The following is a 144,179-nucleotide window of genomic DNA, read 5'->3' as shown; positions in this document are numbered from 1 at the left end:
GAACTAGGAACAAGGAAAATAGTGCAACTCAAGTAGACAAGAAGAATTTGCTGAGCTTATAAATAGTACTTTAAAGTACACTATCTGAGCACATAGTAAATGAAGGATGAATGAACAACTGCATAAATGAAAGAATGAAAGGCCTGGGAGTTTTGTATTCTGGGCAAAGCAACAGTACAACTTTTTAAAAAGCAGATGCAATCGCCTCTGTGGGTAATGGCAGCAGCAGTAGCTTCAGGGTGACAGAGGACTTTTACATGTATTTTCTCATTTGCTTTGCACCCCAGTCCTGTGAAGGAGGAAGAGAGGGTATAATTCTTCCCATGTGGTACAGTCATTATTTTACCCATTCAACAGCTGCATGGGGCCAGGAACTCTCGGGCGGAGAGAAGGGACTGGCCTCGGCCCTCACAGAGCACAGACTAATGGGGGAGGCAGACGTCCAAGGAACAAGGACTAGCAAATCTCAGAAGGTTACATCGGGGTCATAGAGGCCTATAAACAAGGAAACACGATCCCAAACGGATTAAATGGTTTACATGGGGTCAAATGGCAGCGGGTTTGGTCGTCTCCGGACAGGACACTGTACAGAGCAAGGAATGTAATCACAGCCACCGTTCTCTAGCCCGGTCTCACCATTCTGGGGACGATGTTTAAAGAGGGACACTGACAAATATGAAGAGCTGAGGACTGAGAGTTTGCAAGCCATGTCTTTTAGGGAGCAGTTAGAAAACTGAGTCTGTGTAGCCTAAAAATAATACTAATAAGAGCGTGAGCTCATTGCATTCAAGTAGTTGAAGGGTCATCGTGTGGGAAGAAGGAGCAGCCATTAGACTGAGGAGCTGAAGAGGACAAGGTCGCCCCAGGTGCCCTGAGAGTCAGATGTGTCTGTCAAGGTTCAGATGAAAGTACTCAGGTGTCGGAGTGAGAAGACAGGATCCCTAGGAAGCCATCCATCTGCACTTGGGGAGACACGAGAATGGTGAAGTTCAGGGTATGAACTCTGGGTCAGGCAGCCTGAGTTCGAAGCAAGCCCCTTGCCACAAGCACCACCACAGACCAGCCATGTTTCCTTGGCTACGTTACTTCGTCGTCTTGAGTGGCAGCTCTCTTACCTGCAGTGGGAGGTAACTGTCTCAGGGGCTGGTTGTAGGGTTCAGGAAAGTAAAGCACATAACCTGTTTCACTCAGTGCCTGGCACGTGAAGTCACGGTCAAATACCTATTATATAAATGAATAGCCACTTGATGAGTGGATTGTGAATGAATGAAGGACTCAGGAAGCAGTACGAAGTGTAGCAGTCATGACAGCAGCCCAGCTAAAACGACAACCTCACGTGCAGGTCTGAGAATGAACTGAAAGGTGGGTGAAAGTACCATTGACCCATCTATTTGCAAATAGATGGTGTGTCTACTAACAGGATCAGTTTCTGCCCTGGGGAGAGCGTGGGCCAAATGTTCTCAAAAATCCTTTCCAATTCTTAAATTCCATGCGAATAAGAATTGTCAAATGGTCCAATTGTAGAAGTTAGGAAGTTTCTGTTCCTTCAGGGCAGCGAGAAAGGTCAGGGCATTGGAATCGTGAGGCTGTTTCTTTCTAGAAAAGGAATGAAAAGTCCTCCCAACCCTTACCCCAGCTTGTTGTTTACAACAACATAAAAGTGCTTTGTTCTTGTACCTTTCTCTACAAGAACATGGGAAACTGTCTCTAAAATTCCCAGAATGGACACAGGAGAATTCTTTTGTCTGTATTTTTCTGCCCCCACTCTCAAGCCCTCCCAAAGAAATACACCCAAGGACTCTAAGAGTCTTCAGGATATGAACTATGGTCTTTTGCAATATTTGGTCTCCTTCCACTTCTGCGTTGGACCTTTGACCTCAGTGTGAAAAGCAAATCCCTTGTGTCTACTGAGATGGACATAGGTTTTCAGATTGTGCCATCTTCTGGTCAAGTGTGGAAACCAACATGGCTGACTCCTTGCTTTCGCCATGGTTCCAAGTCTGGGCCATCAGAGAAGCTAGACAGGAAATGTCTTTCTCCCTAGAATTTAGTCTGGGCCTCTTGGGAGCTGACAGCATGAAATGCATTCAAATTAACCCTGGGACAATTTCAAAAGTTCAATGCACGTCTCTTTGGAAGCACATACTCTTAAAGAGTAATTACTCATTATGCTCTGATGTAGGTTCACCCTCTAGAAAGGGGAATCAAATTAGGACCTTTGCTAAAATGTTCTGAGCTGCCAATGTCGTCAGATGGATAAGCCATTTGTGTTTTAGTCGTCTGAACACACTCAAAACTATGTTCATGACTCTGATAAAGAGAGAATGAATGAGAGGGAGAAGAGAGAACCAGGATCTGAAATCCCCAATCTATTTACTATGACCAAAGGTTGACCGAGGACACATGCAAAGGAGCCAATCTAGACAAACCCCGTTGTTGATCACTACAAGCTGTGGGCCCCCACCTCTACATGGGACCTTTTCTACAGATAAGCCATCAGGACTCCATTTGCACCTGTGCTCTGAGCCCAAAAGACAAAAGATTGAGTGACCTCCTTGGACCCACATCTTAACCTAAGCCAATCTCTGGGCAGAAAGAAGAGGCAAAGTAAAATGAACCCAGGTGAAAAAGCCCCCAAAATAACAAAGTATCTTCCTGGAGCTCAAAAAATCAAGAGTAAATCACCCATCCCAGACTTCCCAGGGTGGAACAGAGGAGAAAGAAGGCAGGCTTACCCAGGAGGGAGACATCCCCATGTCCATCAGCAACTTAAGCTTCATGGAAGACCCAAATTTTAAGGAGCCGAGCCCAAGACTCCATCCTGAGACACCGTGTGGCAGGCTCCCATCTTGGGCTTGTCCCATCAGCAGCTTCGATCCAGCTCTGGAACCCGGGGGTGCCCTGCAAACTCCCTCTGTTCAGCACCCCTCTTGGTAAAAGAGTGAAGGAGAACAGGATGCTTGAACATTCTTCATTCTTTCCTTGAACTGGCCTCGTTCAGCAGAACAAAATTCACCAGCAAGCTTTGAATCAGAAATAGGTTGGTTTTGTAAAGCACACGGATGGCTGATGGCTGCAAAATGGTGTCTTTCAGATAACCCAAGCGTCGCAGTCTGGTGGTCTACTCCCAGATGACACACACAATCCCCAACATGACTAAGATTTTTTGAGAAAAACATAACTATTTCAAAAATAATAGGAAGTTAGCAGTCTGGATTGGTTGTTCTCTATGAAACCCATCAATATAGATGTTTTTAAAAGGAACATGACATGAAATATTCCTGTCTAGGCTTAACTACGTACCTGACTTCTCTTAACACGATCCTTGGACTATGTCTATTTACTGCTTGACAAGATTTTATACAAAAACCCCAGTTTGTAGTTTTTTTCTGGAATAGACAGCTACCAGGAGAACTTGGTCTTAAGGTACAGGTTGACGTCACAGCGTCTTTCCTAAAGTATGTTCCTTCGGACACCAGTCCCTCAAGAATGCTCAGCCAAAAAGGGTGTCTGTACTCAGAAAAGTTGGTGAAATACTCCGTGTTCTATATGCCTTCTAGGAGATTCACAAAGTACATGAACTTACGAAGGATCTGGGAAATTTGGAAGTAAAGGAACATTTTTTAACAAATTAAATTTGGTCAACATCAAAATTTTCAAACTTCAAAGAGTACTTACGTAGAGGAACATCTAACAGGATCTCAAGGAATGAGTCTGAGGAACACCTCACAGGAAACTTTGCTCATAAACAAACAGGTATGTGGGGTTTTTGTTGTTGCTGATGATTTCCCAGAACTAGGAACAGATTGGCCTCGATACAGGGACCAAATGCACAGTTGCTATGTGACAATGAAAACAACTCTATGACTTGAGAACAGAGAGCAGAGAGTGAACCAATAGGTCCTTGAGTTGGTGATGACCCATCTATATCGTTTCATTAAGCTTTGCCCATAATAACTATCTGATTTCCAGAAAATGTGGCACGGCTTGTCGTTATAACAACAGCAACAACAACAACAAAACCAGCTTCCCCATAAACCATTTAGGAAATACATCATCTAAGTGGTATTTGAAGAGCTGGAGTCTAATGTGAGCGTTGTAATATTCTGTTTCCACTAAACTTTGTAGAATTCTTGTTCTATATATCACTCTTCCAGAAAGGATTGGGTCCCTATTTCTTCTCTGCAAAGTGAGAATGCACAGACTGGGGTGGCTTGCCAAGACCCCTGCAGCCTTAAGAGTCCGTAACACTCATGAAGAATAAAAAAGAAATCTATCACATTTTTTTTGATGGCTTTCTAGAATTTTAAATTTGTATGTTTTGAATACTAAACATAACTACTTTTCTTTTTTCTCCTTTATTATCATGGGATATTGTGTTTCCTGGTTTGGGGAGGAGACAGGGAGGGAGAAGTGTGTACCATATTTATTGTCGGGGGATTCGCAAATGGGTTTCTCTGGTTGAAACTTGTTGAGGATTAAGCAAATCTCCCAGAAGAAATGCAATTTGTTTTGTTTCTCAAGGGTAGTAAATCATAGACTGGGCATATTTCCCCTTCCACTTGACCTTCATCTCCCACAGAGAATTCCTCTGCAAGGATTTAGTGCCCTTGATTCTGCTACTTTAAGCAAAAGAGTTAGATTAAGTACCACCATGCCCTGAAAACCTGCTCTCCTCCTTCTGGGTTTGGATCAGAGAGGTGCCCATAGCCACTTCTGCCCACGCTCACCAAAGGATCGGGTGATTTCTGGTCACAAATTGCTACTACCATGCAACATGACAAAGTAAGCAATTTGAGGGGGAGAAAGTCAGAAAGCCAAGATGAAAGTCAAACACCTTCTCTTAGACTCTTTATGAAGAAGACTGTAATTCAGTAAGTCTTGTAACGTTGTATGTTGAAGCTTTGGACTTTTCCAAAGAAGTTCCTGCCAATCTGATGGAGTCCCCACCTGTTTCCAGGGACTTGCACAACTACAAATATTCTACAGAGTAATTTGCTCATTTATCTGATGATACCCTTGTTATTCACTTTTTTTTTCCTCTCACTGTGATCAAGGTGAAGAGAAAAACCTCAGAGGAGTTAGACCTCAGTCATTTGTAGTTGTTGGAGGCACTGTTTACTTTTCTCTTTAGGATCCTGAAACAAGCCCAGGATCACAGTGCTCTGGGACAGAATCTCCCCAAGCAAATTTGCCACTTCATTCCCTCTAGACTTTGGCTCTCCAAGCATTCCAGAAGGTTCTATCTCAGTTACAGGGCTCTAGGAACTGGAGTCACCCGAGTTCCATTTCAACAAGGTACTCGCCTCCAGACCTAAAATCTAACCCTTTGTTGGCATGGAGTATGGGGCAGGCAGCCCACAGAGGGAAGAGAACTCTGGCCCAGGAATGGGATGGCACAGCTAAGCCTGAAATGGAGATTAGCCTCCTGAGAAGTTGAATTCCCAACTTTCACTATGAAAATCCCCTACTTCTTGCAGGTCTCTGTGTTTTCTCACCCTCCCCCTGCTTTCATTCTGTCTCATTCTTTCTGAATGTTCAACCCTCAACTCCAGCCCTAGGAAGCTAAAGGAATAACTTCTAGCAACAATCAAGTGTATCATCAATGATTTCTCCTTTCCAGGAGACATCTGTGATCGTTACCGAACCCAGAAGTTTTTCTTAATTTCTGCCCTTCTTGGATGAAGCTCCTTTACCTTACTGATGTGTTTGAAATATTAAAAACACTGTAGGCAAGGAGAAATATTGCCCTCTACAGGGCGTATGACTCTCAGCGTTTTATAGGTAGTCACTCATAAGCACAGTACATTTTTCTTTTAATAGATTGTTCATTCTTTTCTTCTTTTCCTTTGAGGTTAATACAGCCAGTGACAACCTGTTGACTAGAATGACTTCTGCGCACATTTATGGTTCAAGTATAAAAGGAGAGACGATGAAAAAAATTTTAAGGTTTCTTTCTTTTTGCAAAAAATGCTGATCCAACAGTTTCCAAAATCAGGTGGGCATGGGGACATTTTGGCGTCCCTCAGTGTTCCGGGGAAGCCATGAGAATCCCCATTTGTCAGCTATCTTATCCCTCTCTGCCTGTTTTTAGCTGTGTTTTTAATTCTGTTAGCAGAAGGAATAGACTAAACCGCTGGCCATGTATCAATATCAAAATTCATCCATTGATTGATAATGTGTTTTTCTAAACAGAAGGTTTTCCTTCACCTGCCATGTTTCTTCTTTAGCTGTCTGTCTTCTGAAGCTGGGCGCTCTATCTATACTTGTCCCCTGCTAAACACATGACAGCCCTTCTCCTCAGGTTTTGACCTCACCTTCCCTACCAGAAACCAGAGCACTTAGCAATTTCTCTTCCTGTCAAGTGGGAGCCTTTTCATCATGTCCTCCTTGTCCTGATGCCTTCCTTACCTGCAGCAAATACCTTCAAAGCCTATAGAAAGAAAGTCAACCAGCTGATAAAGGGAAATGCTTAGGAAGGCATTTTAGAAATTACATCTTAGTCACGCACGTTTCCCTGGGTAGGACAGTTTCAGCTGGAAGAGGAGAGATGGGGTGAGACAGGCATTCCCACACACAACCTACATCTCTTAGGAAGGCAACTGCTCAGACACTGATGCAGCTTCTCCCTTCAAATGACAGCGATGATAAGGAAAGCCCCGGAATGAGTCCTGAAGATAGTCCTGCGTGGCAGTGTCATTCAGACTTTTCTTTCCTGGCTCAGGCAGTGTTCCTGTGATGAAAATAGTCACAGAGGGGATAGGTGAGTTGCGGAGCAGAGGTGGGGGCACAGTTCTCTGCCTGAAATAAAGACAATATTAAAAGTAAGTTACGAACAGAGCAAAATGGCAAAGCCTGACAAATAGAGAAAAGTTGATAATAGGGCTAATAAAGGTATATAAGGCCAAAGACGTGTGGAATCCTCAGTTTCAAAACAAGAGAAACGGGACACATACCGTGTTTCCCCAAAAATATGACCTATCCAGACCATCAGCTCTAATGCGTCTTTTGGAGCAAAAATTAATATATTTTAATAATTTATAATATATTAAAATAAGACCGGGTCTTATATAAACCTGGGTATAATATAATATAATATAATATAATATAATATAATATAATATAATATATAATACTGGGTATAATATAATATAATATATAATATAATAAATATAATTAATATAATATAATATAATATACCGGGTCTTATATTAATTTTTGCTCCAAAAGACACATTAGAGCTGATGGTCCGGCTAGGTCTTATTTTCGGGAAACACAGTATGTTTATTCCCTGAGTCTCTGATGGTCAGTTTGCATCCTTTTCTCAGGCCTGACGAGGGTTATGCTAATAACTACAGCAATAAAATACACTATTGCTTTGTAAGTTTTATTCTTTCTTTAAGACATATCAAGTAAATGTTAATAATGACATTTGTTATATTTATCCTATTTTAATAAAATCAAACGGCTTATTCTGTACTTGCTATAGACTGAATGTTTGTGTCCCCCCCAAAATTCATTTGTTAAATCCTAATACCTACCATGATGGTTTTGGGAGGTGGGGCCTTTGGGAGGTGATGACGTCAGGAGGGTGGGGCCCTCATGAATGGGATCAGTGCCCTCAGAAAAGAGACTGCAGGGAGCTCCCTTACTTCTTCTTCCGTGTTAGGACACACAGCAACAATACATCCACCTTTGAACTTGGAGGAGGGCCCTCACAGACGCTGACCCTTTGGTCTTGGACTTTCCAGTCTCCAGAACTGTGAGAAATAAATTTCAGTTGTTTCTAAGCTACCCAGTCTATAATAGTATTCTGTTATAGCCATCTGAATGAACAAAAACAATAGTATCTTAGTAACTAACACAAAAGCAAAACCCTACGAGTCATACAAACCTAAACCAAGCACTTTTTATACAGTTGCATCAACTCAAATTACAGGCATCGTAATCATAAATAAGCACACTCTTTCAAACTGCCACCCTGCTCAGTCTTTAATATAGGAAAGCACAGTTTCAGGAAACTGTCGTTTCCGTTACATCTGTGGATGTGTGTGTATTCCTAATAACATAAATACACTTGCCATTATGAGCCGTTCAAAGAGCTTTGAAAGCCTTAATGAGAATAAATCTTTGCTAGACATGCAAACTCAAACCTATTAAATGACACGAAACATCATAATCATGGAAACCTAAGAATTTTAAACATCAAATCATTAAAATTCTCATCAACTATACAGCAGTTCTGAAAGTGAATACTGAACAGTTAAGGTTTAGGAAATACAGATATACCTGGCTTATTAATGTGCTGGGGTTGCCATATATAACAACGTACCACTGGCTGGGTGGCTTCACAGAAATTTATTTGCTCACGTTTCTGGAAATCCAAGACCAAGGGATAAGCAGGGATAGTTTATTCTGCAGCCTGTCTCCTTGACTTGTAGATGTCTCCTTCTGTGTCTCTTTCTAGGCTCTTTTTAAAAGGACAGCAGTCATATTAAATCAGGACCCACCCTAATGACCTCATTTTAAATGCCCTCATTTAACTCATTTAACTTAATCCCCCTCTTTAAAGGCCTTATCTTCTAATACAGTCACATTCTGATGTACTGGCGGTTTGGATTTCAACTTAAGAATTTGAGGGTGACACAAACAACTGTCTGGATGGTGTGTCCCATCCAACCAATTTAAGGCCTTAAGAGCAAAATCTGAGGTTTTCTGGAGATGGAGAAATTTGCCTCAGGACGGTAACATCACCTCCTGCCTGAGTTTGCAGCCTCTCACCCACCGGTCCCTACACACTTCGAACTTGCCAGCCCCCACAACCGCTGGAACCAATTCCTTAAAATAAATCTCTCAATGGTATGCATTCATGTCCTGTTAGTTCTGTATCTCTGGAGAACCTTGACTGATACACGACCTTTTGCTGAAAACAATTCAGGATGTCATAGAGGTAATCCCGGCCTTACTCTTCTGTTTGTTGTTGCGAAAGAGAATCAGCGCCATTCACTCCATCTTAGAACTGAACTGCTCACCCGTTCACGTAGGGTCTGCAGTGTTCACACTCAACTCAAGGTGGCGCTCGTGCTCTACTCAAAAGAGGCTTCCCTGCTGCAGGCCAAGCCTCAAAGACTTTTTAACTCCGATTTGAAGACAACCCAGTGACTCAGCAAGGGAAAGAGGCAGCATAAAATTTGGACCAAAGATACTGCCAACGTACAGAATGTTCAATGTACAGAAGCTTGCCATCACAAAAATCACTTTTTCGGTGTGTCCTTTCTTGGGAGTCCCGTCTCTTTGGTAGGCCTGAGCGTGCTCCGAGCAAATATCCACTTGGGCAGGCCCGTAGGACCCCCAAAGAATAGGAACAACCCTCCTCTCCTCCTCCCCTCCCCCTTGCCCCGGGGGCGGGGGTGGGGCGCTAATAGAAAAGGGGGCTACCTTTGTGCTTGAAGGGTGGCTGGCCATTTTGTCTAGTTTCTGTCTGCAACAGAAGAGAGGCCACCTGCTCATTGTTCTAGGTTTTCTTTCTTTTCAAACCTTCACAGTTGTCTTGGGGAGTAAGCCAGTATCGCCCAAGGATGCAGCATGGGTGCCCGCCTGCGTGCAAAGCAGGCAGGGCATGACTCACCCTGACCCCAGGATGTCAGCTACCCACAGCCCTGGCGGAACAGCCTCTGGCTGTGCCTACTCCGCAGCACCTCCCCTCCCCCTCAGTTACCCCTGCTGGTGGTCAAGACCCTACCCTGTCATTTAGGCCCTGTACCTGACCACAAGCTCCAAACATTTTAATGGCTTGGGCTTGTTTAATCCTGGTCATGTTTTGTAAGAAACGTTTGAGATGCCTTTACTTTTTAAATTTCTGCTTTGTATATGGGAAACAGAACCAGCTATGTTCAGTGACCCTGCAAAGGTCACCCAGTGATTCAGGATCAAAATCATAGACCCATGACGTTCAGTCAGGCCTGCTGACCTTTCTCAATCTGCCACAAAAGTTCTCCCTCCCCCACCTCACCACCACCAATCCTTTCCTCCTGCATATGGCATTGGTTTGGTTCATTTTTAGAGTATGCACATTCACCTAAGTACACAAACCCACGCCAGTGTCCGTGTACTTTTAAGCAGTGTGCCAATGATGGCAGTTATCGGTATCACCCAGAAGTAGGTAGAGGTGTCACCTACCTTTTACATTAGAGCCTGACTCAGTCCCTCTCTCAGAGCTGCACAGTTCAGGACAGCAGATGAGAAGCCCTGAGAAACCCTGTAGAAAATAAAGAGTTTCATTTTATTTAACCACCTATTTTTCCAACTTATTTGAATACACTGACTTTCCCCCACAGGAGCCCTCCATTGGCATCACTGGAAGAAGATTCCCTGACGTTCCATTTGGAAATGCTGAACAAAACGATCAACTCTTTGTGGCACAGGGTTGAGTGTACAGGCGATGACCCCCACTTGCTATGCTGAGGAATTCCTGAGTTCACAGGCTTTGTCTTCTTGGAGTTAGTTGGATTTTTGTGGTCTCCCAGGGCATTCTAATGGTTGACAAAAGCCAAGTCTCACGGCAGTTTCCCAAGCCAGAGACTATGGAGCAGAGAGTAGATTAAATAGTACCCTCTCCTACTTCTGATGGGCCTGTCCCATCCCTTCCAAAGCACACAGGCAGGTCCACCCAAGGCCATCCTGAGTCCCCTCCAGCTGTTCCATTTATTGGGGTGACATTGGTTAGTAAAATTATATAGGTTTCAATTGTACAATTCTATAATACATCATCTGTATATTGCATTGTGTTCACCACCCTGAGTCAGCTCTTTCGATCACCATATATTTGACCCCCTTTTTCCTCTTCTACTCTTCCCCCTGACCCCCCACCCCCGCCACCTTACCCTCTGGTAACCACTAAACTGTTGTCTGCGTCTATGAGTTTTTGTTTGTCTTATTCATTTGTTGCTTTCGGTTTTATATCCTACATATGAGTGAAGCCATATGGTTCTCAACTTTTTCTGTCTGACTTATTTCGTTTAGCATGGATGGCTCCTGAGAGTGTATCGCTTTTTAACTCCATATTCCGTAGAGTTGGAATCAACCACGGAGGATTACATCACACAAGCCAGCCCGTGCTGCAAACCAGGGCTTTTTTTGTTTTCAGGTGAGCCACTTGTCAGACGTTTACCAGCACCCCACTGGGAGTCATCCACTTTCATCTTGATCACGGCGCATCGTTAACTCAAGCCTTGCAAAGAGTACATTCATGTTTTAACAAACATTTTAAGCTGTTGTTATATAATATCATTCAAATTCGTGTCAGGCATTGTGCTAGATGCATGTGACCAAAATAAAGTTAGTGATTTATGGCAAAATAGATGGAGAGGAGAACAATGTTTCCAACTTCAACATCTTGCTTGCTAGAAATAAGTAAATAGTGTTTTGTAATTGAATTGTATTCCCATCTTGAGAGAGGTTAATGTTTTTTGTTTATTTGCAGCAATGTAAGGTGGCAACATCTCTTAATGTGTAAGTCTGGCTTTCAGAATCTGTCACACAGAACTCATCAGTTCAATCCATTCAACTGACAAACATTTATTGGTTATCAACTGTGCACTGACACCCAGGTGTAAGGATACTAAATTCTAATAAGACATGGGCCCTGTTATTTGGAAACTTAAGAGATACGGACATTCATCAAAGATGTAGATGCTCTTCTTGAAGAAACATCCTCTAAGGTTAAAAAGTCACAATTTTTTTTAGCTTAGTGGTTAAGCGTACAGCCTCTGGATCAGTGGGTCTTGTTCAAGGCCCAGTTCTGCTGCCCACTAGCTGTGTGACCACGAGCAGGTTATTGAACCTCTTGAAGTTTCGCTTTCCACATCCACAGAAAAGAAAGTGATCCCCTGTCTCTAACATGTCGTGAGGATTAAATGAGATAATGCTTCTAAATCACATCTTGCAATTCCTAACAGATAATAAGCTGTCGATAAAAAGGAGCATTTACTATTCCTCTCATTCTCCCTCATCCCTGGACATAAGAAAAGCACAGCCACTTTCTGAGCTCTCTCTACGTGACGCCATTTGCCCAGCCAGTACGTTTCAGAGAACCTGATCATTCCATCCTCTGCCAGCCTCCAAACATTCATAGTAATCATGGACATTGGCCAAAAGAGAAAAACTACAAAAGGGGTGTTAAATGCAACTGAGATCTATCCCAAATACCTTTAAAAGGCTGGTGGGAGAGTGGCTGTCTTCTAGGCCATGTTGTCTGTTCACATATCCTTGTGTGATTGTTGGTCACATGCTTTGACTACTGCAGATCCCTGAGCTTCCCTGGGAAGCTGTGGAGTCCCTACATCATCCATCATCCAGCAGCCATTCTCCAAGGATATTGCGTAGATGTTCTGGGGACCACCATCTACGAAGCTCAAAGGCAGTCTCCAGCCATTCCAAGGATGCAGGACCTGGGCTTTGCTTTCACCAGCTCTTGCTGTCTGTGACACACACCTGGTGCTCTTCCTACAGCGAAGAGAGAGTCAGATGTTTTCTTTTGGCTGCTTTCCCATAGTCTCCCCTCTTTAGGGTGTGATGCCTTCGCAAATCACCTGGAAATTCACAGCCTATTTATATCAACTGCTGCAACCCGTGGACAGAGCTAGTGCCAGGATTCCAAGGTTCATGGCTTATCATCCTGCCGCCCCTCATAACACCAGGACAGTTTGATCAGTTTATTAGACTATGGCATTAGTACAGAAAAGATCCTAGTTCAATTTCTTCACCAAGGTTTATACTCAAATGCCCTTAAAGAGAGAGAAAAAGGTTTGAAAATGAAATCAAGCCAATAGGATATTTTAAAGTGGGGGAAGGATAGAGGATCCTTGATAAAGTTTTTTTAAAAAGAAACCCCCATTATAGTACATCATTGATCACATTTTTGCTGTGTTCTAGGCACTATACTAAGTGCCTTACATAGATTTTCTCTTCACATCCTCTCAAAAACTCTTTGGAAGGAAGCAAATATTGTCCCCCATTAAAACAGAATGCACAGAGGCTCAAAGGGGTGAAGCAACTTGCACCCGGTCACATCGTAAGTTTTGGATCCATCTTCATCTCTTAAAAAACTATATTCACGTTTTAAAACCCCTGAAGCAGAAAAGGAAAAACAGAATTTCCACATTTCCTGGATTGCCCTTATAATAGAAGGGTGTTACAGGCTGGTTGGGTGAGTGTGACCTCAGTGCCTTTTGGTATTCGGCTGGTTGAGCCTACTTCCTCTGCAACCAACTATTCCTGAAGCATGGGCTGATGTCTGAAAGGAAGTATATGGTCTGAGTGGTTGAACAGTGGTTCCTAGACTCACCTCTCCGGCTGCTACAGTCTTCAGCTGGAACAGAGTGTTTCTCCTAAATTGGCTTAGGCCATCCTCAGTGTGGCCCGGTTTTCTTATTTGAGGTACAGACACTGTTACTTCCTGTCAATCAGAGCCATCAGCATCCTGCTAATTCCAAAACAGAGTCATGTTATCATATGTTACGTTCCCATACAGGCCCCACCACCATCACCCCCACACATACACACATAAGCTAAACCCTTTACTCTCACGTTCATCTGCTGCAGATACTATAACTTACAGGGTTTCAGAGTTTAGTATCCTTGCGTTCATGTCCTGCATGGGAAATTTAAATGACGATGGAAGACAAACAAGTGCCACAGGAAAGCATCTGCCTTCTCCTTCCTCAGAAATTGGAAATGTACTGTTAAAAGAGATTCCACGGTTAATGAACTCGGCAATTTAAAAAAAAAAATCCTAAACGCAGCTTAGAAATGTGGCATCTAAACTCCCTGACCAGCGAGATGCAGGCTGTGGGGCTCCGCTTTGACAGCAGGCAGCCTGGGTTCCAGTTCTAGATGTGCCACCCGTGGGAGGATGACATTAGAGAAGTTACTCAACAGCCCTGAGCTTCTACCTCCCAGGGTTGTAGAGAAGGATAAAGAACGGCATGCAGGGCATGTTAGATGAAAGATGCATTTCACTTTCATTATAAGTATTAATTATAGCCTGAAATATCAAGACTGTCCTTGATCCCAGATGTGCTCATGACGCTCTCCCAGTTGATGGCCTCACTCTGTATTGCTCTGAATAGACATACTCAACAAGAGCTGTCTCATCTTTCCAATTTTCCCCTACCTGGTGTCCCTATCGCCATCGTTGTCACCTCGGATCCATTCTCTAGACCACTAACTAGAATGGGTCTTCCAAGGCCTACATCAGGTCACAGTTCTGTCCTGCTTGAATCAACCTATGACCCTGGCCGTTACTGACCTAAGCAGTGGAACTAAGGAAGTGTAAGGTGAAAGAGAAGGAAATGCAATCCTTGTGTGAGTCCAGAAATGCCCAGACGCAGGCAATTGGCAGTAGGTCCCTATCTGCTCTGCAGAAGCTTAAGCCACTTACGATTATCTTCTTAGCTTAGCCTTCATCTGAAGAGCTCAAACAATAGGTCCTGGAAGCATAAGTGGCCCAAACACTTCTTCCATTGTGATTTCTAAATAGAAAACATTATCCAGTGGCAGGAGGGATGGAGAAAAGGAAACATCTCAAAGAGTCTATTCTTGGAAAACATGGAAAAAAGAAGCTCCTAAGCACACAATTATGTTTTAACAATAAATACAATTTCTTCTTGGATGTTGAAAACTCACTCTTTAGTATCTGGAAATAAATCACTTTCATGCTGAAAGGGTCAAAGGGCAGCCTGGGGACTGAGTAGGCTATCCATCCATCCTCACTTTCCCCCTCTCCACTTCCCACCACACTTCTAGGAAGGACTCTAAACTCCCAGCCCTTTTCAACCAGCGATCCGGCAGGGAAGCCCTGATGCCCTAAGGTACCTATTGAATGTAATGAATTAATGCCTCTGCTTGGCATCTAGAACGGTCCTAAATCTGTACTGTCGTACCCTTGGGAGAACTGAGAAAACAGTCACTCAAATCCTTTTCTGTAGGGATTAATGCTTTCATGGAACCCAGGCTGAAAAAGTCTACATGTAAGAGACTAGATTTTGTTTCTTAACAAGCGCAGCTTGTTTTAAGACACGCTGTTTTTGGCAATTGGTTAATGGCAGACCTAGGAAATGAAAGCAATAGTGTTTTTTATAGTTATCTATGTGAAGATATTAAAATCTTGGTTGGATATAATCCTATATTTTGTACGTTTTGATGCTAGCATAAAATACATTATTTTTAAAATTTTTATTTCCTAGTTGTTAGTACTACATAGAAATACAGGTGATTTTCCAAACCGACCTTACCGTGTTTCCCCAAAAATAAGACCTAGCCAGACCATCAGCTCTAATGTGTCTTTTGGAGCAAAAATTAATATAAGACCTGGTCTTATTTTAATATAATATAAGACTGGGTATAATATAATATAATATAATATAATATAATATAATATAATATAATACAATAAATACCGGGTCTTATAAAATATAAGACCGGGTCTTACATTATATGATATAATATAATAAATACCAAGTTTTTAAAAAAATAAATAAATACCAAGTTTTATATTAATTTTTGCTCCAAAAGACGTATTAGAGCTGATGGTCCAGTTTGGTCTTATTTTCGGGGAAACACTATATCCAACAACCTTGTTAAGTTCACTTATTAATTAAAATTGTTTACTTGTATATTCTTTTTAATTTTCTACATACCCATAAATTGTATGTGTATGTGGCTTCTTCAAATAATAATGGTTTTATTTATTCGTTTCCAATTTTTATGTGTTGTTTTTTTTTATTATTGCTTTATTACACTGACCTCAAATAGACTATTGAATAGAAATGGTGATCGCGAGTGTCCTTGTCTCACTCCTGATCCTGGGAAAACTTTCAGTCATTCACCATTAAGTAAGATGCTTGCTCTACACAGTCTTTATGGATAACCTTTATCGGGTTAGTTTCTTTTGTTTCCTAATTTGTAAAGAGTTCTCATGAATTAAGCGTTGAATTTTATCAAATGTTTGTTACAGTTCAGATCACCATGTGTTTTTTATTCTTTATTCTGGGAACATGGTGAATTCCATTGTTTGATTACCAAATGTTAAAACCGATTTATTGGATGCAAATGTGCATGGTGTGTTATCCGTATGCATCACTGGATTTGACTTGCTAATATGTTGTTTAAATTTTTTACATCTGATCACAAAAGAGATTGGCCTATAATTTTCCTTTCCTGGGATGTCTTAGTCAAGTTTCAGTATTATGGTTTCATAAAATGAAAGCTAATGAATCATCTCCTATTGTATTTTAAATCTGAAGTGTTTCCTTTTGCATTTTTCTGGAAGAGATTGTATAGAACTGATGTGAATTCTTCTTTAGACATTGGGTACTAATCTCTTGCAAAATAAACTAGAATAGGAGATTTTTTTTTTTATGGAGTTTTAAAATTACAAATTCAATTTCTTTAATAGTTATAAGGGTATTTAGGGTAGCTATTTTATACTTTGTGGTAGTTTGTGCCTCTTGAGGAATTGTTCCATTTCAAATAAGTTGTCAAATTTCTATGTGTAAAGTTGTTTGTAATATTCTCTTACCCTTTTGATGCCTGCAGAATCTTCAGTGATATCTTCCACTTAATTTCTGGTATTGGTAATTGGTGATTTTTAAATCACTCTTTTTTTCTCTGTAAGTCTTGATAGAGATTTGTCAATTTCATTGATTTTTTTTCCATAGAACCATATTTTTGTTTCATTTATTTGTACCCATGTTTTTTTAAACTACTCTCCCAGTCTCTTTAGGGAGATCTACTGGTGACAAGTCCTCTTAATTTTCCTTCATCTGAATATGTCTTGCTTTTCCTTTCATTCCTGAGGATATTTTTACTGGATATAGAATTGTGGGCTCACACCTTTTTTTTTTGTCTGCACATGAAAACTATTATGCCTTTTCCGTTTGGCCTCCATGGTTTCCAATCAGAAATTATAGTGAAGCTGTTATATCTTTCTTGCTGCTTTCAAGATTTTTTCTCTATCTTTAGTTTTCTGGAGTTTGATTGTCATGTGTCTTGGCACAGATTTTTTTGGTGTGAATTTCTTTGGGTGGTGGGCTGTATTTGGCCCATAGGACATAGCTTGCTAACCCTGCCTAGATGATTGATGCTACATAAAAAGTCAGGCCCAGTATTGCCAGATTTTCTGATTTTACAAGAGAAACTAGAAATATGGAACTTTCCTTCTTTGAAATCACCTGGTTTTTAAGTCTCTAGATAAATTCTATTTTCTTTTTCACCAAAGTACTGGATAAAAAAATGAAAACAAAAGGAAAAATTATCTTCCAGGTCCCATGGGCCATGGGCCCTATTTGTTAGATCATAAATACAGTTCTCTTTACAGTTGTAAAGTACTCCTCTTTGTTTTGTTTAATGCTCTTCACCTTGGTTTTAACTTTGCTGGACACTAAGATGAGAATTCAGACTTTCTTTTAACTTACATTTGCCTGGCATGCCTTTTCCCATTCTTTATGTTCAGCCGCTATGAGTCACTTCGTTTTAAACATGTCTCTTATCTCAGCTTATCACTGGGTTCTGCTCTGTAATCCAGTTATTTTTTAAATTATGATACTTACCCCATTTACAGTTACTGACATGCTAGGTATGATTAATCTTAATTCGCTTCCTCTGTGATGAATGTCTGGGCTTTTACATGTGGCTTCTGAAGGCAAAGAACCAGTTACAGAAGAGACACACTCTAGCAGAGATTTAAAATAAGCATGTAGTCAAGATGACTACATTGGTAGTGCTTCCTATGTTTACCACTCCCTGAGATGTATAACGTTTGGTATTCTGAATATTTGAAAGACCTTTCTCATTTATTTACAGTTATGTCAGATTCCTTTGAACTAAAACCGTTAAAGAAAAACAATAATTCCTTACTTCTTCCCATTTTCCCCCAGTGTCCAAAGGAGCATAAAGCCAGTTAGGGTGGAGGGCTTTTATGGTTCCCATATGCCACCTGGCACCCCACATTCCTCAGCTGCTGGCTGTTAAGCAGCTGGCCCTCATTTCAAGAAATGCAGAGCTCAGGCATGTGACACTGGGGACTCACTCTGCTGCCCGAAGCCATTGGAAAAACCTGCTCTGGTTTTGCAGTCCTGCACTCAAGCTGCCAAAAAGCAGGAAGGAATCATGGGAAATTACGTCTTTATCTCAGGCCTCCTGCTTCTTGGTCCTAAATGGGGAAGATTGATAAGGGACAGCTGTGTCATCTCTCAGTCCAGTATCCCTTCTCCTATATCATGGACCCTGAATTCACTTCCTTCCTGCCTGTGCTTTCCAAGTCCCACATTTAGACTGAAAGGGGCAGGAATAAAGGGGGAGGGAGAGGGCTGCTGCCAGGAAATTTTGAGAAGGAATGGAAAAGCAGAGCCTCTCTTTGAAGGGCTGTGATGGGATAATGGACTCCCCAGCCGAGCTTCCAGGCACCTGGGATGGAAAGAAACATCACCTCTCCTTCCACTAAAACTAAATGGCTCAGAAGGATCAGGTCGCCCTGATTCCAGCCAACCTGAGCTGGATAGGATTGCTTTTGGACTTCATCTGTAACACTGGCTCTTTCTGGTTCCCTAGCAGACTGCCTTTGAACTTGAACTGCAATTCTTTCTGTGTTTTCTCAGCCTTGAAGGCCAGCTGTGTTTTGTACAGCACAGCCCAGTGAGGCAGTGAACCCAGTTACTTGACTTTCCATTCAGTCCCCTATTAGGTTCCACTAGAATGTTCTCACCAACAAGAAGTTTGTGATTCAAGTTTCAGTTTTTCAAAAGCCCTTCCTTGGGCCCTAAGATGTAGAATATGGATTTTAAGTCAAAAAGACTTGGCTTTAAGTATTGTCTCTGCCGCTGAGGAGCTACGTGACCTTGAGTAGTGCTCTTAAGTATGAAGTGAGATATACATAGAGTATCTACTATACCACTCTGCTAGTCAGGGGTCTCCAGAGAAGCAGAACCAATAGGATGTGTACACACATACACACACACACACACACACACACACACACACACACACACACGTAAAGAGAGAGACATTGATTGATTTTAAGATATTGGCTCATGCACTTGTGGAGGCTTGACAAATCCACAATCTGATGGGGGAGAATGGCAGGCCTGAGATGGGAAAGAGTCGCAGTTCAAGTCCAAAGGCAGTCTACTAGGGGAACCAGGAAGGCCAATGTTACAGATGAAGTCCAAAAGCATTCTGCTGGCAGAATTCTCCCCTGCTCCAGGGAGGTCAGCCTTTTGTGCTAGGCTAGCCTTCAACTGATTGGATGAGGCCCACCCACATTGTGGAGGGCAATCTGCTCTACTCAAAGTCCACCAGTTTAAAAGTAAATCTCACCCCACAACAGCTTCACAGAAACATCCAGAGTAATGTTTGACCAAATGTCTTGGCACTATGGCCCAGCCAAGCTGATACATAAAATTAACCATCACAACCACCAACACACATTAGAGATCCAATAAACAGAGTCCCCACTCCAACCCCCGCCCCGGCATTTCCCTGACTCTCGAACCACTAACTCCTGTTTTTTCCAACTATCTTACCCTTTTCCTCTGCCCTGGCCCTTTGGTCACTGAAAGACTGCACTGCTGAATGAATATTGTCTCCCAGAATGCTTGCTCATGGAATCTTCCCCATGTGTTTCCACTACTGTCTGTGGCTCCCTGGATAATCCTCTGTCCTTCACTGTACCCTTCTCCTCCTGACCGCTGGCCTAGGCACTCAGCAAACATTTACTCGCACTGAAGGCCACCTGTCTCGCGTCACGTGCAGCCTCTCCCTCCACAGCATTTATCTCAAGAAACAGCAGATTGAATTCAATGTTTTCTTGACAGTCACTCATTTCAAATATTTCTGAGTTTTGTTTCTCTTATATTTGGCTTCCTGGTCTTTGTTATTGAGGAAATTGAACTTATGGCATTCCTTCCTGGTTCCTTTTTCCCTACTCCTCGCCCTCTTTTGACCAAGTTAGTGGAGCTTATTTTGCAAGACTTTGCAGGCATTTGAGTAAATTCAACAGATGTGGAGTGAATGCAAATTTGCTCTATGCCATCAGGGGCCCACTTACCAATTCACAGAAAAAAGAATTTGGGCAGAGAAAAACATATTTCTCAAAACCAGAATACATGCAAAGATGTGTTTATGCAGATTAATTGATCTCTAAGAGATAAGTGTGATACCCATATTTACAACTTCTAGAACTGGAGAAGGATTATTTCTTGAATGCACAATTATACAGAGCCCCACACCAGGAAGTGGGAAGGCACAAAAAGCATAGACACACACAATGGTTTATAAAACACCATAAACTACCAACCAATGTATCATGGAAAGAGTAAGAAGGACTACCAGACTGGATAAAGACCCCGAAACATGTCAGGAAGGCCTCGTCCACTTCTCCAGCCATCCAATTTTTACCTAAACTTAAACCTCCAAATCAAATTCCTTAATTCTTAAAGATTCCCCAAAGTGCTGCATCCCATGTGTCATCTCTGCCTTCTCCAAACTCTTAGAGAAATATGTTTTCCTAAACTTCGTTTGGCACTGGGCTGTGCTATCTAATAGATGGGTACAACTTTGTTTTGCTGTTTATTAGCTTTCCCACCCTTGCATGTTTTGTTTTTCTCATTGGATTGGAAGATCTTTGATGGTTGTATATACGACTTATTTCTCTATGACCCTCAGAGAGCATAACACAGTGACTGCAGTGATCACTCAACAAATACAAGTTGATTCATAAAGTATGTCATCTTTCACCCACATCATCAGGAAATGACCAGAGAACATCCACCAGAGAACATCACTCAGCAAAGATAATAATAACAGCAAGAATCGTATTAGCAGCGGGAAGTTACTGAGTACCTAGTCTGTGCTAAGTTATATTTCAACCCATTTAATACTTCGAAACAAATCCATGAAATAGGCACTTTTATTATCCCCATTTTACAGATGAAGAAACCAAAGCACAGTGACTCCAGTTCTATAGCCAGTAAGTGACAGAGCCCGTTTTTGAACCCAGACTAACTGGCTCTAGATTGGGACTTGTTTTTGTTTTTTTTTTCTTCAATTTTTAGAGGCAAGACTCTCAACTGCCATGCTATATTTAGAAATAATGTTTTTAAAGCCCTGGAAAGTAGACAGATATGTTTAAACCCATTCAGGAACTATTCAAGAACTATTCCATGCACCTGGCCCGTAGAAATATACAATTTACAATGCTCAATTTGAATAATTTAGGTGGATCTCTACTACATACCAGATGACATTGAAGCATCTTTGTCATTCGTAGCCCTTTAATGTTTTTCCCAACTTAGTCTAGAACCCTCCTCACCACCTTTCTTCTTACACTGGACACCTCATAGGACCCAGAACACATTCAACACTTTCCCCTTTTGCAACTTTGCCTAAACCTTCTTTTCACAGGATGGCCTCTGTGACCCAGGGCTATGCCCACCTTTCCAGACCCAACTTTTATCTGTCCTATCCAAGAACTTTACCCATTCTCTTTCCTTTCTCATCAGAATATCTTCCTCTCCCCATATTAGATGGTGTCTGTAATAATATCACCATTAATGACTTGCATTCAGGGAAGCTCCCTTGCATTGGTGAGGAAATCATGGCGGCAGAGCTCATAATCTGGTTGACACACAAACGCCAACACCCATCCTACTTATAGTTCAGCTGAAATGAAGTAACCACTCCTTATATGGGCCCATGGGGTGGGTGGGGAGCCTGTGCGTCAGAAGAAAAAAGAAGTTGAAAACTACAAAGTTTCACACTCCTAAATAATGCCACCAAAATTATGAAGAGTTACTATAAAAATAACTCAATTCACTCAAATTTATTTTTGAAAAAATAAGTCATCCTCATTCAGTACTTTGTGATTAGTAACAAACGTCTGATGACTCATTCCACAACGAATTGGACCCACCACAGTGTGTCAACAGCAAGGCTGAAAACTGCAGCGCTAATGCCTCCTCAGGAAGGCTACGTCTTAATTATTTGAAGAACCTAGGTCTGTGCTTCAGTCAGGAGGAACTTACTATCTACGAGTGGCATTGACCTGGACGGCCTTGAGCAGGCTTGATCAAAGGTTTGGTGAGACTAGCTCCCAGAGTCGAAGACAGGGCATAGGGAGAAATTGGGCAGTTGGTAAACAATCTTTCCCCGCACCCCCTAGGGGCATGAAGTCGTGTAAGTAGACACTCTAGATAATGGATAGTGGAGAAGACGCCCATCCCCACCCTTCAAAGAGGGTGTATGGGAGACAAGACCAACAAATATGTAATCAGCATAAACATGAGGAGAAAAATACAGTAATTCCAAGAGTATGTTGAGGGGGAAGAATGAATGGGTAAGGTGGGAGAAATGAACCACAAGATCACTGGTGAGAGAAGAGACTGGTTGTTGTGTCTCTGGTTCATCTAGTCATTAGTACCCAGAGAAGAAAACCCCAGAAAGCAGTCTGGAATGGGCCACGAGTGGTGGGGAGGGCTAAGATCAGCAGAATCCTGCTTTGGACCCCTTCAAGCTCGTTTTGGACTGTGGGACTCTCTGTATCTACGCAGTCCACAATGCAAGGTGACCTGTTCTCTCTGGAAACACAGATTAGTCTCTTCCTTTGTGGTTCCTTCCAGAATATTCTCATTTACCTACTATTCTTAGAAGGGAGGACAGCGCCACACGGAATATATCTTAGCTGTGAATAACTGTTCCCCCCTCAATCTCCTTACTATCCCCAGTTTTGATGGAGAAACCATTGTGTAGAATGTGGAGACCCAGCTGGACTGTTGCTGCTTCATAAATCAGTGCATGTCCATCTCCAAGAGAGATGCTGAATGACAAAAGAAGGTTAGGCAATGCCAGGCGGGTTTGTCTCCAAGTTGCATTAATTGGTGATAATGAAACAGGAACCTTTCTGCTAATTGGCTGTCTTCCCCGTAACCATTTATAGCCATTATTTTTACATTAATCTCAGGAAATGTCATTTTATATGAAAGATTCTTCTCACCTTCTTCCTGCAAATCACCTTAATAGACTGGGTAAACCAGTCGGCTTCCCCTCTTGGATTTGCTTATCTCAAGAATGCTCAGATGACACAACTTGGCAATGTTTCAGAGTGGCCCAAAACACTGGAAAATGACTTCTTAAAGATTTAAACCATTCCATTGAGTAGTTTTGCCAATAGTTGCCTATCTGCCTGGGGTGGGGGTGGGGGGTGGGGGGGGCAATTAACAGGCTGGTAGAAAAGTGTGGTATGTATACTATCCCCTAAGGGTCTAGGGTTGCTGTTTTTAAAATAATTTCATGAGCTAATTATCTATTTGACATTCACTTGTAAACTCCTATTTTCTTATCGTGCTATATCTGTTTTTAAGAACAGTGATGCTGTAGAATGAATGCTTGTGTTCCTCCCAAAATTCATATGTTAAATCCTAACGCCCAATGTGACAGTTTTTGGAAGTGAAGCCCTTTGGGGGGTGATTAGGTCAGAGGGTGGAGCCCTCATGACTGGGATTGGTGTTTATGAAAGAGACCGCAGAGAGCTCCCTTACCCCTTCCGCTGTGTCAGGGCACAGCAAAAAGATATCAGTCTACGAGCAAAGAAACCCGTCCTCACCAGACACCAAATCTGCCAGCACCTTTCTCTTGGTTCCCAGCCTCCAGAACTGTGAGAAATAGTCTGTGGTTTAGAAGCCACTCAGCCTGTGGAATTCTGTTAGAGCAGTCCAGATGGACTATGACAGTCCATCTTTCCTCCAACACATTCGTTACTTTTCTGGCCAAAAACAATAGGATAGAATGGAAATATCCCCAGTGTTTAGGTAAAGACCTGGACTCATGTCGTGGACCCACCACTAATCAGTTATGCAGTGGGACATGAGTCTTATAATAGCTCTAGATTTCAGTTTCTCCCACTTCTAGAATGAACATAACTATAGTATCCCCCACAGAATTGTTGACAAGGTCAAATGGGAAAACGCCCATGAATTTCTTTTGTGAAGGAGAAGATGCTAGTATTTCTACCCTCCCTGTGATCACAGGGGACCGGCCATCAGATTCAAAAGGGATAGGAAACCCCAAATCTAGGCATCAGCAAAATGCCACTGCTTTCATCAAAATGCCATAGTGTGGCATTCGACTCTTTAGCTTTGAGTCTCAGAAATGTACTTCTGTCAAACTGAAACGGACTGAAAGATCTTTGGGTAACATATGTGCTATCAATGCTTTTTATTAGTGAGTATATTTCTCTCTGTGTCAAAGTACCTAACCTGTTCCTAATTCTTCCTTTAGGAATAAGGGTGAGTTTTAACCTACTTCCATGTTCATTTTTCCCTCTGACATCATGAGATGTCACTTTTTTATGAGACTGGCACTTTTTCATACCTGTAGAATGGGCTCAGATCTGCCTGATTCAGAAGAATAAGAACAATACACCAGACAAGACGACAGTAAAGCCGTCGTGTTCTCCCCCTTATATATGACTGAGGGAGTCTATATGATCTGTCTGTTTTTTTCTTTCACTCTAGACCTAGTCAAATGGGTTCAGTGGCAACTCTATTAGCAAAAGGTTGTGCAAAAGAATGGCAGTAAATCTGCTGGGGGATCCAAGCTCCTAGAGCTTGTATAAGTCGTCTAAGAGAATCCAGGGTGACAGTTGTGTTCTGGATGCATTGATTCGTGTAACACATTCGGAAGAAGGCCTGAAATACAGAAAGCATTTTGTACGTCGCAGTTTTTACGCCATCTGTAGGGAGCGAGGGGCACACAGCTAGCCTGTCTTATGTTTCTTACCAAAGCTCTTGACCCCTTGTTCACATTGGGTAACGTGGAGGCCCAGTAACAGCCCCACAAAGAATTTCTCAGGGCCCACCTCCACTCCCCGTGGAACTCTGACTCCCTTCAAACTCTTCCATAAAGGTCTGGGGGTCCCCAGAGAGTATCTCCTGCTGCACTCCTTGTAAGTCTCTTGGCATCTAGGAAGAGTTTATTCCTCAGGCCACCTGCAAATAGACTCGCCTTAGAAACCCTCCTGATCTCCAACCCTCCTGGTCTTCTTAAATCCTAGGGTAAACACAGTATCGTTTGCCAAATTAGGCCCTGGCTGGAGGACCTCCCTGCAATAGGGCCCCCATGGAAGCCAGCACAGCCCGTAGAGCCAAGCTTCTGGAGTCAGACAGACCCAGAATCAAACCCAGGCACAGCCACTTCCTAATGTTGTGACACTGAGTAAGTTGCTTGACCTTTCTGAGCCTCGTGTTCCTTGTAAATAATAGTAGCTTTTCAGAACCCCAAAGATTCTTATTCTATTTATCAAATACTTATACATAATGTACTAAGTGCTTATCAAATACCAACTTATTTAATTCTCCGAACATGCCTCTGAGGTAGGCACTAAGATTACCCTCATTTTGTAGATGAGGCTGTCAAGCACAGAGAGGTCAAATAACTTGCTCAAGGTCACACAGCTTTTAAGTGGCAGAGGCAAGATTTGAACCCAGGCATCCTAGCTACTGAACCCTTATTCTTAATCACCATCCTATCTAATCTTTCAGTCAATCAAGGGAGTATTTTTTTATATACTTTTGTTATGATGAGTCTTGGTCTTTACCAAATACTCAAAAGTAGTAAGAATCCCTGTACCAGCACTCACTCAGCTTAAACAAGTAGCAACACGCCACTGTTCTAAACAAAGCAGTTTTTAATTTGTATTTTCCTTGAATTGAAATAAAAACCATTTTTGTCATTCTTTTTGATATTGCTTAAATCATTGATTGGCTAAATTTAGGTAATTTACAATCATGAAAAGAAGACAACGGGTCCTTATTTTCACACAGTGCTTTTACAATGCTATTTTGTACACTTTTTTATACAGTTTACTGAGTACTTTGGCTTGATTATTTCCTTGAATTTTCAGCAACCTCTTAAGATAGGCAGTGAGATTGCTGTGATCCCCATCCTACAAATGGTCAAATGAAGCCCAGAGACCTTAAAGAATTTGCCCAAGGTCACAGGCCTTGTAAGTGAAGGAGTATATCAAAATACAACTTGATTTTTAAAGTTGTCAATTGATTGATCCTCTGGACATCAATATAGAGCAGAAAAACATAATGGGCTCTGGGACTCGGTGGACTCCAGCACAAACCCGCCTTCTTCCTTTTATATACAGCCTTACACAAGTACCTTTCTGAGCCTTCAAATCCTCATCACTAAAATGGGCAAGGAATCCTTACAGCACAGGTTTCGTGCAACGGTTACATTTAAAATTATTATAAAATATCCTGTACAATATTAATTATAAATATATATTTATATACTATAATGCGTGTAATCTCATATATGTGCATGTAATCAATATACATGCATATGTTTGCATCCGATACCGTGTGTGTGGCATACGACACCATGACTCTCTCAGAGCACACACCCACTGAGCTCCTCTTCTCCCTTCTAGATAGGATCATTCAGAAGAAAAAGTCCCCTGATTACTCAGCAGTTGCCTGCAGTCCTTCCAAATCTCCCCAAACCTTTTCAGCATTCAGATATTCACCAAAGTCGCCAGATGCTTTCATTCTTCCTCCAAATTATTTGCTTCTTTGGTGCTGAGTTTCCCCATCACACTGAAGACATCCCAGTTTTATCAATAACATTCCTCTCATCTTAACCAATCTGAGCAAAACCCTCATCTCATTTGAACTGTTTCCTCTTGAAGGCCACATTAGGGATTATATATGCTGTTATAAAAATAATCATTTGTGGATGGTCACGAAATAAAAGAAGGCACCCCAACATTTGCCCCCCAGTAAGTCTTTTCTAAGTAAAATAAACACATCTGTGGCTCCATATCTTCCTTCCATAGTTATCTATAGAGTTTATTAACAACATCACAGGTGATTAATTTTTAGTTCAGGTCTATTAGACTTTGACAGTGAAGGAACGCTTTGTCTGCTGTGACTGGAAACGTCATCTCACCCATTTTTCTGTCCTCCTATGTTTGTACTTAAACTCTCCTAAATCAGTAAAACCATAAAGTGACTTTTAAAGTACAAATTCAAGAAAAGTGGTCCTTCTCACTTGTTCCATGACATAACGAAAATTCCCTGCTTTGGACTGGATGGCACGGTGCCCGGTGCAGACTTGGCACTCAATATAGTGTTGTCAAATGACTAGATGAATGAATGAGATCATCTAAGCTTCTACTGAAGTCTATGAATTATTACTGTTTCAAGAAATTTGTTACGTTTCTTTTCCATATGTATGGGAAGTAATTTCAGTTACAGCTAAGTTGCTTCCAAATAGTAATAACTTGGAAACTTGTTTTAGTGAACAGGGAGTAATAATATTTAATGAACATATGGGTCATCTTGTACAAATACATATTTTTAAATAGAAGAAAAAGTGACTATTTAGTTTATCATGGTTTGAGAATCATGATCTAAATAAGGCAAAAGATTGTACGATTGTGAGAACTGGGTATTACAAATTAACCAAATGCCTCGCTTGATTCTCCACTATACTCAGGGACATTTAAGCGCCTTTCCACCAACTACATCTGTGTTTGGGCTGACAAGTGACCAAATAAACAGTATCCTGGTCTCTGGAGAAACCAGTGGGTTCCACATGTGGGATATTTCCAACTAGAACATACCCTGGAGCTCAGGTGTTTACCTGGGGGGAAAAATCAAATCAACAGAGTTGCGTCTCTTGGTAGGACTATCACAGCAATAGAATATATAGCTTCCAGAAGAGTAGAGGGAATAAATAGATTCAAGAAAATGTACATACCTAAAGGAAGTCAGGATTGGGGGCGGGGGGGGGAGACAAAGGAAAAATATAGAAAAAATAATATGCCAGACGTTAGTCCAAATAGATCTTAATCAGAATAAAGATACATGGATTATATTTGAAAAATACTGATCAAAATAAAGATGTTCTAACCATATAAATGTCATATAGAATAGACTTTAAAGTAAAACAATATTATTTAGGAACAAGAAAGGTTATCACATAACACACCCGAAAAACATAAGAAACCAGAGACAACAAATATTAACAACATAGCCTCAAAATATTAGGTTGAACCATACGAAATTTTAAATATTTGATTGACCTATAAAAGCAGTAATTTCATATAAAGTAAAAATCAATAGAATTAAGAAAAACTGAATTTCTTGAAGTGTGGTTTTAATATTCATCTGTTACAAAGTGATCGATGAAGTGATAGAATAATTAACAATGACATTAGATATTTGAACAGCATGATTAAGACACTTTATAAAATCCACATACTTAGAATTTTATCTCAACTCTTAGATCATCTGCATTCTTTTCAAGTTTTCAGGAAATATTTCCACCATATCACATCTAGATTAACCCTGGTAGGCAGTCTTGTTGAACGAGGCATCTCCCTACTCATGGATGTGGGCAGATCTGATCATGTCTCCTCAGAGTTCCAAGGAAAGGGGAGCGCACGAGCAAGCAACTCTTGAGGACCGCTCTCAAATCAGAGCAATACACATACAAGCAGGGGAAGGTATCTTGCATCACCATTCTCTCTCCAGTCCAGTGAGAACACCTCCTTAAAATGCCACGTGCATTAGAGCACAAAGGTAAGCAAAGCTCAAAATCCCTTCAAGACTCCGTTTCTCAATGCCTAGGAATTCCATCTGCAACATTCTTCCAGGAACATCGCAATGTCAACATGCCAAAAAAGGCTAAGCTCCCAGAATCAGGGTCTAGGATGCCAGAGAAAGGCATCCCCATGAATCCTGGGATTTTGTATAAGGGCAAAGGCTACGAAGTAGGAAGTAGAAGAGTGAAATCCTGTCAACACGGTTGAATCTGAACCCCATCGTAAGAGTGCCCCATTTCATTAATTGGAAGGTCTCCCCACTGAGCAAACAAAGCTTGATGCCACATGACATCAGGTAATCAGCTCACCTCTCTCTTCCTTTATGTCACCAGGGACAAGCTCTAGCTGTCAGCAGCACTGCCTTTCTTAGGCAGAAGGTTTGACCAATCTGGTAGCCAGTATTTTAACAATATGGATAAAGAAACAATATTTTTTTAATGTGAATGGAACATCTTTGCGATAGGGTAGAGGGGATACGGATATTTTCTGTACTAACTTACTTTAATGTTATTATAAATATAATTTAATGAGTAAAAGTAATAATTGTATTAGAGTATTACTATATTCACCACCCCTAATTTGACTCAGAGGCTCAAAGGCAAAAGCCTGGTGTAAAGAGTCAGGCTTGTGAGGAAGTCAAGGAAAGGGCATCAGAATTTACGTAGAACACTCAAGGGTGTCAAAAAATGAAGTCCATTGCTGTTTATCACCACTCTCTCATGCTGGAGCTCTTCCCATTCCTCCTGCTGGCAGAGAAAAGTTCAAGTTGCCAACTAAGGATAACTTACTCTGTTCCTGTTTGAAACATGTCACTTGGAGGTCAAGTCAGCCTCATTTGGGTAAATACCCAGTCAACGCATAGGCTATTTCTTCCCTCTCTCAAGAGGTTCCTGCTCCCACCCACCCCCCTTCCATCATAGGATCTGAGTGCAGAGAGAAGCCGACATATCCCTGTAGCAGGAGTCCCTGGAATCCTTACCTGTGGACTGGTCTTGTCCCTAAATGTCCTGGGCTGGTGTTTGTTTCGGTGCGGCTGATTTCACGGTCCTTCATGCCCGCCCTGCTGGCATCTGTTGCTGCAGCCTAAGGTCCCTGTGATCCCTCAAATCACCATGTCCCTGTGTTTTATGGCCTCTGGCTTCCTTGCCCTGACCACAGGCCTATGCCAGGATGCTGCTGCTCTCAACACCATGGCGTCCTCTCAGCAGGGCAGGCAGAAACTCAGGGCCACAAGAAACCCTCTACCCTGGCTGTTCCACCACCTCCAAACCCTGGGCGACCCCGTGGGGAAGCGGGGATGAGGCAAGATGTGCTGACTCTCCCTCAGACCTTCGGGGCTTTCTGTGAGGGTTTCTAATTCCTCCACCACCACCACCACCACCACCCCCCGCCCCAATTTTCCTTAAGCCCAGTGGGGTGGCAGAAGGGGCGCCTGAGGGAAGGGGCAGTCACTTCTCAGGTTCCAGGCTGTGCTAAGCATCCTAGTTTTACCCTCTCAGAATCATCCTCCCATCTCCCGTGGCAATGCTTTCTACTTCCTCTTCCTAGCTGGTGGAAATCTCCCATAAATCATTTCTTCTGCCTGCTCTACACCACAGTTTTGATCCTATTTGACCTAGCCTGGCTCTTTATATGTTCAAGGAAACCTCTAGTTTAGAAAACCCTTTCTGTCTTCACAAAGCCTGATTTCCACCTTGCTGGGGATTCCAGAGGCCATCTTGAGACTGGGATCTGCATCTAAGTCAGAGCTGATGGTCACCACCTGGAAGTGGGGGCCCCATGCCACCCAATCTGTTATTTTTTTTTTTAAGAGAAACGTGTAATCCACATTGCATAGGAAAGGGCCCCATTTTCTAATTTAATTGTTCAATTTCAGTTTTTCATTCAATTTTTAAAAATGGGTGAGTTAAAGTTAACACACCAGGAGCTTCCAATTGGTAGCGTGGGCCATCACAGGAAAACCCAGCACCCCAGCACCCCTCTACACGTGGCCGTAATGCTTATCAACAGCCTTTACAGGGCTTCCAACCAACACCGTTTGTGTTCTGTCAAAGTGACAACCATTATGTTTGTAAGTTGAAGAATAACAATACAACGGACTATTTGTGGGTACCAGCATGAATGAAGCATCATGCTAAGAACTTCACTAGCTCATATTATTTAATCTCCACAATAACCCTGCGATTTACATACATATCACTACCCACATTTTTACAGACGAAGTCACTGGGTTCAAACACATTAAGTTCCCAAACCTTAAGTCACAAAATAGAAAACAGCAGAGCTAAGAATTCAAGTCAGGCCTCCCTGACTGCAAAACTGAAGCGTTTTCTACCCACACTGGGAGATTTCCCCTGCACGACTCTTGAGATTCCAGGCACACAAACCAGACAATTCTTCCACCTCAGTTACCCGTGATGAGCTCAGGATCGTGCATTTTGCACTGCAGGCTGCTCACCAACCACCCAAATCTTATGCTTCCTAAAAGCACCCTGGACACCTTTAGAACACCAAATGGAAAAAGAGATAAGCAAAGTAAAGAGTGGGACGGCGGGTGCACGGAAGTGGCAGGCTGGTGGAAAAACAAACAGAATCTGCTGAAAATTAATAGGAATGCCGAGACTCAGCTGAAGAAATGCTAAGAGGTTCCGCAGTTCAATTTTTTTCATACCTGATTTACAGAGAAATGTCATTTTCAGAGTGGCTTTTTAAAAAATGGGTTCCACTACCTGGCACTCAAAGGACGATATTAAAGAAGTAGATTGTATCATCCCCCAGGCGTGCCATGCAAGTCCCAAGTACTTTCTTCTCTCTTTGCATCATAATTCCCACCCTTCTTTCTGCACATCTGGGCCCTCCGTCAGCACAAGCAGCTCTCAGACTCCCTGGACTCATACCTCACTGAACGTTTTTATTCCAGTGCAGAAATAAAGTCTGGTCAGACAAGAAATTGCCAAGGAGAAAATCCACGGTTACATATTTCCGTAGGCTATGTCATTCTCCAGATCTACTGCCAACCCTTGAGTCATCTCTCATTCCCAAACTGCCTCAAGCTCCATCTCAACTTTTTCCAAATGTTTCTATCATTACTTCTAACGTTATAACAATAAATTAAACGTTACCCTATTCAGGAGACTCATTGCCAAGAGACTTCTTTGTTTCTACATAGAGCTTAGTGCGGGTCTCCCTAGTTAAAATGTTCAAAATGGGCTATCATTCCCCACCTTTCCACAAAGCAGCCATTCCTCCCCTTAGAGTTCCGCGTCTCTGTAGGTAGCAGCATCAACCCCCTTTTGCTCAGGTCCAAACACCAGCAGTGTTTGGAGTCTTCTTTCCCTTATTGTCTCTAGCCAATGCATCAGCAAGTCTTGTCGGGTCTACCTCCAAAACCCCTCCACCCACCCTCCTCTCTCCATCTCTAACGACGCTTTCCCAGCGCAACCTGTCATCACCTCTCACCTGGATGGATGCAACGGCCTCCCACCTGGCTTCCCTGCTTCCCCCTTCTTCCCAACCCCAACCTGTTTTTCAGAGATGAGCCAGCCTAATCCTCATGAAATGCAAATCCAAGCATGGCATTTTCTGCTGGCTTCCCATTGCTTCTAGAATAAAATCTAAAATCCTGAACATTTACCATGAGACCTGACTCCGGCCTCTCTCCAGCCTCATCCCATGCCACGTTTGCTCTCTCTGTCCACACTGGCCTGTTTTCTCTTCCTGAAATATTACACGCCCCTGACTGTCTCAAAACCTTTACAAGTGCTGTTTCTTCTGCCTGGAATACTCATCACCCAGTTTCTATTTGAATGGCTTGTTCTTATCCTTCAGATCTCAGCTCCTAACTCTTTTGCCCAAAGAGCCTTTTCTGACCACCCAATCCGAAAGGTGGTCCTGGGCAGCTACTCACTCACTGTTTCCCTTGTTTATTCCCCTTTGGGCACCTTTCACAAACTACAATTACTTCACGTATGTATTTACTTAGTGTCTTGTTCCCACTTTACCCTAACACCTAGCATAGCGTCTGAGACATAACACGGAACAAAAATGAGTGTTGAATGAATGGAGTCCACAGACACCATCCTATAGCTCCAATAAAGCCCACGTCACAGTCAACACGAGGGAACAAATGTCACGACTTTTTTGCAAAAACAAACAGCCAGTTAAACGTATAAAAATATGCTTTCAGTTAAGATCACAGAAGATGTTTTTCAACTGATTATGCTGAGCTGGGAAGTGAGATGCAACGATAATAAACACATTTAATTTGAAACAGGTGGCAATCTGGTCAGTTCCCCACTGGTTACTTGGCTTAGGGCCCTTTAAAAAGCATTCTCTCCTCTTCTCCATTTTCTGAGTATGACTTTTACGTGCCAGAATGTGCTCTGGTGGCAATTGTCCCCAGCTCCCCAGCAGTCACTTGATGGCCCTATTTATCTTGACAAGGCAAGGCTTAAATGAATCCTGGGGCCCACACTGATTTGTGTGTTTGTCTAGGCCTGGTTACCGTCAGACTTAGCTACAACTTTATAAGCGAGCATCCCAAAGTGAGTGAACCACTTTAGCACCCTTGGATAGGGCCCTAGGGACATGTATCATAACATTTACTGAGTGTAGATTTCCTTAATGTGCCAAAATGTGCCCTTAGGGTTGTCAGTTCAAATGTGGCAACTTGCTAAAAAAGTTGGAGGCATCTAATGATCAAACACAGAGCAGATCTTCATCTAAGCCTGAGTTTAGCTTTCCTTTAAAAAAAACAAAACTGCCCAGCTACTTCCAACTGTGCAGCATGCAAACTGTGTAAGTTGGATCTTTTGAGACGAGCAAGAGAGCCATAGAGGTGAATAGAGGCTGCAGAAACCGCAACTTCAGAAACCAAGTTTAAACTCATAAAAGAAGAAACGGTGCTTTTTTTTTTTTTTTTTTTTTTTTTTTTTTGTATGCATGAAGAAAATTTCAGGTTCCTCTTTAACTTATCGGCGAGGAAAGCTCACAAACTGGTGTTCACCTAAAGATCCCAGTAGGGACAGTGTTATTTCTAAATCCTTAACTGTTCTTTTCTAATTATCACCTCCAGGATGTTGGTTTTCAGATTAAATTTCTCTGGCTTTCAGGGGAAAAAAGTTAAACCCACCAGAGATGTTACCACTGAGTGCTTCTGCAGATGGACTCACCACAAAATGCCAAAGCAAAATCATGTGCTGTGCTCTGAGCCTGTACTGTAGCAGGATAGTCTTGATGAATTCCAGATGCAGCCTTCATGGGTACAGAAGCACCCCCTTGGCTTTCTGTTCATATCTCATTCTGGTCATCACTGGGGTTGATTCAATACGCCCCCAACTCCGAATCTCCTTTCCACGTAGTTAATATTTTGCATCTATCGTCTTTTGTTTCCTTCTACCTTCACCCAATACTATGAAATCCACCCACCCATCCATCCATCCAATATGGACTGAGCCAGATACAGTGATACATGCTAGGGACACACAGGTGACCGAGATAGTGTCTATGACCTCATGGAACCTAAAATCTAATAGGCATGAAAATAGACCATTTATTGCACAATTGGTTATTACTAGAATGGAGATATTTTAAAGGTGATGGGGACCAGAGGGCACGCCTACACAAGGGTGAGAATTGGGAGGGTATCATGGACAGCACCACAGAGGAAGTGACAGGGAGGAATTCCCCGGGAGGAGGGGAGTGCGGAGCAGGGAAGGAGGGAAAGTGTTACACTCCAGGCAGAGCGGGAAATACAAGCCAAGTCCCGGAAGTCTGAGAGCCCACAGCCTGTCCAGGGCACTGGGATGCTTGTGCTGGTGAAATAGTGCCAGGGGAGGCGTGGAAGACAGGAGGGAGGAGTGAGCAGGGTCAGATCAGGAAGGACCTTGCGGATGTTTGAGAGTCACTGGAGAACTGTATTTAATACTCCCCCAAAATGTAAACAGATAATTGATACGCTAGGAAATGGGGGTAGGGTGGGGGAGGGACAGAAAACACAGTTTGACGTGCAGTATATTAATCGTACCCCATAAAAATGAAATACTAGCTCTTCGATGTTTCCTGACCACCTGTATTTCATCCCTGTGAGAACCGTTTTCTTTCTCGTGTGTGTGTGTGTGTGTGCATGCGTGCGTGTGCACGTGTGCTTTGGTGTCACCAAAGCCACCATATGGAAGCATTATGTGTGGAACACCTGTCCGTCAATTGTCCCAATGCTCAGGAGATAGTCCCACCCTTCTCTCACGACTACTATATGCAAATATGTTGAAAGTATCCATTCATTTTCTTTCTAGATTTAAATATGTGTTCATGAAGTGGGGAGTTTCAGTTCAGCTCCTTCCTCTTCTGACCACTTGCTGGGCCACTCATTTGAGGTTGTTGAATCACTCAGCACATCCCTCCTGACAGTGGGTTTTTTGTATCTCGAGTTCCCCATGAGAGCAAAAAGGAGAACTGGAAGCATGAGGGTCTGCCTGATGGCCAGGCCTGGCCCCATGGTAAGATGCCACAGAAAGCGAAAGGTGCCCAGATCACTGAGGACAAAACAAAGGAGACAGGAGATGACAAGCCTGCCGAGGAAGGCCCTTTTCACAGCAAAACAGAACCACGAAAAGACGCCAAGGGTAAGGCCAGCCCAGGGCTATTGACCCAGTCCTGATGCGTTCGCAGGCATCCTTTGTTTTATGAAGTGGGGTCCTGGCGCTGGAGCCTCCTGGAGCAAGGACAGAGCTGATGTGATCGGAAACACCTAATAGAAAAAATTAAGGTTGCAAACAACAGTTCTGCAGAGGCACTGCTATCTAGGACGGAACTTCTGGCTCAAAAGCTCTGATGTCCCTATTTAGCTATTGTCTGGGGTTGGGCCAAAGAAGACTGCTTCCAATGCAACCCAAAGCCATGCATGCTAATGAGCTCTATAGCCACATACTATGTCCTGGGTCCCAGGGACTCAGCCTCATCTTCTCTGTGAGAGAATCTGAGTCTTAGAAGGAGCAGTAGAGAGCGCCATCTCCAGCAGATGGCTTGGCTCTGGCCTGAGGCCCACAACCCTTTTCCCCATTCATTGCCTTTACGTGCATACAGTTGGCCTTGTCTCTAAGCCCAGCAAAGCACACATCTGGGCCCCACGCACATCCCATTACGGCAGGGAACAGCCACTAGCCAATGAGGTATCTCCTCAAGTCCGGGGAACACATCATTTAGTGTCAATGGTATACGTCTTCAGAGCAGGGGGCAGGGGCCCTGGAGCTGACACACAGAATGGCGGCCGAGCTGGCTGGAAGCATGTCTCCTCTTTTCTCCTTTTGTAAAATCTTCCTCCTTTCCCCCCCTCTGTCCCTTCTCCCCTGCCTAACCTGTCTATTACTCAAGGAAAGACCCTTGCCTGTGGCTCCCAAACCTCTAATTTACCTCAGTTAAGTGCACGGAGTAGGCTGTATTGTTTGTGCCCAGAGGGCTGGGGAAGGCATAGAGGCAAGACATCCTTGCATTGCCATCTCTTTCTCGAGCTACAGAATTCAAATCCTTTGCAAAGACATCTACGCGATGCTTCTGCTCAGTGCACCTCGTAGACGGAGGAGGGAAAAGCAACAGAGTATTTCTAAGGTGAAACGTTATCTCTATGCCTCGTTTACTAACTGGAAGATGCAACCCTTTCTGTCGTGAACATTGAGCTATCACTCCAAGTGTTCAACAGGGTGACAAATTGCAGTTGCCAAAGGGGATAGTGAAGTCTCCTAATTGCCTCTAGAGACCTATTCACACAGAATCAGAATCAGGGTTTTTAGTGATGCAGATGCTGCTCGCTCACCCTTTGAAAATCTCAGCCTGCATTCCCTAAACGTCTTCTCAATTTTAGTCACATTCAAGCCAACGAAAGCTGTGAAGACACAAACCAGATCAGACAGAGCTGGGAGAATGGATCTTTTGTAAAGCCCTGTCTTATTCCCCAGGACTGAAACTAGTAGTTGAGGAGAATTGTAGGATAAAGGAAAAGAAGAGGTGTAACAACAGTAAGAGAGAGAGGAGAGGCCATTTATCTTAGGAGAAGAGCCTCAGCCATGAAGCAAAGCCAGTGCGAAATCTTCATTGCAGACAGTTCAGAAGGAACTGTCAACTTCAAAGGCACATGGGAGAAACTTCTGGCTACTCCTGCCTCCCCGCTTGGACACTTTCTAAGGGTCTGCACGTGACCAGTAGCTTTCCCCAACACCTGCACATGGCTATATCGATTCTTCCCCCACTCTTCCAGCCTTCCTAATTTATATTCCTCTCTAGCTCTGTTTAGAGATCAAAGCCCCTTTTGCTTTTTAACCTTGGTTTCCTGCAGCAACCCTTTATACAGTCAGCTAAGTGACAAGAACTTTCGGAGTGCAGAGGATACAAAAATGGAATCGTTCTTTCATTCAGTGAATATTTGTTGTGCACCCACTCTGTGTCAGGCCCTGTTCCAGGTGCTGAAAATACCTCAGTGAGTAAAACCGATAAAGACCATCAAAGTTACTAACGCCTCAAATGCACTGAGCGGCCCCATTCCCTTCTCCAACTCATCTCCAGCCTTAGAGAGCAATGCTGAGGGAGGGTGAATTTGAACACCACTCCCAGCCTCTTATGGTCCAGTCTGAGCCAAATAAGTCATCTCAGGAGCATGTCAGTGTTTGCTCCCTGAAAAGTAGGGCCTTCCATGTTTTGGGAGCATTTATCCTGGGAGCCTGCAGTTCAGAATCCACGGACTGCACCCCTGTGAGGTCATCTGTTTCTTATTTTCTTCCCACTTGAAAGTGATTAGGATTTTCTTCCATTTGGGGGTTTCTACCCACTTCTGACCGTGAGAGGCTTAGGAAATTACAAAGCAAGTTTTGTAACATATGCTTTGACCAGCGTCAGACAGTCCTACACAGCTGCTAATTTGCTCTTGCTACATCTTGTAAGCCTGGCGCAATACTAAGTCAAAGGAGGCCTGAACTAGATGGCCCTGCTTGCTTGTCGAATGCCCAGCTGCACAAGTGAGGCTGGCTTTTATTGCCTGAGGAGGTACTCCCAAACCCATGGAGGCTGAGCTAGGCAAGAGAGCTTGGCAGGAAATATCCATTCATGTTAAGATGTAAAGATTGGCAGTGGAGTGGTGGAGTGAGTGTGTGTGTGTGTGTGTGTGTGTGTGTGTGTGTGTGTGTGTGCGCGTGCGCGTGTGTGTGACAGAGAGAGAGACAGATTCAGAAATGTTTAAAAAGAAATGGGTTTGCTTGGAAATATGTGGTTTCCACAGCAATTCGGGGAATTTCAGTGCAGAGAATAGCAGGGGTGACTGTATCTGAAGAACCCACAGCCACTCCCCGATCAGAAAGCCATGTGTTGCATGAAATCTGAACCACAGTCTTTGCCTATAACCCGCCTCCGCTCAGGGGTATCTGGGGGAGATTTGGAAGATTGTAGATCAAAGAGAGAGCTTGTTCCAATTTGTCGAAGTCAGGAAAACACATCATTCAGACCAAGACTGAGAACCTGAGCATCTGCCTAAACATGCTCACCATGCTTAAGAGGCTGAGCAGAGCAAGACTTCGTGTTTTTGTTTGTTTTTCTGAAAAGAACAAATGATCGAAAGAGAAAGGACAGTAGATAGAGCAAAATCCTAAGAAGAATGAAGTGGCCACCAAGTAAACTCTGTGTAGCTTTGTGCAACTCATCCCAGACCTTGGTGCCTTTGTTTTCCCTTTTGCAAAATGGAGCTCATCAGACTCAGGGCATCCAAGAATCACAAAGTGGGGAGAGAACTTAAGGGCCATGGTCTGACCATTAAGAAGCTAAATAACTCTTTAACTCATCACTGAAGTTATTGAGCAAAGGAACCAACAAGTGACCATGTGCTGGGATCCCTGTACAACATCCCCACAAATGATAATTCCATCCAGGCTTAAAACCCACTGGCAATGGGACCATCTACTGAGACAGGCCGCTCTGCCATTGGTGGCTGTGGCTATTAGCGTTGTGTGCAACCCCAAATCCAAACCTGTCCCTCACCCCATCATGCGTTCCAATGCCACCACTGGGGCTGGGTCCTATGCGTTTGATTCCTCTTCTCCATGACAGTCCTTCAGATATTTGAAAATAACTGTCATGTCCCCCACTAGGTTCATTCTTCTTCAGTCTAATGATTCCCACCTCCTTCAGTCATGCCCCAAATAAATAGTTTTAGGGTTTTAGTTTTCCGCACCATCCTCAGCTCTCTCCTCTATCGTTTGTCCAGGCACCCGTGAGCTGAATTTAGGGATTCCGCTGTAATTGGACTAGAAAGAAAAAAGTGGGTCTGTCCCCTTCTTCTTCCAGATCCTGTGTCTACCGATGCAGAAGGTGGCCTCTCTGGTGTACACACTGTACAGGCCGCTCATCTTACCCCAGACCTGTACGTGTGATTTTAGATCTCATACGCACTCAGGTAAGGGGTGCAAAAGACAGAGAGCAACTCTTTTTCAGGTCTTCTCTGCCTCCAACAAAATTAAACACATCAGGCCCAAAGGATGATTTGCTATTCTGATTAAACACTTTCAACCGTCCTTTTCCCCACCCCACACCATCATCCATACCTCCCAGGAGTCAGTGCTGAAGAAGACAGGCGTCCCTATCCTTCCCTCACACTGATTACAAGTCTAGAAAGGGATTCTTAAGTTATAATAAAGATGTTGAATTACTCCTTTCACATGTTAACACCGGACAGTTTACCAACTATTCTCAAATCCTTGGGGAGTATACCTTAGGATGTAGATTTTTATATCAGACGAATTGTGTTTGACCTGAAGGAATAAAAAGGGAAAAGTGCCACCCACAGAAAGAGGAGTATATTTTCCCCACATGACAAGATGTCCAGAGGAAGGCAGTGCAGGGCTGGTAGGTGGCACGACGATGGCATCAGAGACCTAGGCTGTTCATGTAGCTTTTCTGCTTCTCCTTATTCTCATGTTCCCAAAATGGCCGCTCACCTCTGTGCGTCACACCCACATTCCAGGCAGGAAGAAGACAGGTGGGTGAAGAGAAAAGAGAAAGGCACATTCTAGTTGAGTACCAGAAAACAAAAACTTATAAGACAACCCTTCCCACCAATAAATTTACACACACACACACACACACACACACACACACACATACACACACACGTGCGCAATGGAAAAAGCCAGATTAAAATATATCTTACTACTACTGGAAGTAAGAGTTAACTTTTCCTTAAGGAAGGGCAAACTCTAATAATGTTGATGGTCCAAATTCTGGATCTGATGCAAAAACTAGTCTGGCATCCTCTCAGTGGGAAGATGGGTGTCACCAGGTGACCAAGGCCACGTCTCTTTCTTTCTCAAGGTTGCTTTGATGTTCATGACATTGGCCTTGGTGCTCCCGTCCTGATTAAAGACTCTCCTTAGCCCTCCTCCCGGGCATGATTGACACATGCATCAGCTGGGGGCCGCAGCTCAGAGTGTGGATCTGAAAAGACACCCTTTCCACCCTGTTGGCTCTGATGCCCCACGATGTCTGTGTAGAAACTGTGTGAGAGATATGCTGACACGTCCTGCCTCTAAACCACTTCATGATGCAAAACAGCAGGCTTTGGTTGTCCCAGAACACCAGTGAGCCAGTACACAGGAGCCCCATTTTACAAATTGTTAGCCGTGTCACAGTTAAACAGCACGGGGTCGACAGTGTTAGGGTTTGACTCACACCTGCACCCGTTCCTCACATGGGCCCCTGGCCAAGTCCTTCAGCTTCCCTGCACCATTGTTCCTTCACTGGCGTATTTGTTTTTTTATTGCCATGTAACCAACTACCGCAAACTCAGCAGCTTAAAACAACATCCACTTATTATCTCACAGGTTCTGTAAATTAGAAGTCTGGCACAGTTTAGGTGGGTCGTCTGCTGAGGGGCTTGTCTGAGGCCCAGGGTCATTGGCAGAATCCATTGACTTACAACTTTAGAACTGATGGTGGCTTGCTCCTGCAAGACCCAGCAGGACTTGAGTCTCTAACCTCTTGACCCTCTTTTAAAAGGCTCCCCAAATTAGGTCAGACCCACCAGGATGAGCTCCCTTTTCATACATTTAAGAAGTACAAAGTGGTAGTTATAAAAGAGTCATGGGTTGTAAAGTACAGCATAGGGAATATAGTCAATAATATGGTAATAACTATGTCTGGTGTCAGGTGGGTACTAGACTTCTTGGGGGATTGCTTTGTAAGTTATACAAATGTCTAATCACTGTGTTGTACATTAATATAATATTGAATGCCAACGGTAATTGAAAAAAACAACTCTTACCAAATTGAAAAAAAGTCAACTGATTAGGGACCTTAATTACATCTACAAAATTTCTTCATCCTTGCCGTAATGTAGAGCAATCGTGAGTAATTTCCCATCATATTCACAGGCCTTGCCCACACTCACATGGAGGGCACTACACAGGGCATGCCTAATAGGAAACAGAAGCTTGAGGCTTAGTAGTCTGCCTACCACACCCTGTAAAAGGAAGATACTGACAGAACCAAGGTCACACGGTTGCTTTGCAGATTAAATGAGATGGTGACTGTAACAGGAAGTATCCAGCAAGCAGCAGCTGCTATAATTCTTTGAGCATGTTCTGAGCACCTGCTACATGGCAGGCCCCATGCTAGGAGCTGGGGATTCAGAAAATAAGAATGCAAACCTTGCTGTGAAACAAATCGTGGCATTTCTCCAATGTTAATAGTTCCCCAGCCCCGCCCCACTCAAAAATTGGCAAACGGTAATGAAGCTTTCATCCAACTAAATGACTTTTTGATACAAAGACTCAGTTTTCTTGGCTTGTGGAAGCCACTGTCGACCATAAAAAATGCTGACTCCAATCAAATACTGTAATCCACCGGCTTATTATTTGCACCCTTAAAAGCCACCTGGTTTGTCTGCTAATTTACAATCAGAGGAGCCACTATTGCTTCAGCACAGATGAACTCAAACTCTCGCCAGCCCCATGGCTGCACACATTTGAATCACCCGGAGGGTTTGTGCAGGTCCCATCTGCCAAAACTCAGATGCGTTTGGCCTGAGGTATGCCCCTGAGCTGGAATGCTTTAAAGCCCCTCGTGCCCAGGAGTCTTGGACACACTACCAGGGTTGAGAACCGCTGCTGGGGCCAAAGGTTGAGAGTTTCCCAACTGTCTGAATGCCGAATTCCCCTTAAAGAGAAACTGCTGAAGACATTACAAGCCAAAGAGATATGTGCCTTTTCCCATTTACTCTCAGCAAAGAAATTGAAATTCAACACATTTCACACCTTTTCAAGCCACTCTCCCAGGTCTGGACTCCCAGGCGCACAGCCCACCTACGGTGGGGAAGAGCTGGGATAATATTGAGAAGAAATGAAATCGCCCACGTAGCCAAGAAAGCTGCTGGTACTCAGCACGTTTTCTGCTTGCTCTCTCAATGTTTACTCTGTCACCAACATGTATTAAGCACCAACTGTATGCCAAGCTTTGTGCTGGGTGTTGGGGCTTCGAAGATCAGTAGAACACAAACTCTGCCTCCAAGAGCTCAGTATCTAATGCCAAGCTGCAGATACCCTTTCTGAACCAGAGGAGAAGTGCTTTCAGGATTGAGGGCATGGAGCTAGTTTCTAGGTTATGAATAGTGATTTTTAAAACTTCCTCAATCTTCTGTGATGACGTGTATCTCCAGGGTTTAATCACTTCCCAAAAGCAACCTCTCTCCAACATCCCCTCCTTCACCCCCACCCACACTCCTCCCTATCCCCTCCCCCCCAAAAAAAAAATTTAACCAAGGATAGAAACTGAAAAACTGACAAAATGCCATAGTTATTCCACAAGGAAAAAGAGCAGGAGGAAGCGGCAGCCTCATTTTCTCCCACCCCTTCTAATCAGAGGTTTTTCTCCTACACCCAGGGGCACGCACACTCCACAACCCAGGAATGCATCCAGAGGCGGGAGGGGGCCAGCCCCTTCGACCTGCTGACGCTTCCTTGCAGGAGGGTTGCAAAGGCAGCAAAAAGCACACATTGATTAACTGAGGAGACTTTGGCAAAGCCCAAGGAAGGTGGATTCCTCTTTTAAGATAACACTGAGCCAGTGGCAGCTATTTGAGACAGAGAGCCACGTGTGGTCTGGTGTTGTAAAATTAAGACTGGATTTGCTTTGCCTGGGGTCCAAAGAACTTTCCCCCCAAAATATCACATGCTCCTACAAAGCCTTGAGATGCAATCCCAGAGGAAGCTCAGCTGGAAGGAAAAGCAAAGTTCCTGTTCAAGACAAAATCCTCTCCAAAACCCCTGCCCCCTTTCAGTTGTTTTCCAAACATTTATTGAGAGTTCACATTCGGCTAGTCTGTGCTAGTCCACCCCATTCCCACTAGGGGAAAGTTTTTAAATATCAGAATCCCACTAGGGTCTCAAAAATTAAGTGTTTTGGCAGGTCCCAGAAAGAGTCATTCTGAGTTATTTTTTTTATATACTTACTCTGACATCCGGGCAAAACTGCTATGTTAAGCTTACTTCATTCTCTATTTTTAAATTTTGTTAGAAGAGCAATGCTTCACCTTGGGCTGCTGGAAGCTTTCAGGAACCACATCAGCAAACACCACACAGGTTCCCCACCTGGGCTCGCCACAACATCAGCTCCTAAAATCTGGGGAAAAGGAAATAAGCACCATCCAAGGTCATGGCTGATAGAGGAAAATGCCAAAGAAAACCTAGAGATGCAGTCTTGCCACTTTTTACCTTCAGTGCATATATGTGGGACAATAAATAACTCTGACAACATTAAGAAGTCAGATTACACTGAGACGGAACTGCATTGTATCCTTGAAAGTTGGTCAGGATGAAAATGGGTGATTAAGGGACAATGATGGCTTCATTTACTCTAGGAGTTGGGTTCCGTTTTTCTTCTTCTTTTTTTTTTCTCCTTCTCCTCCTCATCCTCGTCCTCCTCGTCCTCCTTCTCCTCCTCTCTCTCTCTCCCCCTCCCTCCCTCCCTTCCTCCCTGCCTCCCTCCCTCTTTTAATAAAGGAGAGCCTTGTATCCCTAAATTGGTTTAAGTGTGGTCACACATAAAATGCAGAACATGGATTGGATGACTTCAGTGTCCCTTGGAATGCTAGATTTTGTCATTGAATTTGGCCCGCCAGCCTGGGTTGGGTTTGTTTAGGGCCTGGTCATGGGCCTGATGTCTAGCTTGCATATGGATTTTGAAATTGCTGAAAAAACTTCAGAGTACTCATTTCTATTTTGGAAACCAGCACTTGTCCCCTTGCAACAGGGGCTGTATTGAGGCATCACTAGCTAGGAGTCAGCGAATTATGGCCCATGGATCAAATCTGTCCCACCACCTGTTCCTGGATGGCTTGCTAACTAGGAATGGTGTTTCCATTTTTAAATGGTTGAAAAAGAAATCACAAGAATAATATTTTGTGACACATGAAAATTCTGTGAAATTTTATAGTGCCCATAAAGTTTTATTGGAACACAGACACACCTACTAATTTACATGTTGTCGATGGCTGGCTACCTCTGTGCTATAACGACCATGATGTATAGTTGCGACAGAGCCCACGTGACCCACAAAGCTGAAAATATTTACTATATGGCCCTCTTCAGACGGAGTTTGCTGACCTCTGTCACAAAGTAAAAGAATAATCCTGCACAAATGCAAAAAATGAGAGTCATATGACTCATTCTTTAATTAACCTAATGAAATGACCAGGTTGGAGGCCCCTAATGATATTCCCTACTCAGTTAACCCCCCACAGTGAGAATCACCTCAACTCACATGGCCTTTAGCAAAACAACTGACTGATACTGCACCTGGCAAAGAGAAGAGCCCAGCATGCATATCACATTCTCAACTGCCAGAAAAGTTCAATTTATCTCCTAACAAGAGCTTTCACTCTTGGCTCTTTCATTCCTGGGTTGAGGATCTGCTTTCTTCTCAGTTGCACAAGCCTCTCCCTTGTTATGCTGAAGGGTCAAACACGAAGAAATTAACCCTGGTCTAGCTGGGGAAGAAGCAAGCACTGTGCAGGGAATCTTACAATGCAGCATTTCTCTCCTCGTCTCCTTGGAACAGATTGGAGGGTACCAATTCCCCTGAGACCTGTTTATCCACCATTAATCCCAAGTCTGAGCACCACCAAACCTGTGGGACGAAGCTGGGAACCGTCTCCTCCGATAACAAAGAGCTTCCAAATACACAACGTAAGTCTTCCAAGGATCCCTTTTTCCCCTAATCCTTTGCAGACTGAGACATGAGGCTGTGCCCCACGCAGGGATGAGCTGAGCGAACGAGGTGCTGTGACTGACAAAGACCCAAGGAGCAAGCGTAAGTGGTTTCTGTTCACTGCCATCCCCAACCCACCCCCATCGCCTCCTGCCTGCGTGTGAGACCAGTGCAGGGAGAGAAGTGAAGCCCGAAACCCCGATCATAATGCATTGTGCACCTCATCGGGGCTCCCTAAAAAGAAAAAAGAGAGAGATCCTCAAAATCGGACAGTTTTCTGATGTTCCGAATGGTCTGTTTTGCCCCAGACACCTCTGTTTCTCCTCCTCGTCCTGAATTGCTGCTACACTTCCACTGTGGAATACATTGTGAGTCTTTATCCCCCACCCTTACCCTCTGGTTAACAGGTTCATGTCACTTTGTGTGAAAGACATGTTTTTGAAAAGTGTGGTGGTAATCTAATCCTTGGTCCTTATTGTCTTGAAATCCAGAAATGGCCCTCAAAACAATTACCTGTTCATGTGTCAGACTTCCGTTGAGCACCTGCTACATGACACAATCCATGTAGATGGATAAAACACAGGCCCTGTTTTCAAGGAACTTAGGGTCTAGCTGGGACATGACTGAGTAGACAGACACATGCAGTAAGTCAAGGGGGGTGACAGACCCTTGGGGTAAATGGTTTGGAAGCCCAAAGGAGGAGGGGCTAACTCTGAGTGGGGGGCCAGAAAGGACTCTGGTGAAGGTGACATGTCATTGGAAGCCAAAGTCAGAGTCCTGAAAGATGACTAGGACCAAGGCAGGAGAGGAGGTGGGGGAGGAGGGAGGCGATGCAGACAGGAGAGGGGACATATGCACACTTTGGCCCTTATATTAAAAATGTGATGGTGGTGGTGATGGTGATGATGACCCTTCTCAAGAGAGGCAACATGACAAGTCAGTGAAAGGTGCAGAGCTAGAAAAGGCCAGTCGTGGAGGCCTCTCTCATCTTTCACTGCAGATACAGCTCTGCTCTCGGTCAGCTCTGGCCCAATCCAGGGTGATCGGGCTGGTCTGACCCCATGTAAGATCACGGACATCAATCTGCCTTTCTTCAAGGTGGACTCTGGAAACCACCTTCCTTGGAACAGAGTCACCACCCTGAAGTTATATATGTGAATTTAAACTTGATGCAAGAGAAGGTGACAGAGACCTCGGGAAAGTTCTCTCACCTTGCTGGGTCTCTGTTTCTCCTTCTGGAGAAAGTAGGGTGTTTGGTCTCTAAAATCCCTAGTGGCCTCTGAGTTTTGTCAGCGCCTCTGTCTCCAGAGCTGCTATCGCAGTGTCCTTCTGGCACCCTATGGTCAATGCTGGAAGAAATAACATAACACACATCTTTGTTTCCTGCTGTGTGGGAGACAGGAAATGGCCTAACCCGCTAATTGGAATGAGGTTCCTGCGGTGTGTCCAGCAGAGCACTCCTCAGCACATCCCCACCTCCCAGGTGGCGCAGCCAGAAAGGCGGACACACCCTCAGCCATCAACAGCCAGAATCACCATCCACCATCTTGCCAACCATAACCCTACCTCTGTAGGGTGTAAAAGAATCAATATGTAGATAGACACAGCATTTGCTGAGCCTCATCTGCACACAAGGGGAAGCCAAGCATGACTGGGGTGGGCCCTGTGGCCAAGAATCTAGGCCGGACATTACTCTCCCATTGGCCATACATGGGTAGAGCAAGAAGAGGTACCAGCTCTTATGGAGACACTGATGAACAGGCAGCATTTGGGACTCTGTTGTCCGTCCAAAGAGGCTAGGCCAGAAGAGACAACGCAGGTAAAGGTGAGACGGTCAGGAACCGGAAAATCAGTCGAGAGCCAGCGTCAAAGCAGTTGAATGTCAGGACCTGGTGCTGCCACAGCTGTGGGAAGCCAACAAGAAATGGCTTCAAAGGAGAGCTGGCAGACCCATGTGTGGGCAGGGAGGGCGCTGTGAAGGGAAATCCTCTGGCTTGGAAAATCAACTGGGTACCTTGTGTCAGTGTCGCTCCTAGTGGAATGCAAACGGGGCTCCTTTGCTCCTCAATTTCTAATAAAAGTGAGATTAGAATCACAAGAGAGGACCCTCCATCACACAGTCACACATCAGATCCTGCCTCCCACCTCGGGGAAGGATAGCCTTCAACCTATGGCATTCTTGACATGCAGTTTCACATAAACCATGCCATGTCAAGGCTGGAGAAGACCTTACTCCATAATCCATCATACAGGGGGATGGAGAGTGGAGGTCCCATGCTGAGACAGCATGGACATGCCCTGACCACCAATCTACTGTGCAGACGCCCAGCAACACCTGGGGTGGGGGGTGACGGGGGCTTTTAGCTGCCTCCCAAGGCCACAGAAAATTAAGAAAGGTAAATGGAAATCCACCTAATGAAGGAGAGGCACGAAGAAGAGCTGCCTGTTTTAAACAGCACACCTTGTCTTGGGTGACCCCGTGGGACTTGGTAACACGTGCTCTCTGGGCTCCTGGCTGCAGGTGCATGTGGCTGGTCTGCCCCAGCAGGGCCCCTTCTGGTGCTTCACCGACTTGAAGGCGAAGAAGAGACTGGCGAGCCGGAAGGAGCGTCGCCGTCACTACGGAGACTTCAACGCGCACAAGTGCTATCAGTTTGGGCAGATCTTCTCCCCTTTCCATGCCCTCGCCACCACGGTGAGCAAGCTTTTCTTCCGTAAAGGAATTCCAAGTCCTTTAGTGAGACCAGTGACAAACTCCAGTTCTTTCTCCTTTTGAAAAATGGGTTAGTCAATTCCGGCCACACACACACAAAAAAAAATGCTGCATAACAAACCACCCCCAAACTCAGTGGTTTACATCACAAGCATCTGTGTTTCTCACTCACTAGGCTACAGAGAAATATCCTCATTCACTTTTGTTTATTGTAAGCTCCTCGGTTAGGAGGGAGTAAAGAGTTGGGAACAACGATCCCATCTACCACAAGAGACCGCCTTTAGCCTACCTGAAGGTCAGCGAGCTGAGGTTTAGGGGAAGGTCTGAAGGCAGATGCTCGCAGCTGTGGTGTTCAGAAACAAGGCCCTTCCAAGGAGAGGAAGCTGTCTGGAGAAAGGGGCTGTTTCTGTGATAAAGGAAGATGGTTCTGGTTCCCATCCCTCTATCTGATCTGTTACCTTCTGGACCCAAATCAGTTCACGTGGGACCATTTCAAAACGCATCTCCTTGAAACTAGTACTGTTACATCTTTGTGATACTTTCCAGCTCTACATTCTTGTGGTTCAAAAATTTGGGAAGCCTGATTCAAATGTGGTTTCCTAGTTGGGAAGGTCTTGGGTGGGGCCTTGGAATTGCCTTTTATAACAAATTCTCTCTTCACCACCTTTATGTATCAGGACACGGTCAGTGCTTCCCAACCATGCTCGCTTCATCAGCACTCCAAAGTCTGAAGAGGGCCTGTGTGTCAGGCCCCCTGGGACCCATTCACAGGTCCAGTGTGCACGGGAACCCAGGTCAGGGACTTTCACTCATCAATAGCTCTCATCCTTTTCTGAGCTTCATTCAGAACCACCTGGATAGTCAGCCATGACAATGCCCAGGCCGATTATCCAGGTGGTTCTGAATGAAGTTCAGAGCCTCACCCCAGACCAATAAAATTAGAAGCTCTAGGGCTGGGTCCCAGGAATCAGTCTTTCTTTTTTGTTAATTTTACTGGGGAATGTTTGGGGAACAGTGTGTTTCTCCAGGGCCCATCAGCTCCAAGTCATTGTCCTTCAACCTAGTTGTGGAGGACACAGCTGAGCTCCAAGTTCAGTTGCCATTTTCAATCTTTGTTGCAGGGAGCGCAGGCCACCATCCCATGTAGGAATCAAAACAGCAACCCTGTTGTTGAGAGCTCTCACTCTAACAAACTGAGCCATCTGGCCACCCCGGCATCAGTCTGTTTTTAAAGCTCCAACTCATCCTGGTTTTCCCAGGACTTACTTTTATATTTTTCCCCGGGACTTTCCATCCGTTAGCACTAGAAGTCCTGAGTCCCTCAGTTCTGGTTTTAAAACTGAATGTCTCAGGTCCCTGGAATTTGTGCAAACCAGATGGCTGGTCACTCTAGTCACACACAATTCTAATGCATAGCCACGTTTAGGACAACTGCTCTCTAAACGTTCTAGAAACGAGCCCCAGTTCCTCATGTCACAGGTAGCTGCTGCCCATCTATGCACTCACTGGCTGACATCCACGCATGTGCACAGCCCAGAACTCAGCACTCTGGAAGACCCCGGAATGGAAACCTCTACCCTATTCTCAAGGAGCTTCAAGTCTGCCAGAGAAACTGAACCACGAGCCAAAATCAGGCTGCAAAGACACATGATGAAATGTTACTAAGAACAGCTCCATAAATTGATAGACCCGGGAGGAGATGAGGGTTATCCAAATTTGACCTGCTTCCTGCTAAATCCAACCCCCTGAAGTCTTGCTGGAGAACAAAGTCTGCAGATAGGGACACCCTCCCAACTCACAGTGCCACTGGGAAGAGCAGCTGTCTGAGCATGCATGGAGAGCAATGGCAGCCATGTATTAGTGAGTTCTTACTATGTGCCAGGAGTAGTGCTAAAGCTTCCCAAATCCTGATCCCCGCGACCCTCACCCTATTAACACCATCCTCATATCGATGAGGAAACAGAAGCTGAGACAGGTTAAGAAACTTGCCCAAGGTCACCATTGGTCGGGGGTAGAGCCTGGATCTGAGCCTGTGGTGCTGGAACAGATTCTCACAACCCCACATGTCATTTCATTGCTTTACAGGAGATGCGAAAGCTTCCGTTTCCCCAAGACCTGCCCACGAGTCCGCACATGCACAAAATGAGCATTTCATGCAGCGACAAAGGGAATCTCCAGGACTTATCTTTGTTTTCCACAGAGCTGGGCTTGGGGAAAGATGGCAACACACATGAGAAAGAAAAACCAGCGAGCCACATGAAAACACCCTTATTCCCCCCAATAGTTAAAGTGACAAAATCTAATGACGCAAAATACTAAAAACTGCAAAACTGCTTCTCACCCCTTGCTGCAAGGCTTTGTATTCAGTCAGAGACCAGGGACTCGGGAATGCTGGAAGGTTCTCCAACCTGACTTTACATTTAGATAAGTTGCAATAAAAACTACTCAAAAGTACAAGCAAAATAACAATTACGCAAGTCACACTATTTAGAGACAACTAGTGTTGGCGTCTGGGAACACTTAGATTACTTTTTTGGCTCTTGTGCTTTTTATCATTGGGCCTAGTTCCCTTTTTCATAGTTTTGATTGGGTTGTTTCTTGACACCACTGCCCAACATCTCTCAGAGTGTCACCCTGTCCACTGCCAGGTCCCCTCCCATGTGCTGTGGCTACCAAAGCCATGACATCTGTTTGCAGGATTGCACTGTCCCCAGGCAGGTGGCATATGCTGTCCCTGTTTCGAACTTTTGAATATATACTAAACAGCCCCCCAAAACAAAAACAAAATCTATTCCTTCATGTTTCATCCTTAACCTTTTTCCCAGATTCACAGAGGGCTCAGTGTTTTTTCTAACATCCTCATGTTTATTTCCGAGCTACAGGATCAGCCACAGACACCCCCGCTCCCCTCTTTCTGGCACACGTCTTCCTTCCATGTGGGGTAAACACCTCCCTTGGCCGCTCTGTTGATGAATTCAGTTGCCTACTTGCTTTCATCTTAGTGATATCATTTACAATTACCCAGTCAGAATTGTGTATTTTAGTATTTCCCATTTCTCCTAAGCCAGGAACCCACGAACTATGGCTCTCGGGCCAAATCTGGCCCTCCTGTTTGTGTAAATAATGTTTTACTGGAGCACAGACACACCCATGCGTTCACTTTTGTCAATGGATGCTTTTGTGCTACAACAGCAGAGACGACGCATTGTGAGAGAGACGCTACATCCCCATGAACACAAAAATATTTACTCTCTGGCCCTTTACAGAAAAACTCATGACTCTACCTTTAGCCAAATTCCCCTTTATAATTTCTGGCTACGGGATTCTACTTCACTGATCTCTGGTTTTCAGATTTGTCCTAAAGGCTAGAGTCCGTGACTACATCCATCTACCAGCATAGGAAGTCAAGAACGTATCCAGTTCCCTTCCTAGAAGGACCTGCAGTACACAGACACTGAATGCCGCTGCCATCACTGCTCTACCTGTTCATGGGCTGACTCGTCATCTGGATTAAGAAACCATCCTGCCTATCTCATGCATGACCTGGCAGTGTGTGTACAAGCTTCTGCCTTTCTCTCCTTTTATTCTAACCGTGAGCCATCCAGTCCCCACCTGTTCTGTTCTCAGCGGGAGGTTCTATTCTCAGGGGGAGGGTTGCATACAGAAGGGTAGTGTCATGCAGAGTCTCAGCTCTCGCTCCCTGCACAAGAATGCAGGACATGGTGAGGCCAAAAAGGAACACTCACGGAGCCACAGATAGGGGAGTCATAACACTATATTCTCACTGGCGGCTGGATTGGAGACACAGGAGGCAGGAGCTGCGATCTGCTGTCTGCTTCTCTGCGAACCAACCAACCAACCCCACTTGCTAGCTGCAATCCGCGCTTGCTAGCCCAGCCACAGCAGTTATATTAGTGGCCAATGGCTAACGGGTAACCTTCGCTTTCTCTGGCCTATGTTTGTTGGAGAGCCGTCCATGTCTTTCTACCCCTCCACGGGGTCCAGCTCCCTGGAACAGTGGCCACCGGGCACCACACACTGTGTGGGGGCCACATGTCCTCCCATCCAGAGTCAGACATCATTCCTACTTGGCTGGAGTCCCGCTCACCATGCCAGGTATCCGAGTGGGTGGAGGCGTCGGTGTCAGATGTCCACAACTCTAGGAGCCCGTGGCAGCAGCGGACCACCAAAAGAAAGGTGACGCCCGCCACGGCCAACAGGGTGGCATGCCGTCCGGAGGCTTGAGAGGCCCAATTCTCCGAGGGGTCACATTTCTCCCCAGCAGATTGCACCTCCTTTGCCTGGTGCCGCTCCTCATGGGCTTCCTGAAACTGAACTTTCATATGTATAAACTGCTCCATTACCCCTTTGGGGAGCTTTGGCCGGCACCATACCCTGCTCGCTGCACCATGTGTCATACAGGGACTCTGGTCCTGCTCCCCACACAAGAACACAGGACATGGTGAGGCCAAAGATGAACATCAATGGAGCAATAGATAGGGGAGTCATACCACTATATTTGTAGACACAGGAAGTAGGAGCCGCAATCTGCCATGTGTTTCTCTGCCAATCAACCAACCCCCTAACCAGCGCAGCCATGGCAGTTATATTAGTGGCTAATGGCTAGCTGGTTACAGCTGATGGCCATCTACTACCCAAGCGAGCACCTTTCCATGTGATGCATGGAAACTGTTCTCCTGGCTATGTCCCCACAAGTAGGCTTAGTATGGGTGCCAGGGAGGGCACCCATCAGTGCCACTCCACCTGGGCATGTTTTCTTTTAAACAAGGTGTAGCCTTCCACCCAGACCCAAGCAGAGATAAAGCTCCGGGCAGTTCCAATGCACGGCAATGGAAGTGGGAGGTGCACAGAGATTCCCACCACTTGGATCACATGCCCAGGCATTCAGAGGAAGAACTGTCAACGGAATTCTCAATTGATAATAAATCTCATCTACATGTGTTTTTGCAGGAACCCATACATAAGGCAAGACCTACATGGACAAAGCATTCTGTCTACTATAGGACTTGAGCCAGGCAGGACTCACAGGTGAGAAGTTATAACAATGGCACCAGCCAGCATATCCTGAGTAATCACTTTGTTCCAGGCACTGTGTTAAAAACTTGTGTGGATTTACCTCATTCAATCCACACTATTTGTTCCGCTATAATAATCCATGATTACTACAGATAAGGAAGGTGAAGTTGCAAGAGATTATAACTGTGCTACCGCACACCTGCTGCTCCCTCTCCCACGCAGGCGTTTCACTGGGTGTCCTCTGCAGCTCAGACATGCTCACCTTCCAGGCTGGCCCCGTGCAAACAGCCCCAATGAGAAATCATGTATATTCAGCCCTTGTTCAGAACCGTCACATCCATTCTTACCCCATCCTGTCCTGCAGTTTATTCATTCTTTGCTCTTTTCTTAGCTCTCTTGATAAAATAACCCATGGGGAGATGACAAATGCTAATGGAGTCGTTTGTCACTGCTTGCAGACAACGTCTTTCAATTTTGGCTGCTGCCTTCTAGAGCTAATTTGTCAAAGTGAGAACATCAAGCTCCTGGCAGCTGAGTGGGGCAGGCAGGTTCCGTGGCAAGAAGCCCATAAGGGAGACACTGGAGCTTTGAAAGTGTTCAGGTGCCACAGGCGGGGAGCTTAGGAGGGACGGAGGGACAAGTGGGAGGCCCCTGGGATGGTGAAGAGCTCAAAGCCACTTCCAGCTCTGCCACTTGCAACTACAGGACCTTGGGCAAGGTGCCTATGGGATGCTGAGGGGCCCGGCTCCTGGTGGAAAGCCTATGTGTGATTTTTCAGGCCTGACTCTAGGCAATTCCAAGACTTTCCTTGGCAGACCTCCTGGGGAAAGAAAGCTGCCCTCCCCACCCCAGGTCTGGTGGCAGCCATGCAAAGCGGACTCTGGAGGGAGGCACAGTCAGGGACTCAGACCCCTCTGTCCAGCCATGCTTTTCACACAGTGGTACCTCGGTTTTCTAATGTCTCCATTGACGAATATTTTGATTTATGAATGCTGTAAACCCGGAAGTACCTGCTTCGGTTTTCGGACACGACTCAGAAGTCGAACATGTCACACGGCTTCCGCTGAGTGCAAGATCCTGAGGCCCAGCTGTCGGCTGTTTTTGAACGTTTCAGGACTCATGAATTACATTCAAAAACCGAGGTACCACTGTATTAGTGTTCCCAGCCCCGGCACCTTCATTTCCAGGTGTGTTTGTCTGAGGCTGCAGGTAGATGGAGCTCTGCTGAGGCTTCTTATGGGGCGGGGGATGATGAGGAAACTTGAAGACATTTTCCCTCCCCTGACTCAGTACCCAGTACTTTTCCACTCCCAGCCTTTCCTCTCTGCCCTCCCCTCCAACTTCAGGGTCCATCACCAGTGAGACGCTCCATGTCTGCACTTCCCCACCTGACCCTCTTGGTTCCATAGGCGAAAATGGACGGGGGCGAGTCCACATTTTCTCCAGTTCTCGCTTATACTATCACAGTAAGAGATGAAAGGCTTAACTCTTTCATTTAGGGCTTATTACTTGAATCGGCTGCTCGGAACACCTGACAGCCCAGCTCTCTTTCTCCAGCTTGCTGAGCTCCTGACAGCTGTGCCCCTCACTCTTTCTCGTGTGAGAAAGGAGAGCGTGGCAAGCCTCTCTCACACCAAAGTCATGTGCAGAAAGCGTCTGGCACGTAATGAGTGCAAAATGGCAGCTGTCATTGCTTCTCTCCTACCTTTTCCCAACACTTGTACAATGCTTTCAAGACACTCAAAGGGGGTCCACGTGGCTGAAGTGAGGAGGGGAAAGTGGACCAGGTGAGGGTAAAAGGGCACCAGCCCTGGTGCTGGGGGTGGAGGTGTCACAGAAGCCATGACAAAGACTTCTGACCTCACCCTAAGGGCATCAGAAACCCAGTGAAGGGTTTCAAGCCTGAGAAAGTCATGCCATTTTGTCTGTTAAAAGGATGACTCTCGTTGCCATGTGGAGAGAGCAACAGAGTATCAGACAAGGGACTGACGCCATCATTCAGGCAAGAGACCCGATGGCTTAGCCCAAGGTGGAGGCAGCAGAGATGGACAGATGGCGAAAGGTCAGAGTTACAGTTTGGGGTACACTGGCAACACTTGATGTTTGAGCGAATGTCACAGACGTGGGAGCAATAGTTTTCCAAAATAGCTTCTAGATTTCTGGCTTGAGCAACTGGGTGAATGATGGTGTCATTTGTTAGAACAGGATTATGTGCCCAAGCTGGCCTAGAGACCCATCTACCACCATCTCTGTGCAAAACTGAACTCCAAGTTCCAAGGCACAGATTTGGCAACAAACTACTGGAACAGGGCTCATATAAAAACTGCAAATATCTTGTACTTTTATCATTCTAGTAATATCAGGTATTTTCAAACAAGGCTTGCTCTTTATAAGCATACCTGGGTCTGAGATTATCCATGTCCTTAAGAAGCAAAACAACTACATACACACACACACACACACAAGTAATAAACTTAGCTTTATTTTGTTTTGTTCCTATGTCTTGCTGACTAGAACTAAATGCTGCCATATGCTCCTAAAATGTCCAACGTTTGCATGTTTGTCTGTTTTTTTTTAATTTAGTTTTATCTGGTCTAGTCAGAGCCTTCAGCTAAGTAACCCTATAATCTGTACTTCATGAATAACCATGTAATTGAGCAATTGCCGTAATCGTTGAGGGCTGCTGTGTGGACAGTAGGCTTTTGGGTTTTTTTTTCCAAATTTTTTCTGGAATGCCAGGAAAGGGAACACTTGAGTCTCAGGGCCCAGTGGCCTTTGGAATCAGCAGCCTTCCTCCAGAATTAATGAAGGTGAGGAAACAGGGCCTTGGTAAACAAAGTGAATCCTATACCAGGCTTGGAAGTGTTTTCCAGAATGGTCTTCTGGGTTTTGTTTTGTTTTTTCAGTTGAAAATCTGGGGATTAACTAAATCTGCACAGAGCCTACCTGAGCACATAGAATGGGCTTGTCTGGCAAAGAAGTAGATGAATGGGGGGGAAAAAACATGGCAGCCAGGCTTTCGGAGCTCAAGTGTGGTTGTGCACTAATGAGACAGCTGTGACCAGGAACTGAAGAAGATGCTGAAGAGAACACAAGGTGACTCAAAGGTGAGGGCAAGTGAGATGTTTGAAAGCTCCAAGAACTAAAAATGAATGTCAGCAGACTCCCCTGCAATTGGCAGACGTTTTCCTTAAGCAGCATTGTGTGTTCTGTGTAATTGAGTCGGTTCTGCCCGTCTTATAAATCACAGTCTCAAAATGGCCACAGTGCAGCAGCTTGCGGGGGGACAGGAGGGCTTTGCTTGGAGATCTTCCCCTGCCAGGCGGGGCAAGCCATTTCCCACATCTCATTTTATTTTAACAGGAGTATATTATTCCCCTATTGGGTACCTGCCCTTTTGCTCTATATGCTCATGAAATTTTTTGAAGTATTTAAGTATTAGTTCTCTCTCCACGCGGGAAATTGCAGTCTCACTGGAAAAGCTAATATATGCACATGGAATTAGTACAAGTCACAAGGCCATACGAGATCCATATCAGATTGCATAAAATGATTTGGGAGTAAAGAAACACCTAAAGGATAGATGGAGAGATAGAAGGAAGGATGGAATGAACCAACAGACAACTGAAAATTCTCTGGACTTATAATTGCTTCAAGCTAATCATAAGATACGTAAGAAAATTATAGTACATTAAGGTGCCAAACTTTCAACATTCCAAGTGGCATAATGATTTAGCCCAATTTAAAATACTCAGTATTCCTTTAAGGAATGATACTGATGAATGAGGCATGAAAAGTGAGAATTTTTGGAAGGTTTCAGGTACTGATATTTTTTTGGTCCCCAAACAGCACCTTCTTCGCCTGCATAAAACGCTAGTCCTGGCAGGAAGTACCAGCAACTCCTTACCACTTAGGAATGAAAATAAGAGGCAAACAGGAAACCATGTTTATTTTTTACCACAGGTCAGCCAAACTCCCACACCTATGCTGTGCATTTCCTGTGTTGGGTGTTATAAAATGCAATGAGAAAATGACATTCCCTTCCTTCCTTTCTCCCAAGAAGCTCTCTTACTGTTGCCGTGCTGGGTACAGAGCCTGTGAAAGATTGCAGTGGAGCACAGCTAGGGACAAGTACAGGGGAAAAAATACTCCATCCTCCACCTAGGATTCCTCAAGAGAGTTGTTTTGAATCTCTACCTCATAGGAAGCCATGTAGCTATTTAGCAATGGCCCTACTGGTAGGGACAAGGGAGCTTTTGATGAAAAGCTCTAACGGAACATGACTGAGTCACAGGGTAGCCCAAGCTGCTGCTGAAAATTGTTCCGTAATGGAACGACTTGGAAGAAAACAATAGAACCATGAGACATACTCCGCGTTTCTCATGCTCACTCTCCAGGGCTGGTAACGTTCACCCTCAAAAGATTATATGGCCCATGACTCCGTCAGTGAATTTTCTTTATCCTGTAGACACTCCTCAAGAGATGTTGGAACGCGAGTACCTGTTCTAATTTAGACTGCTCTTTTAACTTCATTTAAATTACTATTATCATGCCCAGTCTTCCATAATGATGCACCTTGGTAGGCCAAAATGTCTCTGAGGTGCAGGCCCTTAATAAGGATCTTAGTCCAAGAGATATAATTTGACCAGTCTGTCATGAGGCATTCACCAGCTCAGCTGGGCATTGTGCCCACTTGCACTGAACTTCCCTCGCCCCCTTAGGAAGCACTCTGCTTGGTTCTTTCCCATTTTCTTATGAAACAGGCACCTCACTGTGTCTTTCTTCTTGGATCTGCCTGTCCATTCTTCACATAACAATGACATCATAGTCGAACACTAACAGGCAGCTTGAAGAAATCTCCTTATTCATATTCACGTGGGTAAAAATACCATCTTAAGGTTGTCCAGTTGAGAACAAAGTTGCTTCACGTTGTGGTTGCTCTCCATTTTATACCCCTTGGGATGGCTACTATTTAAAAACAAAAAACAAGGAAAAAAACAGAAAATAGCAAACGTTGGCAAGGATGTAGAGAAAGATCAACCTTTGTAAATTTCTGGTGGGAATGTAAAATGGTGCGGCCACTGTGGAAAACTGTATGGCAGGTCCTCAAAAAACAAAAATAGGATTACCATATGATCCAGTAATTCCACCTCTGGGTATGTATCCAAAAGGATTGCAAGCAGTGTCTTAAAGAGCTATTTGTACACTCATGTTCAACGCAGCAGTATTCACTATAGGTAAAATGTAGAAGCAACCCAAGTGTCCTTTGGTAAATGAATTGATGAGAAAATGTAATATGTAAATACAATGGAATATTATTCAGCCATAAAAAGGAATGAAATTCTGACACATGCTACAACATGGATGAACCTTAAGAAAATTATGCTAAGAGAAATAGTCAGTCACAAAATAACAAATACTTTATGATTTCACTTATATGAGGTACCTAAAGTAGTAAGAATCAGAGAGACAAAAAGTAGATGGTGGTTGCCAGGGGCTCTGGGGAGGAAGAAATAAGAAGTTACTGTTTAATGGGGACAGAGTTTCGGGTTTACAAGATGAAGAGAGTTCTGGAGATGGATGGTGGTGATGGCTGCACAACAGTTTAAATATATGACGCATTTCTTCATTTATCCTTATCAATTGAAGTCCTATTCTTTCCCAGGCATTGTGCTAGAGACACAAGGGTGTAGAAACAGACAGGACCCCTGTTTTCACGGCATTTCCTGTCTAGTTGGGAACACAGGTAAATGCTTACAGTAGAGTAATGAGATGCTACAACTCTTGCAGTACAGAGGATGCAAGGAGGGGACTCTAACACCAACATCAGGCAAGACTGGAGGGCAGGACTTCTAGGGGGACCTGTGAGCACTGAGAAGGAAAATGGGGGAGTAAGAGGGAAGAAGGAGAGAGTGGGAGGGCTGCTCATAAGCAAAGGGAACAGAGGTGTAAAGATGTCAGCTTGTATCATTGATTAGCCCTCTACATGAAAATACGTTGGCTGTTGTGGGCTGTGATATGATAAAACAATATGATAAGCATGTATTATGATTGTCCTTGTTTTTCCTGTTGTTTATTACAGTATTGCTTTCCCTCTTTGTTTTTTCTTATGCAAAATGAGAAGACTGCTTGTGATGAATCTCCTTTGGGGTCCTCTCTAGGTGTGGAACTCATTCTTTTAAAAGGTAGTCTGGGATCTCCAGATTCTGGAAATACCTGCCTGGCCTGGAGTGACTGCACAGAGTGGTACTCAGGGCTTCCAGAGCCAGCAGGCCACGTATAGAGATGTCAACCTGCCAGAAGCTGGAAGAGAGAAGCGTCAATACGTGCATCATTGCATATACCATCACCCAGCTGGTTTGCCTCCAACCTGGATCCATTCTCATGTCTGACTTCTCTTGGCTTCCTTTTAAGGTGGAGAATTTAGCATCTGGAAAGTCAAACAGCCACAGCCTTCAAGAAGTTTTGCCAGCTGTTTTTTGTTTTGTTTTGTTTTGTTTTGTTTTTTGTGGGATTTCTTTTTTATCTTGTAGATTTTATTTTCTATACACTTTATTATTATTATTATTATTATTATTATTATTATTAGTTTCAGGTTTTTTTAATCAAAACCATACCACCCTTATCTCCTTCCCTTCTGGGCTGGCTAGTCTCTTTATTTCTTACCTTCCTCCCACCCCGCCCCAAAGTTGCAAACAGCATATACTCAGATGCTAAGTAACAGATCAGTATGTTGTGTTGGCTGAATAGGAAATAGAGCAGTTTGCCTGGGAGTGAAGGGAGGTCAGTGCGACATTGGTTTGGTCACATTTAAAAACAAAAGTAGGGAAAGATGAGTGGAGGGAATAGTCTTCTTTCATTTATCCACCTCCTGTGCTTACCACTATCCTGTCCAGAGGTTAAAATACACAGTTAAATATTTGGTTCGTCCAGACGATCCAAACAAAATCTCCTCTTATGAGTCGTTGGCTGCTGCCTTTTGGTCCCCAAGATGCTGACCTCGCATCTAAAACCAAAGGAAGTGCTGGAGGGAAGACAATGACAAGGCAGGACTTGAACATTAACTACTGTTTCCTTAGGCCGGATGGGTCTGTCCTTAATCCTACTAATTGGTAGGTCACTGCTCTTATGGACGCCCTGGCATTTGGGCTTGGTCTGGTCTTGATTTAAGAGAAGAAAATAAGTCACAGATCCTTATGGGTAAAGATAATTGCAATGGGACATGTTTTTCCTAGCCAAAGTCTTTTCCTCATTGCCACTGGATTCAAGAGGACTCCATCTCACCAGTATCTGCCACAGTTGTCTCCCCAGAGTCGGCATCTGGGTCCTTGCCCCCTTAGCAATTAATGTTGCTGTTAACTAATGTTTGAATTTCTCTTCTTCCACTTTCCACTAGGCATTTCCTGAGGCTTCAAAGAAAAGTTTCCTTTACAGAAATAAATTTGAATAGTCCAGATAAAGGATTTTGTCTTTGTCTATCTGAAGTCTAATTTTTCAATTCATAAGTCAATGAATGAAGTGGTCTCTCATTTGTACATGTACTTGTTTTGTGAATTGGCCCAAGGGTCGTGCATAACTCTTGAGTTCTTTTGGGAGATAATGATAGTTGCTTAAAAAGTTTAGAGTGGGAAAGGTTTAGCTATTCTCTCATAACTTTCCTGCCACATTATGAGGAAAGAAAATCTCAGAGCAAATTCTTCCTATCACATGGACATTTATTCAACAAACATTTATTGGCAAGTAGACACAAAACAGTTCATGCAATCAGTTCTGAAGACTCAAATGAAGTCCCAGTTCTCTATCGTTTGGAAATTATGAATACCACCTTTATTAGAAAGGTGTTAAGGCTGGCCCAGTGGCTCAGGTGGTTGGAGCGCCTTGCTCCTGATGCCAAAGGACACCGGTTCGATTCCCACATGAGCCAGTGAGCTGTGCCCTCTACAGCTAGGATTGTGAACAACAGCTCTCCCTGGAGCTGGGCTGCCGTGTGTTGCCGTTGGGCTATTGTGTGTCTCCGTGAGCGGCCGGCGGCCAGCGTGAGTGGCCAGCAGTGAGCTGCTGTGTGTGCTGCTGTGAGCAGACGACTGTCGACTAGCGACCGACTGCTTCAGCCGGGGGAGCGCAAGGCTCATAATAACAGCGTGGGCCAGGGAGCTGTGTCCTACACAACTAGACTGAGAAATAACTGCTTGAACTGGAGTGGGGGTGGGGAGGGGAGAAAGAAAGGCAGGAGGAGGGGGAGAAGAAAGGTTTTAGTCAAGACAGACACAATGTTCCAGAAGGAGGATTCAGTTACTCTCAGATTCAGGCAACCAGATATATTCCAAAGTCAGAGGCTGAACACAAGATTATTCACTGACCCAGCCTCAGACGCCCACTCTAAGAATACGGGCTACACCCTGCAAGATTTTCATACCCTGGTCATGAAAGTTAAGGGGTGTCTCCAAAACATTTGAGCCAACACACAAACCTGAATACTTTCCTTTCTTCAGTGAGAGCTCTTTTCTAACACTCATCGTGCTAGATAACAAGACGTTATTTTCACCAAGGAAAGTAATTCTAATAGCACCATATTATCTAGAAATTTCTGCTGTTTTCAACTACCCAGCCTGTAGGCATTTGTTACAGAAGACAGGAAACTAATACGACACTGAAAAGGAAACATTCAGATGGATCTGGAGCTCGGAGGACTAGGATATGAACTGCAAGTGAACCACAAATGGATGGTAGCTAAAGAGAAAGGATGAGGTCGCCTGGGAAAGGGTATGGAGCGTGAGAAAGACAGTACTGGACGGAGCGAGAAGGAAGACCAATATTCCTGGGCAGAGAAAGAGTGGCCTGCAAAAAGACGGGAGTTTGGAAAAGCAAAGAGAGATGAATGAATGTCCTGAACCTTGTCACAGTAGCTCCAGGAAGAGATCTATTTCCAGAAGCTCACAAGGTGGAAGTGAGAAATTTGTTGAGGATTGGGGCAGCTAGATGGTTAGAGCACGAGCTTTTAATAACAGGGTTGCCAGTTCCATTCCCACATGGGCCAGTGAGCTGCACCCTCCACAACTAGATTGAAGACAACGAGCTGCCACTGAGCTTCGGGAGGGGCGGCCGATGGCTCAGTTGGTTAGAGCGCGAGCTCTCAACAACAAGGTTGCTGGTTCAATTCCTCCACGGGATGGTGGCCTGCGCCTCCTGCAACTAGTGAGATTGAAAACGGCGACTGGACTTGGAGCGGAGCTGCGCCCTCCACAACTAGATTGAAGGACAATGACTTGGAGCTGATGGGCCCTGGAGAAACACACTGTTCCCCAATATCCCCCAATTTAAAAAATTAAAATTTAAAAAAAAGAAATTTGATGAGGATGAATGTAAGGAACGTGATGAAATATAGGGAAGCTCAAGAAACCGAATGAAGCTCATGAAAACAAATGAACAGAGTAAGATCAGGAGGCCCTGGGTGCAATGGGAGGAGAGCAACAGAACTGAGGGTTCAGGATGCAGAGCTGTGCGGTGGTAAGTATGGCAGGAGTGACAGTGAGAAGTAGGAGACAGGGCTGACAGTGAGACATCATCGTAGCGCTCTCCTGGGATGTATGGAATCCCACCACGCCGTATATCCACAATACAGTCACGAAGAGCAAATCAAAGCCAGTCCGGAGCATCCATATTAGGCTTTTTCTTTCTTTCTTTTTTCCCAATGCAGGCCTGAAACTCAAGGGAGGTGAATGATGCCCTAGAATTATAACTATTTATGGACTTGCCTGGAGGGGCCCCTAACGCTGATATCCCTTCACTTCCTTTGAAAATGGAATTCCTTTGAGTTGGCAGGATTTAACTCACTGGAGTCATTTGTATTAAGAAGCCCACATGGACCTGGGAGTATAGCTTTATTCTATTACAGCCTGTAAAATGCTAATAAATGCAGATCTGACAGTCTCCTAGCTACTTTAGAGAAAAATAGAAAAGAAAAATTCCGCCACAAACAATCCCCATTGAATTTTGATGGTGATCCTAAGGCTTTCCCTCCGGTACCCAAAGGTAATTACACTCCATTGGGGCGAAGAAATCTTGTTTTCTAATTACAGAACAGATGTTTTATAGAAGCAATTACCCCTATGCCACCAGGAAAAAAAATAATAATCTAAAAAACTGATCCTTGATTTACGAAACAGCTGTGTGATTCTGCCAGCAACACACACTTATTAGGAAAGAAAAAAAAAATGAGTCCTCATTTATATAGACCAAATGCATTTCAGAGCAGCTTTTCCTGATTTCCCAGAATTCTGAGATTCCAGGAATTAAGAGCAAGTGCCTGTCGCCGCTGGTTCTGCAGAAGCAGATATGGGCAGAGGGCAGGGATGGGGAGGGAAGGGACAACACACTTGATCTTGGCAGAAGGGGAATTTCATGAATACACCTCCCACAATGTCTGGGTGCACCTCCTATAATGTCTGCCCTGTAAAAGTACTGATAACTTTCAGCAGGATGGTTCTAATCAGTCACTCACTTAATTTTCCACCTCACTGAGCACTGACAGTCTCAGGCATAGTATCACTGACTGCCCTGCTCAAAAAACTTTCAGTCATTCCCTTGTTGCCGAATAAACTAAGCGTCACTGCTTCACCCCAGAATTGGAGACCTTTCATAGGTGCTCCTAAAACCCTCCTGCAGCCTCAGTTCCCTCTCTTCTGTGCTCCCACCAAGTTAGACCATGTCACCATTTCACTAGCATTCTCAGCTTTCCTGCCTCTCTTCCTTCCCACCTCCCGCAGACCTTCGCAGCTAGAGTGAGTCTCATTTTACATAAGGAATGTGTTTCTTCGACTCATGTATCTTGGGACCAATTATCCTGTAACAACATATAGAAAGCCTGGAGGGTGTGTTCTCTGAACACATAAAGCTAGAAGCAATTTTGTTCTTACAGATGTGTAACCACCGGTTTTTCCATTTTCCCCATGATTGGGTCCAATGACAGAATTTTTGTGAAGCTACGTTGTTCCCACTGTAACGTGCTGTCTGTTTTGTTATTTCTCAGCGTTAGCACTCATGTTTTGTAGACAGCAATCTTCTAAATTACCATTACCGTATATCGTACCACTGCGTAGTCTCCTTCAGAGCATTTTACCATATCTAACTTCATTCCGAAGTTATTGATTGTTTTCAGGCACATTTTTCTGTATCAGGCTTAGCACCAGCAAATAATCACAGTTTAGATAATATCATTGCATAACATATAAATATTTTAAATTGTTAATAATGTGAAAGTTAAAATAATAGTTTAATAATGGCCACAATCGTTCATAGAATTTCCAATACCCACAGTCAACAGAATGGCTTTTGGAATAATAATAATAATGACATGGAATCATGAGTATTTTGTTTTACCAGCAAAGAGGCATCGATATTTGTTAATAATTTTAACACAGTCTACTATTGTCTCAGCCCACCGGAAATTAATTTTATAAGGAATCGTGTTTGTGGTTGGGGGAATAAGAGTAATTCCAAATGTTGTACAGTCAGTGAGATTTTAACATCTCTAGACATTATATCTTCAAATTTTTAGGTAGGACTTGGGGCTTTCCAGGAAATAAATGAGGGGGTGTGATAAAAAGCAATGCATAGGTGGGAGAGGGTTGTATAAGTCAGTGTCACCTAGAGAAGCACGACGAATAGCAGAGATATATTAGGAGATTCATGGCAAGGAATTGGCTTACAGGATTGTGGGGACTAGCAAAGCAAGTACAAAATTCATAGGGCAACCAGTCAGGGAGGGCAGACTGGTGCTATGGGCTGGGAATTGAAGCTGCTGTTCACAGCTGGGATTTCTTTCTTTTTCTTTTTTTTTTTTTTTTCACTCTTTGAAAATAATTTTTCATTTTCCAATTACAGTTAACATACAATACATACAATATCATATTATGTCAGGTGTACAACATAGTAGTTAGACATTTATATAACTTACGAAGTCACCACTCTGATAAGTCTAGTACCCATCTGACACCATACAGAGTTGTCACAATATTGTTGACTATATTCCCTATGCTGTACTTTACATCCCCGTGACTATTTTGTAACTACCAATTTGTACTTCTGAATCCCTTCCTCTTTCCCACCTATCCTTCCACCCCCTCCCCTCTGGCAAGCATCAAAATGTTCTCTGTATCTATGTGTTTGTTTCTGTTTTGTTTGTTCATTTATTTTGTTCTTTAGAATCCACATATAAGTGAAATCATATGGCATTTGTCTTTGTCTGCCTGACTTACTCCACTCAACACAATACCCTCTAGGTCCATCCATGTTGTTGCAGATGGCAAGATTTCCTTCTTTTTTATGTGTCTATGTACCACCTCATCTTTAGCCAATCATCCATTGATGGACACTCAGGTTGCCTCCATGTTTTGACTATTGTAAGTAATGCTGCAGTAAACATATAGATGCACACCTCCCTTCAGAGGAGTGTTTTGAGTTTCTTTGGATAAATACTTGACAGGTAGGATTCCTTTTCATGAAAGTCTCAGTTCTGCTTTTAAGCCCTTTCAACTGATTGAATCAGGCACACCCAGATTATTTACCATAATCTCCCTGCCTTTAATTCAACTGATTATGAGCTTTAATCACGTTTACAAAATACTTTCACAGCAACAGCCCAGCTTAGAGACTGCTTTCAGTAGAGATTAGTCTAGCTAAACTAACACATCAAAAAGACCATCAGAGTGTTCTGGATGAGATGGCCCCAAAAGAGTGACATTTGAGTGAAAACTAGAAGAGAGAGAGAAACCAGGCAGAAGGAGAAACGAGTACACATGCCCTAAGTACACACGCCCTATTGGAACCATCTCAGCCTGCTTAAATTACTACAGGGAGGACAATAGGCCTGGTAGGAGGAAGAGAGAGCAAAATTAAATGGGGGTTATCAAACTGTGTGGGCCTCTGAGGTCATAGAAAAATGTGTGGATTTTATTCTAATTAAAATAGGCAATCACTAAGAGGTTTAAGCAGCAGAGAAACAAATCTACGTAATTTTTAAAAAGACAGCCGGTTGCTATGAAGCAAGACCAGTTAGAAGGGGAGCCGGGTGAGAGTGGGTTGTGGAATGAGGGGATGCTGGTGGTGGAAATGGAGAAATAGGTTTGGGAAATATTTTGGAGGTATACCAAGGCAGACTTTGCTGCTTAACTCCAGGCGTACGTACCTCGGAGACATGGCGTTTCCGGTCCAGGCCACCGCAATAAAGCGAGTCACATTTTTTTTGGTTTCCCAGTGCCCCTGAAAGTTATGTTTCCTTTATACTGTAGTCTATTAAGTGAGGAATTGCATTGTGTCTACAAAAACAATATACATACGTACCTTAATTAAAAAACACTTTATTGCTAAAAAAAAAAAAAAGAAACGATAACCATCATCTGAGCCTTCAGCGAGTCATAATCTGTTGGGCGCCAAGAGGCTGGCTCACAATACCATTGTTGCCACAAACCTTCAATCTGTGAAAAATGCAATAGTGGTGTAGCACCATAAAGTGGCGTGCAATAAAATGAGGCATGCTTGCATCCGTATTCATTCTCCCTGGTCACTGATCAACAGTCTTAGTTTTCTGGGAGGTAGACATACGAGGTCTGACAATTAAGTTCAAGAACTTGTTGCAACGACATTGCTAACCATTTTTTATATCAGAGGGATTATTCATGATGAATTTGTACCAACTGAACAAACAGTTCACCAAGTTTACTATTTGGAAGTGCTGAAAAGGCTGCATGAAAGTTAGACGACCTGAAATTTCCGCCAACAATTCATGGCTCTTGAATCACGACAATGCACCAGCTCACACGGCACTGTCTGTGAGGGAGTTTTTAGCCAGTAAACAAATAACTGTATTGGAACACCCTCCCTACTCACCTGATATGGCCCGCAAAGACTTCTTTCTTTACCCGAAGATAAAGGAAATATTGAAAGGAAGACATTTTGATGGCATTCAGGACATCAAGGGTAACACGATGACAGCGCTGGTGGCCATTCCAGAAAAATTGCTTTGAAGGGTGGACTAGGCACTGGCGTCAATGCATAGCTTCCCAAGGGGGAATATTTTGAAGGTGACCATAAATGATATTCAGCAATGAGGTATGTAGCACTTTTTCTAAGATGAGTTTGTGAACTGAATTGTCAGACCAGTATGCCCAATTGTAATGCTCTTTATCCCCAGCTGTCCTGCTTCTGGAGTTGACCACTGATGTGTGAGACAAAGTTGCTGGGCAGGATTCCAGGAGAGCTCTTTTGAAGGACAAGCTGGACTGGCTTTATTATTATCCTTTTGCCCTTCACCTTCTTCCTGCCTAACCTAAGTATGCAGTTTCAGGTACAGCAGCCATCTCTCAACCAGGAAGACAGAAGCTAGACACTTATGTGTGTGCATTTGTGTGTCTACCTATCCTAAGACAGGGTCCTCAGATGTATATACACTAGCATTGAGAAATGGAATCCATTATAAATGAACTAATTTGTTGAGTCTGGACTTGAGTTACCAGGAGTAAAAGTTCTAGAAATGTCTTGACAAACAGAACACACATTTGTCTTTTTTTTTTTTTTAGCAGGACCCAATTAGGCCTTGATGTAGAGATGGCAGGTTCAACTATTATGATTCCATCCATCCTGTTCATAATTCCTTTTGTGCATTTGCATCTCTAAGGAACCAGATCAGAATAAACAAACTCCTGGCATCTTCTCAAATTTTGGTGTCTGGCATCTCTCTCTTAATAATTTCCAGAAGAGATGGTGGAAAAAGAAGCAAGCATTCGTTCTGGGTCAGCTTCCACGGCAACTGACTGACGTTAGCTTTGAAATCTTTCTTCTGATAATATCTTTAGAAGAAAGAGAGAGAAGTGTGGGTGTGATGCATAATCCCCATTTATTTTGAAAGGATGCAAAAGCCTCAACAGATAATCTTGTGCTTTTGGATCTTCCTTCCTTCCTTTTTTTGGCTTTGCTAGTTAGTTTTGTTAGGAAGATACCTCCAGCTTGTTTCACTGAAGGTAATGTCACAGTGGCCTTTGGACTAATAGGACTTAAGAGTTTATTTGTAGCATCTCTTGTTATGAAACTAGAAATAGCAATGTTGGAGAAGCATTTGCTGCACCGATGTTCTGTTCTCTCGGTTCTGGTTGCCCTGATTTTCATCTTCCTTACACATGAGAGACTAGCCTGCCGGAAGAACAAAGGCCTACTTTTTACAAAGTGCATATTCTAGGGCTAACCCTCAAACAAACAAAGCAGAAACTTTCGGGGTGGGACCTAGGAATTTATATGTGATTTTGAGTACCTAGGATTCCTTCCCACCGTTCAGAGTCCAGGATTTTGTGATGTCTTCTGGAAGCAAACAGGAACAAGGCATAAAGAGTTATCCAAAGGCCATGTCTGTTGAAATCAGCCAAGTTCAGAGCTCCCTATAAAACCTAATAGTGTTGGGAAATATGCAAGAGAAAAGCTACCAGACTTGCCGCCATTTGTTGGGAAAATCCAGTCTATTTACATGGTAAAATGTTTCAGGAGTAACACAGAGCAACATGCAGCAGAAGCAAGAAAATCAGCCATAAATGCTGACAGGATGAGTGGTAGAAGAATAATCAGTGTTTTTTTGCAAGAAAATCAGTTTGATTTCTATATTGGGAAACTGCACATCTGCCTAAGTAATGTTGATTTGGTGACAATTATAGATTAGAATTAATTATTTTCAGCTCAGAAACAGAAGAATGAATATGTAGGCATATAGTATATGATGTATGCTCAAAGTGGAGGGAGAAAAATTATTTAATAATTGTGCTGAGGCTTTCCATTTTCAAAGAGGAGTTAAATCCCTTCTCATGCTATATATAATACAAAAACAAATTCCAGGTAGAATAAATATCTAAAGATAAAACACAAAACTACAAAAGCTGTAAAAAACAAAAAAAAAAAAAGTATAGTTTTAAGGCTAAGAAAGCCTTCCTACACTGAGAAGGTATAAATGAAAAGATCTGACAGATTTGACAACACAAAAAATGGAAGATCTGCACTACAAAAGACACCATCAACAAAGTTCAAAACAAACCAATAACAGCCTGAAAAGAAAATATTTCCAGCAAGTATAATAGATTTAAAAAATAATGTACAGAATGTAGAATTACTGCAAATCAATAAGAAATGGGCAACTACTCAACAGAAAACAAACAAACAAAACCAGGTAAAGGGTAAGAACAAACTCCGGGAAAAGAAACACAAAAACATGCTAACCTTCATTTAAACTCAAAAGAGATAAAAATTATCCCAGCACATATTTAACAAACATTGATAATAACCACCGTTAGCAAGAAGGCAAGCTCAAAGACACTCTCATACACTGCTGATATAATTGTAAACCCATAAATGTTAATCAATCAATCACCTAATTGCGCCCGTATACCTGGAATCAGAAATTCCATTTCTAAGAATCTATCTTCCAAAATACCAGTCCCAGTACTACAAAGATGTGTGTAGAAAAACAAGTTCACTTCAGATTGTTCGTAATGGCAAAAAAATTACTAACACCTTAAAGGAGAATTCTTTGGTCAAAGGTAGGAACCTTTTTAAGTTTCCTTTCTCTCTGGCCTATTTCAAAACTCTCTGTACATTCTCTACATAGAGCTCAAGACAAAAGGGATTCAACGACCCTGTAAGTATTCATTCAACAGTATTACAGCTCTACGGCTGCTCTGTAAGCTGCCCGAGGGCAGAGCCCATGCCCAGACTGTGCCTGACAGTCATTATGGGATGAACAAAGCTTTCCAAGCCTTGATCAAACACCAAGTTCTGCTGAAATAAATAGCTTCGGCTATTCAGGACAGTGTGAGATTCCAAAAGTGCCCTGCCTTGTTGAATGAACACAGTAAGCTAGGAATTAGATGACTTCAGTTAAACTGCACCCATAACTCACGTCACCTTGAGTCATTTAACCTCACGGATCTCCAATTAACACATTTGCAAAATGAGGGGAATAATGTCTGCCCTTCTAAAGGACTGCTCTGCGGATTAATGAAATAAACCTAGGCAGTCGAGCTTTAGCTCCGTGCAGACCTGGAGTATTATCAAGAATTAGTACTTCCTGCAATAAAATGAAAATGGAAAGATCCTCATGGCAGCTAATTGCTTCCTTCAGGAAACAGTCCCTTCAGATTCTTAGAGACACTTATTTTATCCTCTCCCTGGCATAGACATATCCACGGAGCCAAGAGTCACCAAAATGGGTAACTCATTCTGAGTTGTCAAGAAACAGCCCTCTGCTTCAGGAAAGGAAACAAATGCTTGTTGTTTTCAGCCTCACACACTGGGGTTTTCACATGAAGTTAATCGTCACATCACCTCCTGAGGACGTGAGACTGCATCACATCCAAATGCCAGTGCCAGTGCTACGAAGACGTGTGTGGGAAAAGAGGTTCACTTCGGAATTGTTCGTATTGGCAACAAAAATTAGGACCACCTTAAAGGAGAATTCTTTGGTCAAAGGTAGGAAACTTTTTAAGTTCCCTTTCTCTCTGGGCTATTTCAAAATTCCCCGTACATTCTCTACATAGAGCTTAGGTTCAAAGGAAGTAAACGACCTTATAAGTATTCATTCAACAGTATTACAGCTCTACCGCTGCGCTGTAAGCTGCCAAGGGCAGAGCCCACGGGTACTTTTCAGAGTGTAGGCCCAGCATCCCGTGGCCCTGCCATTGTGCCCCTCGGAAAGCCATTGCGTGTGCTGTGACCTCATCCCCTGGTCACAGATGATTGATCTAAAAAGGGGCAGCTTGCCTGAGCTGCGCTAATCGGAGTGTCTCTTCTAGGAACTTGGAAAAGTCCAGCCTCTCTAGTGACTGAAGCTGTAAATTTGAACTCTACATAGGCATAACAACCTTCCTCTGTACAGTCATTCAAGTGGGATTTTTGCATTCCTGCAAACTTCTATTCTGTCCCGACAGGATAGAATTTATCAGTAGAGGTAGGACTAAAATCAAAACCTGTTACCTGTTTCTGGCTTAGGTCTCTCTCTCTCTCTCTTTTTCTCTGTCTCTGTCTCTCCTCTCTCTGTCTCTCTCTCTTTCTCTCTCTCTCCTTCCATCCCTCCCTTCCTCTCTCTGGTCAATCTTTTGTAATCATGCACATAAACAAAGGGGTAGATAAAGTCACAAAACATTAGGATGTGTCCGAACAATTTCCCCCCATTGCTGTGCAAATTTAAAAACAAAACAAAACAACAACAACAACAAAAACACCAATATCGGCTTTCTCATCCACCACCCCTCCCCCTCTCCACCAGTTGTTGAAATGTTCTAAGCCAACTAAACAGCCTGCGGCTGGACAAAGCAGCATACAGAAGCAGACAAATCACTTCTTAAGCCAGTAGCTCACTTGGATGCTGTGGAGAACGTGGTGTGGCTTTTTCTATGCACTTGAGGCAGACTTTTTGTAGCCACTAACACACAGCAGAAGCTAAGCTGTGTGATCTTTGGCACTTCCGTTCAATCGATATGAGAACCAATTTTACAAAAGCCCTGTGTCACCAATATGGAAAGTCCCCAAACAAGTATTTGAAAATTATGACTTTCACAGCCAAGTTTACACAGATATCCTCCCTACCCCACCACACCCACCCTCCCCCATAAGTAGCTGAAGCCAGGTTGGAGGGTGGGGTGGGAGAAGAATGAAGAAATTGGAAAGAGAAAAGTAGAAAAGAAAGAAGAAATCATTGTTCCTGGGTTTCTGACAGCTTTCCTCCTCCTGGTCCCTTTCCTTCTTAAGTTACAGGAGGCACTCCAGCAGCCTTAAAATAAATTCTTCAGTGTTTTGCTGAAGTTGGCTTGAGTGAGGTTCTGATATTTGTAACAAAAGAAGTCTAAATCACACTGAAAGACCTTACTAGTCCCCTTTTTTCAGTGAGGAAACCGAGGGGCAATGAAGCTCAGTAACTTGCCCAAGGTCAAATGGTTCTCCTCCCAGGTTTATTTGTCTCTAAAGCCCAAGTTCTTTTCGCGGAGCTGATGCGGACAGGACGTGTCAGAGCCGATGGCAACGTGAATTATCAGGGTACACTGTCTTGTTCATTTCCTCCTTGGTTCTCAGTAAGCAGTTATCTAATGAGAGAATCTCATTCGTTCGATGCTCCTAGACTCCCTTATGATTCAGTTGTCTTCCCCGTTTTTTCTGGTGAGAACTAGAACCTTGTCCTAGATACAGCCCTGAAATCTCTAGATCACGGACAACAGGTCAATAAGAGAGGAATTTGGGAACGAGAGTTTTTGGTACATCTCCTCCTCTCAGACTCATGGCCGGAAAGGGTGCCTGTTGTTCACCCCTGTATTATTTGATTGGGCACTTAAAGATTAAAAAGACGTGGTGAATTTAAGTTCTCCCAGCCTGCCAAAGATCAACACACGCAATCTTTCCCCCCACTTTGTCTCACACACAAGCCATTTCTGAAATGGGGGAAGTGGGCCCTGCCATTTAACAGAATTGACATATGTGAATTTTCTTTATTTTAGTAAAAAAATAGAGGAATGAAAGTATATATCATCCCAAATCCTACCATCCTAGCACTATCAGTATTAGAAATCTGGTACTTTTTTCCATCCTCTTTGTTATGCATCTGTTCCATATAGAGTTGTTTGGAAGGTATCTAATTTTGCATTTACTTTTTTTACTTAACCTCATATCATAAGCATTTTCCCTGTTGCTGCACGTTCTTTACAATTCTAAATGTAAGGATAGGCGAATTTTAAGGGTGTGGCATAATTATGGCGGGCATTTGCAAGGGGTTTTTTGCTACCCTGCATTTAACCTTCTTCTCTCCAAAGGTCAACGGGCTTATTGTTAGGAGCTGAGCCAAATATTCCCTCTTCCCACTTCCCGGAAGCCAAGATATGGGAACAGTCTATGGCCTCAGCCATACAATGCGTTAAGCCTTGTGAGAGAAATGTAAAGAATTAGTGAGGATCTATCGTGTACGCGTTCTGACAGGGCTGTCATCTCAGGGAGAGGCATGCATAGCTTAAAGCCAGCAGAGGTAATACAGGCTTTCTATTCTGGACTAGGGTTTATACATAGTTCAACCATTTGGAACCTCATAAGCACCTTTCCTTAACTACTGACATCCATCTAAACTTTGCTCAACTTTAACAACAGCAGTGATCATTGGGAAGCAAACTTATTTTCTGTGAAAATTTACTCTAGAATTCCACTAGAAAGCAAGTTCCACGTGAGCAGTGTGTTTTTGGTTTTGGTTTGCTTTGTTTTAACCACGATTCCTCCTGGCATATTTCTATAGCCTCTTTCTCCCATGGTTTATATTTCTTAATATTTTTCTTATTGAATTTTTTCTTTGTTAAGTCAGTTTTATATAGGCATAATTACATAAAACAATACACATTTCAATATACAGTTTCGTAAGTTTTGAAAAACATAAACACCTGTGTAGCCACCACTACAGCTAAGATATAGAACATTTTCTTCATTCCACCAAGTTCTCCCCCTCTACCCCCAGCCCCAGGCAACCACTGAACTGCTTTCTGGAACTATGGACTAGTTTCGTTTTCTCTGCTATAGAATGTCATACAAACAGACTCATATGCTATTCACTCTGCCTTCTTTCACGCATCATAACATTTCTGAAATACAGCCATGTTATTGCATGTACCAGTAGCTTTTTATTGCTGAAGAATGATTCCATTGAATAGATATGTCACAATTTGTCCATTCACTGTTTGACGGACATGTGGGTTGTTTCCACGTTTTGTTTTGTTTTGTTGTCGTTATTGTAAATAAAACTGCACAGCAAAGGTGGAAGATGAGGGGGACACGTAAGAGGTGAAGGAGAGTCTGCAGATGGGAAGACGGGCTTCATGGGGATATCCCAAGAGGATTAGCTGTGTGACACAATAGCAACCAATCCAAGTAGGAACCGAGAGGTTGGTAGATGTTTGTCATTCTTAAGCTTAGGCTCCTGGGTAAAAAGGATCCCAGAAAATTGGAGCAGAGGCCCAGAAATCATGTTAAGGGCCGCAGACCAAGTTTCTTCTCATTTTTGAATGCTCCAATGGTAAAACTCAGTTTAAAGCACTGCACATTTTACCGGTCCCTGCTCATAGGCTTGTGAAAACCTGTCTAGAGCTTTGCAACTTGTGAATATCCAGCCTCAATTCATGTAAATGAGCTGTGCGTTCAGGGTGAAAACATCTTTCCCTTTGCCACCTCCAAACCACATGTCTGGCTTTTGGGCTATGAGTCCAGTTGTGATTGGGCAGGTATAGCCTATCTAATCCTCCCAAAACAAGCATTTAGGAATATTTTACAAGAAGCCGTGCCTCGAGTCTTGTCTATTAAAACCAGGGTCTTAAGTTTGCTAAATCAACAGGCTCAAAATAAAGTATGTTAGAGCCAAAATTTCTATGGTGAAGGGAATGGCAGCAAACCTACATCAGAGATGTTACCTACTTTCAGGCCTTAAGTGTAGTTAAAAAAAGGTCTTTGTCCCTCTTGGGTTTTTTTCCATCTCCATAAACAAGAACCAAACAAAGAACCTCCTTGAAGATAACTAAAAGGAGGAAATTTTCAGAAAACCAACCCCATTTGTGTGATTATTTTTATAAATTAACATTTACTCTGTGCTTGCCAGGGGCCAGGCAGTGCTTGTACCACAGTCTTAGCGTGCATTGTAGTATCTCATTCAAGCATTTACACAATCCTACCATACACTCCTATTATGTCCGTTTGAAAAATTGGTAGGGTTGAGTAGCTTGTCCAAGGTCAACACTATCGGAAATGCCAGAGCCAGGAATCCAATGTAGGCTTTCTCACTCCAAAGCGGATGTTTTCACCACCACCCTCCAGGACACAGTGAAATGAACTTAACACCACTATGATCTCAATAATCGAATTACTTGCCATCAGTTTATCTCATCTCACTAAAAACTTACACAGGATGGGCCATCACTCCCAGACACATTTTCAAAACCATGACTCAACGAGATTCTCAGGTGTGCTCTGTTCCCCTCCTTCCTTCTCCAGATCCCCCCTGCCCCCACCTCCCCTGACTCCACAGTTCTTTGGCAGAGAACAGGTAAACCTGAATAATGAACAACACATATGAGGAATAGCTTCTAGGAGAATGATAGTATCATTAAAATGTGTACCGGGTGAGAAAGAGTCTAAGCACACACGGATCTACACAAATTACATCTGGCAATTCGTCTGGGCGTTAGATTTTTGTGGAAGGTGATCAATTTCAATTATTAACCTATGTTCTCTCCTTTGTAGGCCCTTCCTTCATTTTTAACAGCAAGGTTATTTTATGCTTATTGGTTCAGGGAATGACGTAAAGAAGGAAGCAAAAGGGGAAAAAAACAATATTTTCCTGGCTCTCATGTTTTAAAAGCCTAGGATGTTAGGAGCCTGGAAAGGACTCTCAGCTTAGACAAAATATTTCTTGGAAAACGTCTTGAATTAGAGGAAGGCCATGTAGGAACCATACAAACAGGAACAAGGAAGTCTCTATGGTAACATGCTTGGGCCAATGAGGGAGGATCAAACTGGGTGGCAGACGTCCCACCCAATGCCCTCATAACCAGATTACAGTAAAGAGAGTCCCCCACAATTTACATATTATCCTAGAGCAGGAAGAAACTCCAAATTAACTGATTAAATTTTTACCACCCTGATGAAATGGGCCTTGAAACAGAAGGGAGACTGAATTTCAAAAATATAAGTAGTTTTTCTTATACACTCAGACTTCTGGGATAAGATTCACATTCACACCTATGACAATTTATACAACTGAATGCAAACCCGGAGAGCCTTGCTGGCAGACTCCTGTCTCAAAGAGAATCTTGAGAGAGGATTGAAAGGCGAAGGTTACAGGCCACTGGTTTGGGAGATTTCTGGATAGCAAAAGGGACAGGCCATGCTTTGCTGCCAAGTTCATATAAAAGGACAACGTGGCTTTTTATAGACATCCCAGAGCAGGGCCGTCAAACAATTTCGAAACACTTCTTTTTAGGGAAAGGGCCAAAATGTTACATAAAGTGAAAAAACAGTTTGCAGCCCAAGGCCCAAGACTAATACTGAACCCTCTCCAAATGTATTAGGAACCCTGTTGCCCCGAAAAGGGGGCGGGGGTGCTACGGCTTTGTGCTGTGGCCTTGATACCATTGTTTGCTTTTCTCTTTGAGAGGAGCTGGGAATGGTCCCTTTTTAGCCAATGGATAAAGAAAGGGAGAAATCTGTAGACATACGGGCTGAATCGGCTTCCCTCCAAGTGCCTAGCATGCACATGAAATAGATGGATGTCCTGGGGGCAGCCCAAGTGACAAAAGAGCAAGAGAGGTGACTCCTACCATGAGAGAAGGGTCCTGGTCTTTCTATTCCAAGTGCCATCCAAGGAGCCACATCATCTGGGGGCTTGTTAGACATGCTGGACCTAGGGCTCCCCCTAACGTGGGGTCCAGAAGATTTTTAGGGCAGTAAGAATACTCTGTATGATGTTATACTGATGGGTATATGCCATGATGCATGGGTCCAAACCCACAGAATGTACAACATCAAGAGTGAACCCTAACGTGAACCACAGATTTGGGGTGATTGTGACATGTCCATGTAGGTTCATCAGTTGTAACACAGGTTCCATGCCAGTGAGTGAAGTTGCTAATAGGGGAGTCTAGGCCTGTGTGGAGGCAAGAGGTTATGGGGAATCTCTGTACCTTCTCCCCAATTTTGTTTTAAACCTAAAACTGCTCGAAGAAATATAAAATCTTTTTTTAAAGAAATGAGGTTCTCCAACTGCTCCAGCAGGGAGGATTCCTTGGATGGGAGGTGTGTAAAATCAGACGATGAGCATGGAGAGTACAGGCCCTGGAGTGAAAGTGCCTGAGCTCAAATCCGGCCCTCTGTAGTTCCTAGCTCTGGAACCTTAAGCAAAGTGCTCTCTGGGCCTCAGTTTCCTGATCCGTAAAATGGGGACAGTGATGACAATAATGGAATTTAGTTCCCAAGATGGTTATAAGGATTTGATGACATGACACATATAAAACATTTGGAAGAGTGCCAGACACAGTGAGCCCACCATAAATGTTAGCTTTCAGTAATTTTAAGAGCAAGCGTTTTGTGTTTTGCATACCTAACAAAGATGCTGAAACAACCTTGGAGATTCCTTCCGTGTTCTTTCCTTTCGGTTGCAGAAGACCGTGGATGATTTTAACTGACAGGTCCATGCTAAGAGGACGGTAGCCAAATCTAGGAGGGAATGGTGTAAATCATTTTCTCAAACTTTATTCATTCCAGAAATATCTTCACTTTTTTTTTAACCACTTCCATATCTAACTCATGTTTTATTTTTACTTAAATCAATTTACAAAGAATTTGTTTTTTTAAAGTCACATCCTAAGCAATAAATAACATCTATGAAATCAGTAGTTTGATGAGCTAGTTGTGTGTTTTTGTTTGTTTGTTTGTTTGTTTGTTTTTCCTAATCCACATTAAAGTGAAACCCTAACTATGGAAAGAAAAACATTCACACACACATAATATGCTACTTGGAAGTCCTGTAAGTCTCTTCGTTCCTACATTAGCATTTTATTAGCTCTCAGCTGCAGTTCTAAATGTTTTGACATTAAATCCCTTCACCCAAGTGATTCGAGCAAAACCTTTTTGGCTTTCAACTCATCCAGTTCAGCTGGGGACCAGAGTCGTCTAGTGATTTGCCCAAGATAACACAGCCTGTGCAGGATAGAAAGTTTAGATCACAGCTTTTCTGAAATACAGATGCAAGTCTGCCTCCCTGTTTGGTGACTTTTGTCTTGTTTCTGTCATTATTTACAGCCCCCCTTCCTTTCACATCAATATGATTGCTGGGTTCGTACTACAGAGCTAGAAGTAATTATTTCGAAACGTTACGGCTTTCATTTTGCAGTTTACCAACCTCAGAGGGGCCCAATATCTTTCAGAGTTATCAAGGTTTTTCTCACATAACCAAGGCGGCGGCCGATTTTCCTCCCCTCCTACTTGTCACAAAGCGTATTTCAAAGGATGAGCCTCCTGGGCCACATTCCATTTTCCTTAAACATGTGAAGCGACTACAAAAGGAATGCATGAGCAAGCTCCCATGAGAGACAGCCTCCAGCCCAATTATTTCTTACCCATGTTTTTCCTCTGTGAATTATCTAGCAATATTTTAGCGATTCTTAACAACATTAATTAATGCATGAGGAAGGAGAACAAATTAGCAGCAGTGTCTGTCTGCTCTGCTTTATGGCCAGAATGATAATGTTCTTGAACATTGTGGTATCAACATTCAGGTCAATTCAGTAAATATTTTTTAAGGATTCCGGACAAGTCACAAGTGCTAAATGCCGCAAGAGTTACAAGACTTAGATCCAGCATCTTACAGCCCTCACACAAGACGGATGTGTCTTTTCCATCGGGTCAGCCAAAGGAAAAGTTTTTAATTTGTGTTTATCTAAGTCATGCATTCTCAGTGGGGGCAATATTGCCCCTGAGGGGACAAAAAAGTGGTTCTTGAAAGTGAAAATATCTTAGATACTTCCACGCTCAATTCTACCCAACCAAATCTTATTCTAGAGGATTTAATTTTTCTCACCAGAGAGAAATGTATTAATTAATTTAAGTAATTTAATTAATTTAAGTAATTAATGTAATTTAATAATTTAGGTTAATTTTTTTCTTAGTGTGGGGGGGAAACAAGGTTGAGAAACAATGATCTAAATGAAATTATATTTCAGATGTGCTTCTCCTTTGGCCTAGCATCTGTGCTTCTAGTATCTCTCCTAGAGAAAGAGGCCCCAAAGGAGGTATGCATACAAAGTTGACCCAGATCTGTGCTTCTAGTATCTCTTCTAAAGAGGCCCCAAAGGAGGTATGCAGACAAAGTTGCTGACTGTGTCATCTTTTAAAATAGCAGAGCAACCTCAAGGTCCATCAATTGGAAATGGTTAAATAAACTGTGAGACTTCTGTAGTATGAGATACTATGTGTCAGTTAAAAGGAATGGGGTGAGTCTAGATGCAGAAAGAGAAACTGACATGGAGAAGCGTCCATATCCTATCACTGGATGGAGAAGGCAACCTGCAGAATACATATGCATGATCATATTTACATTAAAACAAACACCCACTTTACGTTTACAAAAAAAATACCATGTTTTCGTATGCACGTGTTACATGCGCAAATGCAAAAGAAAATGAAAGGAAGGATACACACCAAAGTGATAAATCCAGGTTACCTCTGGAGAGAGGAATGGAACGGTAGAGAGCTGGTTGAAGAGGTACATGGCTTTTTATTTATCTCTTTCTATGTGCTTTGTTTTTGCACGTCTCACAAAAATGAGTTGTGAATAACTTGTCTAAGAACAATAAGTAAACGAATATTTATAAAAAATAAACCCTGCCTCAACTACCTGACTACTCCCTTGAAGAAAAGATTAGTCATTTCATTTCTAATAAAACTGGAAATCAAAAAGCCTGTGTGCGCCACTTGTATTAAAGTTTTATCTTTTTTATCAAATTATAGAAAAGTGACATACAGGAATGCCAATTCTTTGGGGAAAAAAATAACCTACTAACATTTGAAGTAATAGAAGACATCAAAAAGTAAAGAGAGATCAATTTTACTACGTAAAAATGAACAGTGGGCAATATTTCTAGAGGGTGATTTGGCAATATGTATTAAAATGTAAATGAGCCTACCTTTTAATCAGTGGTCACAATTCTAGGAATTACACAAGAATATTTATTGCTGCATGCTTTACAATAGAGAAAAATTAGAAACCACTTAAAAGTTCATGAATAGAGGATTAGATATGCAAAATGTGGCAGATTCATATAAAGGAACACTTCACATGCATTCCCAGTGATGGTCTATTTATTGCCATGGAAAGAGATCCACTGGATGTTATTGTATTAAAAAGCAGGTTATAGAAAAACACAAAGATCTTATTTACACAAATATTTACAACCACTCTGGCTGTTGGCAAGAGGACTCAGTTCCTCAATCATACCCTCTGCTACCCTCTGCTTGAGTGGCCCCATGACATAGCAGTTGGTTTCCTCCAGAGTGAGGGGTCTGAGAGAATAAGATGGATGCAGCAAAGTTGCACCTAGCCTCAGGCGCCAACCCTACCAATCCTGCAATACCCTAATGGCCGCATACGTCGGCCCTGTTTCGTGTGGAAGGAGATTGCATATGGCATGAAAATCAGGAGGCAGCAATCACTAGGGAACCTCTCGAAGGCTGGCTACCAACGGTATACATATTTTTAAGTTCTTGTAAATCTTACTGAGGCAAAAATGGGACATAAATACAGTAACAATCGCGCTGTTACTTTAGAGTTCACATGTATTATTGTTTTTTTTAATCCAATCTAAAATACCAACAACTGAAGGGCATACTGTTGTTTTCTGTACCTCTTAAAAATAAATAAAATGCTGCCAATAAAATTGTGACATGATGCTTTCTTATCACTTTGAATTTTTGTTTACTTACTGAAAGAGCAGCTTTAGACTTACATTTAGTGATAGTTTATCATACATCACTTGTGTGTCCTCATGAGAAAGAAAATAAAAGAGAAATAAAACATTCAGAGTCTGAATGTCCTCAATCATTTTTCAAATCAGAGCCATCAATGTCCATGTTTTTTCCACACAAAAGCATCCTTCAAGCTAAAGACATTCTGCTCTGAGGTTTTTCTTTTCATACTAGCACCTATCCTGCAAGTTTTTAAAATTTTAGTTCTTTATTTTCAATTACAGTTGACATTCAATATTATTTTATGTTCGTTTCAGAGGTACAGTGTAGCGACTAGACATTTATATAATTTATGCAGTGATTCCCCCCGAATAGTCTAGTACCCATCTGACACCGTACATAGTTATTACCATATTATTGACTATATTCCCTATGCTGTACTTTATATCCCCCTGACTATTTTGTAACTACCAATTTGTACTTCTTAATCCCTGCTTTCTTCATCTGCTACAATGAATCACAACACTTTGTTGCTTTGAAATTTCTTTCATCTAGTCTGTGGAATTTCACAGTTTCTACTGCCTTCAATTGCACTGCTTAGCATGCGATTAAAAAATAAAATCCTCTTACATGTATTGCAGGAAAAATAAACAAATAACACAGCTTTATCTCCTCATGAATATCTTCCTTAGGTTCCATGAAACAATCATTGTTCTGTGAGAAAAAACAACATGGAATTGTGGTCATTTCTCCAATGATGAATAGTTACTTCACAGATATCAAGTTTATATCCCACCTATATGGCAGGAATTGCAAGATGCATACCTAACTTCAGAGATGCTAAAATATACAAAATATGCATCATACAATTACCGCAATGTAGTGTCCTATTTGAACTTCCCGACAGCCTTTGAAACACTTACTGTTTTTACAGCTGAGGATGCTGAAATTTAATTAGATATAACAGCTTGCCCAAAGTCACACCATCAGAAAGACAGAATTGATATTCAACTCTAGGGTCCTCTGACTCTCACCATGGCCCACAACCTCTGCACTGTACTATACACGTCAATATAGCCATCCCCACCACCAGCGGCGTCCCCAACGTTGTCATTACCCTCACTCTTGTCGTCCTTATAAAGATCATGGTCATGTTTCTCCTTGTCATCATCGCCATTATCACCACCACCACCACCATCATCATCATCAGGCTGGTATTTATAGAGCTTGACTTACTATGGCCTAACTCTGTGCTAAGGGCTCATTCAGTTTGCTTCGTAACTACCCTGTAGGTAGGTTTTAGCATTACCTTATTCTACACACATTGACAGGGAGGCTCAACAAAACTAAGTAACCTGTTCAAAGTTATTCAGTTGAGGCTTGAGTTCAAACCAGGCCACCTGACTATAGAAACTACACGGTGACCTGACACCAGAGTCAGCATGGTACTCAGTAAACTGGAAGCACTCACTACTTGTGCCTGTCCCCACTGCCTGGGACGCAGAAAACAAACAGTTATTAATAACAGCAATAATAGCAGTTACTATGTGCCAGGCATTAAGCTAAACACTTCATATTTATTTTTCTTAATCCTCATATGAGCCTAATGAGGCAGGCACTATTTTTATCCCCATTTTACAGGTGAGGAAATTGAGAATTGGGGAAACTAAGAACATGCCCAAGGTTATACAACCAGTTAATGACTCAGCAATAATTCAAGTCGACGAAGTTGGATTGAAAAGCCCATGTTCTTAAGTACTACACAATATTGCCTCCTACAAGGAGTATTATGAGTGAATTTGTTTGTTTTCAGTGACTCACCCCATAAACATTTCCTGAGCACATACTGTATACTGCATGTTGTGCAGGAAAGAATAAGACAAAGATGAACCTTGCTCTCATGGGAATTACAATCTGGATGAACATCAGTAAAAAGGAGAACTGTGAAGACCACTTAGACAGATGGTGATGGAACGCTCACATTTACCTCCTACCCTTCCCAAAACTCTACTAAGAAGATAATAAGATTGTGATGAAAACTAATGCTCTCATGTGTCAAACACTGATCTGAGCATTTTAGATTTATTATAACATTTAAATCTTATAACAACTGTTTTATAGATGGGAGGGAGGGAGGAAAGGAGGAAGGGAAACAGAGAATGCAGGATATTTTTACATGTTAAATAACATCTTTGGAGAGATATAAGAAGATAATGTATCCACAAAACAAGAATTTATTAATTAGAGAGCAAAGAAGAGTTCTTAAACAATAAAGAGAGAGCACCAAAATAAAAATTTCCATGGATGAAATTGAAGATAAAGTTCATCCTAGTTTCTTTCCCGGAAAGAAAACAAATAGAGATAAGGAGATGGAAAATATTGGGTGGAGGGGAGAGAGACATGAGGGAAAGAGTTGGTCCAAATGATAAGGACAAGAGGTCTACTTCCAGACAGAAGACAGAGGGCAGAAAAAAGTATACGAGTATGTTCAAGAGTGAAAGGAGATTCCTGTTTGAAAGAGCATACCAGGAGCTCAGCACCAGAAGTAAAAAAGAGCTACTTCAAGTCACAGCATCACAGAATATTACACATCAGGGGTTAAGAGCCACCAACAACACCTCCCCCAAAGCACGAGGTAAATCACATTTTGAGCTTGAGACACTGAACTTACAAATCCTCACACCTTCAAAGTCCTTGATTTTCTGCCACAGCTATTTTGCCAGTTCCTGACCCTGAATAAAGTCAACCATCCATTTCCTCTGTTCCTGCTCCCAGACTGCCAAATATCGCTGAAGGAAATTCTGAAACCACGCCAACTGGTTCTGCTGCATCCAGGATTCCCAGCCTCAGCTGGGCTCGCTCTGTGGCTCCTGCCCAGTGAACAACCTTTCTCACCCCCCACGGCAGCAGGAAGATAATTGTCTACATATGTATATTCATATATATACTTGTGGGGGCAGAGCCCCAGAAAGCAGTTTCCAGGCTCTCGGCCTCACATAGACAGGTGCTGGCTCAGGTAGTAAATGACCATCAACTGTGATTGCATGGCCATCAGCTGTGGCTAGTTGGCCATCAGCTGTAACCAGTGAGCCATTGGTCACTAATATAACTGCTGTGGCTACGCTAGCAGAAAGAGGAGAGAGAATGGGGGCTAGCAAGAAGATGGCGGCTGGGCTGGCAAGTGTGGATGGCGGTTTGCAGACAGTGTGGATCCAGCCTCCAGTGAGAGTATAGTGCCGCCAGAGAGAATATAGTGGTATGACTCCCCTACCTATGGCTCCGTGGGTATTCCTTTTTGACCTCACCTATCCTGCATTCTTGTGTGGGGAGCGGGACGAGAGACCCCGCAGGACGCCCTCCACGACAATACTGATACATTTATACAGGTATATATAGATATAGTATATGTGATATAGATAGATAGATAGATAGATAGATAGATAGATAGATAGATAGATGTATATACATTATATATATAATCAGATAGTGATAAGTGCTCTAAAATGAAATAAGTTGTTCAAACTCACCACATATCCTTCCTGAATAAGACTTCCCCACAACGTGTTGCCCTGTTTCTAAGGTTGTTACAGGCACCCTGTTGCCTGGGCAGTTCCTTCTCATTGTTAATGTCTTGATTCAAATCTCCTTTCATCCCAGAGGCCTTCCTTGACCTCCCAACACCCAAGTATTGAGGTGCCCAAGGGAACCATGGGGACCTCACAGCGGGCACCCTGGGCTCTTTTTCAGTTTCAAGGGAAATGCAAAGATAGTTGACATCTGTTGGACATGGTGAGAATTCCTAGTTCAAGGCATTTTTTTGCAGTTTCAACATTAGGTCACTACACTCCTTTGGATGACACCAAATCTGAGCAAAGTTGGGGTTGGGGTATTAGAAGTGATAACAAAGGCAATTGCCACCATGTGAAAATCAGTGTGGAAAAGGCCATGAGGTGACCATGTTCTATCTGGTTCCAAGGTTTGAGAAGTTGTACCGTGCTCAATAGGCACACGCATTGTAGCAAGGAATCTTTTATAAGAACCAAATTACAATTCCTATTTATATGTATAAATAGAATTAGTAGGACATGAATACTAGGACATAATGGTTAGGACATGAATACCTATTAAGTGTTATGGATCTGACCACATCATGCACAGAATGCTTAGGTGTTTCTTTTGGTTGGTCTAGGGTACTGAGAATGAATTTCTAAGCCACCAAGGGCTCTGTGAACCCAGAAAGGTTGGGAATCTCTGTCCTTGACTCTTACATCCACTATCACCTGCCTTTGTAGTGCTTTTTACCTCCCTTCATATAGCATTCATTATACTTGAGTAGGAAAGTATTTTGACCTGCCTGCTGCTAGGATAGACCACACACACACACACACACACACACACACACACACACACACACACACACACACACACACACACACCATTTGTCTCCTTTCAAATGCATGAGAGCTTTCTTCATGTGTAGTAGGCTTTTTAACAAGAAAATCGGGGAGGGGGGGGTGAAATAAACGAAGTGAGGAACAAAGCAGGAAGGTAAACGAAACAATGTGTGTGCCCGGCTCACCTCCCTGGGTCTCTGGGAGCTCCGTGTAGAGTGAAGACACTAGAGGCAGAAACCAGGAAAGCTGGTGCAAAACTCCAGACAGAAGAAGGGATCCTTTGTAAGTGCAGGAGACGAAGTGGAACACAAATCATGGACAAAGACCTGTCCAGAGGTGTCCTCTTGCATGTGACATTGAGGTTTTTCATGAGCACAGGTTTTCTTCAGGCAATGGGAATAGAACAGATAAATGGGAGCTGGCGTAGGAGAGTATAAGCAGAACAGATGCACTTGTGACAACTGCAGGAGATCAGCTGGCTTCTGGGCCCATTCGTTTGGAGATTTCCCTACAGCTCTGGGAAATAGTTTGGATGAGGGTTGAGGGCCTGCCATTCACAGGTGAGAAGAGTTTGGATCAACTGTAATCTGGATGATATAAGGACAAGAGCTGGCATCTTTACTGCTGTGTGTCCAGTACCTAAGACAGGGATCACCACATAGTAAATGCTCATTTATTTGCTTTTGTCTATATGTGTTTCTTTGTTTATTTCTAACTCCTTGCTGGAAAAGTAGACTCTTTCCAACTTATCGCACTCAACATATCCAAAACGAAACTCACTATCTTCTCTCCATTTATTCCTCCTTTGTCTTGGAAGGTTCTTGAACTACCCCATGTTCTTTGATGCCCCATATCTAATCCTCCAGTTTCTTTCTCCGACATTTATCCTAAATACTACCTCCTACACTGAGCCTCTCCTCCGTTCTAGCCCATCCTATGCACTGCCTCCTAAGATGCAGTTGTTTGCTACTCTGCTCAGAAAATTTCCATGGCTTCTTATTTCCTGTTGAATACAGACCAAATTCCCTAATAAAGCTTGTGAAGGCCTCTACCTTCTGGCCCCTTTCCACTTTCATTTCTTCCATTTCCCTCCCCTACACTGCATACCAGCTGCCCTACCTTGCATCTCTGTATTTCTATCCATGTGTTAGGCTATTTCTTCTCTCTCATGCTAGATGTTAACTTCCTTGAACCCTGGGACCTGCCTTATTTATCTTTACATCTCCCTGTGCTTACTACAGTGTGCCTTGTTTGGGGGGGAATCCTTAATACACAGCCCAGGGGAAGGACATTCGTTGGCGTGATACTCAGGACACTCTCTTCACTGTCAATGACATTACCCCAGGGAAGGAGAAGATGACTTACCTGGTTCATGAGTTTGGCAAAAGGATCTGAATTTGCTCAACTCCCCACCCTACATTTTCTTTTTAAGGAAACAGCCACCTGTAGTTAACCTGTATTCTCACCGAACGCTCATTTCTCCTTGGCCACTCAGAAAGTTTATCGGGCAGGATCTTTCCAGCAAAGAAGGCCTCTGGTTTGAGGGAGGGCTACAAATTAGATCCTGTAAAGTACAAATAAGCTTGTTGGCCAGATTAACCCATGCCCTTCGGTATAGTGCTTTATGAGTAAGAAAGGTGATCATTTTTATCCCCATCTGTCTGATTCTTCCATCTATTTTTTTCAACTCCTGTTAATTACGGTAGATAGGGGTGGGGGTGTGTTGTATTTTAGGTGATCTCAAAACCTGGTGTCTAGTACAGATGATGTGTTCCCTATATATGTCCTTGATTTAATTGACTCAAGTTCCATCCTTGAGATTTATTTTCAGCTTTCTCATGCTGAGTAAGATTGAGCAAACAAAGCCTGACTTTATAAATAGTATAACAGTAATGTGGCATCTTTCAACTGAGGAAATTGAAACATTTGGGGTTTGAGAAACATCATTTGTTATTTCACAAACAGCAGGAGGCTGGGAAAGCCAAAAATGGATTTTCCATGTTAACTTTCTCTTCATCTGTAAATCCTTCCCTTCTCATGCAAATTTATAGGTTTCTGGCTTCTTTTCCTTTTGGTCATCAAATTTAATTTCCCAGGAGGATTCTTTTTAAGTTTGTAGTCTAAACTTGTAAAATGTTCGCAATTCTTTTTATTTTTATTTTTTGTATATATATATATATATATATATATATATATATATATATATATATATATATATATATAAATTTTATTGGGGAATACTGGGGAACTGTGTTTCTCCAGGGCCCATCAGCTCCAAGTCGTTGTCCTTCAATCTAGTTGTGGAGGGCACAGCTCAGCTCCAAGTCCAGTTGCTGTTTTTTATCTTTAGTTGCAAGGGGCACAGCCCCCAATCCCATGTGAAATTGAACTAGCAACCTTGTTGCTCGCACTCTAACCAGCCATCCAGCCACCCAAATGTTCCCAATTCTTGATGGCCCAGATCTTTTCCTTTCTCTTTAGTCAATCACTTCTAACCTATTCCTTCCCTCTGATTCTACTTTCTACTTTTTTTTTTTTTTGAGATAATTAATTTCCCTTTATTTATGAAATTTAATACGTTTTCATGAGAGTGTACAGTTACTGCTCTCTACTTCTATTCCTCAATAGATTCAGAGATGACCAGAACTCCTGCTCTCTAGAGCTCTCAGGTGGGGGGTGGGGGAGGGCATTGTAGACAGGTAAGACAGAATTTAAGATTTACAACTTAAGGTGGCTTATTCCTGTGTGGGTTATGCTAGATATTTCACAATGGCATGTAGGTACAACACAGCATGGAAGAGACACAGCAGGAAATAGCCAAAGATAAAGCCGAAATGGGAGCAGTCACCAGACCATCAGAGTGGCCTTTCTACAGAGTTTCACCTTTATGGTGTGGATCGTATATGAGTTCAAGCTATGGAACAAAATGATTAGATTTACATTTTGCAACAATAGCTTCAGCAGCAGCATGAAGAATGGGTCAGGAGGTGCAAGCCTGAGATGAATAAAACGATATAAAAATACTCGAGCCTGAAAATAATGTGGTCATAAACCAAGATTCTGGCAGTAGCAATGGGGACATAAGGGAATATTTGAAAAATAATTAGGAGAGAATTCACAAGACCATAAGACAGATTGAATATGGAAAGTGAGAGAAAAAGAAGAATCTAAAATGAGAGGCTTTGGTTGCCCAAGTAGTTGGTGGAATAACTGTATAGAAGGAAACATAATAATTATTGTGAGTCACTATAATGGAGTTCATTCAGTTTAGTACATGTTCAGATTGAGTTGCCTTTGGGACATCCAGGTGGGAATGTCTGGTAGACAAAGGAATACATGTTTCCAAATCTCAGAAGAAAGGCATGATCTGGAAAGACAGATTTGGGAATATGAAAGATACTATGGATATAGATGCTCAACATCCATTCCAATCCTCTTATTGCATGCTTTCTGCCCTGCAGAAGCTAGAATGTTTACTTAAAAATCTATATTTCCCAGCTTCCCTTGCAGCTAGGTGTGGCCATATGACTATGTTGTGATCAAAGATTTAAATAAGAATATGTATGGGACTTCTAGAAAAACCACTTAAGCTTAGATGACTCAAATGGAAGTAAGCGCTTTCTTCTCTTCCACTCTCCCACTTTTCTTCTGCCAAGATGAAACATGTGATAGCTGGAGCTCCAATAACCATTTTGGCCTGATGTGACCTTGAATATAAAAGCCATACACTAGTATTTTAGAGTAGAATGATAAAAGCCTCCTGGATTTCTGGTGAACATGGAGCCACCATACCAGCTCTGGACTGAGAACATTCAGCTTTACATTTAAACCATCGTTATTTTAGTTTTAGTTCTATGCTCCCAAATTCGATCTTAACTAGTACATCAAATTATTGCCAACTTATAGGTAATTCCTGGCATAGAAGATAATAAGAGGCCACATTAAAGCCATGAAAGTGGAACAAATCTTTCAGAAATAGTTTATAGAATTGGGGAGAGGAATAAGCAGAGATTTCTAGGGAACCTCAATGCAAAGGATAGAGGAAAACAAGTCAGCTAATGAGATTTGAAAGGAAGACTCAGAAAATTGAAAGAATGTGTCACACCTAGAGATGTGCCACTCAGATCCCACTTCAAGAAAGGACTTACTGTCTAGCTGCAAGTAAGTGTAGTTGGTTGACATCCTCCAGCTGTTAGCTCCATCATGGTCCACCTTAGCTTTTAAGGTCATTAACTGAGGAAGGCAATGATAGCCAAGATCACTTCTTCTTTGGACAGTCCTCTCAATGACTGAGTAAAGCATCATACAAAGTTTCTACCAAAACAGGATTCCTGTAACAGGCCCTCTTTGCTCCAGGGCTCTCCATCAGGCTGGTAGAGACTATCAGATCTGCATTGCAGTCAGATGGCCCCCTCGGCCCCGCAAATCTTTTGCACTGCTAACTCCATTTCAACATCTGCTTCCCAAACAACCCACCAGGTGCAGAGGATATTAAGAGGCTTCGTGAGTTAACACATATTATTTGATTTGGTTACAGAAGGACTGAATAAGCATTAAAGTGAAGAGGTAGGAGGTTAGTGTTTACTCAACTAAAAGTACCAAATACAAATCCAAACTACCAAATATAGGTATTCTTATTTAAAGCAATTCACTTTCCAATTAATGGCCTCAATTCTCTCTGTTAATCCAGAATATAACCATATTTCATCAACAATCCCTGCAAAATAGCATCAATTTATATTGTCTCACTTTCCTCTTAAATTTTACTTTGCAATCAAATATTATGTGGGAAAAATAAACAAGAATGAACTAATAAACCATGAGTAAAGAATTTTACTCAAGCCCTTTTGTGTATGTCATTACTGGTTATTTTCCAGATTCAGCTATACTATAGCATAAACCACAATCATTCAACACATAACTTCATATGGCAAATGCTCTGTATAATAAGATGAACTTGTAAGGCGAGTACTAAACCTGTTCCCAGAACATAATGGCCAGTGGAATTAATTGAAAAGATTCTTGTTTCTGAGAATCTAACCATTTATTTCACAAAGACAGAGATTCATTTTCTCTTACTTCCTTTTCCGCCAATGATTTAGTCCAAATTAATCTTCCAAGAAAAGCACATGTAACTGCAAATATGTTGTCATTTCTTTCTTCCAAGAAATACAACAAAACAGATAGAAATCTGATTTCCCTGATGGTAGAAAGCTAATATTGTTGGTATACTATTCCAACTTTCTGATATTTTCTTTCAGGGGTCAGCAAACTACCACCCATGAACTTCATCTGGCCCACCACCTGATTTTGTAAATAAAGTTTTATTGGAATACAGCCATGCTGCTAGTTTGTGTATTGTCTGTGGCTGCTTTACTACTATAATGACAGAGTTGAGTCATTGCAACAGAAACCATCTGACCTACAAAGTCTAAAATATTTACTCTCTGGCCCTTAGAAAAAAATTTGCCAACTCTTAGTTTAAAAAGTATGATAGGTTCTTACATTTCTATTTATTCATTCATTATTATTCATAACATTTTAACTGACATCTCAACAGGTTAACATCACTGTTAATAAGTGTTAATCTGAAATCAGCAATGATTTTTAAAGAACATAATGAATGCTCTCCTTTTCCTTTAATTAATAGGTAGTATTTATTTCTTTAATAAACCTACTTTTTTTAAAAAAATTATCTCCTAACCAGAAGACAGAATCTTGAGTACAGCACTTGATATTCACCCATGTTTTAGGCTGGCTTTAAACATCAAGCTTTCAAACAAAACAAAAAAAGATCAATCTTCAAAAGAGACTAGACATAAAACATCTACAGCTTTAAAAGAAATAAAAACGTAATTATACCCTAACTCCCATGTTTTCCTTTCTTTCCTTTTGGAAAGATTGCCTCTCTAAATAAAAGATGACAGCCTTTTAAAAGGCCTTTCATCCTCAGATCTTGATGTCACAGATCTGCCTGTTTTAGTGGAACAACATCTTCCTAAGGATTCATCAATGGATCATAGCAAGAGAACAAGAAGAAAAGGGAGGAGAAGAGGTCTGCACTGAAAGACAGCAACGCAGGGAGATTCCACACTGGTTTGCGGCTCTAGATGGTGAGGGCTAACCAGGCCACAGCCTTGCTCAACTCAGAGGCCCAGAAGGCTGAGGATGGATTTCCAGTTACCAGCTTCCCTGTGTCCAACTTCTGGGAACTCTTTAGGTTTGCTCTAGAGCATAAATGAACATAGGTCTCGTGCAATGAATTGGCCCCTCCGCCTGAGTTTTAGCTTCTCCTACTGTTTCCTTGTCTAAGTAGGTACAGTTATTTGAGATTTTGTGAACTATGGGTTTAACCATATCTTTAAGATGATTAAATCAGTATATCTCAAGGTAGTCCCTTCATTTCTCATATGCCAAGTACTTTTTTGACTGTCTTTTTATTTCAGAAGTAATACAAAGATTTCTGCATAAAAGTTATAAACATACTGGTAGGTGGAACAAAAAGAAAATAAAGCAAGAAAATATTCAGAGTATAAGTCCTACCACGCAAGGAAGCCACTGTAACATGTTGCTATGTGCTTATTCATACACGTAGTGGGCTGAATGGGGCTCACCCACCCCATCAAAACATATGTCCAATGTGATTACATTAAGGCTCTCAAATGAGATCATCCTGGATTGTCTGGTAGGCCCTAAATCCAATGACGAAAGTTCTTATAAGGAGAAGAAAACCCACAGAGGAGAAAGCCATGCAAAGACGGAGGCAGAGTTTGTTTGGAGTGATGCTGCCACAAGCCAAGGAAAGCCTGGAGCCTCCAGAAGCTGAAAGGGGCAAGGGAGGATTCTCCCCCAGAACCTTTAGTGGGAGCGTGGCCCTTGAGTTCAGACTTCTGGTGTTCAGAATTGTGAGAGAATAAATTTCTGTTGTTTTACAAAAGAAGAAGACAAACAAATGAGAAACAAAATCTCATAGACCCAGACAATAGTTTAGTGGTTACCAGAGGATAAGGGAGTTGGGGGTGGGAGATGAGGGTAAGGGGGATCAAATATATGGTGATGGAAGGAGAACTGACTCTGGGTGGTGAATACACAATGGAATTTATAGATGATGTAATACAGAACTGTACACGTGAAATCTATGTAATTTTACTAACAATTGTCACCCCAATAAATTTAAAAAAAAATTCTGTTGTTTTAAGCTACTGTGTGGCAATTTGTTACAGCAGCGTAAGAGCTAATACAATACATTTGTTGATTAAATATTTATAAAACAACTATGAGCCAGATATTACACCAAGGAATTGATGAATAAGACACCAAATCTTTCAAAGTTGTCTTCTATGCATACATAGAAATATATGTATAAATATATTTTAATGAGTCATAATATAAGTTATTAACATAAAATTTTCACCTAATAATATAAATGTCTTTTCATGATAATAAATAAATGTGCCTTCATCTTATAGATGACCATGATATTGCTCAAGCAGTTCTTAATTTTTTGAACATTGAGCTTGTTTCCATTTTTTCTGTACTGCAAGAACCATTCTTTATCTACATCTTATGCATACCTTTAATTATCTCCTTAAATTTTTAAAAATGAAATTCTGGGAGAGGATCCAAGATGGTGGAGTAGATAAATGCTGTGCTTGCATCCTCCCATGATCACATTAAAATTACAACTAAATCATAGAACAATCAACCTGGAGAACCATCTGAAGTCTAGCTGAACAGAAGTTTTATAACTAAGGAAATAAAAAGACACGTTGACACTGAAGGAAAAAAAATGAAATAAAAATGGAATTCTGAATTCAAAGTCTATGCCAGTTATCAATTTATCATCTCTCAGTTCCCAATTGACCCTTCTTTCCCCTGCTTGGTGAGAAAAAAGCTGCACCCTGTGACCATTTCTCCTCTACTAGTTGGTACAATCGACTTTGCCAATAGAGGGCACTGAAGGACCACCACCAAGCCGTAGTGACAGGAAGACACTGCCCTTCTGAATCCCAGTCCTCCATTTTTTTTCATGTAGCGTGGGAGCCCAGCAGCCCTCATATACCAGCTCCAATCACACTTTCCCTTCACTCTGTAGCTGTTTCCAGAGTAGTTCTGGCTATGGCCTCAGGCATCTGTCTCCCCTTCCCATGGACACAGCTACAGATTAACATGGCCTGCTATATGGAAAGTTTCTTCACCACCAATAGCTGAGTTTTCCAGTGGTGGACACATAGTCTTCAAAGACATCTAAATTTCAACCTTGGGTTGGGGATGAAGGTAACAGTCCTAGTCCTTAATTCCTTCATTGTCCACTTTTCCTCGTCCTAGATGTCATAGCTTCTTTTCTGCACATGCTACTTCTGGATCCTTTAGAGGTATCTTACTACTTTTACTAGTTAACAATTATTTTGATTGTTAACTCTTTAGGTTTGCTCTAGAGCATAAATGGACATAGGTCTCATGTAATGAATTGGCTCCTCCTCCTGAGTTTTAATTTCTCGTACTGTTTCCTTGTCTAAGTAGGTAGAGTTATTTAGGGTTTTCTGAACTATAGGTTCAACCATATCTTCAAGATGATTAAATCAGTACTTCTCAATGTAGTCCCTCATTTCTCATATGCCAAGTACTTTTTTACTTCAAAAGTAATACAAATGTTTCTGCATAAAAGTCAACAGCAAAAAAAAAAAAAAAAGCAAGAAAGAAATATTCAGAGCATCTACAAATCCTCCCATGAAGGAAGCCACTGTAAAATGTTGCTATGTGTTTATTCATACACGTAGTGGGCTGAATGGGGCTCACCCACCCCCTCAAAACATATGTCCAATGTGATTACATTAAGGATCTCAAATGAGATCATCCTGGATTGTCTGGTAGGCCCTAAATTCAATGACATAAGTTCTTATGAGGAGAAGAAAACCCACAGACAGAGGAGAAGGCCATGCAAAGATGGAGGCAGAGTTTGGAGTGATGCTGCCACAAGCCAAGGAAAGCCTGGAGCCTCCAGAAGCTGAAAGGGGCCAGGAAGGATTCTCCCCTAGAGCCTTCAGAGGGCGCGTGGCCCTTGAGTTCAGACTTCTGGTGTTCAGAATTGTAGAAGAATTTTGATTACATTTTTCTTGTTCAAATAACTGGTGCATTTTCAGTCTCCTGACTGACATAAAGTCAAATGCACTTACGTCACCAAATGAACTTTCAGAATACTTGCTTTAATTTAAAATTCCTTTCCAAGCCCTAATCAATTTTGGGTATTTTCATCCATTTGTGACAATGACAATATGACAAGAATGAAATTATCCCCTTTCCAATTGTTTTCATTGGTTTTTCTTTAATTACCTGTAAGATAGAGGAAAAACTATTTGACTATGCAATGTAGTGAAAGGAGTCATATCAAACCAACAGTAGTTACCTCTGGGAAAGGAAATGAAATGGAGAGAAAGAAGGCTGGGGACTTCCACTTATTACTCTAAATCTTATATAGTGTCCAAATAATATGCAAAGAGAAGATATTTGTGTGCTATTTATATAATTAAATATATACACATCATGAAAATAAGGTGCTGCTGAGCCCTCTGTGACTACACACGACGGCTGCCAGTCAGGGTTGTTGCCTTCCTTAGCAGAGCTGAGCCATCAACTTTGGAAACGACTTATCAAGACCTATAACCACAGACCCCAGTCCTGACCACTGACTCATCTTTCTGAGGCTGCATCTACAACACCAAAAGGAAATGAGGACTTAGCCGTCTGTGCCCGGTCATGGCAGCTGTAGTTCCTGTATTTTCAGGGATAAGAGAATCATGATTTTTTTTCATGCCCTTCCCCATTGTAAGAGCATGTGCAAAACTATGAGTTGGACCCTAAGTTCAGATTTTTAGTTCACAAACTACAGTCACCATACATCTTGGGAAGAACTGCGGGAGTCTGTAGAGACCATAGGGTCCATTTGCCTTTTCCTATCTGGTGAATACAGTTGAAGCTTGTGAAATATGAGACTTAGTCTAAAATAGAGAGAAGAGGGCATGACTAGTTCAGCCCAGAGATGGGTTATAGTCATGTTGCCAAAATGATGGATCATCTTTTACACCATCCATCCTTGCTTCCAAATTGAAAAATAAAAACAGTACGAAGAGAGTTAAGGCAATGTAATTATATTTACCACAATTGACTTTATAATTCTTTGTCTGAAATGGCTAAAATATTATGGTGCTGTATTATAAATACTTGAAATCCTCCTTTCAGAAAGGAAGGATTCTTTAATGGCCTAGCCAGCTAGTGGACCTCTGTCAGGCTGAACTATGTAGGAAATGGAGAAGGCACTGGCAACCAGCAGGAGCAGGGCCGATTGCCCTATATATGAAAGGACTAGGGGCCATGGGATAAAGAGATGAGAACGCATGGTGGGGTGGAGTTGTGGGGGTGGGACACAGAGGGGAAGAAAGGGAGAAGGTGGAACATAAAGTATGGACTTTGTGAAGAGACAGAAGTGTATTAAGGTTGTTTAGAAAGGTATAGAGTCACCATATACCTCACTAATGTAATTCTCACTTCTCCTGCCCCTCAAAAGTTATTGAGTCAAGACCTACGTTCATTTTCAAAGCTTTCTGGAGTCATTTCTATTTATTTTAGCTGTATTGATATTCTGAGACTGAACTTTGAGCCAGTCCAAAATATTTATTTGTGTAACATTTGTTTAATGTTTGTCTCACCCCTTAGCACTGAATTCATATAATGGATTAGGAGTTGCTAGACAACAGTTAAAAATTTTTAAGACATGACTTTCTAGAAGCCCCCAAACTCCCAACCTCTCACCTTCCTAAAATAGACATACTGCCAAGGTAGTAAAAACTGAAATAGAGAAAACACGTCTGTTGTTAGTCTGGTACACAAAGCTCATACAACATGCGCAAAGATGCTGCTTGGAAGAAATACACAGTCTGAAAGCAGCTACACCCACGGGCGTGGACTTCCTCCACTTCAAACTATAAATAGGGCTAATTTACGTTGAGATTATTCTCACGCATATTCTTTGCCCTCTATCATGTATCTCCTTTAAAAAGGTGCAAATTTAAAATGGTGCAAATTTCTTGACTGTTGATGTTCACTAACCTGCTTAAACTTAATATCAAAGCTCAACCCTTTAGTTCAACTGTCTCTTTAAGAAGACAAAATAATGCAGGATATAAGGCCACAAGGTAAATCAAGTCAAGTTTTTAATGAAATATGGTAAGTATACAGAAAAGTATAGAGAATAATAAAACCAGCGTCTATATACTCACCACCCAACTTTGTCAAATCTTAGCATTTTGTCATATATCCTTCAGATCCTTTTTTCTAAGAAATAATTCATTACAGATACTATTGAAGACCCATGTCTAATATTCAGCAGTCCCATTTCTCTCGCTTGACTCTCATAGTCAACCACTATGCTGAATTTAGTGTTCACCAGTCTCACACGTATCTTTGTAATTTTACTACATATGTATTTATCCGTAAATAGTATCAACACACACACACACATCATATATAAATATTCCTACCCTTCATTGCTGGTAATGAATCTCTTAGTTTTCATTCATATTTCATCATTATTCCTGAAGAAAATTCATTCTGGAAGGGAACTGTACAATTGCCTAACTTAAGGTACTCATTTTACATATGAAGAAAGTGAAGCCCAGAACTTTTAAATAGTTTGCCCCCATGTCACCGAGCTAGTTGATGACTCAGCCAGGACCAAAGTCCACGCTTCCTGACTCCCAGTTCAGTGGTCTTATGCTTCCTTGATTGCCAACTGCTTCACTCTTCTCAAAAAGGCTTGATTATTATGTGCTAGTACAATAAAAAATTATAAAATTCTCATTTTTTTTCCGAACGGAAGGGTACCTTAGAGATCATTTATATCTGGGATTCATGTTTTAGATGAGGAAACTGAGGCCCAGAGAAGGTAATTCAGTTTTCCAAAGGAAATTTACTAATAAGTAGAACAATGGTTTTTTACAGCAAGATCACACCATTTGTAAAGAATGGGTACTGGGATGGTCTGTTGGTTGGGTTGTTGGTAGATTGCTTGCTTGGTTTTCCCCAGTAACAGTGATGGATTGTGCTGGGCCAAACACACATTCTCTCTCTGGCGCCATTATGACCTTATGATACAAGTTAGACAGAACTGGACAGTGGATTCTAGCTAGACAAGGTGTAATCAAATCTACGGCTGTTCTCCTTAGCACTATACTCTCCACAAGTGATTCCCAAACTTCTGTGTATATCACAATTGGACTTCAGGGTGTGCAGAATCTCACGAGCTTGTGAGAATCAGCTTACTGAAATTGCACATTCCTGGCCCCACTTCCAAAGATTCTGATTCACTAGATCTAGGATGTGACACTGGAATTTGCATTTTTATGAACATCTCTAGTAATTCAGATCCACCAGCGACATTTTGAGAAAACTCTGGCCATATTGAGGCATTATGTTTTGGTCATAAATAGGAAAATTCTGGACTTCCTGGCTCAGAATGAGAAAAGAGAGTGGGTATAACACCAAATCTGTATCAGGTTTCTTAATCTCACTCTGTTTTGGATCTGTCATCTAATTGCCCCCCTCCTCCCTCACTGATCGCTGAGACAGCTGGCAGCTAAAGGTAACGTTGCCCTCACACACAGCGATGCAGTGACAAAAGCCCTTTGAAAGCAAGAAAAGGAAGGAAAAAGCATGGTGACGTTGTACTCATGGAGTTACAGTCCAGCGTAGAAAACCCCACAAATGAAAAACAACTAGTCTTTTAAACAACATGTGAACATATATGTGAGATAAAAATAGAGTACAACCTTCACAGATTGAGGAATTCTTATGTTTAAATGTGGACTCTGTCGTTTTCATGATTTAATACCTGGAAGTAGAGAGCTTGATATTTAGCTAGACTGAAAGGAAACACAAGTGCCCTTTGCATTTCTCCTCTGAAAGCGTGCAGTGTGGCACATGTTCCCTAATCTTCTCAGTGTACTCTCTGGTACTTTTTCTGCATTGTCTTACTGGTACAGACAGATTTTGTTTCTCTAATAATCATAAAAGATGCCGGAAGGCAGGAGCCATGTTTTATGTTTCTTCTGTGTCTCCTCCAGGGTCCCAAACTATGTTATTTTATTGTAACCAATAAAGCCCTCTGTACAAAGTGTACAAAGCCCTCTGTAAGATGCTGTGGTTGCCGAGATGCCTTAGACCCCTGCCCTCTATGGTTTCCCTTCATTTATGCAGCTAAAATTTCTTGAGCATTGCCTCAAGTGATAGGCTCTGTCCTCAGAGCTCCACTTTCCCTCCATGCTGAAGAGGTCATGCGCCAGTGAGGAAGGTAGGCATGCGTACTGTATTAGATCACAAGGGCTGTGGTAACAAAGTACCTACCACAAACTGGGTGGCTTAAACAACAGAAATGTACTGTCTCACAGTTCTCAAGGCCGGAAGTCTAAGACCAATGTGTCAGCAGGGTTGTCTCCCGAGGGCTCTGAGGGGCAATCTGTTGTGTGCCTCCTACCCATCTTCTGCTGAATTGCGGGCAATCTTTGGTGTTCCTTGGCTTGTAGAAGCATCAGCCTGGTTTCTGCCTTCATCCTCACATGGGGTTCTCCCTGTGTGCATTTGTCTGTGTCCAAATTCCCCCTTTTTATAAGGACACCAGTCACATTTGATCGAGGGCCCACTCTATTCCAAGATGACCTCATCTTAACTAATTACATCTACAATGACCCTATTTCCAAATAAGGTCACGTTCTGAGGTACTGAGAGCTAGGCCTTCAACATATAAATAAATTATGGAGGGACATAAATCAACCCATAATGCATACAAACAACTACACACAACATAGCCAATGTTTTAATAGGAGTACATGCAAACAGCCGTGAGAGTACGTGAGAGCACACAGCCCTGAGACTAATGGGCATGAGGACAAACATCAAAGAAAATGGGAGAAATGGGGCCAAAGCTTGAGTAGCCCATGAATATTCTCCAGGTGGGGAAATAGGACAGAGCTTTTGCTTAAAGGCCTGTCTGTGAGACCATGAAACACTTGGGGAAGGAACTACATAAAGTATTATGGAGTAAAAACCAGGGGTCGTATAAAGAAGAGGTGGGAGATGAGGCTGGAAAAGGAGACAGAAGCCAAACCATGAAAAGTCACATCACAAGTCACCTAATCCTGAGGCAATGAGACGTTCTGGAGGCTTTTCAACCATGCAAACATCATGGTTCTATCTGCATGCTACAAAGCTAACTCTGGAAAGAGTTTTGATTAGATCAAAACACAAGGTGGACCCTGACCTGGGGCCATACTGGAAACAGAGAGACCAGGAAGGAGCCTGTTTGTAAAAGTCTAAGAAAGAAATGATGAGGCCATGGGTACATTCAAGAACAGTAGAAATGGAAAGAGGGTATGGACTTGCAATGAGAGGCTTGAAACAGAACGATGGGTCCCAGTACACAGCAGTTGGGGACATTTGGGTGTGAATGGAGGGGATGTATATGGGGCTGGTAGGAAAGCCAGGGGTCAAGACATGAAGAGTCAGTGCAGGAGCAGAAAGGAAAGGCTCGTTTCTGGGAGGGAAACGGAGAGATTTAGACAAACCTTAAGGATAGTTGCATCTGACTGCCAATTCTGCCTCTAGGATTGCCACTCTCCCAACCCAACCTCATTCACACTTAATATGTGACTTCCACATACAGTTTTGCCCTTGACCTTTACGGGACAGGAAAATGTGTTTAGGTCATCTCCAGTAGAGTTAGGAATTTTATTCCCTGAATTGAGGCCAGACAAGAGTCCACTCAGGGGACATGACCCCAGGGATGGCGGAGAATTGAAATTACAAGACTTGTGATGGCTTCACGTCCATACCCTTTGCCAGCCCCGAAAAATGCAAACCAGTTTGCCACATAGTCATTGCATATGTAGCACCGTTCAGCGCCTGACTTCTTCACCCCACTGCCCATAACATGTCAGAAGCTGCAGTTTCTCAGAAACTGGAGACCAGTTAAAATTTAATTCCAGATAAAAAGAAGGAGGTGGTTCAGGAAACCTTAAAAATGCCCAACACCAAATGCAGATGAGTGAAGCAGCTGGCAACAGTACCATCTTGGACTTTCACTTGGACTGGTCATTCAGACCAGCATGAGTTCCTAACAACAGTCCCTTTCTGGTATCTTCCTTTTCCATATTTTTCTATTTTTCTCCCACTCATGAACAGCCTCTAACCTACCCCAGCATACTGCAGGAACCAAGAAGTGATCCTATTTGTAGCAAACACATATTTCACACAGTGCTGGGGGCTGTTCCAAGCAAGTTATATACTTTAACTCATGGAAGAAGCCACACAATAACCCTATGGGGTAGGTTCTATTGTCATCTTCATGTACAGATGAGGGGCTGGCAGAGGGCATGAGAATCTCCCACTGAACCACAGGTGGGAAGAACTCTGGTCTGAACCCACAAGTCAGAGTGCGTCTGAGGTTCTTGAATCCAGCAAGGGAAGGAGGTGGTTAAAGAGTAAGATTAACATACATGGGAAGGTTTGCTGCCTCAACAGGCAGCTCAGACAATTAAAAAAAAAAAAAAAAAAAATGCTTTTTCCTGAACGTTCAGGAGGGCAGGGTGCCTCCCCAGTCAGATTTGACCTTCACTCTCCTACCAGGTCATTAAATAGAGGAGCCAGGAGTTCAAGACTGGGCTCTCCCTCCCTCTTCTTCAAAAGGAAAATGGGGTGGGGAGTATAAATTACCTCACAGGGTATCAGGAGAAAGCCTAACATGTGTCCTCCAGGGATGCATTTGGGTGGACTACTTTCACACCACGCTAAATGCAAAAGTTCAGAGTGGGGTCATCAGGAAGGTCCTCCAACCTTGGGGGCAAGAAAAACTTCCTCTTTGTAAAGCACAGGCACAGTTGGAATCAAACGCCATCCAAACAGGAAATCTCCAAGATTCTAGGTGAAACTGGTGCCTTATTTTTAAAGGTCAAACTTTTTCATTCACTAAGTGTTTCCTGAGCCCCTATTACGAGCCAGGCACATGACACATAGTTGTTATGGAACTGGTGTGTGCTCTGTGGGAAGAAACGAAGAGAGAAACGACAACACACACACACACACACACACACACACACATCTGGCCAATCTACAGGAGAAAGGCTTTCAGGGAGCTGTCTTTTTTCTGAAAAGCAGAAATGAAATTAAACAGGATTATGAAATTAAACAGAAATGAAATTCTCATACACACACACAGCGCTCGAGTCCCCCTAAAAGTCTGGACTGAACTCTGAGCAGGGAAAGTGGGAGGCCTGGGACGAGGGGGGATGGGCGCGAGAATCGGTTGGGCGACAAGGTGGAAGGGCAGAGCCCGCAGAGGGATCGGAGTTGGCTGGCGAGCTGCGCCAGAGGCAGGTGCCAGCTGAGAGTGGGCGGAGGTGCGGGCGCCCGGCCAGGCGGGGGAGGCCGGCGCTACCTCTGCCTCTTGGAGTCGGGCGCTCAGACCAGCTCGCCGGGAGGAGCCGGGGCACGGGCGTCCCCGCCGCCCGCCGAAGGAACCGAGGGAACAGTCGCAGCAGCCGCCAGCGACAGCATCCTCTGGAGAGACGCCCCAGGCTCGGCGGCCGCCTCGCTCCTCCCAGAGGCCAGCTCCGCCGCCCGCGCCTGGCGCTCCTGCGGGGAGTCGTCCAGCGCCCCACCGCCCGTCCGCCCGCGGGGACAGCCACACCCGAGCCCCCGGCCCTTCACCTGCCACGGTCTCCCGGGCGGGCGGGCGCGGGGAGAGAACGAGCCAGAAACAGGGGCCCGGGAGCCACCGTTCCCTGGTCTCCACTCCGCGCTGAGAAGGAACGCCCGCCAGCACTGCGAGCCCCTGCGAGCCCTGCACCCAGTCCCCAAGTTCAAGGGTGACACCCATCCAAAGCGGAGCTCTCCGGCGCGTGAGCATTCCGGCCTCATCGACCCCAGCCGGCGGGCGGCACTGCAGGCGGCCCTCTGCGCCTCGCGTCCGCCCGCGCGCCCGGCGGGGCCATGCTCGGGCTGCGCCGGGACCGCCTGCTGACCCTGCTGCTGCTGGGTGCGCTGCTCTCCGCCGACCTCTACTTCCACCTTTGGCCCCAGGTACAGCGGCAGCTGCGGTCCCGGGAGCGCCCGCGCGGCTGCCCGTGCGCCCGCCGCGCCTCCTTGCCGGCCCCGGACCGCGCCGCAGCCGCCTCGGACCTCCACGCGGCCGCGCACAACTTTTCCCGAGCCGGGCGGGGACCTGAGCAGGACCATAGCGGCCGCAGTGGCCCCGGCTCCAAGCTGCAGGCCCTCTTCGCCCACCCGCTGTACAACGTCCCGGAGGAGCCGCCTCTCCTCGGGCCGGAAGACTCGCTCCTGGCCAGCCAGGAGGCGCTGCGGTATTACCGGAGGAAGGTGGCCCGCTGGAACAGGTGAGGACCCCGCCGGGCAGGCGGGAGGGCGCAGGCGCCGGCCCCGGTTTCCCGCGGCCCCCCCACCACCCCACCCTGCCCCCGGCCCTGGCCTGCCGCGGCTTAGCCCAGCGCTCCAGCCCTGGCCCTGAGGTCCGCGTGTGTTCCCCACCGAGACCCCACCAGCTGTTGCGGACCTCAGCGTTCAGCCCCGAGTAGATCTCAGTGCAAGAAAAAGTTTCTTCTGTTCAGCAGCACAGGCAAGAAATGCTTCCAGCCCCTCCTCTCTTGAGCTTCTTGTAGTTCACTCCTCAGCCAGACTTCTCTCCCCTGGGCCATTTCCGCCCTCTTTCTCCTTGTCCTGGTGTGGAAAGCCGCGGCTGGACTTCGGTTTTCCAGAATCAGGTTTCCAAACAGAGCAATTCCAGAGCTGGTTCGAATTCAGCACTTAACCTCTGCTCGTGGGGCAGATCTGAGAGCCTTCCAGGAAGCAAGGCTTCTCCCTGAAAACGCAGCTCTTTCCCCTTCCTTATTCCTCGGCCCTGTCAGCGGTCAGGAGAGGTCAGCTGGGGCAGAAAGTAAACCGTCAGCTCCGATAAGTCATCGCTCCGTTTTATTGAAAACGTGGCTTGTCCCTCTCTGGTGAGTGTTATAACCTGAAGTCAGCTTTACTATCCTGGTGATTTGGGTTGACTTAGATCTGTGGCTTGATGCTTTCACAGAGGAGACAAATATCTACCTGAGAGATTTTTAAACCCAAAGCAAAGTGTACGGGCGGGGGAAAAAAAATGCCAAACATATTTAGGATAAAAATAAGAAGGATGTTTTTGTAAAAGAGCAAGGGCGTGGGGGGGTGGGGGTGGAGAAGATGTAATTGTCAATACTGAGATCCCCAGCTAATGGCAGAAAGCTGTCACATGAGTTAGGACTCTGTCTTGAAGTACACACTTGTCCAAATATCACTCACATCCAGAGTTCACTTTTCTTAATACAAGAGGCTTCCAAATGAGATGTCATCGGGTGGTTTTATAGTCCCTCCAGAGGATGGGGAGAGCAACAAATCTCTGTAGAAACTCAGTGCTAGCCTTAACTGTTTGCTCATTATTCTGGAGTGCTGAGACAGACTGCTGGGGGCGGGGTGGGGTGGGGGCGAAGGTTCAGAAAGTAAAAAGAGAGGCTGAGAGTTATGGGATCACTGGTGAATTTCAATTGCCACGCTAATGATTTTACATTAGAAAAAAAATGGTTCTCAATTCCATCGCTAATTGTGTGCAGTAAAAAGGCAGTTTGTGGTTGCTTCTCAGATACTGTCATTTTCAGTATTACCTTTATTGCATCAATAGCAACGGGAGTCCAGATCGGTTAACTTAAGAAATTTTGCCCTTAGAAAATTACCTACAGATTTAAGAATGAGGGGCTGTGGGCAAAGTCACTTGGTTTTGTCAATGTAGATCACCATTCACTGAGTCACTTTGCTGTGACCTTAAACTTCCCTATGATACTTTGGTTCTGAAGGAAGTTCCAGAGGAACAGAAAAGCAAAAATATTCTCACCAATCTGTGCTACAATCGATTTTGAGGTTGGTTTACTACACCGCTGTGTGTCACCAAGACACATTGACTGACCAGAAATGATCTCGATCATTTAATAGGAGATCAATGGGGGCTGGTGACCTTGCTGTATTCAGAGGGAACTGAGCAGTTTTATGTGGTTAGCTGAATGTGACAGTTGTGATATTTAGTTATCACGTCCTTCTAATAATACATGGGATTGCAAGTGAGATTTGTGGGCTGTAGCAAGGTGGTCAGCTGCAGGAGGGTCTAGTTGAAACTGGACCTCAGAGGCAGAGAACACCCTACCTGCACCCAAACTGCATGGCAAACGTCAGTGCGATATTAGTAAACACATGCATCACTGCATACATCAGGGTTACAAATGGAACAGGGAAGGCTCGTTAACCAGTGAGAAGTTGAGTCATGCTGAGAGCTCTATTGTGAGAGATAGCCACTCATTACCTTAGGGGAGAGAGTGCCCTGACAAATAGGAGAACATGTAAAAGCACCGATGAAGCCCACATGCCTGCTGCCACATGCAAAGCCAGTGAAGGCTCCAGATCTCGGTGCCGACAAAGAATTAGAACAGACAGCAAAGGAAGAAATGAACAGCCTTGCTAATAGCTTATCTCTCTCACAGATAAACCCTCATTTGTAGCTACAACACAGCCAACATTTAAAAACCCGGGATTTATAGACATACGTGGATGCTACCATGCCAATAATTGCCTAGCGTTAACTGCTACCCAAAACAATCGTTATCAGCAAACCATCTGCCAGACCAGCAGACGTACAGGTAATAAAAGAAGCCACGTCAGCATTATTCACCACTTGCCCAGAAGAGACCATTAGTCTGAGTGAGTGATTTATTTTTACCATTACACTAATAAGTAATGGTATGAAGCCGGAAATCATCTTTCTATAACTTGGGCTCATTACCAATAGGAGATAGCGTAATGGCCCGTCTTTTTCCCTCTGACATTCCTTTTTTATTTCACACCATGGAACGTGGAGCTTATACACTGTTTTGAATGTTTCAGGTTCTCAATCAATATTTGTTAACTGGATGTCAATATTTAGTGAAGTTGAAATGCAAAAAGCGTGTCGTGTGTAGGATGTCCTATCCGTGTGCAGACACACAAGCTTTCTGCAAACCTCCTCAACCTGCTGCTCTTCCCTCCCTTCCTCAGGTTTCCCCCCTCAAAATGTAACTAAATGTGGCACAATCCAGGTTAAAAATTTAATCAGGGAAAGTGTTTCTGTCAGGTGGTGGGCCACAATCACAGCAAGTGAGCCAGCGCCAGGCTCCATCAGACACGATGACACATTTGGCACCTGTCTTGAATCGTGAAGAGAAGAGAGCACAGGGAACAAGGGAAATGCAGTCTTCACTGTTTCAGACCATAAACCAATAAGCCAGATGAAGCCTCTTCCTTTCAAAGTAATGATGGAAGGCAGGGCTTACCTGGAGCACAGGTAACTAACTGTTCATGTTATTGCTATCCTTGCATCTTAGAGACTGAGTTTTGGATTGCTTCCCTGCCCACAAGCTGCCCAAGCCAGACAACATGTGTCCTTTGACATGTCAAAACCGGTCAGCTTGGCCGGGCCTTTTGCCGCACATACCTTTGGTTGGTTCCTTTGGATCCCTGTGGTCTTGACAGGGAAGGTCAAATAGGGTCATGCCTCCCTCGTGTAGAAACTCCAGCAGCTACAATGCAAATATGGGTTTTCTACTGTCTGCTTTTCTTTCCAGACATCTTCCTCAGGTATCCGGAAGGTTATATTTTCCAGCAACTATAGATCCAGCATTTTTCAGAAGTGTGTGTGTGTGTGTGTGTGTGTGTGTGTGTGTGTCCCACCATTGGATACACCTACCTTCTTGCTGGCATGGAAAGAAAGTCCAGCCCTGAGTCTCTCTTTGAAAATCACAGTGAAGAGACTGGGCAGCTTTTCAAAACTGACAGTTGCTCAAGGGGAATAAATTAGCCCGCGGTTTTCTGGGAGAAGCTTTGAGAAGACTCAGAAGCTGAGGCAGATATAAGAGAAGGGCGAGAAAGAGCCAAGAGAAAGGAAAAAGAACTCAGATGGAAGTGAGAATTGTCGAGTCTGAGTTTTTGAAAGAAAAGCTTCTTCCCACGATGGCATCTGTGGAATGAAAAATACAACCTCTTTATTCTCACTCCCACTTTTTAAAATCTCTTTCCTGCTTATCTCATGCTGGCCCAGACAGTTTGGAACATTGATTTATAGGTAGCAGGCAGTTCAACCCACAGAGTGGATGAAAGTTCAAGTTCTTACTCATGGGTGGTGGCCATCTGCCTTTCCCCAGAGTCACCAGGGCCTGGCCCATTATCTGATTCTTCCGCCAATGATGCCAGGCTGAGAGAGGAAATGGCCTTGGATTTGAGATGGACCTCAACCATGACCTGTGTGTGGTTAGTGGAGGGAGTGAGAATATCCTGACTTCTATTTCCCACTTCTCCCAATTAGAGCTTTGCTTGGCTGGTTTGGGAAAAGCTATTATTTTGGTGGTTCCTATATCCCTGGATTGTGGCTGGAGGAAGCCTCTTCACTTTTCTGAAAATCAGAAGCTCTGAGCAGATGGGTTCTGAGAGGGCTAATCCAGAGGCCATTTTCAGGCCCCTTCTCCCTCATTCCAAAGCCCCATCCTCACAGCCATTACCACAGCAAAATCAGGGAGGATATCAGTGTTGTTCATCCGAGGAGGGCAGGCACTTCCTGTTTCTAAATATATCGAAATGAAACTCCTTAGTCAAGAAGTGGAGGATGTTGTTCTTCTGTTGTTCCGTTGTTCCCAACCCCGAACACTCTCCTTTCACCCCAACCAAGTTCTCACCGATCCTGGGGCCTCAACTGGCTCATTCTTTGCATCCAAATCCCTACCTGAACAAAATATGCTGAATATGTGCCAAGTACTTTACCTTCACTTGCTAGCTCCGGCCTCACAACTTCCCTAGAGGTCGGTGCATGTGGTAGACAGACTCTCAAGACAGCCCCCTAGGTTCCGAGCCTTGGCCTCCACACACCTTCTCCTGAGCAGTCAATCAAATGCTGCTCCAGGTACTGCCATAAAGGGTCGTCGATGGGATAGCGAGATTGTCCAGGTGTGCTTGACCGAGTCACATGAGCCCTTTAAAAGTGGAGCGTTTTCTCCAGCTGATTGAAGAGGAGAAAGTCAAAGATTCAAAGTACCATACGGATTTGCCGACTCGAAGATGGAGGGGGCCATGTGCCAGGCGAGGTGAGCAACCTTTAGGAGCTAAGATTGGCCCCCAGCTGACAGCCAGCGAGGAACCAAGGACCTCAGTCCTACAACCACAAGGAAATGAATTCTGCCAACAACAAGAAGAAGCTTGGGAGCAGATTTTTTCCCCAAAGCCTCCTGCCAAGAACTCAACCTCGCCGACAACTTCACTTCACCATCAGCCCTGTGCAGAGAAAGGCACACCAAACTTGACTTCTGATCTACAACGCTGGGAGCTCATAAATGGGTGTTGTTTTAAGCCACTGGTTTGTGGCAAGGTTGTCACACAGCAATGGAAAAGAAATACAGTACTGCTGCTTACTTCATTTTATAGAGGAAACCAGGGACACGGGGGTTATATAACCCGCCTTCTAAAGTCAGGCAGCAAGCAAACCACAGGCAGGCTTTGTACCAGAGGGTCTGGCTCCAGCGCTAACCAGCAGCTCCATTACCAGGCAGCCTTTGATGTCCACAGGTCCTCACTGTTCTCCTTCTGGAAAGGCTGTTCCGGCCACCTCCACCCACCATGACCCTTCCCTGGCAAGATGCACCTTCTCCATTTAATGCCGTATTACTTTTTATGACTGTGCACTGTCCAGCTTCGTGGCAGTTGTCTGGAGCCACATGTGAGAAGGAATAGCCGCTAGCTCCTGGCATGCCCATGGTCACACTAGCACCTTTGTTTCGTGGTGTCCCACAGAGCCAGAGTAAATATCTGTGGAGCAAATAATTGGGAGCAGACAACATCAGGATTTGGGTGCTGCAAGACAATAGCCTGTTATCTGCTATGAAGAAAGCCTTGAACAAAAACAATCCCAACTATAAAATCAAATCACCTCACCTCTAACTTGTCTATTCCTCCCTAAAAAAGTCTAAGGCAAAACCACCTTCCTGAAATGTGGATCGGGGGTACTCTCCCTATTGCAGTAGCCTAAACAAAATCAATTTCCGAAAAGAAAAAAAAAATGCCCTGAAGGAACATTGAGAAGGTGTCATTTGCCAAAAAGAGGGAATTTCCTCAGTTTCCTGTACTTCCTGAGAAAGAGCAGCCAAGACTTCTTTCATTGAAGAAAAGTGGGAACACAGAGACCCTGACTTAGCCAAAGCAATCTCTGCTCTGCCCGTGGGCAGGTGCTGACCTGTGTTTTTCTTGTGATTATTCATTAAGCTGGAGGCTGATGAGAGCCTGTGGATTCTGCTGAAGTAAGCTTGCAGATGGCTAAAGGCCGAGTGGGAATCCCATTCTAAAGAGCTGCAGTGTTCATGGAGGAGAAGTTACTAGGCATAAGAGCATCTGTGTACCTGTTATTATAGGCAGGCACCCACGTATAAGCCACATGAAAACCATAGGATGGAAATTTTAAACAAAAGGGCTTAGTTCTTTTTGTGGCCTGTCACTTGGCAGGATGTCCTCTGGTTGAAATGTGAAATCAGGACAGAACTGAGTTGGAGCGCTTTGGAGAGCTGGCATCCAGGACTTTCAGTCCCAGGAGCCTGACCTTGGAGGCCAAGCCCTGGCAACAGCCAACATAATTTGGCTTGAGCAAGAGGCAAAGTTTAAGGGCCTATTTTATTGGATTCACTAGTAACAAACCAAATACATTTGGGAAGCCACAGGAAATAGAAAATGGTGGATTACGGTTCCTAGGGAGCCAAGAACGTGTAATAAAATTCAGCAAACTATGGAGAGTGAAAGAGAAAGTTAAGGAGTGTTGGCACAGGGGCACATGGATTGAAAAGCTGGAGCATAAGAAAAAAGAAACAAGGTGGCCTGGGAAGAGATGGGGTTTTAGAAAACTTGGGAAAGGTTGATGGGTTAGGAAAAAGCGGTGCTGGCAGAACAAACGGAAAGCTGTTCAGCCTGGGAAGTCAAGTGCAGCTTTCCCACAGCAAATTCGCCTTCAGCTCTCACTACCCGGGTCAAGCTCTGTAGGTCGTAAGTAAATATTGTTGACCAAAAGGGAGTCTAGATTGGAGGGACAAATGGTCTCTCCTGACCAATTCATGTAACCCACAGGGTCTCAATTTCATCCGTTTCCAATGGGATTTTCGTGTTTCTCACTCTTTTTCTTCTGTGGCTGGAGGGAAGGTGTATGTAGCTGCACTCACAGCTCAGCTCATGTTTTTGCAGTCTTAATTAAAAATTATGCCCAACCAGTAGCAGCTTATTTATACATTCTATGCTCCCCTGATCATTCAGAGATACTAGAGAAAGTCAGAGTGACCAACCACAATGCCATAATCAAATCAATCCCTTTATTGTCCATCCTTTCATTGCAGGGGTATTTTTTTTTTTAGAAATAGTTTTCAGTGCAGTTTTTTTGTTTGTTTGTTTGTTTTTAGATTTTTATTGGGGAAGGGAAACAGGACTTTGTTGGGGAACAGTGTGTACTTCCAGGACTTTTTTCCAAGTCAAGTTGTTGTCCTTTCAGTCTTAGTTGTGGAGGGTGCAGCTCAGCTCCAGGTCCAGTTGCCGTTGCTAGTTGTAGGGGGCGCTGTCCACCATCCCTTGCGGGAGTCGAGGAGGAATTGAACTAGCAACCTTGTGGTTGAGAGCCCACTGGCCCACGTGAGAATCGAACCGCAGCCTTCAGAGTTAGGAGCATGGAGCTCTAACCGCCTGAGCCACCGGGCCAGCCCCGCAGGGGTTTTTTTAATTGGGGTCCTTAGACCCCATTGATGAGGTCTATAGTTCCCTTAAAGTTTATGCAAATTTTGCATCCTATGTATATGTTTATTTTCTTAGGAAATAGTTCATTATGTTTGCAAAGTATTGTCTACATTCACCAGGATCCTTTGGTTTCAAGCAACAGAAACCCAACTCAAACTAAAGCAAGCAGGAAAAGGAAATGCAGACTCAAGAACCATACCTCAGTAAGGACAGCTGTCTCTACTATCCTTCTCCTTGGTTCTCATACCTCTCTTAATCCCCTCCTGTGGTTTCAAATCCCAATAGCCCTGAGACCACAGCAGTTAGAGGGCTTCTCTGATTACCAAAAAGAAAGATTCTGGGCAAAGATGCTGATTGGCCAGGTCTGGGAACACAGCCTGACAGTAGAGGGCTGTGATTGGCCCAGCTTTGAGGCAGATGCCCATTTCTCAACCAATCATTGACATCAGGGAGGCAGAGTCATTGGAAACTCTCCATTCAGCTCTCCATTCAGCTCTCCATTCAGGCCATGTGGCTCAGAGTGGGGAAGGGCAGTTCCCCCAAAACCCGGCTGAGTGCCCAGACTGCAAGGGTCCTAGAAGAAATGTTGTTACCAGAGTAATGCGGGGAAGTTTCTCAGCTTATGCCTGCTACAGTTTCTGACTCCTCAAGCCACTGTTCTGGAGTTTTAATAAGACATTTTAAAAGCAAATTTATTCACAACAAATTCCTAACGTGCAGATTTTTTTATACCAACCATCGAAATCCTCCCAAGAAGATAGAAATCTTTATTTATTTGAGCTTTCCCTTAAGTCACCCTTACTCTCCTAATGGCAGCCTAAAGAAGAAATTGATGTTGACCCAGCTCGTTCATGGGCTCATGTCTCTTTCTCCTGAAAAGAGATTCCACTTGGAGCCAACATACCTGTATTTCAATCCTGAGAAAAGCACTTCTTCAGGACTGTTTCTCTTTTGAAATTAAGAGGGTGAGCCTGTGGTCCCTGAAGCTTCTGAAGCTGTTTTCCAAGCGTTGCACACCTTCCACCAGGATTTATTCTGCAAAGTCTGTCACAGTGAAAATATGGGACATTTTCCAAGTGTGCTTCACGGGCTTCTAGGGTTCTAGGTGGCACTTCCTGGGTTCTGCAAATGATTGATTAAATTATCACCTTGGGGAAAAAATGTACTTTAAGGTCATTTTGGTGTAATAGGAAAAAACTCGCCTTCAGTTGTGTTAATGCGCATTGTAGAACGTTGAGCCTGCCATGGGGAACTTATACAGAGAGATGGCTTCTCCTCCTGTCTGTTTAATTGAGGAGTATCCTGAGATTGCAAGGTGAGCTGTTAAAGTACGTCTCCCATCCCAACTACTTACAGGATTTGTTCTACTCTGCTACCAAAAACAATATGCAGGAATTAATTGGGTACTGAAATAAGACTATTCCTGTCTCAGCAGGAACCACAAGTGCTGCCTCGTACTGAAAGCCTCAGAGCCCGGACCTCTCAGAGAACTCTCTGTTGAAATGGACTAAACTCCCTCAGTGCAACTCAAGGGCATCACAGCCCATGGGGAAAAGTTGGTGCTCCATGTTTATTATAGTCATATCATTATGTTATTATAATGGCGAGAAAATGAGACATTCGTATAACTTGCTATCAGAAAGTTAAATACACCATCAAGGATGGGTTTTATACCACAAACTGTTCTGCGTCAGTAGCCTGGACCCCTCACCAGAGAAGCCTTTATGAGCTGCACAGCATCGGCTTGGTGCCTGAGATGTCACACTTCCAGGAAGCTGGAAGTCAGGTGTTTAAGCCATCATTTCTCTTGGCATTTCCTGAGCAAGTTCTGAGAAGGGATTCCGTCACTGTATTTTTTTTTTAGGGCTACCATAACAAATTGCCACTGTTTAGGCCACTGTTGGTGGCTTCAAACAACATACATCTATTCTTTCTCAATTCTGGAGACTGAGAGCTGAAATCTAGGTGTTGGTAGGACAGCACTCCCTCCAGAGGCACTATGGGAAAATCCGTTCTGTGCCTCTTCCAACGTTTAGCAGCCGCTAGTGTTCCTTGATTTGTGGGTGCATCACTCCAATCTCTGCTTCCTTGGTCACATCCCCTCCTCTTCTATCTGTGCGTGTCTGTCTGTGTCTTCTCTTCTGTCTGTGTGTCTCCTATAAGGACACATGTCATTGGATTTAGGGACCACCTGGATAATCCAAGACGATCTCATCTCAAGATCCTTAATTTAGTTATATCTGCACAGAACTTTTTTCCAAATCAGGTCATATTCACAGCTTCCCAGGAGTGGGTCATGGACATATCTTTTAGGAGAACACCATGCAGCCCACTACCATCACGTCCAGTTTGAATACAAAGGTCACGCCGTTACCATTTTCGTTATTTAAAAAAAAAAAAAAAAATTAATCTTTTATATAAAAGACTATCTGCTAGATAATTTTTTAGATACATCATAAAGATAATGATGATATCTTATTATAAATAAATGTACAATGGTTGAGAAAATGGGTCAAAAGGAAAATAAGGACACACAAGGCCCATGGAGCCAAGTGGGAAGAACTCAGAACACTACTCACCTGAGGGTGAGGTCTGCTCGGGGGAACCACCAGCCATATCTGGAGGGTAAACAACCAGCCAGTGGCCCAGGAAGGGCACAGTAATTCCTGGCAGTTCCATGCACGACTCCCCCCACTCCTTCTGCACCTCATAGGACAGTGTGGTGTGAGGACCCGCGGCTCCCACCTTGGAAGAGTTCCCCGTTGATGGCTGTCAGTGCCTTCCTCAGTATAAGCGGGCACCATGTCCCAGAACAAGTCCATAACACCAGGTCCATACAGGCCCCCACACTGGCCAGTCCTGGCACTTAGATAAGCCGGCTGGTCTTATCTAAGGAGAGAATTTAAAGCATGGGGGCTCCAGAGGAATGCGCGGTGGGTACATCGTGTGGATAGTCCTCCCCCAGCCTTGCTTTCCTAGCAGAGTTTCTGCTCGGCATTGAGTGGCAGTGCATTTCGGATGAAACTCCAGGCAGCACCTGGAGGGCAGCTTGTCAGGGGTATCATTCAGCACAGAGACACAGACTTGGCAATTAGCTGAACTTAGAGGTAGGAACAAAAGGCTCTTTGTGAAGGTCGTGGACGGGAGAGTGAAATCAAAGCCACCGACCTCTGTCCAGAGGGGAGCCCGAGGTCTGAGGGCGGGCTGGGTTCTCCTCAGACAATACTTTTGAATCTCCTGTGACAGGCGAGCCAATGGTTAATCAATGATTAATCAATGGTAAGTCAAAGCTGTAAGCCATGGAATGTGGCTGCAAAATGTTGGCTGAAAAAATATTGAAATAGATTATAACCAAATGCTCACCTTAGGTATGACAAAAACCATCAATAAAACGAGCATTGAATGCCTAATTTGGGCAGTGTAACTGCTCGGGTTGAAGTCATTGCAAAATGTACATTCCAGGTAACCAAATGAGATGTCATTCTGTTCTCTTATTAGCTGTGAATCCATTCAAAGGAAGGGGAGGTCAGCCGAAAACTGTGAGCCTGGATATATAGCAATTGAATGCAGCAGCCCTTCTTTTTGGCAGGAACAGAGCTAGTGGTCTGTTTAGGCTACTTGTATCTTGTGACATTAAAACCACTTTATCTGCATATATGAAAATGCTTCTTCTTCACTCTCCTGGCAGGGGGTGCTGTGCCCAACTCATCCAAAAAATATTATTTTCTGATTAAGGTATAAATTAACAAGCGAATAGGCGAGAATGGTTGTACCCACAGAACATGGTCCGCTGGCTCTGCCTCTCCTTCATGTCTCCTTCCAAAGCTGCCCACTCAGAGAGGGCTCTCCTGTTCCCCCCAACCTAAAGGGATCCCAGACCCTTTTACCAACTCCCGCTTTATTTTTAACACGATTTAACTCCTTGTTTATAGATATGCTTAGCGTATAAGATCACTAGATTGTAAGTTTTATAAGGATTGTACTGAATTGAATGGATATAATCACATCTTAATCCCCAGAACCTGTCTTATTTGGGGGGGGGAGAGTCTTTGCAGATGTAATTAAGTTAAATATTGAGAGAACGAGATCATCCTGGATTATCTTGGGAGACCCTAAATCTGACAGGTATCCTTCTAAGAAAAAAGCAGAGAGAGATAAGGCACAGACATAAGAGGGGACGACAGTGTGACCAGGAAGACAGAGAAGGGAGCACTATGGCCACAAACCAGGGCACCTCTGCAACCACCAGAAGCTGGAAGACACAAAGAGTAGATTCTGCCCTGCAGCCCCCAGAAGGAACGCGGCCCTGCTGACGCCTTGATTTCAAACTCTTGGATTCCAGAACTATGAGAGAATATATTTCTGTAGAAAGCCACCCAGATTGTGGCGATTTGTCAGAGCACCCACAGGAAACAGAAGGGTGGAGCTTTATTTGCTTCTTTGGCTGTGTAACCCATGTCTAAGTGCTGCTTGTACATAGTAGGTGCTTAATAAGTGTGTAGGAAACGAAGGAGTTAGAGAGTACTCAAGAGGCTTTGTTGTTGGGCAGTCCTGGGTTTAAATCCTGGCTCTGTCACACAAGCCCTGGAAGACCTGAGGCTCGTTTCCTCCAGCCTCAGGTTCCTGTTCCCCAAGGGGTGTCAGGCGGGCACAGTGAGGTCACGGGTATGACGCACTGAATGCGGTGCCTGGTTCACGCAGCACTGAGTCACCAGTAGGTGAAGGAGGACCAGGTGGTCATTCTTTTATGTTCCTTATGGGTCATTTGATAGCCATCAACATCCCATATTAATGGCTATGATCCACTGATGCTTGATGTTCGGCTCATGATAAAGAAAGAGCTTTCTGGATCGCCCGTTGCCCTTGGAAAAGTACCAGCGCTTCCAGCCTGGCCACTGTGCTGGCTTTCTTGGCCATATCTGGGGCTTCCAGAGAGAAAAAAATAACATTTATCGATCTCTCCACGGTCATTTGGTGTCAAATACCTAATGCTTGCGGACTGGGAGGAAACACAAACGGGGTCGGTTTGCAGTTTAGTCTGCCTGTCTCAGAAATTACACACGCACACCCAACAAACACATTTCTGAGTGAAAACTGGTCAGCTAACATTCCTTAATTACTTGACATTGAAATGACAGAAATTTTGCAGATTCCAGGAATGACTTCTTCTCTTTTCTCCTCTTTTCAGAAAGCATTTATTAAGTCAGTTAAATAGGCTGATCTCTGCTCACTGGAGACCTGCCCCTTCAAACCCCACTTCACAAATTCTCTCATTGAACCCTCACAGCAGCCCCATAAAAGAGGAACGGTGCTTAGCCCCATCTTCAGATGAAGGGGCGGCTCAGACAGAACCTGGATTTCAAAGGCAGAAACAAATCTGAAATGAGATCTGAGTGCAGGAGGCTGAGAGGGCAGCGGTCCCAGAGTGTCACCCCTTGTCATCAAGGCCCAGAGGTAGGTGGCAGAATGGCTTCCAGGTCTCTGCTATGCAAGCAGAGACGGCTGGGGCCTTGCTGGAGGGCAAGTTGCCAAGAAGCATTAAAAGCTTGAAAAGCAGCCCAACTCCATCCATCCTTCTACACCATAGACCTAATTTATTTTTACACTGAAAATATTTGCTTTTATAATCATTGTTGGTAGAAGCTCTTGTCCCCGGTGATTTCAGACTTGGGTTTAGTCACAAGCCTGCCACTTCCTAGCAGTGCGATCTTGGGCAAGTCGTCTGCGCTGCCCTTCCCTGGTTCCTAGTATCTGTAAAATGGAGGGAGTAATGGTGACCTTATCGGGAGCTTCTGTGAGGATTCAGTGAGTCAGAACTGGAAACTGTAAGACAGTGCCTGGCCCTGTGTTAGGGCTGTGTGTGGGAAAGCTACTTCCCTTGTTACTATTCAGACCTATAGGCCCATTTGGGGTCTCTGGTTCCTCTTGAATTGATGTTTGCTTGTGAGGACGTGGTTCTCATACATGGGACTGTGTGTGACCCTTCTCATTCGGGCCCCCTCTCAGCCGGGTCTATGCCAGCTCAGAAGCCCCATCAATCGTCTAAATAAATCTTCGAAAGAGCATCTCTTTCTCTGCAGCCTCTGTGAAAGAGCAGAGATGGCTCAGGTCAGAAAGCCTGGCTGTTGGCTCCTCCTTTCCATGTGCTATGTTGTCACTTCCACGTTGTGGACCTTAATTTCTTCCTCTGGCTCAGAGGTATGGTCTGCTCACAGGGCTTGAGGGGACTAGAATAAGACAATACATGAGAAGAGCCCAAAAAATATATTTGTAATAAGCTCTACGCAAGTGCAACTTACTAATAGCGTGACATACAAAGACACATTCGACGTTAGATAAGTACCATGAGGCTGTGGCAGAGGCACTGAAGTCTGCATGTCCCCCTCTGTGTCCCAGCCCCATTGCAGCTAGGTGGGGCCATGTGACTAGTTCTAGTTGACGTGAACTCCATCACTTCCTGGCCAAAGCGTTTACGAGCCAGGACTTTACCAGTTCCTTCCTTCACTTGCCCTGATGACTGTGATGGTGTGTCCGTCAAGCTGGGTCCCGGAGTCACTCATCAGATGCCCTACTGACCGTCATTAGCCAGGGAGCATGAGTGAGAAAGTAGCCTTGGATGTGTTAAGCCACTGAGATTTCAGGATTAGATTGTTACTCTAGTAGGACCTGATTTCATTCCACAAACTCAAGGGTGAAAGACATGTAACATTGATTTCTTTTCTCAAACGAAATCAAATGGGACTGAGCCCCTTTTCTGTTAGGTTGGTTAGAAATGTAATGTAGGTCATCACGGGAGGGAGCCCCTTTCTCCAAACCCTCTAGTGTTGGGGGAATATCCTTAGGGTCTTAGGTAACAAAACATTTGAGGGGGACCCTCTAGTCCATGCCCCATCACCTGGTCTCTGCAAGTGGGTGGCACTGTTGTTTCTGTGCCAAACTTGAGCTCAGGATTATTTGCTGAGGTAGGTGTCTGGTGCCCAAAATGCACGTTCCTAGGCACACCACACAGCCATTTCCCAGCACCTTGGCTCCCCTCCAGGAAACAGGCCAGACACACGACTCTAAAACTACTTTCCTAATTTTGGAGCATCTGCGTGCTTCCCCAAACATCTATGCCGCCCCACCCCCACCCCCCATCTAGCATATTCCTTTACTGAGTTTAGGTTTTCCAGAAATAAAAAAATAAAGCTAGAGAGGGAACGGGGTAACCTGTCTAAAGATCTGCTTGGTCCTGGATCAGAAACACCCTCTGAGACAAGGAAACGCAAACGCCCAGCTCCCTTCTTCGAACAGGGTGCATACAATTCCACAAGAATTTTAAAAACACATTAATATCTCACTAAATTACCCTGCCACATGGGTGACTGCTCCTGCTGTGGAGGAAAATGGGCCCAGCTCTGCAATCATTCAGTTTGTAAATCAGATGGGAAAATGATACCATGCAAATTAGCCCTAACTCACAGGCCACGGCCTTGAAAGAATTTAACCTGTGGGTGAGCCCCCAGGAAATTTGCCTACAAACCATGAAAATAGGTGCCCCCAGCCTAACCCTCTATTGCAACCCCCTACACTCCGGTCCCTCCCTCCTTCAAAGGCCCATGACTGTGATAGGCAGTAAAGCAAAGTTCAAAATCTTTTTAAAATAAATGTGTTCTGGTAAACCCTGGATTATTAGAGGAGCCAGGGTGTGGGTTTTTTTAAAGCTCCTGCGTTTTTTTAGCCCATTCTGAATACTGCCTTTAGATCACATTTTTGTTTGTTGTACTTCGTAAAATGGTAGAGGAGAGAGAAGATGTATATCCATCCAATGTCAGTGTCATTTGCGGTGTGTGTGTGTGTGTGTGTGTGTGTGTGTGTGTGTGTAGATATAACAGATATTTGTTTATTTCAGGACTGCACAGTTGGAGGATGAAAAGAACCAAAATTATGACATTTAAATGGGTCAATATTGCATCTTTTGCAAGTAACACGTGTGTTTGTATTTTATCAATATGCTTGTTAGATTGGTCTGACAACTAAATGAGTGTGACTCACATGTGTTTTTTTAAACAATTAAATAACATTTACACTTTTTGCTGTGCTGGAGATACAGAAGGAGTGTAGGAGGCCCTGAGGAAGGCTTTTATGTTATCTGTGGAAAATACCAGACTGCAGAGTCCAGAATCCACCATAGCTATTTTCAGGTCATCATCAGAGGATTAAATGCTTTATTTGCTGGGATTCTAAGGCTCCCACCCAGGGTTTCTCAATCTCAGCACTACTGACACTTGGGTCCAGGTACTCTGTTGTGATAGGCACTCCGGTGTGACAGCAGAACGTTTACCAGCATCTCTTAGCACACGCGCGCTCACACACACACACACACACACAAACGACTATGACACGAAAATGTCTCTCAATATTGTGACCCCTGAGGGGTGATGTTGTCCCCTTGAGAACCTCTGGTTAACAGCAGGGAGGTGATCGTCCTATGAAGAAAAAGTAGTCTGCAGCTCTGGGAGCCCTGCTCTATGTGTTATCACATCACAATTAGGCTGAGGGGCTCCTCGGTCCAGGGTTAATATTTGGTGTTTCCCAACATGTATTGTGTGCGACACAGAATCCCGTGAATGTCGACAGGTGCTATGTAAAGGAAGAGCTTAGGAAATGCTCTCTGAACAGGAGGCCTGACTGTAGGACTTCTCAGAGCCTTGACTGCCATTACATAACTGCAGCTCTCCCAGAGGGGCGACACGCTGCGTCTCTTTCCAAAGGTATTTGCGTGTGTTTGGTAGTCATTTTAGTGCTTAGCTCTGTGCCCAGGACAAGACTTGAAAGCCTGGCCCAGCTAGAGGGTACCTGCTACTTCCTTGCCTTGACTCTGGGGACCCCTTAGACCAGGGCTCATTCTGGCCTTCTTCTTCAGGGTGTCCAAACTACTCACATTGTCAGCGATTGATCTGGAAGTTGTTTTGGAGATAGATAAGCAGATTTCTCACTGAGGCCGTAGTCCCAGCTCCGGGAATGTCCCTTCTAGCTTTCCATAGGCATCTATCTCATGCTGTGAGAGGATCCAAAATCAACAAAGTCTGCAAAATGGGCAAGTCTAGCCACTTTGATAAGACCATTAAAAAAAAATCACGTTTTGGGTCATGAGGACCTAGATTTCCTCATTTCCTCTCAGATTTCTCTGTCACGTAAGCAAGTCACTTTATCCCCAAGTCCCCAACTACACGGAGCTATTGTCTTCCATAATACCTTTCACCAAATGTCTGAAAGATGGCCACGGTGATGCTCTCCCTGCCTGGATTGCGCCTCCTGGTTGCGTTTATGGACCTAGAGATCCCTCTCCCTGGGCTGGGAGTAGAGGGTGGAGCCTGGGAAGTCAGCGGGGAGGCTCGGCGGAGAGCTTCTGCGTGAGGAGCCAGAGGGTGGTAAATGGGCAGTGATGGGAAAGGCATAGCGAGTGGTGATGAAGAGCTTGACCTCAAAAGCCAATCAGCCAGATTCAAATCAGCTCTGTGGCTGCCACTCACCAGCCAGGTGACCTTGAGCTAGCTCAAGACAGTGTCCTACTGGTGTCAGTCTCCTCATCTCTAAAAGAGGGCTGACAGGCGTGCTTACCTTCACAGATAATCCAGAATCACTCCCCATCGCCAGATCCCCAACTTAGTCACCTCTGCAAGTCCCTTTGGTCACATAAGGAAGCGTTCATGGTTCTAGAATTAGGAAAGGCCATCTCATAGGCGATGACTCAGCCTGCCGCAGGGGCCATCCTCTAGGATGCAAATTAGAGTTCTTGCTTTTACCCTAGTAAGCAGAACTCAGGTAACTGGGAAATTAAACAGTAGCTGCAAACAATTCTTCACAGTGCTCCTTCCCTACCCACATGAGACATACAGACCACTATAAATATGGAATCCCAGATCATAATGATAATAACTCACGTAAACAGCTATTAAATTCACTCAGTCCTCACCAAAATCCTATCAGGTGCATTTATTATCCTTACTTTTCAGATGGAGTGAGGCACAGAGAGGTCAGATAACTTGCCCTAGGTCACACAGCCATGAGTGGCAGCACCAGGATTCAGAATGAGTGGCCTATGTCTCCCACCCTCCCCTCTCTCTGATCTGCCAACTGAGCACTAAGAGTGAATCCGATCTGTAGATACAGTCGCATTGCTACCTGTCACCTACCGCTAAAAATTGAGTGTTGGTCCACGAGCTAGCCGAAGTAGATATTCCTTTAGGACTGAAAGACAGACTCCAGAGAGTGAATGCACTTCTATCTTGGGAAGTGAAATGAGGAAACATGAAGCAATTGGGGAACTCCCTTTGGGGTCTGCCTGATGGCTGCAGCTCCCGCTCACTAATATTGTGTCACAGCTGCCATGGACTTCCCTTCAACTCGAGGGCACAGAGATAAATGGATGAGGAGGCAGACCACCAGAAAGGGACGACATGGAGATCGTGCTCTTTGAGTCCATTGGATGGAGCGGTGGGGAGACATCTGCAAGCATTCTGTGGCCTGTTTATAATGAGCCACAGGATTTTGATGGTGAGTCAGTCACCCTGCTGAAGACGCATTTGGGGAAGAGCTGGTCATTCCACAAAATTCTGTAGTGAGCCCATGCAAACTGCAGGAACTCAGTGCATGGTCTCAGAAATAAAGTCCATTCGAATGGTGAACAGAAAAACCATTTCCAAAAGCCCCTGTCCTCCTTGGTCTCAATCACGAGCACTGAATGCTGTTGCTCGGACGTTCTCAGGTACTGGCCAGGAGAATTGAGAAGGCCCATTAGATAGGGTCCTAACTTTCCTAAAATAATGTGCCTGAAAGCGACAGGATAAATATTCAGTAGGTATTTCTGGGTTGTGAATTACACAGTTGCCTGTCAGAGGCAGGTTTACCATAATGCTTCAGCCCAGGTGGGTACAGAGAGCTGTAGGGTGGGCAGGGAAGCAAGCTGGTCAGGCAGCACATTGCAATCAAGAGGTATTTCTTGAAGCATGAAATCTCAGAAGAAAGATCTAAATCTTCGAGGCACCTGTAATTTTTTGACATCTTTTCTTATTCTAAATTTTTAAAAAATCACTCTCATGTCTACTTTTGTATTGATAATTTGGCACTGGTCCGCCAAATTGTGTAAGCACCAGATCTTGCTAAACCTGGGTCCTTCTTGGTCACAGGAGAAATAGGACAGTACAAAGGAGGATTTTTCCAAGCTCATCACCACCGTGATAAAAACAACTCTGAGAAATGGTCTTTCTAAGGCTCATGTCAAGAAAAAGAATATCAAAACAGACATATGGATCAAACAGATGCACAGATTCCATTCAAAAGCCAAGTCCCACAGAACTTCAGTATAATGCTTTTTCAATTTTCTTTACAACAAAGTGCTTTTGGAAATTCTTAAAATGAGTATGGCCAACCTTATGCGTTCCATCCCAACAGAGAGAGAACTCTAGTACAATTCCCTTGTGCAAGAAGAGATTTAGTTCCCCCAAGACCTGACACTAGTGTTTCAGCGTCTGGTGGAGCTTCTGCAGCAGGAAGCTTCTACGGGCATCTCAGAATAGGTTATTTATAGAGCACTCAGTTACTGAGCGCATAGAACTTCACCAAACGCTGAGGAAGAAGCCGAAGAAATCCAAGGCAGGTCCTTGCCCTCAAGAAACTTAGGGTACGCTTGAGAAGAAAGCATGTGGCTCTGAAATCTTTCACTGTCACTCCGTCTCTCTTTCAGTGCTATGGCACCGTGGTCACTAAAGTGAGTTCCCAACAGAGAGAATTTTGACTGAGTGTGTCACAGACCCACTCCCACCTCCCTCCTGCTCTTTAGAATTCTGAGTGCAGATGGCAAGGACTCCATGAACCTCCATAGGTCCCTCCTAAGCCAGGTGATGGAGCAGGGATCACCCCATCGTACCTCTCCACCTGGTACATACCACCTAAAATTGTTCAGGAATGAACAGCTCCAAGAAATGTAATTAGCAAATAATTAATGGACTATCACCAAGTTCCTCCCCAGGGGACCCTAGTATGAGCTTTTAAAGCAGAAAGTGTCACTTCTCATAATAGCTTCCTAACCAGTGGATTTCGCACATTATAAATTCTATGACGCACAATTTAAACAGCTAGGCTTGAGGGGGCTTGGCCTCGTTGCTTTTGGAAGGGAACTCACGTCCAGATACCAAAGGGAGACTAGTTATTTCACTGGAAAGGACACAAGTTATTTCTCAACATCAGTTCAGTCCATTCTGACTCAGGAGAACTGGGAAATTTAAAAAGCAACACAGTTCAAAAGAGGGAAGGATGGCAGGTAGGATTTCTGGAGATTTGAATATTAGCGCAAACATAGGGTTTACAAAAAGCAGGCACATCAGCTTCTCTTGAGTAAACCTGTGGTTCCCATTAGCTGTGTTTCCAGAAAAATACAGAGGTTAGTTCTTATAGAGTTGTGCATCTCCTATGGGTGAGAGAGGAGCACGTTCATTCAGGAAACATTCAGTGACCACCTGTCACATGCCCAGTGCTAAGGACCCATTGTCAAACAAAAACAGGAAAGGACTTTTCCCTTGTAGTGCTTGGGGTGGATTAACACAAGCAAATGTGAAATTAAGGGTGAGATGTATAAAGGAGGATACATGGTGCACTGGAACACAGAAATAGAGACATGGGACCTGTCACTTCCAACGAGGTGAGGCTTGAGCTAGTGGACAGGTGAGAAGGACTTAAGTGGGCAATGAGGAGATGAAGGAGAGCCCCAGACAAAGTGTCCTGTGCCCAGCCCCTGCAGCGGGATGGACCCATCACCTCTGTGGCTGGAGAGCAGGGACGTGGGTGCAGACCGATGCTGTCCAAAAGAACTTTCCGCAATGACCACGTGGCCAGTGGTGTAAGAGCAAAACCGAGAGAGTTCCTTAAAAGTCAAAAGCCCAGACAAACATCTTCGCCACTGCTCATGCATTTCTATGTCTGAGGACACTGGAAGTTTTTATTTTCTTCTGGAGAATAGCATTTAAAACCATCCGTCAAAAGAAATGTGTTTGGTCCAGGACTTTCTAAAAGATTTTGCATTCAATTATTTGGAAGTAAGTTTGGCCCGATGCAAATAAAAACGTAAAGAGCTGTCCCTTACACCTATGGCCAGCCTTGGTTCTCAGTGACCTTCAAACTCAGAGAGAGCTGTCCAGTCCTCGCCAACCCTTTTGCTATTTACCTCCCTGACTCGCGTGTATCATTGCCTCATTCCCATGGAATTCCCTCATGTAGAAATTTTCCTGTGTAGACCACTTGGAGTGAAATAATCAAAGACCAGATTTGTCTTGAAGTATCAACCATCAAATTCCTGAAATATTCTGTAGCCCTTCAGTACCAAAAAAATATACTCAAGCCATAGCATATGTTGGTGCTGCTTGAGAGCTTCCAACCTCTTTCAATAATAAATGTGAGTACCTTCTTTTCAAGGGGCTGGGATAGGTTTCATCAGGGGTGCCAAGATGAACAAGACATCCCCGCTGTTCTTGATTTGGGAGAAGGAATGAGAAACGTGACTAAACCTCCTACTCCTCGGCATATGGCAAGAGCCACAGGAGAAGTGGGAGTTGTATGAAAGTTGGCGGGAGTGGGAGAGAAAGATCACATCTGGGTGTGGGGTTGGAAATGCTTCCAAGAGGAAGGAAGCTGCATGGGAGTTTGGCCCTGGAGGCTGGGAAGGGTTTCAGGAGATGAAAATGTGGAAGAAGGCATTCCACGGGAAGAAGCAGCGTGAGGCGGGAAGAACGTCTGGGAGCACTGAACACTGAGCTTAAGTAGGAGGGCAATGGGTGGGGGTGGGGAGGTTACAAGATGAAAAGAGGCCATACTGGGGAATGCTAGAGTTAGCAGTTTGGAGGATTTTGCCGAAGGGAGGCGCTTGGAAGCTGTGTTTTACAGTTAATTTGGCGGTGCCCGGGGCCCGGAGTGAAGAGGGAAAACCCTGAATCGTTGTGGGGACAGAGCCCCAGAGAGTAGTTTACAGGCTCTCGGCCTCATGTGAAGGGGTGCTGGCTCGGGTGGTGAATGGCCGTCGGCTGTGGCTGATTGGCCGTCGGCTGTGGCCGGTTAGCCAATTGGCCGCTGGTATAACTGCTGCGACTACGGAGGACTGCTGAGGATTGCCGAGGAGCCGAGCAGAGCTGAAGAGAGCGGAAGAGGAGAGCCGAGAGAGAGAGGAAGGAGAGTGGAGGAGAGTCGTCGGTCGGTCGGTTGGCGGAAAGGCGGACGGCAGGTCACACGTCCGGTGGGCCCAGCCTCCAGTGAGACCATAGTGGTATGACTCCCCTACCTATGGCTCCGTGGGTGTTCCTTTTCGGCCTCACCATATCCTGCGTTCTTGTGTGGGTAGCGGGAGCGGAGACCCCGCAGGCCGCCCCGCATGACAATCGTGAATATCAGTCACGAGGATATTCCAGTCTCCAGGTATGAGGTGTCCCAAGTAGCAAAAAGAAAAGGAGAATTTTAGAGGTTGTGGAGGTGAAATTACAAGATTTAGAAATGATTTGGAGGGGAAAGCAGTCCAAGATGTCTGCCCTTGGGCACGAATGGTTTGCTCCTTAGTTTTGAGGAGAGCAAATGGAGGCCTCGATTTCCCCTTCCAATACTTTCTTGGCTTCACTTTCGTGGCCAGTGGAGAATATCCTTGTGTGTATATTTGTGTGGTCCAGTGAGACAATTATTCCAAAAGGGCCTGACCCCAACCCACAAGAAACCTGTAAATAAAACGGAGGCATCCATCCTTGAAACCAAGTGGGGAGAGGGTCTCAATCCTATTCCTTCTGTTTCCTCCAGACAAGACAGTGTAGGCACCGAGGAGGTTTCTCAGACCTGAAGCCATGTGGTCAGTGACGTGGAGCACGGGGGCCTGCCCAAGCCTCTGAGAACCTTCCAGATCCTTCCTGAACCATCTGAGTCACAATTCTCCTCCCTCCTTGCTAGGCTTGCTCACAGCACCTGGCTAATTAACACTGCACCCCAGTGGCTCTGCCCTCAGGATCCCAGAAGGGACGGGGGCTCGGGTGTCAGACTCCACGTGCTCTCAGCTCCCCACATCCCAGGAAGGGGATCCAGACCCCACTGAGCCCAGCAGGAGCAGCTCAGGTGCCCAGCTCCAGGCTTCCTACCCCTCTCCATGCCAGCAGACACCCCTTCTAGGTCCCAAGGCCAAACAAGCCTGAACACTCAAAGGATGGAAAACAGCGTTTCTGTCAAAGAGAATTTGGATACTGCTGAGTGTGCACATGGAAAGACCACAGACAAGCTACAGCGGGATTCTGAGGTCCCGTGGATAATCCTGGACCTTGCAGACATGTCAAGCCACGCCAGTGGTTGTGTCTAATGCAACAGTAAGACATAGATGTCATTCCCCTACTTGCGGGAGGTTCCAAGGGGTTTTGCTCTGGCTTGCAAAGCTGGTTGTTCCTAGTTACCTGCTACAACTGTGTTTTTTAAAACATCATCCACCTGGTCTCTAGTCTTTATAATCACTAATAGTAATAATCAGCGATAGCAAGCATTCTTGGATGCCTATTCTGTGGTTGGCTATTACTACACTTAATTCTTATGACACAATGATGTAGTGTCAGCGTCCCCATTTTCTGCAATAGGTAAATTGAGGCTTAGAAGCATTAAGCTACTTTTTAAAGGCCATGCCCTGTCCTCAGTCTTCTCATCTGCAAACTGGGGATAAGAATATGTATCTCGTGGGATGGCTGTAGGCTCACGAGACCCCATGTGTATGCCAATGGCGCCGAACCTGATCCTCAAGGTCATTCTGCCGCTAAGAGGAAAGACCAGGTCTTCGTGACACAAAACCCCGCATCTTTTTTTTACTATTGCACTCCTGATTAGCTCCTGCTCAGTCTCTCCATGTGCAAATGTAGCAGTAATGTCTACGTTCTGCTCACCTCATTTCAGCAGGGGTAGAACTTTGTCATTGTCATTGTCACCCAAAACAGGCCTCGGGTTTTGCTTTTGTGCTATTTATTCTTTACTTGGGAGAGTCAAGGAAATGTCCATGCTGGAGATGGGGACAATTGAGATGGTCCTTGTAGGTAAGGACTGCTATCACAATGGACTGAAGACATAGAAGCATCCTAAGAAAAACATTTAGGGTCATCTAGAAAACAGAAAAAACGAACTAATGATTCTAATTTCATCTGGAAATGAGGCAAAGGTTTAATTAGGTGCTGAGTGATGATGAAGATTATTGGAAAAGGTGCCTATCTTGTTGACTCACATATAAGATGGGATGAGGGAAGTGGTTTTGTTTGTTTATGAAAAAAGTCCCTAATAATTGAGGACATGGGGAACAAATTTCAAAGTCCTTATTGGAACCCAGGGGCAGGTGAGATGGCCAGGTTCTACCCCATTGTGGTGTGTGTGGGCTGCATAGCGTGGGAGCTGACACCATCTCCCCAAACCACAGCATGCATGTGACACATCAGGAGTGAGAGGCAGGACAGGGTGGGAGGTGACCATGGTACCCTCCCATCCTCCTCCCCACGCGCTCCCCAGGTTGTGACACGGGCTCTGGCAAGGGCAGAATAGCAAACCAGAGAGCCACCTGTCCCCACCTAAGAGTGTGAACTCTTAAGAGCAATTTGTCCTCATCCAAAAGTGACACTCAATTTGCCACATTTTTTTTTTTTTTAGTTTAGATGCTGTATTCCAGGCTGTCGTAGTAGCTGGAATCCATCATTTATCAGCTCCACTTAAGAAACCTCCGCCCCCTACCCACCCCTCCTCCCAAAACCCAACTCGGTCAGACTAACAGTTTCTCTTTCTCCTAACTTATTTTCTGTGCTGTTTTAGTTCAGGGTGACGAACTTACCTCAGGACTTTGCAGTCTTTCCAGCCAGACTCCCAAGAGACTTTAGCGGTCCCGTCACTTTAGCGTCAGAGTAGCCTTGGGAACTCGAGCCTGGCCCCACTATTTTTTCCAATAAAAAGAAATGTTAAAAAAGTTTCTTTAAAAAGCTTGTGGGTCTTTAACACCCTGGGTCTGAAAGCAGTTTAACACGTGTCGCTTTCAATCATTATATCAGTAGTTGAAATATTCCCCCATCCCAAGTGGGAAGGCTCGCAGAGGACTTTTGCTCTCTTGGGAGAAGTGTCCCACCATCTTTCTCTCTCTCTTGCTCTTGGAGACCAATCTTAAAATAAAAGTGTTCCCTGGCTTTGCCCTGTCTCCTCTGTACACATGCTTCCCCAGAGCTAGGTGGGAGGAAGGTATCTTAACATCACCCTACTCTGGCCCACGTCACATCTGCATTTGCTTTAACAGCATAGGGCACAGAACACAAACTGGCTGCTATGTTTGTTGTTGTTTTTTCCAGCTTAATTGAGGTGTAATTGACAAAAATTATATGTACTTAAAGTATAAAGCTTAATATTTTGATATATATGTGAAATCATCACCACATCAAGCTAACCAGTTACCAGTTACCATTTGTGTGTGTGTGTGTGTGTGTGTGTATGTGTGTGTGTGTGTGTGTGTGTGTGTGGTGAGAACACTTACGATCCACTACCCTTTTAGCAAATTTCAAGAATATAATACAATATTGTTAACTCTAGTCACATTGCTGTGCATAAGATCTCTGGAAATGCTCGTCCTGCATAATGAAAGCCTGTACCCTTTGACCAACATCTCCCCACGGCTCCTCCCCCCAGCTCCTGGCAACCACCGTTCTACTCTCTGCTTCTCTGAGCTTGACAATTTTAGGTTCCTCACATAAGTGAGATCATACTTCTCAAGTTCTTGAACAATTAGGAAAATTACTATCATAAATGGAAAAGATAATGATGGACTCCTGCTTTGTTTCCATGACTTTCCTTTCCAATTTGGGAGTTACTTGTACAGGTAGAGAAAGTAGAGATAGGTGCCTCACAGATGACCCCTGGTTTCTTTGTCAACATTTCTCTGCTTTGTTTTCACCCTCCTGGCTAAAGAAGTACTCTGCCACATTGTTAAAAACAAACAAACAGCAACAATAAAAACCCTAGAAACTTTTTCTTTTAACTGGCCGAGAAGAGAAGCTCACTGTATACCAAAGCACCTTTTTAGGTAGAAATATCCTCACCTATTTCTGAAATAAGAAAAATCAATTCTGTTTAAGTCATGTTTTGCATCTTAAGTAAGTGTTCTCTACAGATGAAAGTAGTAGCATGTTAGAGTGGCGAAATAAAATCCATATTGTTGTGAACTTAATGATTGTTCCCTCCACCAAATTCATAAGTTAAAGCCCTAACCTCCAATGTGCTGCTATATTTGTAGGTCGGGTCTTTGGGAGGTAATAAGACTTAGACAAGGTCATGAAGGTGTGTTCCCCATGATGGGATTAGTATCTTTATAAGAAGAGGACGAGACACCAGAGTTTCCCCTCTTTCCATGTAAGGACATAGTAAGAAGGTGGTTGTCTGTGAGCCATTAAGAATTGATCTTGGACTTCCAGCCTCTAGAACTGTGAGAAATAAATGTCTGTTGTTTAAGCCCCCAAGCCTGTAGTATTTTACATGGCAGCCAGAGCAGACTAATACACATATCCTGCTGGCAAATACTTATCTTAGCACCCACACAAGCGGATCCAGGAAAAAGTGAAAGCATGTAGGCCTGCCTGGCTGAGACGAGTCTAACAAAATTGTGTAGATGGGAGGAAATGTGCCCAGAGAGGAAGTTCCAGCGATGTACAGTTTCCTTTCAATCCCACCACCTCCCTCTCCTAACTCCCTGACCTGTTAGATGAAAGTTCTGGGGTGGACCTCACTGGTGATTAGCGGCAGATTGTGGGTGAACAAGTGTTAAGGACTGAATTGTGTCCCCCCCAAGAGTGATATATTGAAGCCCTAACCCCTAAGGTGACTGCATTCGGAGATAGAGCCTTTAAGGTGGTAATTAAGATTCAATGAGGTGACAGGGTGGGGCCCTACGCCAATAGGACTGGTGTCCTTACAAGAAGAGAAAGAGACCCCAGGGATGCACTCACACAGAGAAAAGACATGTACAGAAACAACTAGACAGACAGGGGCCATCTACAAGCCAAGGAGAGAAGCCACAGGAGAAACCAAACCTGCCGGCACCTTGCTCTTGGACTCCCAGCTTCCAGAACTGTGAGAAAATAAATTTCTGTTGTTTAAGCCACTCAGTCTGTGATTTTTTTTTCAGGCAGCCTGAGCGTACTAAGACAGCTGATCAGGGTCCTTTATCCATTAAACTGTGGACACAGTACCTAGAATATACAGAAGCTTTTAAAACACTCCAAGACCTGAACGAAGACAATGTATTGGCTCAAAAATGAGAATTCCAAAATCAAAATGAATTAATATAGAATTAAATGTTTACAAAACAATGAGTCAATGTTGATGCAGTTCTATTACTAGATGCTTTACTCATAACAGAATTCAAAATGATAAAAAAAAAAAAAGAAACTTTCAAAAATTAGCGCAAAAAAAATTGAAGGCAGGGTGGGTTTTAATATGTTTGATATGATATGAGGTGAAGGTCTCCAAAAGTAGGGGTGCCCTGGAATGGGTACCAAGAAGGCCAGGACCAAAAGCTGCCAGAGAACCATTCCTTCACATCGGTTTATAAAACTGTGCTTCTTCCTCAAGACAAATGACTTTCACCCAGGACAGAAAACCTCAAAGAAGGTGTGGGGTCAGAGCCCCAGAGAGTAGTTTACAGGCTCTCGGCCTCACGTGGAAGGGTGCTGGCTCGGGTGGTGGATGGCCGTCGGCTGTGGCCGGTTAGCCGATTGGCCCTTGGTATAACTGCTGCGGCTACGAAGGATTGCCGAGGAGCCGAGCAGAGCCGAAGAGAGCGGAAGAGGAGAGTCAAGGAGAGTGGAGGAGAGTTGTCGGTCAGTTGGTTGGCGGAAAGGCGGACGGCAGGTCGCGCGTCTGGTGGGCCCAGCCTCCAGTGAGACCATAGTGGTATGACTCCCCTACCTATGGCTCCGTGGGTGTTCCTTTTTGGCCTCACCATATCCTGCGTTCTTATGTGGGGAGCGGGAGCAGAGACCCCGCAGGCCGCCCCGCCCGACAAATGGCGGAGTGAGCAGGGTCTCTAGCACGACAGAAGGACAGCCATGTTATTTTACTTTATTCACACAAGGGTGAGGTGAGTGACAGTTCACTTCCCCCTTGGGCCAGAACTCAATGAGGCAAGTTGGTATCCAGCACTTCCCAAACTCTTCCACTAGGGGGCAGTGCAGAACAAAAACAGCCTCTACTCCTGAGGGTCTGGCATCTTGGAGGTATATAGTCTGAGGTGACCATGTGAAATTTTCTTTGAAAAGTAGGGTTTTATCTTAAAAAGCGATCATGTATTTTTGCTTTCTTCCCCATACCGTGTCTGTATTTACTTTAATATAAAGGCAAATCGAAAAACTATTTACCAATAAGAAAATTTGACACTCAAAGAAGACTGGCCATGTTTGTTTTGTTATTCACTCCATCACAGACCTCAGAGGTGAGGTAGCACAGTTTGGATGAAATAGGGATGCAAAGAACAGCCAAATCCTGACCCCACAGTTCCACCTACTCCCCACAATCAGCTTTTCCTAGCCAGATGACCTCGTGCTAATTTCCCTTGCTTTCCGATCCGAAGGCCTCCATCTTTTTCTTCAACCGTCCATGGATTCAACCTTCCTCTCTAATCCTCAGATATTACCTGTCCCTCGCCTGCCTCTCACAGACTCATATTGTCCCAAATCCAGGCGCGCCCTCCACGTCTCTCCTTCAATCCAAACACCACCCCCTTGAATCCAGCCGAAGTGCACTTTCTTCTCCTGTGGTCTTCCTCTGACTGGTTCATCATCTAATCATCTCTCCCTTCTCCCAAATGTTAAGGTGTTTTAGTCCAAACCACACGTCTAGCAGTTGATTTACAACTGCCTTCTCTTTCGCTCTGATAATTTCGCGGACACACAACTTGTCTCCCAAACGAGACTCCACACCTCTGAATGACAGTGACATTGCTTTTTACTTTTTTCTTTTTACCCTGGCAGAAAAGAGTCCTGAGCAGAACAAACAGTAAATGGCTCATTAATTCTTCTTTTCCTCTATGATGGGTTGATTAATCTAACTCAGCTTCCAGCTCTACTTACAGACCCTCAACCTCCATTCTTTTCATTCTCGCCGATTACCTTCTCTGCCCTATCTCCTGACTCCTTAGGTCAGAAAATATTGAGAAACACAAGGTATAGACTTTCTAACGGGAAAGTGCCCACACAGGCTCCGGATCACTCCCTGGGATCTCAGATTATATGAGGTCCCTGATTTTACTCTTAACTAGGTATTTGCCCTTTTCCGTCACAGGATGTGTCACAGTTTGTAGTAGGTATTTGTGTATTGTGTGTGCTATTGTGTTAACTGCCTGTTTCGCTCACTAGATTCTAAGCTCTCTGAGGGCACGGAAGGGCCATGCGGCTGTTTGGCCCTCATGGTATGCTAGTACAACATAAAGCCTGGTACATATTAGGTGCTCAGTGTCCTTGTTAAATGAATGAAAGACTGGAGGATGGAGAGTCCAGACAAGGTGTTTCAGCAAGACTTGGCATTCTTGTTCCTCCAATTAAAAAACATAATGAAACCCTTCGGCTCTTTCAGGCGACACAAGATATACAAAGAGCAGCTGAACCTCACTTCCCTGGACGCCCCACTGCAGCTCCAACTGGAGGCCAGCTGGGTCCAGTTCCACCTGGGCATCAACCGTCATGGGCTGTACCCCCGGTCCAGTCCTGTCATCAGCAAACTCCTCCACGACATGAGGCACTTTCCCACCATCAGTGCTGGTGAGGCTCACAGCGCCATGCAGGATGGACTGACTGTCTCCCGAGAGGCTGAGTAAACCATCTCTGGCGGGCTCCCAGATACAATATTAAAGGGTTGACTCTAACTCCTGATACAGAGAAAAACAAGAAGAAAAACAACCCATAGACACCCACCTTTTCTCTTTGAAAGAGATCTTACAACCACAATCTTATCACGACCCCCTAAGGGAGGCTAAGGAGCTGTTCTGTCCATGTAAAGAAAGGCGGTCACTACTATTGAGTGAGGGCTTCTTTTCAACCTGGCAACTCTCTCCTATGCAATGATCTCAGGACGTGGGCATGGTCATTGCCATTTTACTGATGGGAACCCTGAGACTTAGAAAGGTTCAGCCCCCTGGCCAAGGAATGAGGTAGGGCTGGGATTCAAACATGGGCTGCTACCCCCAGGTCTGTGCTGTCAAGCACTATGACAGTCTAAGTGACATAGCAGGTTCTTAGCAGAGACCAAACCAGCATCGGTTTCCCAGCCAGGTGCTGCTAGAGTGTCCATGGAAGGGCTAGAAATGTGGGGCCTCGGAGAGAGCAGGGTGGGAGATTACAGCCAACCCGGCTCTGGGACATCCCCTATTGAATGGCTAACAGCCCCAGGCTGCCTCAGTCACCCCCTCCAGTGTCAGAACCCGAGTCACAGCCCTCATGTCGATGGCTCTCCGAGAAGCACAGCTGACCGTTCTCACTGCCCTTCTCCTTCACAGATTACAGTCAGGACGAGAAAGCCTTGCTCGGGGCATGCGACTGCACCCAGAGTAAGTGACCTGGCCCTGCCCCCGTCCAGCCCTCCACTGTCACACCTTTGTCAACCCCAGAACCTGGCAACAACATGAAGGCCCCACCGGCCACTCCATGGGGGTCCTGGTTGGGAGTTGAAGGAGCATGACTCTCTGCCCAACTGACCTCTGAGAACTCAACACGTCTCCCCAGCCACCCACACAACAGGAAAGACCCTTAAGAGGAGCTCTCGTCTCATGCAGGACCCTGCTGGTCAGCGTGTGGTCTAGGGACCAGCATCATCGCGTCATCAAGGAGCTCGTTAGAAATGCAGAATCTCAGTCCCCTCTGATTTTCTGAACCAGAATCTGGATTTTACCACAATCCTCAAGGGATTGGAATACATTCTCAGATTTAAGAAGCAATTGTACAGGACAGTGGTTCTTTACCCAGCAACATAGCAGAGTCACCTGGGGAGTTTTACAAAGTGCTGAGGCATGGCCCCCACCCCAGGAGGTTTCAATGCAGTTGCATAGGATGAGGCCCAAGCATGAGCATTTTAAAAACAATTCTAATGCAGCCCAGGTGGAGACCACTAGGATCAATGATTAATAGAACCAAAAAGACAGGCGTGAGATACAGCACGGTTCCCTCTCAAGGGGACTGTGAATTGGATACAGTTGGGCCTGGACACTGCACAGCTCTCAAGGGGCCAAGTCAGGCCTGGACACCAAAGCCCCCAAGCCAGTCACCTCAGCCATGCGTAGTCTCATCCATTTACCTCCTATACCAAATACACATCAGAAAGTTCTATGTGTGTTGTAACGTGTTAAAGGTTTGAAAAACAGGTTTGTAGGGCCCGGGGCTACCCTTTTCTTTAACACCTGCCATTTGCCATTTTATAGAACATAAAGGTGAGTGAGACCTACATTGTCCCAACCCTCAGAGGGCTGGGCAGGGACAGGGTGTGGCACGTGAGGTGCCCAGGATACAGCAGGTCAGGAGGCAGCACTCAGTGTCAGGGTCATTCGAATACCTTAGGTGCCTTGTTCCCCCAGCCCTGTCCCAGCCCAGGTGTACTGTCTTAATTAGGAAGAGATAGAGATAAACTAGTCTAATAACGCAAACTAACAGATGGCATAATCGGATTCTCTAAGGGTGCCAATGAAGCACCACGAGGAAGAGGTCAGTTCTTAGGGAAACATTCTTTGGCATTTTCAGTGAGTGTCTACCTGGGAGAACCTGTATTGTTTGCCCTCATCCCCTAACAGCAGGAAAGGTATTGTCCTGAGCTCCTAGATACACTCTCCATGGCCTGACACGATAGAATTTACCCCGCGAGCTTTGAAGAGCAAACCCTAGTCTGTAGGGTCTTGTGACATAAGAGACAAGAGAAGAAATTGGCTGGGTTTATTGAGGGTCTCGTCCCTGAGTTTCATGGTTAAGTCGCCTTTCTCCCCCTTGCAGTTGTGAAACCCAGTGGGGTCCACCTCAAGCTGGTTCTGAGGTTCTCGGACTTCGGCAAGGCCATGTTCAAACCCATGAGGTAAGTGACCACCTTCCTTACCTCCAGGCCCAGCTGTGGCAGCCCTGGGGGAGTTTGGACCCCAAATTAGTAAAAGTGGTCTAAAATCTTCAAGCCAGTCATTTGCAGACTCTCTTTAAGGCAATCTGCCCCAGCATGTAACTGTTTTGGGTGATAATAATTAAAAATAGTAAGAGCTAGTCCTCATCAAGTCTTTGCTAATATCTATGCTACGTGCTTTATAGGATGGTGTCTTTGGGTTATCAAAGAGGTGCTATTAAAATGGCCACTTTACAGATGACAACACTGAGGCTTGGAGAAGCCAGTTCACCCCAACCCCCGAGCTGCAGGCAGTGGAGCCAGGATTCAAACCCAGGCAGCTGGGTTGCTAAATTCACACTCTATAATTGGTTCCCACGTTTTTCCAGGACTAGGACCCTCAAAAAGTTTATAGAAATTGACCTAATCATAATACTTGTTTTGGTTGAAAAAGTAGACAATGAAAAGGGCTACTATGAAGGCAATTGTACTTTTAAATTAATTTCTATTTGATTCATAACAACAGCAAATACCTGCCTTTCGGATATCGGTGCCTCAGTCACCCCCTCTGGGGTGACAAACAAAATACAAAGATTGTACAAATTAACCAGTTTCCTTCCTGATATAATGCAAAACTTCCCAGCATTAGGACATAAAAGCCATTTTCGCTATTCTTGTGTTGTACACAAAATTTATTCTGTATTTCTATAAAATTTAGCTCAAAGAGAAACATAGTATCTTTTTAAAATGTATTTCTTGAAAAATCATACATTTTTTCCTATAAGGAACTTAAAGTAAACACCACTTGTCCCTTGTTAAAAGGGAAAGTGAACATTTATCTTTGGATAATATAAATCATGACCACAATTAAAGGTTATATTTTGAAGGTAGTAGATATAACATGTACCATGAGGACATACTTTTGAGAAGCACTGACGTAAAGTTAAAATGATTTTCAAATTTAAAATCGCTTCTGTCATATGCCATACAAAAATGAGGAAATGATGGTTTAAAAAATTCTAAAGGGCATCAGAGAGATTGTATGTTCTATGGATGGAATTCAGGACTTAAAACGAGATTAGGACGCATGGAGAAGCTGGTCGGGCCTGGACTGTGCTTTAAATGTGGCTGCACTTTTTAAAACAGAAGCCCTGCCTTGGGCAGCCCCTCAATTTGGTCTCCAGGACTCATCACTGTTTTTTGGCAAAGTGCACGTCACTGTTTCCATGGCTCGTGCTGTTTATTTATTTACCACTTTCCACAACATTATGTTTCTTTACATGTAAACTGCTTTTGCAGCCATTGTGCATTCCAAGATCGTCGTTCCTCCCTATTTATTAGCGTCGAGGCCAGAAGCCACGATGTCATTAATGACTGGAAGGGACCTTTCGGAACATACACAGCTAGCTGTCCACCACTCAGGCAGGCTGCAGCTTTTCAGGAATCCATCAGAGATTCTTAAAGTACATAAATCAATATCCTCCACACCAGCCTCCCTCAGCCTCTGGCTGGGCCCACTCTCATGACCCGGCAGAGGTGCGCTTATTTCTCCCGATCACAACCAAGATCCAGAACTTTCTGTCCTTCGAACATCAGTCATGTCCACTGCATCCCTAGGGCACTCTTCCTTTTATAAAGTCCTGTCTTACACCCCACCTCTCTTAATCTTTGGTATCTGTGTCTTTGCTCCTCTGGTTCTGCCAGCCAGTGCCCGTGCTTCTGTTTATGTCTGCATTTCTTTCCTCTCAACTACTGGGCTTTTGTTTTGTTTTTCAAAGAATCAGCCAAGTCACCAAAGCTGCCTCAGTAGGAGACTTAGCACTGAGGGATACCTACAAGACAATGGCTTGCAAGAAGCTTGGCTCCTCTTTTACTGCGCAAGTCTTCTCCTAGCCTTCACGGGCCATTCTTGATTTGTCATTCCATCAACTATCATACATTAAAAGCCTAACCACGCGTTTTCCTTTCCCTCTGGTCATGCTTCTCAGCTGTCTTCTCAGCCGTCGTCTCAGGCTCCCAGCTGCAGTCTGAGTCCAGGGCATGATTCCTTCCTTCTTTCCAGACAGCAGCGAGATGAAGAGACGCCCGTGGACTTTTTCTACTTCATTGACTTTCAGAGACACAACGCTGAGATTGCAGCTTTCCATCTGGACAGGTAGGATGTGGCCCCACAGACATAGCATTGACTGCAAGGGCCAATCCCGAGAGGGGGTGCTGGGCAGAACCTCAGGTGGGGGCTCCCTGGAATGTCTTTTCTGGCTCTTTGTCTTCACGGACCTCAGTGATGCCTTCAAACCCAACGCATCCCACCCAACCCCATGGATTGAAAAACGCAGACTTTTAAGGTAATGAAAAGAATAACTTAGAAAGGACACAACCCTGCCAGGCGGCTCACACTGCCATCTTGGGCATGACACTGCCCTTTGCTCTAGTGCCCAGATCTAGAAAATGGGGAGAATGCATATTGAAGTACGAGAAGCTCTGACCTAGAACACAGCTTGGATGGTGGAAGTTTTTCCCAGGAGGCTTGATGGAATAAGGATTCCTGTTCCACCCCTTCCCCATCCCTTTCAATGTAGGTTTGCCCTGGGTACTGTCAGCTCAGCACTGCAGAGATCCCTGCAGCTGGGTATGGTCAGAAACACCAGTCCATTTCTAGAGGGCGACCATCGAACTCCCTGACCAGCCCTCAGATCTGAACAGGGCTCCCTCTCTTTCAGGATTCTGGACTTCCGACGGGTGCCACCAACAGTGGGGAGGCTAGTCAATGTCACCAAGGAGATCCTAGAGGTCACCAAGAACGAAATCCTGCAGAGCGTTTTCTTTGTCTCTCCAGGTAGAGTACAGGCCAAAGCAATATTTTGGGTCTAAGAATGCGGCAGGCCAACATGGCCACTTACGATCACTTACAACACGGCCTCCTGCCGGTAGCACCTTTCACTCCGGGGATGGGTGTGTGCTGCCATCAGACACTCCCACCTGGCCCACCTGATCATCACACAAGGTGAACTGGGGATGAAAAAGGATCATACATGAGATGCTAACTAGCCTGGGTGGGCACTTAACTCTACCGCCAGCCTCCCTGGAAATCTTTAGTTATCCATTCAAACAAAGGACACTCTCATCAGGTGGATAGGATGCAGGGAGGCTGGGTCCCACCCTTTCTCTGCTCTGAGACATTTGAAAATTGGTACTCGGGGTGCTCAGTTCGATAGCATCCACGAGCCCCTACATCTGGAAAAGGCAATGTTTTCTTCTGCTTCTGTCTTTCCCCAAGCTGTGAGTCCGGGGTCTCCCTTCCTTCCTAGTGGATTTCTTGGGGCAGGAAGATGGTCCACCTCTGAGCCCTTCTCTCACCTCCCCTCTTTTCTCTCCCCGACCCTCCAGCCAGCAATGTGTGCTTTTTTGCCAAGTGCCCGTACATGTGCAAAACTGAATATGCGGTCTGCGGCAACCCACACCTGCTGGAGGGCTCCTTGTCTGCATTCCTGCCGTCTCTCAACCTGGCCCCCAGGCTGTCCGTGCCCAACCCCTGGATCCGCTCCTACTCGCTGGCAGGAAAAGAGGAGTGAGTTGCCTCCCCAGCCACAAGGCCATGGCCGCGGTCCCATGGTCCAGCCCAAGAGGGACCACATGCCTATACCCAGGACTTGTGGCTAGCCTGGCTTTTGGACCCCCAAATCTGCCTCCGTCCCCCTTTGCCTCATCTCACATTGATCCTGGGACCAGCTGGCCTGTGCCTGTTCTCTCCCTTTAGTTCATTTATTCAGTTATGAAGAGCCTACTGTGGACCCAACACTAGGTACTGAGGGATACAGAAATGAGACACAGGCTCCCCCCTCAAGAAGCTCCAGGGTCTAGCTGCGTGGTCAGAGAAATAGCCCGATTATGAAAACACAGTGCAACACCTGCTGATACAGAGAAGCCCACGAGCAGCCCGTAGGAGGGACACCTGGTTCCCCTGAGTAACCCAGTGATGCCAAGGGCCCCACTGTTGTATCCCCAGGGCTTAGCATGCTCCCTGGTGCTTAGTAGGTACTCAGTTCATGTTAGTTGACTGAATAAACAGGTTCACAATCCAGCCACCCCAATCGTGGTGGGAAGAGAAATAAACCCGGGCAGAATTTCTGCAGGATGTGACAGATCCTAAGGGACTTATGAAGGCTAAGAACCCACCAGATAAAAAGGGACACGAGGGCATTCTAGGCGAGGAGTATGTGTGAGTGAGAAGTAACAGAATGGCTTGTCAGGGACTATGAATGGCTCAGGAGAACAGCAGGGCCCGAGAGACTCGGTGAGAGGCGCTGCAGAAAAGCAGGTGAGGGACACTAGCCAGCCTTTCCCGTTGCCCGGTCACCTCCTCGGGCAGGTGGTATCCCAGCTATCAGGACAGCACCCAGCAGAGCAGATGCTCAGGAAAGGTGTGGAAGGACCCAGAACCTTCTCACCCTGTGCAACCTCCGGCCTCCCCAGGTCCTCCTGTGTGCCGAGGAGCGGCCAGCAGCCCAGGGCAGTATTTGGGGGGCGGGGGAGGTCTGAGGGGGCCCCCAACACCTTGCCATGTTGGCTTTTCCGGCCCCAGGACGTCTTCCCCCCCTCAGGTGGGAGGTCAATCCACGTTACTGTGACACGGTGAGGCAGGTGTACCCGTACAACAGCAGCAACCGGCTGCTCAACATCATCGACATGGCCGTCTTCGACTTCCTCATTGGTAAGCCCCACGCTCAGGGCTCCTGGCGGGAGGGGCTCTGCTGCCGGCTGCCACCCCCGTAACGTTGGGCCCCAGTTGCAGGCTGGACCATGAGGACTGAATAACCCTGCCCTGCCCACAGCAGCGGTGGCGGGAGGCCCAGAGGACAGAAGTTAACACGCTCCCCCACTCCCGGGACGACATCACTCAGCAGGCAGGCGTACGACCCTGCGCCAGGCCTGAGCGGGCCTCCGTTTGGAAGCGATCGGTTCCCTTGACCGAATAAGTGGAAAGCAGCAAGGAAATGGGGAGCAGTGGGAAGGCCTCCAGAAGGGGCTGTTCCTCCACCGTCAAGTCCCTCGGGGACCCAGGAAGCCTCGGGCGATAGTTATGAAGATGGCCAACACACACATGCTCAGATCTAAGTCCTAGCACCCGCCCCAGCTCACTCGCAGGCCCTCTGGGCAGTTAAGCTGCGTCTCCTCACCGTAACGGGCCTCAGTTGAGGAGCACGGGTGGTGAAAGCTTAGATTTGAACACAGTCCACAGTAGACTTTGCTTGTCTAGCTTCCTTCTCCCTCGGCAGCTTCCCTAATAACCCTGGGAGATGACTTGTGGCCCGGGGTTCAGACATGTGTCTGAACTGCTAACAGGCCTCTATCCCCTGGAGAGAACACCGAGGTCGGGAGCACCTGCCCTCTGGCCTTGGGCCCCAGCTCCAATGCCTCCCCCTCCTTTCCAGGAAATATGGACCGTCACCATTATGAGATGTTCACCAAATTTGGGGATGATGGGTTCCTGATTCACCTGGATAACGCCAGAGGGTAAGTGTGCCAACACAGCCCTAGCCCAGCTGGACCCCCTGTACAGCTGCTCAGGGGAAAGCAGAGCCCGAGAATGAGGGCTCTGTTGTCACGTTCCCAGTCTCCTCACCCTACTTGTGTCGTTCCTTTTCTCTGTTGATCTTCGCTAAGCACCCCTTGATTCTCCTCTACCACAAAAGCACCAGTAAAATACACGGGAGTTTTCCACAACTGTTTCACTGGAGGGTTCACTCCTGGGGGCAGGGCACACATGGCTCATCCTGTGTTGTTCACCCCCTGCAGTTGAACAAATGAATGGATGAATGATTGCTTGGTTTTAACATCTTTGGACAGAGGCTTTTTGTGAGCTGGTGGAGGGGCTGGAGAAGCAGCTGCCATGATCCCTGGTATTTCACCCCAAGCTGTCTTTCAAAAAAGGGCTGAGGTACAGGAGAGAGAGAGAAAACACTGAGGAGGCAACGCTGCTTGCCACCGGTGAAAGCATGCTTCTCCTCCTAGGTTTGGACGACACTCCCATGACGAAATGTCCATCCTCTCGCCACTCTCCCAGTGCTGCAGGTAAGCTTGCAGTTCAAGGGCAGGTCACAACTGTGACACGTCATCCTGCTTGCAACCAAGCTCTGACAGACTGAATCAGTTTTCATTGGTCTTAAGATATGGGTGGACAGAATGACAGAAGTACCAACCACAGAATTTTCCCCCAACGACTTCTCAGATTCTTTCATCTTTCAGCATGGGATGAATTAGGATCTACTTTTTTTTAAACCTTTCAATCACCAACTTTAATCTTTAGCCCGCTCGGATAATAACCACCCCCTTTGGCAGAGCCTGTCTTTGAAGTGCCTCATCAGACCTCTGCTTCGCCCAGCGCTCATATAAGCTTATAAATATTACTACGTGCTCACCATCTATGAGTACATCAAATCCTGTTTAAAGTTCCATAAACCCATGTCAGATTGAAAGAAGTACTGAGACCTTTGCCTGGCTACCATTTCTCTAGAATTTCAAATCTACTTCCGTACCTCCCTGGTCTCAGCCAAGCTTGTGAAATTGCCCAGCTGCCCAGAGACAATATCCAGAGCTGGTTAGGAGTACGTGTCGCACCTAACCAAACCATCGCATGCGTTTTCAGCTGGAACACTCAGAACAGAGCCTGAATTTTCTTTACCCACCTCTTGGTTGGGTAATCGACGAGCTTCCCTCGTTGCCTCCCTTTCCTCTCCTCCTGGGTAGGATAGGCAGCAGTTGTCTGACAAAAGTCAGAAAATGAAACTGCTTACATCTGAGTCCAAGTCCAATTTCTGCACCAAAATAATCAAAATCTTCAAAGTCAAGATGGGTCCCACCCCAATTTCATCCCTCTGATTTGGGAATCTGACACACTTGGAGACTAGCAGTACCTAGGGCTTTTCAGATGGCGAACTTCATCGTTTCACCTACGAGAAACTTCTCTTGTAGCTTTAACTCTCCTTGAAAAGTCATTACTTCCGTTTTGATTCCCTCGGCCACGTAAGATGCATATGGTCCAGCATCACTTTATGACATTACAATTATCAACACTATCGATGGCTCGGGAGGCCTTTGACCCAAAGGCAACCGGGGAAGGACTGCAGAATATTGGGTCATCTTTTAATCATTCCTTTTTTACCTGGTTTTCATTCAAATGTGCTGGGAAGACACTGGGGAAAGAGGCTCCCAGAACAACAGCTATAACAGCTTCTCGTGGGGAAAGGAGTTCAGGCAAGTTATTTTCTTTACATTTACTTACTGGGTTCCTATGACTTTGTCCTTCCAGGATAAAAAAGAAAACACTTTTGCACCTGCAGCTGCTGGCCCACGCTGACTACAGACTCAGCGACATGATGAGGGAGTCACTGCTCGAGGACCAGCTCACCCCCATCCTCACAGAGCCCCACCTCCTTGCCCTGGATCGGAGACTCCAAATCATCCTAAGGACAGTAGAGGGGTGCATAGAGGCCCACGGGGAGCAGAGTGTTGTAGCCAATGGCCCAGCAGGACAGTCAGCCCCCGACTCTGGCCAGGCTAACTGGACAAGTTAGGGGCAGGACGAGGCCAACTTCAGAAACTACACCTGGAGCCGGCAGTGAGGACACTTGAGTGGGGACCAATGCTTCCGGACGTGCCTGTCACTGCTGGAGGTCCTGGCTTGTGAGCTCAGGAATCAGGGAGGGCATTGGGATAACACTGAAAGAGCCAAAGTGGGATCCACGAACTTTCTTCCTTGGTGCACTGCTTCTCCAGTGAGCTGCCATGGCTCCCTCTTGCCCAGAAAGTACTGCTTCACCAAGGGCACAGACCATCTCCTGAGCCCTGTGGGAAATTGGGATACCGGTCAGGCTTGAAAGGTTTGGAAGCCTTGTTCCCGAGAATATTAACTGTTACAAATAAAAGGACATCAGGTGGACACCTACCTGACCTCCAGGTCCTTATTGTATCTACAAGGATAATTCCCAATCCAGATAAAACATCTGACGTTATCAGAAACAGACAAGAAAGTCTAAAACTGGTAATTCTCCAAGTTGGGCAAAGCAGACTTCACACTTTCTACTCATATTCCAGGCACTGAGGCCCAATCTGAAGACAATAATCACTACAGACCAGTCCCCTAAAGTTACTTTCTAAGAGACGTTATTAAAGGAGGTAAAAATAACTTAGGGATTTGCTCAGAATATCCAGAAAAGGGGTGTTCCAATCTGAAGAGTATCTAAATACCAACTGAAATAACATGAAATATGTCAAAATTAGCATCCAGGTACAAGGAGTTTTAATGAAGGGAAACAAGGGTGGTCTTGAAGGTGGGACAGGACAGGAATGGGCCTCGCAGGAACGGGCCTGGACTAAGGGAGGGGAAAAGCCAGGGCCTCGCACAGCTCGCCAACCACAGTCCTTTCCCGTAGGTCCAGGAGCTGTCCCCCACCTGCCCCCAAGAGGAGCAGGGGGCCACCTGGAAGTCCGGCACTCTAGATGCCCCTTCCCCCCAGCTGCTTGCTCAAAAAGAACCACATCAAGTTTACTTTCCCTCACTAATGGATGTATCGGGGACTCGCTGTCTCCCCAACCTTTTCCCTACTGACTTGCTGACACTGGAAACTCAATAGGCGGCTTTGTTTCTTATTCCACAACTCATGACTGAAAACACAAATGACAGGAAAGGATTCATTCTATAGAGTAATCAGTCGACAAGTGAAAATTCCTGATTTTATTAGATCAACTTTTCTCATACAGGCCAGAGGCTCAAAGTGTGAGGGGGTAGAAAGAAGCTGTCACTAGAGGGTACAAGGTCAAGAACTGTATCTGTCACCCGACTTCCGCAGTGTGTCTGTCTGAAGGCAGCCCTGACAAGACAAACGGGTGTTTCTGACCCACCCTGGCACCCCACATCACTGGTACACTGCCCGTGAACCCTATGTCTCCATGACATCACTACCTTTCACGGAGCTCTCACCACATGTGAGAACCAACACACAGGTTTCCAACGCTCCCAGACAGACAGAATCCCCTACTCCGATGTACACAGAAGAGAATGCTGATGAACGAAAAACACCCAACTTAATGACTTAAACCTATTCCAAAGTGTTCTTTCCGCTGTAACACTGACACCCAACAGTACATTTGAAGTTATCTTTGTTTGCTTAAAAAAACAAAAGCGACCCTTTAAGAGAGGAACCTTAATCGCAGAGACACCCAGTCCTGAGGTGACACTACTGCAGCTCAGGCTTCCCCTTCGTGAACTGTTTCTGCTACTTCCAGCCAGTATTTCCCTTTGCAGGGGGGACCGGGTAATCACACACAGAAGAGAGGAAAATAGTCAGCCCAAGACATTCACAGACTAGCACAGTGTCTGGGACTTCCAAATCACAGAGCATCAGAAAGGTAAGCGACAGCTCCATCTCAGACTGAGCCTTTTCGATGACAACAGACTGGCTTTCCAATGGCCTATCATCCAAGTTTTGGTGTACTTTACAAACTAAGAGAAATAGAATTGAGTCTGACCATAATACGTACAGTACCTAGATACCTAATTATTCACTTACCTTAAGCATTCCATTATTTTTTTCACTAACAAAATTAAGACTATTGTCGAAAACAGCAGAAAGCAAGACTCTAAAAATTAGCAAGTTCATTTTGAACCATTGTTCAACTTCCCTTGACATAAAGACTTTCCTGTCTCTATGTAAAAAATGTTCATGTTACTACTGACAGCAAACTAAAAACTGGAAAGGAATTCTAGCGCACGTGACCTGGTGGAGACAGGGGTTCGAAGGAATTCATCAGAGCCTTCCCGAAAGTCAGGAGTTTGAAGACTATAAAAAATAGTTGATTCTCTTTTCCATGGTAGTTTTACAGTCTATCAAATCACCACACTCAATTAGTGGATACCGAACCATTTGCTCCTCGAGGAAATACAGGGTTTAGGTGCCTGGGAGCCGCTGCTTACATTCTGTCAACCAACCAATATATAATCTTGTCTTATGTGTGTTAAGATGTGTTGAAGGCACCTTGTTTAATATATACTGCTGATTCATTGACACAGAACTCGTGGCCAACAGCACCGTAAGTCTTGCCTGAAAGAAGCTTGTTTAATACACATATTTTCTCCAAAAGGCGCGTCACAGCCTTCTTGCCCTTAGAACGCTGGCCAGCACTTCAGCACGACACTTGGGGGCCGTTTCAAATAGCGAAACCATCAACAGAGCACACACAACTCTGAAACAGTGGCCCTAAATAGATGGTGAAAAGGACATCTGATTACAGTGTGAGCTGAGACAAAAGGCAGAGCGCCGCCTTGTCTGACCTGAGCTGGCACACGCAGCTCCCGAGACCCAAATCCATCACCATTCCTCTCCTGTCCGGGAATGACTGTGAAAGGCCTGCGAGGACTGACTTTGGGGTTACAAATAAATTTTAGCAAGGGGGCAAATTCGCAAATACAGTATCCGTGAACAATGAGACTCAACTGTAATTCATTTTCAGATCAACAAAGATGAGAAAAAAGCTCTCCATCTAGTGGTGACTTTTAATATCACAAAGCTACTCAAGGTACATTGGC

At 44.3% G+C, this 144,179-nt stretch overlaps 1 protein-coding gene across 3 annotated transcripts; it reads left to right on the top strand.

Annotated features, from left to right (window-relative positions):
- Nucleotides 1-100,929: 100,929 nt before the first annotated feature.
- On the top strand, nucleotides 100,930-141,539 carry FAM20A (FAM20A golgi associated secretory pathway pseudokinase). Of its 3 annotated transcripts, none has more exons than XM_074320313.1 (12): nucleotides 100,930-101,997; nucleotides 102,526-102,618; nucleotides 131,099-131,283; nucleotides 132,018-132,068; nucleotides 133,498-133,576; nucleotides 135,657-135,749; nucleotides 136,315-136,430; nucleotides 136,982-137,162; nucleotides 138,196-138,305; nucleotides 139,027-139,108; nucleotides 139,607-139,666; nucleotides 140,785-140,839. In XM_074320313.1, exons 1-12 carry the CDS (start codon nucleotides 101,594-101,596, stop codon nucleotides 140,819-140,821), a joined length of 1,491 nt encoding a protein of 496 aa, XP_074176414.1. In that variant the 5' UTR covers nucleotides 100,930-101,593; the 3' UTR covers nucleotides 140,822-140,839. The 3 variants fall into 3 exon arrangements, with proteins under 3 accessions (XP_074176414.1, XP_074176413.1, XP_019588406.2); XM_074320312.1 differs by lacking the exon at nucleotides 140,785-140,839 and adding an exon at nucleotides 140,904-141,539 and having other exon boundaries at nucleotides 100,933-101,997; XM_019732847.2 differs by lacking the exons at nucleotides 102,526-102,618; nucleotides 140,785-140,839 and adding an exon at nucleotides 140,904-141,539 and having other exon boundaries at nucleotides 100,935-101,997.
- Nucleotides 141,540-144,179: the final 2,640 nt, after the last annotated feature.

The sequence above is a fragment of the Rhinolophus sinicus genome, linkage group LG15, assembly GCF_036562045.2.
Source record: "Rhinolophus sinicus isolate RSC01 linkage group LG15, ASM3656204v1, whole genome shotgun sequence".
In the NCBI taxonomy this organism is placed as follows: Eukaryota; Metazoa; Chordata; class Mammalia; order Chiroptera; family Rhinolophidae; genus Rhinolophus; species Rhinolophus sinicus.
Note: the sequence above shows the minus strand (reverse complement) of the source record. Positions and strands in the feature narration are given on the sequence as shown.

Bases quoted from the DNA above. Each gene is read 5' to 3' on its own strand.
- FAM20A (XM_074320312.1), top strand. From the start codon at position 101,594: ATGCTCGGGCTGCGCCGGGACCGCCTGCTGACCCTGCTGCTGCTGGGT. The intron at 101,998-102,525 runs GTGAGGACCCCG...CGGCCCTGTCAG, and splicing joins AAGGTGGCCCGCTGGAACAG to CGGTCAGGAGAGGTCAGCTG. The intron at 139,667-140,903 runs GTAAGCTTGCAG...TTGTCCTTCCAG, and splicing joins CCACTCTCCCAGTGCTGCAG to GATAAAAAAGAAAACACTTT.